The sequence below is a fragment of the Populus nigra genome, chromosome 8, assembly GCF_951802175.1.
Source record: "Populus nigra chromosome 8, ddPopNigr1.1, whole genome shotgun sequence".
NCBI lineage: Eukaryota > Viridiplantae > Streptophyta > Magnoliopsida > Malpighiales > Salicaceae > Populus > Populus nigra.
In genome coordinates, this window is record NC_084859.1 from 16997125 (window position 1) to 17126896 (window position 129772).

Sequence of the window (129772 nt, forward strand, 5' to 3'; positions counted from 1 at the left end):
TAATAATAATTTTTAATATTATTATTAATATCATTGTTATTGAAAATAGTAATGAAAATAGCTTTTTATAATTGAGTGGTTTAATTAATTAAATTGAACAACGTTCAATTTGATTCAATGGCTTTTCAAGAGCGGAACGGAACATGTGGAATGAAACCGGAATGTTCCGGGCGGAATTTAGCTGAAAAATCCAGAACGGACCGAGATTTAAAATGAGATGAAATTTGTTCTGTTTTGTTTCGTTTTTTGAATTGGTATGGAATGTTTCGGTCGTTCCAGACGAAACGAAATGAAATTGACAACCTTGCTCACACGTTCCGACTCTAGAATTATATTATAGTACAAACAAAATTTAATTTTGAATTAAATAGAATCACTTAATTGTGCAAAGAAAAAATATTACCAAAGCATGCTCAACTAGACTTCCTCGTGATAACATGCCACATCAATGGAAAAAAAACAACACATCGCTCCCAATATCATGATAAAAGTAGGACTTTGACCACCGCATAGTACCTCAGGAACCATTTGAATGACATGGAAGCTATGACATGCTAACATGTATGTCGATAATAATATTTAAAAATTTAAAATTACCAAAGCATCCATAACAAAACTTAAAAATAATAACAAAACTAGTTAAAAAGTCAAAACACCCTCAGAAGCAATCTTTGTTTTTTTGATTTGCAAAGTTATTTCTATTATTTTATTGTTTGATAAAAAAAGAAAAGATGAAGAAACTCCTTTATATTTAATATTTTTTTCCCTTTCAAAAATATGATTATGATTGTAACTCAATTGTTTATTTAATCAACCCGTCTAAGGATAATTTTTTTAGGACAAATAGTCATTATACTATAACAAAAAAAAATATACAGATAATTTTGTCCTTAATCAATTTTACAATAACAAATATATCCCATTAAAAAGACATTTCTGCCCCCAATTACATGCTTAATTAATTTTTTTTTGGTAAGAGCAAAATCATATTTACACCATTACAATTCACCTTTCTTTCATGTTTAGAGCTACAGTAAAAGATTGAGCTCATTTAGTTTTTTTGTAATAATATAATAATAATATATATTTTACCTTTGTTTGTATAGTTCTATGATGAATTTGAGGGGCAATATCCAATGTGCTCAAAACAACAGCAACAACAACGAAAATAACTTTCATTGCTTTCAGAAAATTAACCTTTCCTCTTGTTTTTTTTTATATATATAAACAAAATCAACGAAAAATGTATTCCAATGATGTGGACAACTGTATAAATGACTAGAACAGAATACAACATTTAATTCCCCGGATTATGAAAAGATCGAATACAAACTTAGCTAACACCAGAGCATAAAGGAGATACAAACACAACAATCTATCGCAGCTAAATTATAAGTAAAATCATATTTTCATTGATTTTTCGAAGAGAGACAGTGATACAAACATTACAGGGACAGGGCTACTGTTACTGTCATCTAATTATGCGAGGGGGAGTGTCCATGTCAGACGTGCATGGTACCGGAGGATGCAGGGTGGCTTTAGATGGTGGTCTCGATCGAGGGCTGTTCGGAACTGCAGAAAATATTGTTTTTTAAAATATTTTTTATTTAAAGTAATATTTTTAATACTAGTAGATCAAAATACTATTAACTGAGAGATTCATTGAGATCTCATGGACGATCGAACCTTGGAAGGAGCTGATATGATTGTCGTCGGTTGCTCCTTCTGCATCCAAATTTATGACCGATGCTCAAAAGAAAAGGACTTCATCATCTTTCTCCTTCACAAGTCTGAATATTATTTGCAACTAAAAAGACATGCACAGAACCTTGTAAGACTCTGATCTCCTACCTAATTAAACTGATGGAGGCATCAGACATCAGAGGGTCCTGATCGCCCTTCCAGGAAACTTGCTTCGTAGATTTTTCAATTATCGAAGCTCAGCCTTCTACGTCTTTCAAAGAGGACTAATTAATTTTTTAAATACATTCAGCAAGCACGTCGTCTTTGATTTCAGAAACTGTGAGTACTTAACAAAAACAACTAAATTGAGAAAGTCTTCTATTGTGCAGCTCGATCATTATTTCCTTGCACAAAAGCACTATGGACATCATTCTTGAGGAGCAATGCAATTTTGTCATTGTTCCTTGGGCATGTAAGAGTACACTTTGATTCTTATAGGTTTATATTTTTTATTTTTATCCTTAAATTTGAATTTTAATCACATTTTAATTATTGAGTTCTAAGAGATGAGAGAGTTGTTAAAAACTAAAAGAAAAAAGAAAGTATTAAGTGAGTCACATTCTAGCGGGAAAAAAAACTAATGTTAATTTCAGTGGTTCGTCTTGAAAAGAAAAATTTAATGGTGGTGATTTTTTCTTTGAAAATACTGGAAAAAGTAGATGAGGTTTTTGATTTTTTTAAAAAATTTATTTTATTTTTATTTTTAAAGTGATTAAATAATATTTTGATATTGAATAGGTTTATTGAGGTTTCTGTCATATTTTCAAGTCAAAACATGTTAAAATATAAATTTTAAAATTAAAAACCTCAGCTCCAACATCCTCTTATCATAAAATTATGGAAGTAGATAACTTGTCCTCTGTTAGAAATTTTTTTCTTAATTAACAAAAAGAAAAGTGTCAGGCACAAAGGCATGGTCCACACTCCATACCCACTTTTTCTTTATAACAATTTAAAATAAATCTTTATTTAAATTATTTAAAAAATTATTTGATTATGTCATATTTTTTAAATGAGATTATTAAATGTTTTTGTATTTATATTTGCAATAACATTTTAACACTTATATATGAGTCTAATATGCAATAAATTATAAAATAATTGCACATGAATATTCAATGATAATAAAATATTTTTTTATTGGTAGTTTTTATATACTTTCATGAATTAATTACCGTTTTATTTTTTTCATATAATCACATAAAAATTATGAATACATGATTTATTTTTTAATTTTTTTCTTTGAAATTTTCTTTTTTGATTAGGATAAGTTTTTCTTTGAAACATGTTATTCTTGCAAAAGTCATGTATTTGTAAAAATAATTATAATAATGAAACAAGAGTATTCCGTCAAGAAATAATAAAATATTCACTCTTTAATTTTAATTATTGGATTCTTGCGGATATTTATTTTAGTTACCTTAGTTTTTTACTAAAAAAAGATGTTTTTGTCAAAATAAAAAATACATAAATAAGGAATGAGAATATAAACTTAAGAAATATATTTTCTCCTTTAAAATTTAAATGTGTCAAACTCTTTGCAAATGTTTATTTTAATTTTCACAAAATTAAATAAAAATCGCAGGCGTAAAATCTATTATAGTATTACTTGAGGGATGGAAATCAAATTATTTTTGTTGATGCAAATCATAATTAAATAAAAATTAGCTTTGAAAGTATCTCGAAAAACCGATGTTTCAGCAAAGAATTTACATCTTCCGTATCTCGGTGTTCATTTGAATTCTCTTGGGACGAACTTCACATATGGAGCTAACTTTGCCACGTCATCGTCCACCACCATGCTACCAACTAGTATTATGCCTCATGGTGAACAGAGTCCTTTCTACCTTGAAGTACAATATGAGCAATTCTTGCAATTCAAAGCCAGGTCACAGCTGATTAGGGAAAGAGGTAATCAACCAATAATCTAGTTGGTTAATTTCATGATTTTAAGATGATATTCAATTAATTAACCTTAAATCGGTAAAAAAATAATTATTTTTTAGAGGAGGAATATTTGCAAAGTTGATGCTCCATGAAGAATATTTTGAAAAGGGTTTATACACATTCTATATTTGGCCAAAATGATCTCGTTGCTGGAGTTCGTCTGTTGAGGAAGTGAATGCATCTGTTCCTGGTAAGGTTAATGCATTTTCAACAATGTTCAGTGTACATTTTCAGTAACTCATTCCTGCTACTTTTCCTCCTCTAAACATCTCCAATTTTGGGTGCGAGAAGAATTTCAGTGTACATTTTCTTACTTGGCAACTTCATCAACTCGTTCAGCTAGCATGCATGCGCAGGGTTGACCATTTTGAGTTATTTTATCTCTTGGAATCATAGTAGCTAAAAGTAGTGGAGTCTTGTTGATGGATGCTGCGCATATACAATTTGGGAGCTAGATCGTTCTGGACTCATAGCACTGGACCAAATGGTTGCCTTGGTTATATTTTAGTTGGTTTTCCCACAGCAGGGAAAGATGATGCTGGTTGTGCAAAGCCTTACAGTGAAGGAGATGGTATTTCAGCTCAGGAAAGATTTTCCAGCATCTGTATTCACGTATGTAGATGTCTATTCTCTGAAGTATTCTTTGTTCAACGAACCTGAAAAATATGGTATTATTCCCCTTGAACTACACTAGACTCGCATGGAAAATAATTATATCAATCAGATTAACAACCTGCAATCAGCTTTATGTTCATTCTAAAATTGTGACCTTATGGTCTTACAGATAAAGTTGATGTGATTTCTTTGCAACTTGTAGGATTTGAGCTTCCTCTTGTAATATGTTGTTGTTATGGCAACAAGCATACCTATGGCAGTACTGCGGTATGTGGAGCAACCTTCACAGTAAATGGTACACACAGAAAACAGTGGGTTCATGTGATCGCCCCTTGTTATGGGTAGTTTGGGATGGATATTGATTCCAAATTTGTCAACTGAAAACTCTCTTTCCATGACTTTGTTAAAAAAAAAAAACTATAATTTATAGTTTTTTAAATTTATTTTTTCAAATTACAATCACAAAAACTATCATAATACCAAGCAAATATAAAAAAGAGCATGGTAGTTTTCACTTTCTTGTACAACTCGATCTCATGGTAATTAAATGGAAATGGAACCTTACCAAGTGCAAAAGATCACCCATCCACAGATGCGAAAAACTTTCATGCTGGTACACTTGTCACTAGAAAAGTTTGACATAAACCTGAAGAAGATCATGCGATTAACCCAGAACATGAAACAAAAGAACAAGAAATGGCAATATTCTCGTACAATTATCTTGTTCAACCTTCTCTGGCTTATTTCCAGAAGATGGCTGGAAAATGAAGGATGCATCACATTCGGGTAAAATGTGTCATCCAAATCTGCATAATTGCAACGAACTGGAAAACATAATGCTTGAAAGAAGAAAGTTGGCAGAAAGATTCATGCACTCTGCGCTTCTAAAAAGGCATTGAATTCCTCCCTAGCCTTCTGCAAGCGTGGTTTAATGCAAGAAGTTGGTGAGGTAGGGTGCGATGTGGGCAATGATGTTGAAAACCTAACATGGCGAGAAAATTCATGGGAGTTCCTGGGTGCTGCTCTTGTTGAACAACTCTTGAGAACTTGTTTTCGATCCTTGTCAAAGATGAAGGCAGCAGCAACTGGTGAATTTGCGTCATTCGCACTAGCTTGGATCAACTCTAGTGGCAAATCGAAGTAAAGATTCTTGGAGTCGTCTTCATGGTCATTTATGATGGCCGATGAAGCCCATGAACCACATTCAAATTTTTCCACAGAAACTGTCCTGGATATTACATTTCCCAAATCTCCTCTCACTTCTTCCTTTTTTGGTCTCACTGGTTTTCCCTTTGAAAAGCCTGGAAGGTAGAAGCATAGCACACCGCATTTCAATCCATCATCAATGGGATCCATGTTTTCACCAGTTATGTGATCTTCTTTCCTAGCCTCAATTTTGAAGTGTCCATGAGGTCTGTCATCAGATTTGCTAGCATTTGGTCTGGGGAACCAAAAATTAAGTTCATCAGCAGGTGCGGCTGTCCTTCCTTCTACGCAAGACTTGTTCCTTCGCAAGTGAATTTCTTGTTGAGCAGCAAGGGGAGGATGTGCTAAAGAATGTCGACCAGCAAGATTGTCAATCTGGCGGGGAGATGCTTGGCTTTCATTTTTCCATTTCTTCTTCAACATGGTGAGGCTGAACCGAGGGGATGAGCAGGCTGAGCTGGGGAGGCTGCCTGCTATAATCTGGGATTTTTCAGGCAGTGCAGGTGGTAGCAGGTCTGGAGTTGGTGCAGTCGACACAGGCAGCAGCATGAAATTGAAGCTAGCCTCTCTTCTTGATGACTCTCTCAACGAAACTGGATCCGCTGAAATCTGCTTTTCCTTTTGCATACTCTCTTTTCTAATCAACTTTTTAGATTCTTCAATAGCCGTGAATTTTAATTCGTGGAAATAATCAGCAGTAATAATACAGAAGTCCAGATTATCAGAAATTTCAAGTGTTCCATGAGTGCCGTTGTTTGAGGTGGGAAGGACAATATCTGAAGCTGCGAGTACCATGGTGTTTCAGGTCACAAACTAGCTAGCTATGAGAATGAAGTTAGAGATTAACAACTCATAAGAAAAGTAGGAACCTGGCAAAGTGAGGACGTGGGCAGCAAGTCACAAGCGTCAAAGGGTAGTGAGTTCCATGTTTTCCCGGCTCGCTCATATAAAAAACGACTTAGTTATATTATATAATATTGCAAAAGAGTTAGCTTCCTTGGTTACAATCTCAAATTAGATGAGAGTGGAGTTAACAATTTTCAAAAGTAGATCATGTTATTATGCCCTCAAAAAGATGCTCACTATAACCAGCGTACAGATTCAATGAAGGAGGCACATAGGACCTGGTTTGTGTTCTTGAACAAATACTGCAGTGATGCTAAAGGCTGTACGGTATCATTGATCATATCAACCAGCAATTTCAACCAAGGGTTTTGCTACTAAAATCATATTATGTCTTTTCTATTTTCCATATATGAAGTTATAAACCCATATGAGAAATAAAACATATTTAACAGTGACTTTCAACTGTGTTAGAGTAGTATCTTACCACTACAAATGTTTCATAAGTAGAAAATTTTAAGAGCTAGTTCTATCATGCTTGCAGAAGCATCGGCACCCCATAAATAGCAAGCTCAAGAGGACCAGCCAGACCATGTTAATTAAACCCAACTGCCCCGGGCTAATGTCGAACAGGTTAACCTAGTTAACCTGATGAATTAAAATGATATTATTTTATTTTATTTATTAAAAAAAAAGCAAAATAATGTTGTTTGTAAAAAATAAACAAAATTAAACCAGTTTGACTTTCTCAACTTTGAGTTGACTTCTCTTTTATACCCGGCCCGAGTCAGGAGTTGGGGTTGACGAGGTCCTGATCAACCCGCTGATCCAAGCAAGGTAAGGTTTAATAAATGTGGTTTCCAACTATTGTATAAGAAATAACAAACAAACAGACGACCCTTAAATGAAACACATTAAACTAATCAGAAAGAGAACAAACCATAGCTGGTTCATCATTCAGGCCAGTATACTCAATTTCAGCAGCTGGATCCCATTCAATTTTCAATCTCTTTGCAGCCTCTTTAGGATCTTTACCAGTGTCAATGGCTTTTGCATAAAGGAATTTGCTTGGGTTTGTCACTGGTGCCTCAACCTACTCAATGAACATGGGGTGTATAAACAAAATTCTCAGACACACGGCACAAAACCGTTGAGGAATACATCAATATTTGGATGAGTAATTGAAATCGAAGTGAGTTTAATAACAAAGAAACAACATTATTGAGCTAATTTGTAGTACAATATTCAGCTACAAGAACATTGAACAGTAAGTAGATTGAATTAATAATAAGCAAACGAAATTACCTAGCTAAAAAGCATGTCTCTGTTTTTCCTGAGAAGCTCCAACACCTAATCAAATGACACAGATATAATTAATTGCTAAAAACATTTTTTAAAAAATATATATATAAGAAAAACAAGAAAAGAAGAAGAATAGTGAGTAGACAGGAAATGAAAGAGACCCATTTGATATCTCGAACATACTGGAGTTCTGGAGGGCTAGGAGGAGGTGCTTCATCTTCTTCCTCTTCTTGGTGTTCTTTACGAATCAACAAATGACGAGTCTTTCTCCTTCTCGACGCATTATGGTAGAGGAAAATATTGGCCAATCTTGTCGTCATTCTCTCATTCAAAGGTGTGTATTGGTGAGGGTGAAAGAAGAGTGAATTGGAATGTGAAGAAGAAGAAGAAGAAGTTGGTAAAGTTGCAAAGCCATCATTAACATTATCTTCTATCTCTTCAGTATTGTCTATAGCAAGAAGAAAAACTAGTAGTAACAGTAATAGTTACTGATTTGAAGTTGATGATATATGTCTGTGTTGAGCATTTGCATTTCAAACCCTTCGAGTTCATTGTTGAAGAAGGTGATGATTACTGGTTGCCATAAAAACTGTCTCGTTAGATTTCGTCGCCACCATGGCATTAGCATAGCATGCTAGCCTTTTGCGGTTTTGCCATTCCAAGTTTACGGCCCAAATGTTACTCCATATTGATTGGGCTTGTGTTTTGTCAGCCAAGCCTATAATAATTAGTTTGGAAAAGGCCCCCAATCACTCCTATGTTTGTTTCCACACAAGCTCTTATGAAAATGATTTTGTGAAATTTATTCCATTTAATTCAACTGGACTAAATCATATAGGATGAATTCCAATAAAGATTTTTGAAAAAATTTATTTAAAAAAATAAATAAATACCCTGAATATATTTAAAGAATAAAAAATCAAGAAATATAAACAACTTCTGGCAATCCTCAGTCCTTGAATTTTGTAAAAGTATTTAAGAAACAAAAAAAAAACAATATTTCCCAAAAAACTTAAACTTTTCAAATTGCTATGAAAAAAAATTAAAAAATGCTCAATCATTAAATTTTTTAAGAAATTTAAAATTTAAAATTTTTTTCTTGGTAGGAATGATAATTTTTCAAAATGTTAAGAATTAAAAAATTGAAAGAACTTAGTTATTAAAACTTGAAAAATAAAATAAAAAATGAATTCAAAATTTCTCATCCATTAAATTTTCTCAAAATTTCTTATTAAATTCGTTATTCAACTCGTAAAATCATCGTGACAAATGTTGTTGAATCTTTTCATGTTCTAGAAAGTGAGGTGAACTATCTCTTCAAGCTAAAAATATAATTCACAATCTCGTCATCAGTGTGATGGTTCATTTGAGTGAATGGACGACAATGCTGAATCTTGTAATTTTCAAAATTAGGTATTCTTTTAAATAAATAATGAATTCTATAAAACTTAAGGATTGGATTAGATTTTTCAATTGAAAATGAGTGGATATGGATGTAAACTTTATCTTTATATGTGATTGTTCATGCAAAAACAAGTTTCTTATCAAAACAGAATACTTTCCCATACTTAAATTAATAAATATAAAAGAAGTAATATAAAAAAAAATGGAATGAAAATCATAAAAAGTATGTAAATGATTGAATTAATTAATTAATATTAAGCTCTTGAATGATTCAAATGAGTGCTTGGTGATCCAAAATATTTATATAAATTGATTATTTTAACTTATTTCATGAAAATCTTGTTGGACTCCCCCCTGTCTAAAAAAGAAAAAACAACCTGCCAAGTAAAAGTTTCTCTTCATACAGCTCAAATCATTCTAAGATGTGTAGAGAAGTGCACTGAGGGTCTTGGCCTGGTGGTAGGAGGGGCTTGTCTTCTCCTGCTGCTCCTGGGTTTGAGTTTTTATGTGCATGTCTGTCACCCCTGCGGTGTCTTACATGCCCACTGGGTTTGCAGGGTGTTCAGTGAGCCGTGAGATTAGTCGTGGTGCGTACAAGCTGATCCGGACACCCACATAAATAAAAAAAAAACGCGTAAAGAGGTAGCATGTCCTTGTTTGTTAGATGCGTGCAAATAGTCGCAAAGTCTGTGCCTTCTGTGCGCACTATTTTATTATATGTTTTTTCAACAAGTTGTTTTACATAGTTATATGAAGAGCTCGTGGAGAAAATCTATTCTAAAAAACATTAAGATGTAATTAAAAAAACACAAAATCACCTACAGAGCTAACATATTTTATTTAAAAACGTGATCTTGAAAATATAACAAGAAACTTCGCCTTCCCCTTTTGAACTAGTAAAAAGCCCTCCAAACCTTGTCCTTCGCGGAAAAGACCTTGCAGATTCCCTAGGCCACCATTTTTAAGCAGGCCCAGTCTGCATAATTCTGAATTTTTATCCATCATAGTTCCCACACACCCACGACCTCATGCTATACCAGAAAGGGGTCAAAAACAGATACTAAAGCCAGCCTAATTCTTCCATTCATGCTATACCAGAAAGGGGTCAAAAACAGATACTAAAGCCAGCCTAATTCTTCCATTTCCGAGTTCTCTGGGAGAATCATTACTCTCTCAAGAGACCTCTCATGTCAGGCACCGATCCTTATCTCAGCCTGGAACAAAAACAAAGGAAAGTACCCCATCCTTATCGAACCAGGCAAATTGATTCTTATCCAATTTAATCATAGCACGAAAACAAATCAATATGATCAAGGGCCTGGCCGGCTTTAACGATGATCATCATCTGTGTGTATAAATCGCAGGTAATTGTAGCACTGTGAGGCTAGTTGGTGTTTTAAAGCATTTATTTCTTCTCCTCCTCCTTTCTTCTTTACAAGTGTTGACGATGCAACTGGAACAATTTATAATCCATCGTAGATTCTTTCTTTCTTTCTATCTAAAGCCTGCCGTGCCTAGCACACTTGGAATCCCTCTCCCATAATTCCTTCGATTTGGCTGTAAAGCTTGCTGACACGCGTGAAATCCCTCTTCCACGATTAATTCCATCGATTTCTAATGTGAGATCAAGTGGGATTTTATTCTTGGTGGTAGCTAAATGATTACGCGAATACGATTATTATTTTATTCTGCTCCCTTTTTATGATTCATTGATCATAGGATAATTTAATCTTCTTAGCTTTTAAATATATAATTTTTATCCATTTAAATAAACAAGTTAAAAGTTAACATGTGTCAATTTAATCTTTGATCGATTTATCTCAAACAATCCTGTTTTAAAAAAGTTGATGATGGATCGGTTCTAGTGAAATCTTTTCTTCTTGTTTTTTTGTCAAAATATAAAGGTGTTATTTAATATATTTTTTTATTTTTAATTTGATTTTTTTTTATCCTTTTTGAATTGGTTTTTTTTATTTCTCCTCTCATTATTGGTTTGATTTAATTTTTATATCAAATTTAATCTGTATTATTTTAATTATTATTTTTTATCATTTTACTAATTGATTTTCTTTTCAATTTTATTATAAAGTATTTGATTTTAAAAAAATTCTTATATCAAATTTAGTTCATGTTCTTTTAATTGTTTTTTTTTTATTTTGGATTTTTTTATTAATTTTTTTATTTAATTCTTTGAAGATTTTGTTTTGTTATTTTTTAGGATTTATGAGGTTAGTCTTGAATTTATGACTAGAATAATGAGTTTTAAATATTAATATTAGTTGAATTTTTAATGCAAACTAAAATAGATGGCATTCTTATACTTTTAAGTATAAAATATCATATCTTTAACGTTCTCATATATTAAAAAAAATTCTTTTAAGAGCACTGAATCTAGGATACTGACTGCATGAGTTTATCCTCTTTCCCACGCCAACGAACACTTATTTATTATTTACTTTTCATTAACTTTAATTTCCTTTACAGTAATTCTAGTTCTTATTTTTAACATTTTAGTTTTTTCTTATTTTTCTCATCAATATTTGGCGATCACAAGGATAACGATATTCAGTTTGATGATTTTACTTAATAATGAACCCCACTCTAAATACATTGATGATATTTCTCAGTTTATTAAATTTTTTTTTGTTATTAATATAGATATTTTAATCAGCTTATATATATTTTAACTAATTTTATGAGTTTTAAAATATAATTTAAAAGATATTTAAACTTGTGATCATTAAAACTAATTCAAATCCTTACTGGGTGTCTTAGTTTATTTTATTATTATTAATGTGAGTGTCTGAGTTTACTTGCGCGTATCTCGACTAATTCCATAAGATCTGAAATTAACAATCATGTAAGTCTCCAGTGACCCTAAACTTCATGTAATCCTTACTGGGTGTCTTAGTTTATTTTTTTATTATTAATGTGAGTGTCTGAGTTTACTTGCGCGTATCTCGACTAATTCCATAAGATCTGAAATTAACAATCATGTAAGCCTCCAGTGGCCCTAAACTTCATAGGACTCAAATTAATAACCTTTAAAACCAAATCTAAAACCTGATTAATTAAATTATACCCCATCAACTTTATCTTAATTAAGGTTATCTCGGTTTGCTTTTAAAGCATGGCAAGAAAGCCTCGGGCGTGGATTCCTTTTAACATTTACAATAACATGATTGTACCTTAATACGGCTTAGTTTTGTGGGGGGGGAATGGAATAAAAATATCTTGGAACTTTTTTCCTTCTGTGTCAGAAAATCTATATTAGTCATTAGACACCAGTTATTTGAATGATTCAGGATGGTGCCCAATTTGTTTTAAAAAAAAACAATTCCATGCGCCTGGGCAGCCCAAGCGCAGGGAATTTTAACCTGTCTCCGTGCCTGGCGCCAGCTCAGACATTTTCACCTTGAGCTGTCCAATTCTACCCCGCCCATTCCTCAAAATACTTTTTTATTTCCTAGAATTGTGCACCTCGCAATTTTTTCGGTGCAGAGGATGCATGTCTTCTGCCCGCTCGTAACATCTCCACGCAAGTATATTTGGAAGCAGGAGTATGCAACTGTGACAGTGATTAATTTTTAAAATATTTTTTTATTTAAAATATTTTAAAATTATATTTTTTATATTTTAAAATTTATTTTTAATATTAAAATAATAAAAAAATACTAAAACAAATTAAAAAATTTTAAAATGAGTTGAAACTTAATATCAAATACCCCTTTAGGATTTATTCATTACGTCGTATTGAGTATTTAATATCATAATAATAATTATTTTTTAAAATATTTTTTTATTTAAAAATACATCAAAATAATCTATTTTTAATTTTTAAAAATTTATTTTAACCAAGTTTACATGCTTAGATATTTTGTGGTTTAGGTTTAAAAATGCAAAACAAGAGTCTAAATAAAAATGATTTAGGTTTTAATTACGTGGAAAAACAAAAATCTAATAAACATGTTAATCAATCTCCTACAAGTGAATCTTGCAACAAGAAAAATCATTTATCACATAAATATAGATTAAAAAAATATATGTAGATACTGAAAATACCATACCTAACAAACAAGGACCTAATATTAAAAGTTTAATGTTAAAAGTCTACCTAGAAATACTTGCCGTAGAAATTCTAGGAGTGAAGAAGGAGGAAAGTATTGTAATAAAGAAGGAATACAAGCCATGGAGTGAGGATTCGAATTCCAGCTCTAGCAATGAAAAAGAAGAGCTTATGGCAAACATGGAAAAGCACGGCCCAAACACACTGACAAAGTTTTCGTCCGGGAAGCTCTCGTGAGTTACAGTAGTGACAACCTGCACGCTTATACTTGAGATCTAGCTAGGTACGTAGCTAGGACGAATAGGATCCACCGCCAGTGTTGTAATGGAAGAAGTAGTACTACAGGTGTCATCTTTGATCTTTTTCTTTTAGCTTTGTTCATCCATATCGTGTACATGTCATGAATTTGTGCAAGCTTGGCTCAACTCTTTTGAGGTGCTCAGGACACAGGGAAAAAAGTTTGGGATACGTATCCTTTTTGGATCTCGATCGGCCATAGCCATTTGGATTTAGGTTCTCGATCTCCTTGTTTAATTGCTTAATTCGCGAGGATCAATTTTGTATTAAATTTAACACGATTTTATCAGGTTAATTATTCTGTAGTATCGCCATTAGCTAAGATATTGTGGACTAATTAAGTCGCATTATTCATACTACAACAGGTGATTTCAGGTTCACGGTTTGTTGGGTGCAAATAAATTCTCTAATTAAGGTTTAGGTTTGGTAAAGTGACACAGTAATTATACAGCGAAGAAGAATAGAAGTAAGATTCTTTAAAATTTTAATTTTGAGTGGTGTATTTTAACTGACTAGATTTTAAATTTGTTTTTTAAAAATCATTAATTCGAGTTATATAAATTTTAGGGTTATTGAAAGTTTACATGATTGTTAACTTTAAAACATGTGGAATTAGTCGAGGTATGCGCAAGCTGGTTCGGACACCCATGTTAATAAAAAAAATTCTCAAATTCTATGGTAAAGAATATATATATTTCTTTTTTTTCAAGTTATTTTTCCCTTATAAACTATCAGTTTAGTTACTATATATATATAAAGAAAGAAAAAAAAAACATCAAGGAAAATAAAAAAAATCAAAACAGCATTTTCAAGTCTAATTTGGGACCTTAATTAGTTGGTTTTACTTTAAAATCAAGCATGGAAAACACGTTGGTCAAATTTCATTTTAATTCATTAACTGCATAAAAAATCATGTTTGTTTTTATTAAAAAGTATGGGACTTAGACTTATCTATCTAATTTATAGATATATTCACAAGATCTTCGGCATTATATTCAAGATTTTTCAGATAAATAAAGCTAGCGAGGTGTACTATGATCGGGAGAATATATTACCAGCAAAGTTTAGGAATGTAATTCTCTTTCAAAACGAGGGAATCGCATTCCTAAGCACATGGGAATGTGAAAATGTTCTTTCTAGCTACTTAAATGCCTTCACCTTGCAGCATGCTCTGATTTTACTAATAATAACACAAGTGTTTAGGTAATTAGTATATATGTATGTATTTGCTAGGATATAAACTTGGACGGTTAATTAATATATGGCGGCTTTTTATATCTAGTGCCATGGTGATTAATATAACATGATGTTACGTCGTGATTTGTTATGGTGGATAACTGGATATATTATTTCATTGATCAAACATTAATTATACTGCTAAATTAGAGGATTAGTATATATTAATTTTGTACTCCAACTATTTTTTACATCAATTTTACTCCCAAATTATTTTGACTTTTCAATTAGAGCTTCTGTTGGAATTGTCTAATGGAAAGCATTGAGCTCTATAGAAAATGGCATCATGTTTTATGAAAAAAAAAAATACAACTTCGAAGAAATCATGGATGAAAAGTTTTAAAATTGGATGAAAGTTTTTAATTGAGAATTTCTAAAAATTTAAGGATAAAATTGATTAAAAAAATTATTCAATGAAAAAATTGAGATTGTTTATAAAGTTGAGGAAAATTTCTAGGTTTTCTGGAGTAAATAAAAACTTGTGTTTTTTACCGAAAAGTTTTTTGTATTTAAAATAGAATTGTGTCTTTTAATTTAAAATAAAACCAAAGTTAAAATTATCTCTATATATAAAAGAGAGAGACAATTCAGACATGGTTTGAAGAAAGGAAAAACTTATGTTTTTTAACAAACTTTCATGTCAAAAATATTTTGCTTTTTTTTTTATATATATAGAAAATGATATTGTATATATTTCATTGGTTATTAATCTTTATTTGTGTTATCGATAATAAGATATTTAGTGAATCTGCGATAAAATATTACAATCACATTACTAATATTAAAAAGCAACCAATAATTTATTTTAAGATTAAAGGATTGATCCCTCCTTCAATCTATATTTTAAAATTTATTATTTGTTTCTTTTATATATATTTATATGCTTATTTAATATTTCATATAAAAGCCAGATTATCAAAGTAAAACGGAATGATATTAATTTCAATTACATACAACATGTATTTTTAAGTTGAAAAATATAAAAGACGAACCCATAGACAGACTTGGTAAGTAATCAACGTATAATTTTCAGGGATCATCTTGTATTAAAAAAAAATGTTTGTTTCGATAATCCTATCAAACTTTAGAAATATGGTTCCTGCCATCCTAGCTCTGCCCCTGCGGCTGACAAAACAATTCATCTAGACATGCTCCAATTTCACCTCAAACCTTACCAAGGGATGTAAAGTGTTTTAACTGCAAGCTAAATTTGTGCTTCGAGCACGAGCACTGCCGATCAGGGATGCTCGAGCTCGGCACGCCACATGAGTGAAATTCAACCCCCATCATTGACGAATCTCATGCGGATTAGTCCATGATTAAGTGAGATCGGTCGTGCACTAACCTTGTAGTTAACTATAAAACTCTCCAAATCTAATAACTATTAACCACTCCCTTCAATCATTAATGCTCCAAATCATTACCAAAAAGTATTTGATAATCGTTAAACATGAAAGGCATGTAATTATGTGACCGGCATGTTGGTTCAAAGATATAAATCTATATAAAAAAAATGAATGTGTGCTAGACAAAAGGTAATTGGACCATTTACTTTTTTTTCGACAAAAGTATAGTTTTTTTTTTTTTTTGAATTTGAGAAAACAGGCCCTGTAGAGCGATACGTTTGAGCTTCATGCACCATGAGAGGATTCCCAAATTAATATCGTTTGTGAATATTGATCCTTCTTTGGTTTGATTCACCGGAATACGAGATCCGGGAGGATCTGATTAGTGCATAATATGCACTAGTTTCCAAATTCTAACTAATCATCGCAATCACAAGATGGACAGGTTTACTTTGTTTGACCTTTTTCTTATTATTGGCTTCTTGTACTTTAACTTGTTCGGCATTAAAAAAGTTGATGCAACGACTGTCGTTTTGTTCCCCTTTAATCCCCCCCCCCCTTTTTATATATTACTATATGAGTTCTTTTTCTATATGGGTTTAATAATAGCATTATCATTCTCTTAAAACTAAAGCATGTTGGAAAGAAAATGTTCGCCACCTGAAAATAAATAAATAGAACAAAGGAAAGGAAAGGATGCATTTGTCTCATGGGGCAAGGTAAAGATAGGCCTAGGAGATTAGAACCCATTTGTTTTTATATTTTTAAAAAATTTAATACTTTTCATTTTATTTTAATTTTTTTAATATTTTTATATCTTTCTGATACATTGATATCAAAATAATTTTTTATAATGTATTTTTAAGTTCTGTCGCGAAGCTCTGTCTACCGTTAATATATAATTTATTTTTGGGGAAAACCCTCCCAAAAACAAATAAACATAATCCAGGGATTGTTTTGTAATTGAAATATTTCCTCATCATTTCGAGCTTTTCTATTTTAAAGGCTCCAAAGGACTGAGATCATTTCATACTCATCACATCACTCGAACAAAGCTGGAGTGACATCTCACAAGTATTCTTCCTCTCTGTTTCTTTATCAATCTGATTCACAGTAACTTCGGTACGGAGTTAAAATTTGGGGACGAAAATATTAAATAAATAATATTTAAAAGCAAGGTGTTTAGGATGTAAAAAAAACGTCAATGGAGAAAGTGTCAAGGATGGATGATAAGAGTTGAGAGACTTGGGGATGGAATTAGGTTTCAGCATAAATCAAAACAAGTTTTAAATTAAATAAAATGACAAAGTACTCAACATACTCAAAATCCCTTCATCCCTTCATCTAATTAGAAAGAATAAATAAATTATAGATGCATTACTTTGATTTGAATAATTCAATTAATTTTTATTTTTTTCTGTTTAGGGTCTAATTACTGCCCTTTAGGCATATCGTGAAGGATACATGACCATCAAGATCAAAGAGAAAAAAGGTGTGGCAGGCAGCAAGAGAAGACATTTTTTATGGGAAAAAAATAAAAATACAATCCCCCACCTCTCAACAAAATACTGGCTCTATTTATTATGACATACAAAGCTATGATTTCTCTACTAATCAAGACTTTAACAAGGTGCTATATATGTAATGATATCGATTCCTTTTTTTATAATCCTGAGGGCACGCATGATCACTTCATCAAGGGTTTCATATCTTCTTTAATTTCCTGTGAAGAGAGAAGTTGATCCATTCATCACGAAGAAATGATTAAAGAAAGTTGCATTTCAATGGGATTTGATTAAACTAGAACTAAAAGGAAATCCACCCCTCTCCTTTCCTTTCCATGATTTTAAATTCCTTTATTTTTCGTTCAAGAAAAAAGGATTGAATTGCTAATATTTGTTCTTCTTTAAATATGGTCGACCCACCATGCACCTTCAGTAAGAATAGTTCCAAAAGCAATTGGGAACAAAAGTAGGCAATCAAGGAGCTTGATTTTACTTAAAAAGATATTAGCCTGGGAGACATGATAATCAAACTCCATGTTAATGCTCAATCACATTATCTTTGGTTTTAGGTACATGTCATGTAGATTAATTAGAGGAGCTTTTTATACAGAACAAATCAAAAATAAAAGGCCAAAAAGGAAGATCCACTTTTGTGCAATAGACGACAAATTGTACGCTTTTGTTTTATATGTTATTCCTGTTTACTGTTTTTTTTTTAAAAAAAAAATATCATCTTTTTTTTTTTTAGAAAAAAATCTCTTCAAGTAAATCGCAAAGTGCTGGTGGCATTCATACGAGGACACACTTACATTGTTTATTTCCTTTTTTCACCGTGTGAAATGACATGCAAGAAGAAAGTAATCTTATAAAACCAGGCTAGTTAATTTTATGACCTGTGAATATGAAAATTAAATTCATATTATTTTTTTTATTAAATTAAAGTATAAATTAATCCTGTCAATATTCACCTGATCAAAACTTGAATGAAATATTATTTGATTTTTTAAAAAAAATTATTAAAATAATATTGTTTCAAATTAATCTACCTAACTCGTCATGTAAACTATAGATGAGGTTATAAACCAAACTAAGTTTTACAACCATGAAAACAAGGTTGGTAGCATAAAATGAGAGCACGAGTTGATCGTTGGTTTAATAACGTCCATGAGGACAATGTTGGTAGCGTTAATAACACCAATAATGTTGATTGTTGGTTTAATTTCTTGCTAGTGAAAAACAACCAAAAGAGCTAAAATTATTTAAAGGAACATAGAGACAATCTATCTATGACTAAAAATATCTACCTAAGTCATTATCTTAACTATAGTCACGAGATATTTTTTCCATCTATATATTTAAGGATGTTTCTTATTATTTGATTAATTTTGTCAGTAACATTGTTAATAAAAATTACACGTTATTGTATTGTTTGATTTTTTTTCTTGTTCTTTTATTATAATTTTTATCAGTATATCCCGATGAAAAAATTATATATGTGTTTATTGATGGATTTAAAATGAAGAATTTTATTATTAAAATTTATTGTAATATACTGATAAATTTTTTTATCCAATATTTTAATTTGCATTTGATAATTTTTTGATTGCTTGTAAAAAGCTACCACTCCTTTCCTCGCAGATTAATTACGAATCGACTAATACGACAATATCACCGAATCTTTTCATCAAGAACGTAGCATATATTAACCCATTATTTAAGAGTTTTTATTATGGCTTGAAGCGACGAAAACCCTTAATATATAGCATGCACGTGCATGACCCATAAATAATATATTCAATTAGTCATTATTGTTGAATTGAAAGGGCAAGCTTCCTACTTGATTACATTGGTTATTAATTAAATAATCTATTTTTTTTTCCATTAATCTGAGTACCTTACTTCCAAAACAGGAAGAAAGACGAGGTTACAAACAAGAAGTTCATGCAAAATCGATAATGATTTGCCTCGAGCAGATACTCCGATTGCACAGCCTCTTAAATTCCATTTTTGCACGTGTCAAGGGCTTCCTTAGCAGGGAGTGGATTGTCCTTTGACATTGCAGGGATATGCTTTCCGGATTGATTTTTTTTTCTAGCTGTTAAGGCGTGTGGCCCCTTTCCAATATATATATATATATATATATATATATATATATATATAGAGAGAGAGAGAGAGAGAGAGAGTTAATTATAATCTAGTTTTTATAGTTTGCCAAAATTAATTAATTAATTAATTATTGTAGTGTTAGAAACAATCAACTAGTGTTGCATCAATTTTAATTTAATATTATTTTTTAAAAATAATTTAGGTTCTCTTCAAACTTTTCACCCCATATACTTATTTTTTAGTCTTTCATTGAAATTAAAAATTAAAAAAAATGTGAAACGTACAGTTGAAAAGAGTTGTGTTATAAATAAATATAAAAAATATAACAATTTCAGAGATTATTAATTAATTATTTTTGCTAAACTACAAGAACCAAGTTATAATAATAATAATAATAATAATAATAATAATAATCAATAACCTCTATATCCTTTTCTTTATCGCAAGAACTTTTTTCTTTTATATTTTTGTAATTTAAGGTAAGCACCTCCCCTTCAGAGGGAAATGAATTTTATATTATGTGCCGACACATATGAGCTAACTATAGAATTAAAATTTTTTGACTTAGAATTTATTGAACCAAATTATTATGAATTTTTATGGTGAATATGGAGTAACTAGTAATTTCTTATTAATTATTTATTAAAATTATTTTAATAAAAAAAATAAATATAACTAGAGAGAGAAATTCTAGGTGATGATATTTTTATCATTTTTTATGGCTCATGAGTTTTATTTGCATTGGCAGGAGTGATTATTTTCGGTCCGGTTCGGTTTTTATCAAAAAATAACCAAATCAAAATTATTTTTTTAAAAAAAAACCAAAGCCAGTTCAAATCGATCAGTTTCGGTTCGGTTGTTTTAGGACAAAAACTAGTTCAAATCGGTTTGACTTGGTTTTTTCCGGTTTGGTTTGGTTTTTTTAGTTTTGGCTTGGTTTTTCGGTTTGCCTCGGTTTTTTTCTGTTTGGCTCGATTTGGTTTTTTTAGTTTCAATCTTATAAAATCGAACCAAACCGGTCAGTTTTTTTAAAATTTTAATTGGTTTAATTAGGTTTTTTTCATGGTTCAGTTTTTTTGATTTTCTCAGTTTAATCGGTTTTTTAGTTTTTTTACTCACCTCTATGTATTGGTAGTATATTTGGTATTACTCTAATAAGTCGGCACCATTGAATTGAATGGACTTCATGGTACCAAAGTATTTTTATTTTATATTTTTCTTGCTATTTACCATGAAGAAAAAAGAAAAGAAAATTAGTATCCATTAGAAAATTACATTACATTACAGCACAACTGCATAAATTAATAAACAGAATATCATTTAATTAAAAAAAGAATACTAGCTAATTAACCTCTTGCCTAATAATTCGTGTATCAGCTGGTCTTCCCACAATGTTTGATAAGGAATTTCAATTCTTGTTTATCATCACTTTATAAAAAAATTTCCGCTACGACTTTTTCTTTGTTTTTCTCTTTTAAGATTTTAACCAAATAAGACTTTCCCTTGCAAAGGGGAAAATTTTGTTTTTATTTGGACTTTGCAGGGAATGTATAGTGTGTTATTCAAGCCAGATTATTTAAACTTAAGCAAAAAAAAAAGAAGAAGAAAAGGAGAGAAAGAATTAGTTGTTAGATGGGAATATAAATTATATTTTGAGATTTTATTTAAAAGTTTAAGATATGAAATTAATATTATTTTTTAATATATTAGATCAAATTAATTTTTTAATATGGTATAATTAAAAATATTGGTCACCGAATGAGTATGAATTCAAAACTCTCCATATCAATTGATCTATTTGGTAAAACTAAGCATGGGATATATTAATGTATCTGTTTTATTTAATAAAATTAAATATAAAATAACAATGAATTTATATAGTTTTCAAGTAAAAAAAAATATATTTAAAGAGATAAATTATATTTTAGAAATGATTGTTTGACAGCAGTGTTAGAATTGAAAGAGAGAGACGGATTTCGTGGGTCTATCAGATTTTCTTGTTTCTTTTTTCTCAAAAAGATATAGAGTCAACCTCAAAATAAACCCACCTAGTGGACACTGACTTTCAAGCGGGCATTAACAACTAGGATGAAGATGAATGAGGCTGATAATACCGAAGGGAAAAGGAAACGGAATCTAACTCGTCATCTTGCCTCCAACATCATCACATCTCAGATTATTATTACATCAGTACTAACTATAAACATAGGATAGGAGTGGCACTGCTTAATTCTCTCCTCGATCGCCTTTACATGAAAAGCCATGATGTTAATAACCCATTAAACATTGTTGGGTGCTACAGCATTATGAGCCATCTCCATCCCATGATTTTTATTCTCCGTCTCCTTTTCTTCTTTCATCTTAAGATAAAGACCATAGACATAAGAACAAAAACCCCACCCACAAAGAACAGTGGACACTACCTTGACACCACCAAACTCATCTCCGTAGACCACCACCCCTCCTAACACGTTCATGGCCAAGAGGGCAGTCATGCAAATCCCTCCTGTTAGTGATGATGTTAAGAAAACCATTCCTGCTGTGCCCATGAAGCATAACTGCCAAGTAACCACGTTAGCGAACACTGTGACCCAATAAACCCTTGCTCCTTTATCAAACCTGACCTGGCTTTCCCGTTTCATCTCTGAAAAACCACCGGCTGATGCCATCCCCATGGTGGCCAGAGCTGTGGCTGCAATCTCCATCACCAGCTGCATTTCCACCACCATCTCATAACAGTAGATCCTTCTGTATATCTTCTCCATGACTGGTAAATATAAGGCAAATAACAAGCCCGCTCCTATTGTCGATAAGAAGCCAATGAAATATTTTGCACGGGTTAGACCTTGGGACTTGTCATGGCTTGAACCTAAAGCCAAAAGAACTGAACTTAGGGTCAAGAGGATTACACAGTTGAAATTTTGAAAAGTGATCTTTTGTTTTACTATGATCACTGAGAGGATGAGATTGAACACTAGCTGTGAAGACAAAAGGAGAGATGAGGTTGATACTGGGAGATAAGAATTACCCCAAGAAAAGAGAAGGTTGTTCAAGCCTAACATGAGACCTATGAAGATTGATAAGATTAACAGTTTTGGAGTGAAGAGACTAAATGGACGTCTATCAGTGCATTTGAAGACATAAAAAGGGAGGTAAATAGGGAAGAGAAGGAGAGGGAAACCCGCGGATTGAACCCATGTAGAGACCCATCTGCTAGAACCTTGATGGTTGAAATAAAACTTCGAGAGTAAACTAGAAGAGAGCGAGCCCACAAACAGGAACGAGTAGTTGATCACCAAAAGAAAGATATATCTCTTGTTTGTCCTGGCCTTTTGGTCTTCTTGCACGCTAATTGAATCATTGCTCATGGTGATCACTGGAGATTGTGATGATGAGGAATCTTGGTGTGGCTTTTGTTGTTCCTGAATTGTTTCGATATTGTTTTTGGTTTTTAGAGCACTTGGAGAGTAGAGATGGGATTTGGGAGAATTTGGAGGTGATGCGTGTACCAAGACATCCATTAAATTAAGAGGAGTTGAAACTCGAGAAATTGGTGGTCTCTTGATAATGAGGTGGATGACTTTTGATTCCTGGCTTCTTATATAAGGAGTGCTCCAAGTTGATTTTAGGTTAGAAAAATGAACCTGAATTATAACTTTAAAGTGTATAGTGCATACATAATCGTGGGGTCTGTGATTTTTGGCTCATATATATGAAGTTTCCTGTGGACGGCTTCAACAGAAAGCTCCAAGATTCTAAAAAGAGAGAGAGAGAGAGAGAGAGAGAGAGAGACCCAAGGATAGAATAATATATTAATAACTTTACAATTAATCTTGCCTCTGCATTTCTTCTCTGCCTTCAATAATTTCTGCGTTCGATTAGGCTAGAAATACTCCAATAAAGAACGTAGACATATATGGCAATTTATCAGTGTTAAGTTTATCTATCCTATTGGTGTTAGGTTGATCCTATCATGAAAAAAGAAAGCCATTTATTTATTAATTCAATTTTATTCTAAGAACATTAATGGGGGATACAGCAATTTATTTGAAAGGGTAGGTTTAGGCTTTTGTATATATCTTCGTCCCCTTGCCTACAAAGTTCCAGCAATGAACCAGACTCTACATGGTATCCCTGATAGCATGGTGCGGGGAGTCTAAGACGGTAATGCAGCATCATAAATGATTGTCTAAAAAAGGACTGCGAACGCAGGCTTGATTCGGAAAAGCATGAGAGAAGGAAGAGTTTTTGTTTCTTTCTTCAATATAAATCTTGACAAATGGCTCAGATACCACATGGTAATCAGGAGGAAAGCACAGGTGGAGGGAGAGTTTATGCTTCGAAACGGCTAACTTTGACTGATTATTAATTATCTCTCCCGTTTATCCTTTTCTTGTTGTAACTCCCCTGCCTAAGCCCACTTGTTCTTGCCAGATATCAACCAGTGAGTGAAATGTGAGCATGCAACGAGGTGGCATGATGGCAATGGCATTTCCTCACTTTTTCAGTTTTGGGTTTTCTGGGTCTCTCACAAGTGTCCGTCTCCCCCTTTCAGAAGACGAAGTTCTTGCTCTTGGGGGGCTAAGAGTAATTATATTGATATTGGAACTGTCACTACATGATGACTCTTTGTTTGTTTGTTTGTTTGTGAAATGGTTTTTTTTTTTTTTGAAAAGTGAATTTCTAGTGTATTATTTTTTTATAATTGAAAGTTTTGTAAGAAAATATAATTGTTAGTATAAATTATCTTTTCCACCGATGCATTTTTTCAACATATCTTTCTTTAGCTATATATGTTGTCTATTGTATAAAAATTGTAAACAATTAAGATTAAGATCGAATTTTTTTTTTTTGAAAAAAATCTAAAAAAGTGATCTTTTTAATCAAATCATGTTTCCTTTATTGATGCAGCTTTTTTTTTGAAAAATATTTTTTGATAAAAAATCTTTTCTTCACACAAAAACTTAACATAATCTTAAAAATAAGTTTTGACAAAACAATACAATAAAAATGAATTGATAATTTTGATGCAAATGTATTGCAGATACAAAAAAAAAAAAACTAATATTGAGAAAAATTATGAACAAATTTAAAATAAATATTTTATATGCATTGAAAAAATTATATCATATTTACCTATAAAAAATAAATTGGTAACTTTATCATGGAATACTTTAATAATATTTAAAAATAATAAAATAGTTAGATAATTATTTAAACTTTATTTAGCTAATTTTATTAAAATATGTTAAAAGAGAAAAAAATAATGAAAAGAAAAGATTGAAGGGTTGAGTGCATATGAGCTAACATGCACGCTTGAACCCAGTATGAAATCTAGGTGTGCTTCCTTAGGTCTAGAAAACTGGGCCCATGCTTTTGATACTTTATTGTTTTCTTACGGGTCGATGACTACCCCGATTGTTTTTATTTTGAAATTTAGTGAATGACACGTCGTCCATTTGAGAATGAAGCTTTGTTTGTAGCTTTTTTCTCTGGTCATTGAAGGTGCTTTTGGTGATTGTAAAATCAGGTTCAAGTGTTAAACTTTGAAAACCTAGTTTTCAATAATTGTTTCATTGAAAAACATGAAAAATATCTAATGATCCACTACAATCTTGTTTATACAAGGAAACATATTTTATTTGGTCTAAAAACACAGATTAAAGTCAAATAAAAAAAAATATTTGAGCTCTCATTTATATTTTTAGTATTATTGAAGGTCAAATCATATCCGTTAAATTTCACTTTGAAAGATAAGTTTATAAGCACCAAAATCAAAATTATTAGTAGTCGAAATTCATCAACTCGAATGTTCTCTCTCTCTTTAAAATATTCTAGCAACTTTCTTTTTTATTTTTCAAGTTTATAGGATTGAAATGTAAAATAAATGAACTTTAAAAGCTAAACGAACATTCTTAAACTATAAATGACTAGACTTAAAAAAATAAAATTGAGAGATAAAACTGTAGATTTATGTTCTTTGTAACAATAAACATGGAAAAGGAATGTCATTTTTTTTCAAATACCAAATTTGATAATTTTTCTTTTAATTTTTTCCCAGTAATTTAAAACTCTTCCATGTAAAATGAACATGTCATTCAAGAATGGAACAATCTTAAACACTTAAGGAGCACGATCAAAGGCAACCCAGAGAAAATCAATAAAAAATTCATGATAAAAACAAAGGGACTTTTGAGGATTAAATTGAAAAAAGTTAAAGTTGCATGACCAAAACAAATTAAAATAATTAAATTGAGGGATAAAGAACTGAAAATTTGTATAATGAACAATGATATGAATATTATTTTGTGAGAAGATGAAAAAAGTTTTACACAGTAAAACCATAATTTTTTTAGTTTTTTAATAATTAATAATAATAAAATAATTAAAACTCTATATTTTAGTTATAATATAATATAACTATTCATTTCTGAATAATTTGTGTTTGAAAAATTCGTACAAAGCCGGGTGGACACTGCTATTCCCATTGGATCAGGCAACCTATTAACCGACACCAACCAGGAGCAGTAAGGAAATAGCAAAGCCCATTGCGAAATGAATCTGCCCCACATCGATCTCTATTTTTGGCGCGAAAGAGCTCAACCTTCCTCTGAGACAGAAGAGGGCATACACAGTAAAGTAAATTTTCCTTCCCTTGCCTGTGTCATCCGGCATCAAACACCAACCCACTAAAATGTATTCCACTACAGAAGCCCATTTTCAAAATCATAGCAATGGATGCGTTCGGCGGCTACTTCGTCGACGAGAAAGCAGTCCTTCTTGAGAACATTTTCCTCAACTTTCTCAAAAGGTTCGATTTTGGTTGTTTTTTTATATTTAATTTAAGAGAAAAAAATGAATTACTATAATGTTTTGTTGAAATGTTTCTTCTTTTCGTTTGTTTGGAGCAGTTTTAGATTAGACGGACAAAATCGAAATTCAGGAGCGTACTATATAATGCCGAGATTGCAGCAATGAATCGACAACGATGTCTAAGATTTCTCCCATATCATGCTTTTCAGTTATGTTCTTCAAAAATCCATTGCCGAAGAGTACCTGAGGTATCAAAAGAAAATCACTTTCTTAGTAGAAATCTGTTAAAATTTTGTTCATTTTGTTTAGTTATGATGGTGACTATTAGGTTTGAGCCGTATTTGAAGAATGCGTGCAAGAGGTTTGTGATGGAGCTAAGCTCAACATTTATATCCGATGATAATCCTAACAAGGTCATCAACGTTGCTTTCTTTAATATCCCTTTTTCATTGATGTACTTCTTCTCTTTATTTCCTTCATTGGTATTTCTGGGTTTGTTTTTGAAGTATATTTTCCTTAATTTTTGATGATTTTGTTTATGGGTTTTAGGAAATTGATCGAAATCCTTACTCAAATAGTTGATTCTCTGTAGATTGATGCACGTAAAATTACCAATTACTGCCTCAGTTGATGAAAAGGAGGATTGGAAATTGATATTAGTGTCTCAATTGTATAGTTTGCTACCGTGTTTACAGATCAAGAGAGCTAGCAACAGCAGAAATTGGGAAACTGGTCAGTACCGGAGTGGTGACTTGCACAAGTGAGGTAAGGGCGGAGCTTTTACAAGGAGCTTTTAGGTGTTTGGAATATGGTGGCGTTGTCAAGAATGTTGAACAGCAATTCAAATATACTGAGGTCAGTTTGTGCATCAGTGTTCTATTGCAACTTCAGTTTTCAGGTTTATATTTTGTTTGATGCCAACTGTTAAATCTGCTGCCGTGATTGCGATTTTTTTAGCCAACAATCTGTACCAATGCGACATGTACCAATAAAATGAGATGGGCATTGCTTCGGCAAGAGAGCAAATTTGCCGACCGCAGAGGGTTAGAATGCAGGAAACTTCTAAAGAGATTCCTGCTGGTTCCCTTCCCAGATCTTTGAATATTATTCTTCGCCATGATATTGTTGAACAGGCCAGAGCTGGTGATATGTAAGATATTCTTTTCAGTTAGTTATTTTGGTTACCACTTGTGTTTCTCTCCTCTTTTAAGTAAATGTTAACGTGTCATATAATTCAGCATTGAACTTTGATTTCGTCCAGGGTCATTTTCACAGGCACTGTGGTTGTTGTACCAGATACTGGCATTGGCGTCCCCTGGAGAGCAAGCATAACGCCGTCGAGATTCTTCTCAGTGTAAAAATTCTGCTGTTGGTGGTGAAGGTGTCAGAGGGCTCCGAGCACTGGGAGTGAGAGACCTCTCCTATTGCCTTGCATTTATAGCCAATTCAGTGCAGGTTCCTCTACAGCTGGCTTGATACCTGATGTTTTGCCAATGGTGATGCATGTGTATTACAATTATTTGTGATTCATAGATGCATATTTGTTTAGGTTTGTGATGGAAGAAGGGATATCTACATCAGGAATAGTAAAAAGGTTGCTGATGAAGATGATAACCGGTGATTCACGGTCACTTATCCTGTTTCTGCTTTTGAAGTAATTTATCCATGCTTAAAATGTCACGACCTCTGATAATTTATATCACCATTTGTTCATACTATGATAACCCTATTACGATAGTATTAGCCACTGACATTCTAGATAAATGTAACATTGTTTGAAGTTTGAAGTGGGTCATGTTATTTGTTGGCCCCGCTCATCTGGTACTATGTGTGTTTAGAGTCCAATACACTAGACTTTTCTCACTTCATTTTACTTGACAGGTAGTGAAGCTAGATGAAGTTCAAAGAATGTGAAACGCACCTGATTTCTTCAACAAGCTTATAGATAGTATTGCTCCAACTGTTTTTGTTCACCAAGATATCAAACGCGCACTCCTGCTTATGCTCTTCGGTGGTGTCCACAATTTCACTCATGAGGGTATTAACCTTAGAGAGGACATCGATGCTTGTATTGTTGGTGATCCCAGCTGTGAAAAATCTCAGTCCCTCAAGTTAGCTGCCTTTTTGACTCTGAATCTCACTCTTCTGCTGCTGCTTCTTTTTTGAATTAGTTTATGCAAAGGATGCATTTGTTTATTTATGTTTGCTCTTACAGGTATACTTCAGGTATAGTTCCCAGATCCGTCTACACATCTGGAAAATCATCATCTGCTGCCGGGTTGACAGCAACTGTGGCTAAAGAACCAGAAACTGGGGAATTTTGTATTGAGGTAGCATTCACTTATTGTTACTCTTTTGTTGGCTGAGAATCAGTGGATCTGTTTTAGTCCAAGCAGTTGTCACCTGTTTATGGATATTCCTCTGGACAGCACAGATCAATCACCTTTCTATTTTGGAAGAGCCTACACGTGACTCTATGGCTATCTAGATTTAAGCTGTTATTAAGCAATTTCTTGAAGTTTGATTTATATTAATGTGCCTTGCTGTTCTTCTAAGAATGGCATTTACTATAGTTCTGAAATGACGCATGTTATTGAGCATTCATTATTTCTAATGCAACTGCTAATCTGTGAGCATTTATTTTTCTGATTTATTTGATGTCCTCTCAGGCTGGTGCATTGATGCTTGCTGACAGTGGCATTTGTTGCATTGATGAGTTTGACAAGATGGATATTTGAGTTCAGGTAATCTTCCTTCATTAAAGTCTAACCTGACATTTCTCATAACAATTTCTGATATCAATCTAAATGAACATCAAGGTTGCAATTCATGAGGCCATGGAACAGTAGACAATAAGCATCACAAAAGCTGGGATGCAAGCAACACTCAATGCTTGAACATCAATTCTAGCTGCAGTTAACCCCACTGGAGGACACTTTGATAAATCTAAACCACTCAAGGTCAGAAATTCTTTCACTTGATTTTATAGCCGCGTGAATAACTAAAAATTGAATCTCTTATGCTATTACCTGTTTTATTAAGTTTGATCTTCTTTTTCCCGGACTAATCACTTCCATGCACTCTCCAGTATAACGTGGTTCCCCCCCTTCAATTCTTTCAAGGTTTGATCTGGTATATGTGATGATTGGTGATCCCAATAATCAAATTGATTACCACATTGCGCACCATATTGTAAGAGTTCATCAAAAGCGTGAAGAAGCTCTTGCTCCTCCATTCTCAACTGCTCAGATAAAATGTTATATTGCATATGCAAAGATCTTGAAACCGAAGAATCGCTGTTCTTAAATTCCTACATACATACATTCATCCACACATGCGTGCGGACACGTGCACACACACCAAGAATGACTTAAATTTGAGAATTCTTATACTGTACCTAGCCACACGCTAGCTGATCCTTTATGCATCTTAATTTTGAAGCAAGAAAACTGTTGGTGGACTCTTATGTTGCTCTCCGCAGAGGTGATACAACTCTGGGGAGTAGAGTTGCTTATCGGATGACTGTTAGACAGCTGGAGGCATTAATCAGACTGTATGAGGCCATTGCACGAAGTCATTAGGAAACCCAGGTTTTCTAATATTCCATTTGAATCTTAAGATTGCTATGCACAATTGCATTTTCAATATAGACTCGAGACAAACAACTTTTTTCACAGGTACAACCGAGGCATGTTTGCTTCGCAGTGAAATTGCTGAAAACATCCATAATCAGGCAAGAAAATTTTGGAAATGAGTTGAAAATCTTTCTTGATCTGCTAGCTTTTCATATTTATAACGTGTGCCTTTTGTTGTCCTTGTAGTGTGGATTCAAGCGAGATTGATTTATCTGAGATTCAAGAAGCAAATCATGATGATGGTGATGGTGGAAATGATGCACTGGTCATGCGCCTAAGACAGCATGAAGAAGCTGTGATGCGAGATGGTAAAGAGCTAGGACCCTTTTATTTACGTTAAACCCTTTTATTTATGTCAAATGATGTGTTTTTTAGTACATGTATTTTTGCCGTTACTATTCTTTTACCGTTACAATTGAGGCTTTCACGTTAAAGCTTTTATTTAGTTTCTCTTTGCTTGAGGGCGCCACCTCAATAATGATAGCAGTGGAAGTCGGACACTATTTTCATATTGTCCAGTAGTGATCCTTGCAATAGAAACGAACCAGTTGGCCCTTTGCCTTCATTACCATGTTTACTGTCTTTGAAGCATGTTCTGTCATCATTTTCAGGGACAGGGAGAGTTGATAAGATGGTATGTAGAACAACAGAATCAGAAAAATAGCTACAGTTCTGTGGAGGAAGCAAAGAATGAAGCTTCAAAAATCAAAGCTATTATAGAGGCAAAACTACAGCAATATCTGAGTCTTGCCAATATGTTTAATTATTCTATTTTAGCAATATATTTTCTGGGACTATTGGACATGACAAATGTTGTACTGCAGAGTTTGATTCGGAAGGAAGGCTATTTGATTGTGGTAGATTATGACAATTATGTGGTAGAATGATGTGTGCTTTGACAACTCGTTAACCACGATACTCATTTATGGTTTACGAGGTCGCACGCATTTAAATTCAACTTGACCATATATATGCTGCAAGTTCGGCTCTTCTATCGCCACTATTTTTTATATGTAAAAAAGGACGAGTTCAGTTTAGGACAGCTGAAAGCTTGGCATTGGAATCAGACCATTGTTTTAATTGAAAATGCATTTGTAAGATAATCTTCTCAAAATAGCATCAAAATTTAGGTAGATGCTTAAGAATTAATGTTTTTTTTTCCTAATGATTGTTATCCACGCAGGGACATTTAATGGTAGCACAGAGCTGGAATGCACGTTACCGGACTCAGCATGACAACTGCTGAAAGCGCCCAACCCAGAAGAGATGCTAGTACGGATTAATAACTCAATTCTGCAGCGAAGAGTTGCAGATGTCAGTGACTCTTGCACATTCTCAATCTGCGAGACCGGGTTGCCCGGTTATCCTTTGCCTCGTGGGTATGTTTAATATTATGTTTTGAATTTGTTTTTGAAAAAAATTATTATTATTATTATTTATTTATTTTAAATTAATATATTTTTAATATTTTTAAATTATTTTGATATGTTGATGTAAAAAATGATTTTTTAAAAAAATTAGTATTTTAATGTGTTAATGAAAAACACTTTAAAAAACAACCACATTCAACTTTCTTTACTTTTCAATTTATTTTTTAACTTTATTTTTATGAGATTTTGTTGGTGTTTAAGCTTTTGCTTCCATGTACTTTTTTTTAAAAGTTTTTGGTTTTAAAAGATATTAAATTAATATTTTTAGTGTTTTTTTAAAGTTTTAATATTAAAAATAAAAAAATTCTAAAAAAAATTAGTTTAATATATTTTTCATATAAAAGATCATTTTAAAAAATATAATCCATCACAATTTCAATCCCCACCAGACAGCTTCCTGGCTATAAAACGAACATGTTGCAAAGAGATATGGCTGATAGGAAATCAGTGACTGCAGTTATTTTCACTAACCCATCATTTTCAAATTCCTATCCTTCTAAGAATGTGCAGCGCAATCTATCGTACTAGCTTGGAAGCTACAACAATAATTGTTTTGGTACTTATAGGCTCTCGATTTTCGTCGTTGCTGTCTTGCACTTTAAAATAACGCCACCTACCCTCACTTCTCTGTCTTGCTTTGATCAAGAGTGTACAGGTTCCCCCATGTCATTTTCTGCTTGGGGCCATCACAGATTAAGATTATGAAATAAGTGTCTGCCTGTCAGGGAAGATAGAGTCGGTGTCGGGTGGCAGCTCGCCTGTCATTATGCTGTGATAGAAATGAGTCGACAAGGTGATAATGTGAGTTCAATCCACCTTGCTGATGCGTTGAAAAGATTTTCTCATAACGCAGAGTCTGGTTCCTGGTGGTCTAGATTATCGTTGTCTTTATAGGTTCTGAATTTTTGCTGGCCCCAAACCAATCATGAGTAAAATAAGATGCAAAGTGACTCTTTGTTCTTTGTTCTTTTATTATTTATTTTCTGAGTTTTCATCCTTGCAAGTTGCAATCTGGTAAATTGAACGTGTCAGACGGATGCACCCTCGCTCAGGCTTAAACCTGGGACATGATATATCTATGAAAAAAAAAATCTTCTTCGTTTCTATATATATATATATATGGGCACGCACGCGCTACTTCTCTATCAAATAAAATCTGAATTCTAGCAATATGGTTTCAAGTTAAAACTCTATAATTATTAATATAATACCCACTGAAATACATGATTGTTAATTTTAAAGTTTATGAAATTAGTTGAGGTACATGCAAGCTGGCTCGAACACTTACATTAATAATAATAAAAAATCTGAATTCTATAAAAAATCAAAATTAAAATAGTTCAAATGAACCTGAATTAAAAAAATTAATTCTATATCAAACATTCAAATCTGTCACAATGTAATACTGTTTTAAGTAAACTATAAACTCCAAGCAAACAATAAACCATAAGCTTTCATAACCGACTGTAAACAACAAAATGAAATTGAGTTTTACATAACTATATTCAGAATAATTAACCTTAATGTTTACATTATTTTAAGAAAAAAAATATTACTCACTTGGGCAATAAATTATATTGGTTTATAAAAAGAAACCCATTACAATTCATTAGATAACCAATCACAATGGTTTTCATAAAAACAACAACTATAGTTATGAATTATAAGTCACATAAATTTATTAAAAGAATACATATATTTTGGCTTATTAGCATAGTAAATTATGAAAAATTATTGTAGGAAACTATAGTAGTTCACATTCAACAAATTGCTAACTATGTCTATAAAAATATTAGAAAAGCAATTGATGAGTTCCAAAATTTAAGATGCTTAGGAATAAGATTGGATAATTAACTGATCTCTTAATTCAAATAATCTGATCTATTATCTCTAGTCAAGGTGTCTGGTTGCTTGATATATTAAGTCTAAAGAGTTCGTAACTAGTAGCAAGTGATGTCTAGATTCATACATGTTGGGCTCAAGGTGCTCGCCCGAACCCAAGAGGGTGCTAGAGTGCATGCCCAACACTAGCTGGACATGCACTCACCCAACATGGGCTTTAGGTACCATGCTCAGACCCATTTTTCTTGGCCCTTAGCTATATATTAGGCTTGGGCTTTGTAGCTTGAACCCAATGAATGTTTTTTAGGTTTATTTTGGTGGATATTTTTGGTCCATCTAGGAGTTTTTTAGGTTTATTTTATTTGGATTCATCAGTAGCTCCCAAGTCTTTGTGGTATTGATCCACAAAGACTTGTAAAAATATTTGGTTACCATGACAAGTTCATTAAAGTTTTTTCATATAAGAAAAGGGGTTGAAAACCCCGAGTAATAAACTGGATGCCTGTGTGTAGGGGTGTGTACTATTTTTTAATAAATGTTTAAGTACGTAGAGGGGAACCATTGAGGAACCCATATTTAATAAAATTCTTAGGAGAGTGAGGTGGGATATAAAGGACTCTATACTTAGAAAATTTTTCTAAGAGATTACGGGAGACTTATAGAGAAGAATTTCATAATTAGAAAAATTTTGGTTGGTAGAAACCATGAAGGGTGAGTCTATAATTATAAAATATTTTAAAGGTTTGAGGAGAATCCAAAGAGGGTGACTCTTGGCAGCGTCTATACATGGAAAAAATTCTAAAGGGTTGCGGGGAACCCAACAAGGGTGACATGATGATGTCCATATTTAGAAAAAAATTTTAAAAGGAGAAGGGGAGTGAACCCATGTCGACGACTATACTTTGAAAAATTTATAAGGGGCAGAGGAGACAAATTTATGTAGGGTGGTTCTATTGCACTAGGAAAACCAAGTCCATCCCCTGAAAAGTGGTTGCACTGGAAAGTGGGAGTTATATGACCTCCCTATAATGGAATGAGGCATGAAATCCCTTAATTGAGGAAATATCTCATCGAAGAGTGGGAGGTATATAGCCTCCCTGGTGATGGTGCGGGGGGTTTGAGAGCTCTTGGAGGTTGGTAGCCTCCTTGGTGATGACTTTAAGGGCGCCTTACTAAAGAGTGGAGCTAGTCTAGGATTACATTGGAGAGGCAAGAGATCCAAGATCAATCCCTGGTGAATTGGTGAGAGGCTCTTTAACATTATCTGGAGAATATGTCAGTTTAAGACTACACTGGAAAGTGAAAGATTCAAGATCAACCTTTGATGAATTGGTGAGAAGCTCTTTGACATCACCTTGAGAATGTTCTAGTCTAAGACTGTATTGGAAAATTAAGATCTAAGATCAATCTCTAGTAAATTGATGAAAGGCCCTTTGGCATCACCTAGATAATATGCTAGTTCGAGACTGCACTAGAGAATGGAGGATCTGATATTAATCCCTAGTGATTGTGGGAATATTGATCTAGGAAGACCAAGTCAATTCCATTCAAGAAGAGTGGCCGAAAGCCCTATACTATAGATCTGTTGTTAGGAAATATATGTCAGAGATACATTATTTTTATTTCAAAGATAAACTTACATTTATATTAAGTATTATACATCATAAGGTGATTTGTTGGGTTTAAGGGAGCCTGGAGAGTTTTCAGGCTAGGACGCACGGATGTTGGGCTTGAGACTTGCATCGTAGCCCGAAGGGGGTGCTCACACCCAATCAGATGGTGGGCGCACGCCCAACTATGCATGAGCTTAGGCTACCATCCCTGAGCTCATTTTCCTTGGTCCTTAGTTGTATATTGGGCTCGAGCTTGGTAGCCAGAGCCCAAGGTGTTTTATAGGTCTATTTTAAAAGATTTTTAGTTCATATGAGAGGTTTATTTATTTTATTTGGATTTATCATAAATAAATAAAAAAGTAAAGCGAACATAAAACAATAAAAACATAAAATATAAAGATGTAAATACAAAAAATATAAATTATTGAAAACTTGCAAAGAATTAAGAAGGTGTCTCTTCTTAAATATTAATTCTGATAACAAAATTCATGTCCTACAAGAAATAAAAAAATTACCAACCAGAGAGTAAAATATTAACCATGACAATTTTCAGAATTTATCCTATATAATAATAATAAAAAAACAAATATCCTAAAATCACTAATACTTTAAATTATCTTACAAATACAAAACAGTGAAATATTTATAATATAATCTTGTGGATTCTTTGTTCAGTAAAGTCTTTTTAAATTTACTAAGCTGTCATTAGCATCAACATCACTAATCCATCATCATCGGCCACGCCAGCTGTATTAAATTTGGGTCATACGTGTCTCTTTACTACAATAACGCCACATGTTCCTTCTGTTCTCAAGCAAATTGTCTGCTTCCAACTAGACTTTAGACAATTATAATTATAATTATAACATATACTAAAAAAATAGCTAGCACCTCACTTTCTTTTTTTGTCCTCAAATTCTTTTATTGCATCTTTATGTACCCAAATTAAAGTATAATTTGTTAAAACTTATTAAGCTTGGAGCAAATTAAAAAGTAGTAGATAAAAGTGTAAAATACTAAGAAATTTCATTACTAATTTAAATTTTGATTTAAAAATTCATTTTTATCCTTCCACTTTCTTTTAACCTTTACATTATTCTTTAAAATTCAGTTTTGATCCAAAATTTTATTTTCTTTATTTTTTAATTCTTAGGTTTGAAAGAGTAGAGAGAAAGTTGTTAGATTCTTGCGAGAGAGGAGAGTCATTTGACATCGATTCTAAACATGAAAAAAGTCAGTTTTGGCGTCAACGAGTTTCATATGATATGAGAAGTTTGATTGTGTTTTTAGATCATTTTTTGAGTTTTTTTTAACTTGATAAATTAGTTTTTTTAATGTTATTTAGTTGTTTTAAGACAAAAATAGATTGTAAATAAGATTTTGACCAAAAAGAACAACCCATGATTTTTTGGCTACTACTCTGTGTAAGAGTGGACGACATGACATCTGTTTATTTTTTTAAGAAGAATTAGGGATGAAGGATAGACTTTCTGCACCTTACAAAAAGATAAAACATTAAAAGGGCCCAGGGAAGTGGGCTAAGTCTCTATTTTTAAGGCATAAGAGAGCTCTTGTTTCTTTTATTTTTTATTTTTTTTCCTTTCAATTGTATCTTTTAATTATTATTTTTTAATTTTCTTTTTTTTTGTTATCATATATCCAGCTAAATAATAAATTTTTTAAAAATAAAATTATTAAACTCAATAAGGTCCATAGCCTTTTAAGGTCGGCTCATCCTTATTCTCATTCTTTTTTTTTCCATTTATAAAATAGAGATAATTGGAACTCAAATTGTTTTAGAGATAAAAAAAAATAGCTGGATTTGAATTATAAATTCGTTTGCGGCTGATCCTTCTTCTTGAATGTTCAATTGAGAAACTCATGAATTTCTTTTCTTAGGTTTCCAAGTCTGCAGTTTATTTGTTTTTTTGGAGACTTCTTTGTTACCCCAGCGATTACCTTTATGTCTATCAAGATTCAAGAGAGACAAAATAGGTATGTATGCATGGAGTGGGTGTACATAATCTTAATCCAGACAACCAATGGGCTTGCCCGTTGGTGCCCTTACAAAACAAGCACCGCTAAAACTGGGATTTGAATCTTACCTTCAGAATCCAAAGACAAATGCATCATTATTCTAAAGACAGATAAATAAATAAATAAATAAAATGTATGCTTAGGTTGGAAAAGACATGAACTTGGATAAGACTATAGAGAGAAGCTAATCAGAGATTACATGAGTTTCGTTTCCAAAGTGACAAAGAATCTAATAACCAGTCCTTATCAATGGAGTTTTGCACTCAAACGGCAAGTGTGTTGTCATCTTCTTGATTGATGATGCCAAAGCAGTTGACACTAATCCATCTCTCCCCCCCCACTTGGTTAGGTCAACATTTTGGATTGCTGCGACATAACTACGCTGGAGTTCATTATATTCCACATTCTAGGGCAGAAAACTTTTACCCATGACAATTTTTTCTCTCTTTTTTGTATTACTAAGCAGATTCCTCATTCACTACGAGACAAAGTTGTTGAAACACTGCTTCTCATCGGGGAGCTCAAAATTGAAGATAAACTCAACTCTAGAAAATTTCAACTTAATTGGCGATTTGATATGCATATTCTCCACGTTATCATTTGAAGTTCTTCAATGGAATTATGATGAGACCTTAATTATTCGATTCACAGGTGGGTTAATTAGATAGAAAATATGACATTATTGATAATTAATATTAAATCGGATATTGTTGGTTGTCTTATTTGAGATTTCAGTTGCTTACCTTCTTAAATATCTTTTAAAAATACATTTGTTTAAAAAATATATCAAATTGATACCTTTTTATATACATATTAAAAATAAAAAAATTCAAAACATATTTTCGAGTGAAGAACATCTTGCATTGCAATACCAAACAAACTATTAATTCATGAAGTTTTGAAAAGTAGTCCTCAAGTAGACTTTATAAATAAATGAGTGAGCAAAAACTGTTGTAAATGATATAATTAGAGAGTCCATTTATGCTGGTTGGCGAGGCTTTCGTTCCCTTGAAGCTAACATGACAATGTGACATGAGGACAAAGCCACTAATAAGCAATCAACTAAGTTTGTTGTGGCTTTGTGCCCCTAAAAGGAAATGCCAGTTGGTGCCAGGAAAGAATAATGATAGAATGAAAGGGCAAACTTCAAATACATTATTACAGTGACTCTCAATTAATTCACTTTTTTTTTGTCAATTAAGACCCTAAAGGATCAGATATTCTCAATTGAGTCCTTCCATCTCAAATTATTATAATTGTTATTGGTTAAAAACAAATTCCAGATAAACTAGCTGCTTCTTTACTGAAGAAATTAAATACGCACTCTTGAACATAACCCACTAGCGATATATATGAATTAAGGACTTTATTAAATATTCTAAAACCTTTAGGGACCAAATCAATAAAAACAATTATTGAGATATGGGTTGTAAGTTTTTGGGGATTAACTTTTCTATTTCTTAAATCACACCAGTACTAACAAATGTTATAGGATTTTTTTTTTCTTTTTACTATTTGTGTTATCAGAAAATGATAGGAGGACCAAACTGAAATAGAAATGTTAAAGGATATAAAATTAACGTTTGAATTTGTGCTTCATTGGAAGCATGTCTTTATCAGTTATATATTTTTTGGATCAGGTCCCTCCTATGATTTGACAAATACCATTTTTTTAACTATTTTATATTACATGAAAATAACACCTGGATATTTTTAAATAATGTATTAGTCATTCAACTGATAAGAGTTTGAAATTAAGGAGTTTTTTTTTTATAATTTCAGGTTCGAGCCCTGTGGTTGCTAATATGATGACCACTAAAGATTTATATGGTCGTTAATTTCAGAATATGTGAGATTAGTCAAGATACACACAAGCTGGTCCAGATATCTATGTTAATAAAAAAATAAAATAAAAAAATATTAGAACCGAAAAAGCTTGATCAAGGAAATATATACATTCGAGAGGCATGTGCCATCAAGATCATAAATCAATTTATACTTGATTTCTTTTTCTTTCTTTTTTTGGCTCTGAATACCTAGTTTCCTATGACCAAAATATATACCAAGTGACTGGGAGCCCATAAATTAAAATGTCGATGGTTCTGAAAGGTGAATGTCCTCTTCCTCTGACGTAAGATTAATATTATCTTATGCACTGAGTGAGAATTAGCCATGGTGCAACTTTCAAAAATACTGTAGCATGGAATGACACATGGGAAGTCAAAACCCCATCTTACCTGCGGATTAGCCTGTGAAATATCCTCTTTTCTTGTTCTTGGGGGAACAATAGCTTGTGAAATTGAAGCCGAACGCTATGGCGATTGATTTTCTAAGAGTATTGCTCTGTCAAATCTCTTGAATATTATTACCTGTAGAATCTCACCCTCTCCTTTTCCTTTTCTGTAGGCCGGAATCTTTCAAACTTTTTTTTAAAAAAAATTTAGAATATAAATCTTTGATGACAAGAGCAGAATCGTACGTAGTTATAATATTCATAGGATAGAAGTTGAACAAATTAAGCATAGTTGATAATTATTCCTGTCAAAGTTTTTGTTAGTCTACAAAACCGTAGTTAAAAATAGACATAATCTAATTATATTCAATCCATGGGTGTCTAAGACTGCCTAAATGACTGATCAATGAGGTGCATCTGTTGCTTAACACCTCGATATATATATATAAATCAAAGCTTGTGCCTCCGATTTAGAGCTGTTGACAGATATCTACAAATGAAGGACAGTTCAATCTTTGTTATATTATTACCGTAAGCATAAACAAACATACCAACAACCTGCGTTTGCAACATAATATTTGTCAAGTAATCTAGCTGTAGCCTCCTGCTAATTAACAGCGCATGACGTACTAAATCCAATATTTCATAATGTCTCAAGGTATCAAATAATAGAAAAAAACTTTCATTAGCATCAACCCCACCATTAACTAATCCTTGTTTCTTGTCTTCCACTCCTTGTGTTTGCCGACGCAGAAATTGTAATCAAGCACCCCATGTGCATGCGACTGCGAGCTAGCTATATATGTTTCTTCTTCTTCTTCTTCTTCTTCTTCTTCTCCACCTTATTTCTCTTGAATTATATATATATATATATATATATATATATATATATATATATATATATTGAATTTTAGATTTTCAGAACCTCATTTATTACGCATTTAAGTATGTTTGTCATCCCCTTAATTTGTATGTTCGAGCATCCCATCGATCTAATTATTTTACAATGACTCGGCAACTCAAAAACACCACGAGTTAATATTTATAATGGAATATAATCATTTAATGTGTAGGAAGAGGCTACAATTTATTTGAAGGTAAAATCCTCAATTAAACCATATATGATCAAGTTGATCGAGTAAAATGATTTGGAACTCTAATATTGATATTTATATTTCTTTTCTTCAATAAATTCTGGGTTAAAATCTCTTAATAGAAAAGAAAATGAGATTACAAAATTTATTTAAATAAGGTTATCAAATTTAAGAAAAAATCAAAACTTGTTTTAGAAAAATGAATATAAAAGATAAAATGTAAAACATTACACATTTTATATACACAATTGATATACACACATATCATACAGGAATAAGTATAAAGAATTAACGATTAAATTACCGAATTTGATTGGTTCAATCCCATAAATCACCATAGAAAAATGGTACAAACGCAATCAATCAATAAAAAAATTAAAAGATTCATAAAAATGCAAATTGGAGATGAATGTTGGAATATCATGACCATGGACTAGAGCTGTCGAATCAAGAGGTTGTAATTTGTTTGCTTGAGGAGGAGGAGGAGGAGGAGGAGGAGCGGGGGTAGTCATTGACGGCGTGAAAGTAGTAGTACCAGCGGAGCCACGTGAGAAGCCAAAGAAGAGACATATTTTGTTACACGTCAACATCAACATTTGAGTGAGGACCCACTTCTCATATTTGCCACCTTTCGTTGAGGTTGATTGCCAACTGGCATCTCCAGCTTATTTTATCCTTCCCTTCCCTTGTTTATTTACAAAACCACCCTTTCTTTCAATCATATCTACCCAGATTTGTGGACATTCATAGCCCTGCATGGACTGTCCTTTGGTAGGGAAGCAGAGGGTCAGAGAGGGTCATTAGCATGGTGAGGTTGGCGGGTGGGAATGACTAAGCTGGTATTTATGGTAATTTAGTTGGAAAACAAGGGGTTGTTTTGTTACAAGTGTATCTATATGATGCCATGCTCTCTAGCATCATGTTCCTTTAACCCGGAGGCATTACACACAGTTCGAAAGTAAGTGAGAAAATATACACACAGACTCGCTGGGCTACTTCATCAACTTTGCTTCTTTAGCTTATTATTCACACACATATTTTTTTGTTGGATAGATTTTGTTGTTTGGATTAATCTGTTGAGTTGAGACAAGAGAGAAATGGGGTATTGGAAATCAAAGGTTCTTCCAAAGATCAAGAAGGTTTTTGAGAAGGACAGTGCCAAGAAGGCAGCTGGAGCTGAAGCTTGCAAGACCTTTGATGAATCGAAGGTCCTCTTTCTAACTTGAATTTAAACTCTTGAATTTCTTCTTTTTTCGACAAGAATATTATAACTAGCAAGAAAGAAGCTTACAAAATATTTACTATGTTAATTGAAGCATGTAGATGTACTGCTGTGTATCTGTTTTATAATAATGAACTTGCAATATCTTTCTTGCTTTAATTAATAGGAAGAAATCAGTAAGGAGTTTGAAGAGAAGAAGACTGAACTTGAACCTAAAGTGATAGAAATCTATGAAGCTTCATCAGCTGAAATCAAGGTCAGTCAATCACACGCGCAAATAAATCTAGCTGCCTATATATTTTTATATATATATATACATGAAACAAAATACTAACATGATCTTGTAAATATATAATTAACCTGAAACAGACCTTAGTTAAGGATCCCAAAGAAGCAGGATTAAAGAAGCAATCTACTTCAGTTCAAAAGTTCCTTGATGAGCTTGTTAAAATCGGTATATATATAGAAAATCTACCCTCTCTTCCTCCCTTGGCTTCTTTCAAGATTTAATAAGCGTTAATTTTTTTACCACCTCTGTTTACTTTGCTGTATTTTTGCATGCACAGAGTTTCCAGGATCAAAACTAGTATCTGAAGCATCTTCAAAATATGGACCAGCCTATGTTTCGGGTCCTATTTTCTTCGTCTTTGAAAAAGTCTCAACCTTTATTCCGGTAGAGGAAAAGGCAGTCGAGGCACCAGCACCCGAAACAAAAACCGAGGAAGCAACTACTAGCACAGAGAAGGAGATAGTAGTTGAGGAAGAGAAGAAAGAAGAGGCAGTAGTAGCGGAGGCTTCAGAGAAGACTGAACCACCTCCAGTTGTGGCTGAAACACCTGCCAAGGTGGAGGAAGCAGAGCCACCAAAGCCGTGACTCGTCATCAAGAAGTAATTAAATCCCGTCTTTGTGAAAAAAGGTTACATGCAGTAAATGAAAAAAAAAAAAAAGAACATTTGTTATTCTTTATGAATATGTATCCTTAATTTCCTTGTAAGTTTGGATCATATATTTCTGTGTGTGTTTTTTTTTTTTTGAAATTGTAATATTAATTTACTATCTAGAGAAGTGGTGGGTACCGGTACATTAATTACTCGGTTTCTTCTTCATAATTTTTTTAAAAAAGTAATTGAATTTCTTTGAATAGGATCGATCATAAATAATTGTTCTCTCCCGCTTTACGTCTGCTAGCCTGTCTGTCTAATTATATATTAATGTTGGATGATACATGTCATTTTCTATTGTGTCAAGCTTGACAAAGAACAAAATATTATTTCTCGCTTGATGTTGGGGTTTTAAAAATAGCATGGAAAGAAGAATGCCAAATATCATTGTAATTAAAAGCTTGGAGGAATAGTTATTTACAGCTTATATATTAGCATTTAATTCCATATTAATTTAAAAAAATGGAGTGATTATTTAGGTTCCCCTTGCTTAATTTGGCCTTCATTGCTGAGGTTCATTATTATTTTAGGGTGATTAATACATGTTATTATTTTTTATTTGGTTTGGTTTTCAAAAAAAAACAACCAAACTAATTCTTTTTAAAATTTTAAAATTAAAACCAGTTTAAACCGATATATATTTCCAATTAGGTTTGGTTATTTAAGGTTCAAAATCGGGAAAAACAGATTATAATTGCTCAGCCTTTTTTTTTTTCGGATTTTGGTTGTAAGATACGTATTCTAATGGTCTATTTTTTCTTTAACAGAACTCCAAATCTCCATTAATGGTAGAAGAAATTTCACAACACACAACAACTGGTTAATAAAATTTAAATTTGCAAAGCATTACAAACTTGACAAATAAAGAAATTTATTGCCATTAAAAGTCTTAAGAAGAAACAACATTGAAGCCGATATTGCCATTGGAGTCTTTTGGATCTTACCAAAGCAACAACGAGAGAAAATGTCATGGGTGGGGGCGCTACTGCTACTGCTGCGGAGAAGGGACAATATAAGCTCAAGTGTGGGTTCAATAAGAATGATTTAGGGTTATATATTTTATTTATTTATAGCACCCCTTTGGACCCGTTTGGTCGAGTTAATTTAGTTTTAGTTTTTGAAACCAAAACCAAAATAAATATTTTTTAAAAATTCTTTAATCATTTTAATTGGTTTATTTTTTATGTTTTGATTTTTGATTTTTTCTGATTCTCTTGGTTTAGAAAAATTAAGATTTTGGAAAGTTAATACAAAAGTAAAGCTAATTCAAATACACCTTCCACGTATGTAAACGAGTGTTTCTGTTGATTTTGACATCAATTCAAATGTTAGGATGGGATATATACTCAGGTATTTGTTTGTTCCTGTCTTTTAACACCTAACTCTAACCAACCGTGGGGTTCTTTTATTTATGTGATTGAAAAATATTTTTGAAAAAAATTAGTTTTTTTATTTTAAATTAATATTTTTTAGTATTTTTAGATATTTTAGATGTGCTAATATCAAAAATATTTTTTAAAAAATAAAAAAATAAATTTTAATATATTTTAAAGTGAAAAGCAATAGTTACTACACTTTTAAATATTTCATAAAAATCATTGACTTCGACTCTAGGTACTCTTTCCTGAAAAGAAAAGGTAGTAGGGCTCTGCATGACTGAAAATAAACTTTTTATAGATTAGTGTTATAAATTTAAATTCAAGAAAATATCTATCACACCAGATTAAAATAATAATTAAAAGAATTCATAATAAAATATATGATCGTCAAACCAAGCTTAAATCTGATTAGAATCTATTTTTTCTGTTATTGAACCTTAGATTGATCTCCTAAAATTAGGTTAAGAAAGACTAATTTTGTTAGTTTTCTTGAGTTTTCTGGATTTAGTGTTCTATTTAAGATTTTTTGTTAATTTTCTTTATGCTTTTGAATTCTAATTTGTTTTTTTTAAATAAATTTTCTAGTTTATTTAAAATTTTTGTAAAACCTCCTTTGAAGGTAGGTTGTAGGCATCATTAGACTTTATTTTAAAATAATAAATTATGAATTTTCTTTTGTTTTGTGTTCTTTAAGTGGATTGAAAGTTAAATTTTAGTTTACACATAAAGATTCATGATCTTTTTTTAATTCATTTTCGCCACTGTTACACGAAAATAATTATCTTCCATTAACATATAAAATAAAAATAGCATAGGTATTGTCATTAATTACATATTTTTATATAAAAAAAAACAGAGAAATTTAATTAAAAAGAAATCACAATCCACAGTGTGTGAGCCCAGCTACCCTTGGATAAATCTTTTGAACTGCCCAGTGGGCCATATATGTTGCAGCTGCAAACTAATCTGAGAATGGCTCCTAGCCCGATCATCAGAATAAATTTAACAATTTCTTGGTGGGTATGGCAACTGTTATCCTACACCTGCAAAAGCTCTCTCTCTCTCTCACGCATCCTCTTCCTGGATCTGAGAGAGCACATATCAAAGCAAAGCAGATTTAAGATGAACGAAAACTTTACGCAAAACTATAAAAGAGGAATTTAAAAATATTTTTTAAAAAATTATTATTATTTTTATGTATGTCTGGCAATCTTTATTTCGTACTTGAAAGTTTTCTTTTGTTATGTAAAGATAATTTTTATTTCATAAAATATAATTAATAAATATATCTCATATATTTTTTGAGTTTTTTTATTTAGTGGGTGATAAATCCAAATTTATTGATATTAAAAAGCACTAAGAATAATAATAATAATAAAAACCCTACAATTTCAGGTTTTTTTGGGCCCAGGGAAGAGGTCAGTTGTCTTTGGCATGGCCATGGACGATTGTCCAGCGGCTCAGACAAGAAAATAGCTCAACTTTTTTAAATTTAGCTATATTTTTTATTTTATTTTCCTTGTATCTCTACGTGTATAAAAAATTTCTTAAAAGATTTATCATTCTTCCATCACATTAATGTAATCCATTGCCTTATCTCAACTAAAGGATAAAACTCATGAATTATATAAATATCTCATAAATTCTCTAAATTTCAAGTTCTTAATCTCTTTATTTTTAATATTTTTAACATATATATTTTTAAATTTTAAATATAATTGTTCTATCTTTCTCTAAAAGGATACTTAAACTCCTCAAATCCATAAAAAAACCTCTTGGAGGTTATAACTACTAACCGGCTTAGACCGGCTTAGCTTCTCAGCCACCAAGTATAAACTATTAATTACCTAAACTAGAAAAAATAAATTAAATTATTAAAATTAAAAGAATAACAGCTTATCTGCCGTGTAAACTTTGATCCTAAACTACTTATTTTTTAGTATCTCATCAGTGAAGACTTTAAGCCATTCTCCAAGTGACTCTTTAGGTTGTAGCCGGCTTGCATTAAATAGCTATGTGCGTTTGGGAACGTCTAGGGCCAAAGTTCGTGCATGAGCAAGAATTTCGGTTGTGAAGGGGAATTTAGCGATGAAACAAGCTTCTTTCAATGGCAGAACAAGCACCCTGAATTTTAAGTCTGGCGACTAGGCCATTCCTTAACTAGCCAGATTATCTACAATAATAATAAATAATTCTTGTGATTGAAAGTGACCAACGATATCAGAAGCAAATGCGGTCAGATCGAACACCTAACAGTGGTCAACAGTGTTCTGAGCAAACCTGGTATGTCTAGTTTTGTCATAACATTTAAAAGCATTTGCCATAAACCAAAAGCATTAATGGACAGGAACAGATCATAAATGCCGTGATCTTGATAGAATGATCTTCAGAAGCAGTCCGGACTCAATAAATCAATGCATCTGGTATCAGAGGAAGAAAAGAAGTTTTCCTCCACCCAGGTTGCCGACAAGGGACTCATGTGAAGTTTTTCAACAATATCCATGGATTCTAAAAGTATCTCGAAGAGAGGTCTACAAACTTAGAGTTATAACCCTCAAATGCAAAAATGGTCTTTTGAAATGCAAGGTTACATGAGACTCGATCAACTTGCCTGGAAAAAAGAAAATCAAATAATTTGTAACAAGTAGATAATCTAGTGTTTCTCAAGAAGGCAATATGAAATTATCAAAAAGAAAAGCAAAAAAATGAAATCGCTCCTCGTTGATAGTTTCCTAAACAATCTTGCTGGGGGCAGCTACTTACTCTCTGGTTGGCTTGACCCCGGTTGCCTCTCATCAGAATTGAGCTAATAATCTCTGATATGAAGACTTATTCTATTCTTCTCTCGTGGTCTGCATGGTATCTTGGAACAATTTCATCTGACGCTGGCAAATTGAATCATTTTGCTACGTTATCATGATGGGTCTTGAGCAGACTATTCAGCTATTGTTCTCTTCTCCAACCTTAAACTCTCAATATTGTTTACCATTAGCGGGAAATGCTTTCATTTTTTTATATACTCTTTAATTACCCTTCTATCATCTTAAGAAAAAGGGAAAGGAAATGTAAACAATAAAAAAGCGAATTAGAAAAGGAATCAGGTTTGCTCAATGGTTTGGTCACCCCTTAGTCCAACTCTATTTAGAAGGCCTTGCCTCCAAATCAAATAAGAAAGTAAGATGTTGGAGAGTTAGTGTGGATGATAGATACAAGAGTGAGAGTGAGAGTGAGAGTGAGAGTGAGAGAGAGAGAGAGACTACAGCTTTCTGCAAAAATCTGAGCTTTTTCTGTCATGAAACCCCTTGTCTGGCAAAATAATCATATAGGATACAACGAAGTAAGATAACTTCGAGAGAAATATAGAAGAGGCAGGCAAAAACACGAACCTTTTGTTTACCTTCTGATTCATAAACAATTGCTGTTGCAACTTCTCCAGAATGGCAATTGAGGAAGTTATGAAACAAGTGGATCCATGACCCTTGCAGGAACCGATTTCTTAGTTGTTGAAATCTCCTTTGCATCCAGTTGAATATCAGAATCACGCCAGAACTTGATGATGTGAAGGCTCTCTTCTTCTGTTGATCTCTGAACAAAAATTCTAGAAGCATACCCCTTCTTTCTCATCAGAAGACATATATGTGAGGATCATTGTTGTAAGGGTAACCATGTATAACCATCCCTTATCTGACAAAAGTCTATCAGCAACAGGCAAAATCCTATCAATTACACTCCTGCCAATCTTCCCTCCAGCCCACGCCGAGGCCATTCCTTCATTATCCGCCTCGTCATCAGGCGTTGGCAGCACATATGGTGGGTTGACAACCATCACATCCCCCATCCCAGACAACCTCTTCTCAAGCCCGGATGCAATATATATCCACGCACATCAAGTCAGCATCAACACCATGAGCATCCAACGTCTCAAGGGTCACTCTCAATGCATGAGGATTAATATCAATGGCAATATAGGACACCCCTGAAACTTCCTGTCCAAGCATAAGAGCTAGAGAAGCAATAACATATCTGCTACCACAACCCACTTCCAAACACAATCTTGGACAATGATCTATTACAATATTTCGATCAGCTAGAAGCACTTCGACAAGCGCAAACGAATCATCACATGATTCATATATAAACCTCAGGATGCGTACTCACAAGGCGGATTTGTGCTGTTTTAGGGGACATCTTGTTAGAAACCTGATAGGTATCAATGCATTGAGAACTGAATTGGTTTCCAATAAAACGAATCATTATCAATATAAACAAGCTAAATGGTCACTCGACAATAAATTATAGTAATGGGATTCAATAAATATGCGTGTAGAGTAAAATGCCACGATCAAATTACAAGAAACAGTAAGCGGGACAAGTGGGTATTTAAGAAAAAAAGAAATGTGCAAGCAAATAGAAGATTAGAGATATGAATCTGGGAACTGAAGAGGGATTACCTGTTTTGTGCAACACTGGCTGTGCCTCCCTCCTCCTGCTGCTGCTGATTTTTTATTTTTTTACTGATGCTGCGGAAGAAAACAAATTCTGAGAGAGAGGGGGTTCTATATTCTCAGCAAAGAGTAGCTATTTGGATTTATTTTTTTTAATTTTTAGTTTTTTTATGGTGTGCTAGCAGCCACAATGTTTTGGGGAAATGTCTATAATGTTTGATTTGTTATCGGCTATTGAAGGGTTTTTTCCTCCCTTTTTTTAGATTCCTTTTAAGTTTAAAAGATAACATGCCTTTAAAGTTTAAACCAATTTTTTTTAATTAATAATAAATTACTTTTTAGTGATACTTTGTTGTTCATAAATTAGGTGATTAATTAAACTAGTGAATAGATAACATATTAAATAAAAAAAATTGTCTAAAAAACTAGAATTCATATATGTTTAAAGATATAAACATATAATTTTATATATTATAACAAACTTGTAATCAAAACTAAAATCTAATATGCATGCTAAGCATACATTGTACAAAAGATTGAAATACAATCATTTCTAACATGCACATAAATTACATAATATATCTATATTTAGATTAATACAAAAAGGAGTACTATTTAAAAATCTTTAAAATAATAAAGTTTTTGTTGTTGTAAATGATAAATCATTTATTTTTAAAGTATTACTGCTTCTAAATTAGTGTAACTTGAATGATTGTAATAAATTTCTTGTGATTTCAAAACTATCATATTGTTTAAATACTTTAAAGACAAGATCTATGAACCAAAGTTAATGGACTAAATTATTTTTTGACAAAACCAAACCTAAGCTCAAAACTAGAGGAGAAAACTCTAAAAAAGTAAGGCGAGAAAGACTATAAAATTGGAAAAATAGTGTAGATAACTCTTCATTCATGTTTTTTTTGTATAGTGGATTTTGAAACTAAAATTAATACAGCATTAATTATGGTAATTACTATAGTTAATTCTTACCATTACAAGTTTTGATTATCTATCTTAGAAAGTAAATTAAACTTGAATATTTTGGTTTCAAATATGAGGTTTTTGAGTTGAAAGAATTGTTCAGATTTAAAAAATTCTTTTGAAAGAAAAAGCTGATAAAAAATAATTCTTTATATATTAAATAATTATTTTATAATAAACTCAAATCTAAAATTAAAATAGATTAGCAAAGCTCTAGTTGAGCGCAAGCGATTGAGTTAAACTCGTAACATTTTGCTTAGGTTTATCATAATCTTTCAACTTACCACTAATAAATTACAAGATACCCTTATATTTTTTCTATGTAGTTTTGGGTTTCACAATAAACATGTCAACTAAGAGCTTTTGAGATTAATTTATTATTCATATATAATTTGTTTTAATTATGTTAATGTTTAATATTAAAGAACTTAAATAAAAAAATATTTTTTAATAAAATTTTAATCCTAAAAATAAATGGAATCCACTTTGAATTTAACTTCAAATATGCACATTAACCATGATTTATTAAAACATATTTCAACAAGTACAACTTGTGTCATCTTCACAGTTTATGAATCGCAAATGTGTCTCATCAATGGTTTGAATCACAGTTTTAATTGTGATTATAGTATAGCATGGTTGTTATACCACAGCCTCGACTATATCATGTATAAAATATATTAAAAATATACAAAGGTTGATATTAATTGAGAATAAGTGATAAATCTTGTAGGTTGGTCTTTTTATTTTTAGTTAAAAAATCATGAGGTTTCCATTAAAATTTATTAAATTTTTTAAAAAAAATCTTTTTTTTAATTCAAGCAGTTGCAAATGGGAATATATATATATATATATCTTCTTAGTTTACACTTCGTATATAATCATTTTATTGCCTATAAATCTCAGGTCAATGCAAGTCAATATTTGAGCCTAGTTAGTGCTTAAACTTGCTTTATTTTTCCTTTCTCTTTATTTATTTATTTATACTCATGATTATATCTTACAGATACAAGGTGTCGTAACCCTTCAAATAATATCTGAGCAATAAAAGCAAGAGCATGCCATCCAAATGATGACATATATATATAATAATGAAGCCAGGAATCACGATCAGATAGGTTTGCAGTACGTACATCTTTTCCTATTCATGTTTTCATGCCTAAATAAAGAGACCAAAATCATCCCTCCAAGCTAACTACAGCTTAGCTCTAATCAACGGCATGCACAATATTAGAGCCAGACATGCTTTTAAGCATCAGTAACCCCATTAAGAGGGAAAAGGGAAAAGAAGAAGAAGCACCATTTATGATTTATATACTTTAAATAATAATCGCAGCAAAGGTAGCCTGGTTATACTGCTTGAACAGAGTTGCATCCCCGACATTCACCACTCATAATCAGTGAATCATCTATGTCTTCTTGTTGTCAACAACTTCTATAATGTGTCTGGTGAAGTCACTCCATGTGAAATGTGTTGGGTTGTTTAGCTTGTGCAAGCATCTGAACAACTTCTCTCATTGTTGGCCTCTCCACACTTTGTTCTTGAACACACAACATTGCCACAAAAAAGACTTGCATTGCTTCAATTAATGGAATATCAGCCAGCCTTTGATCCAGAATCTTAACCACCCCCTCTTTGCTTGACTTGGTCTGTGTCTTTGTCCATTGAACAATGTCTAGCCCTTCTTCTCCGAAGTCGCCAACTGGCCTTCTGCCTGTGATTAACTCTAATAGTACCACTCCAAAGCTGTAGACATCGCTTTTTTCATCCACTTTCAAGGTGTATGCGTATTCTGTTACAAGAAATTCCTTAGTCCTAAGCTTCAAAGTAATAGTCTTGAAGAAAATGTGATAGAATAGAAATGTTTATTTAAAAGAGGGTAACCAATGCCATGCACTACTGTTTGTTTAAGTGAATCTCTGTGACATGCACTGTTGTTTTGCACAGAAAAAGATGTGGTGTTCAACTCATCTCCCAAGGCAAAGCAACTACTTGTGTATGTTAAAAAAAGAAAAGGCAGTTTGCGCTTTATAACTGTGTTGTATAGACATGTTTCTCTTTTTTGGGGTTTAGGGAAAGTAAAGGTTAGATAGATCCGAATCAGGATCCTAAAGGAGGTTTTGCTTGGAATTTGGATTTATGCTGATTTTGCTGTTGCTCCTATTTCTGGGTTTGGGTCAAAAAGGGCAAGCTAGTTATTGGCAAGAGTGAAGATTGGTTTATGGTTTCCAATACAAAAGCTCACACCAAATACTAATAGTGTGGGTTAAAGGCTTAAAGCAAGATGAAAAGTAAAAGGGAGAATTTTCATCTGTGTTAGTGGAGCCTTCACCATTCTTGCACTCCACATGGTACTCTGCCTTGCTACTTCGGTCCAAGGAAAAGTACCTAGTTCTTATCGCAGATCTAAAATGAGAACTAACAAAAATGGACAGACTCTACATTTTTATTTGCCACTCGAACACAGAAATGAGCACCATAATTAGTTTTTTAAAACAATGATTAAACCAGATTATTGAGGGCGTTAATCATGACATCAAGTCAAAGGAAAATGCGAGAGATATTGCTTTACTTAGTGGCTAAATGAAGAATCTATGTCATGTCAACATAGACAAAAGGTCTCAGGTTCCAAGGGCCAATTCATTATTTGGCTGAAAATAAAATTACTGTATGTGATCTTCCAGTTGATTTTGTTTTAGGTTATTTTGAAAATATAGGCAAAGGGGGTACCTGGAGCAATATAGCCATAAGAGCCAGCAATTGCAGACATGCATTCTGAATTTCCAGTGTCTCGTAAGAACTTGGCAAGACCAAAATCTGCTACATGAGCCTCAAAATCTGAGTTGAGCAGGATGTTATTGGACTTGACATCCCGGTGGATGATTAGAGGGGAACAGTCATGGTGCAAGTAGCATAGGCCTTTTGCAGCTTCAATAGCAATTTTCAGCCTGGTATCCCACTTGAGAAAACCACCTCTCTTCCCATGCAGAACTTCACCTAGGCTTCCATTTGGCATGTACTCGTATACAAGTAAATTGGACTCTTTATTGGAACAAAATGCCAACAACCTCACTATATTCCTGTGTCGAATTTGGCCTAATGTTTGCACTTCAGCAGATAGGCCATTATCATGAGACGAGCCTTTGCTTATTCCCAACAACTTCTTGACTGCTACTGGTTCTCCGGTAGCCATTAAACCTCTGTAGACAGTGCCAGCGCCACCTCTCCCTATGATGTTGTTTTCCTTGATGCATTCCAATATGTCTTCGCATCCAAATCCCAGCTTCTGGAATGCTGTGAGCTTCCAGGAATTTGAATTTCTTCGGATCTTTCGGGTCTTGATAATTGCCAAAGCCGCAAATACCAAAGAGCATACTAAAAGTCCCAGAGCAAAAAGAAGCTTGAATTTTCCATGGACCTGAGACCTGGAGCTATTTTGGTCGTGGAGTTGTAATGGAGACATGGATGAATAGTTGCATGGGTTTAAGTAAGAACCACAAAGTTGAGGGTTACCGATAAATGATGTGGAGTTGAAGAATGAATATTGTCCAAATTCAGGTATGGAACCAGAGAAGTTGTTGTGAGAAAAATCTGCCGAGGTTAGACTTTTCATGGACCCAATTTCCTTGGGTAGACTTTGGTTCAAATGGTTCCAGGATATATTAAGGTAATTTAATATGTGAATTTGTGTGATATGAACTGGAATCGGGCCTGAGAGTTGGTTCTGACTCAAATCTAAGTAAGTCAAGGTAGGACAGTCGCCAATTTCAGAGGGGATATTCCCAGACAAGTTGTTTCTACTCATGTCCAATGTAAGGACATTTTTCAACTGACCTATTTGAGGTGGAATTTCCCCTGTGAATCGGTTTCCACTGAGCAGAAGCATCTGCAAGTTGGAGAAATTGCCGATGGATGCAGGAAGCGGCCCAGATAAGTGATTATCTGCAAGATTCATCTGCTCAAGTTTAGACGGTATCTTGCCTGTTTGTTGTGGAACCTGTTCACTCAGATAATTGTTCTGCAGCTCCATGAGTGACAGTTCCGGCAAGTAAAGGAAACCACTTGGAATTGATCCAGTCAGAAAATTCTGCCCCAACCGAACTCTCCTGAGAGAGTCACAATGACCAAGATCATCAGGCAGAGGACCGAACAAAAAGTTGATGCGCAGGATTAGAATCTGCAGCTTCTTTCCTAAGCAGAGAGATTTAGGGACTAATCCAGTAAGCTTATTGCTTGACAGATCAAGTTCAATTAATCTGCCATTTTCTCCCAGCTTAGCAGGAATGACTCCGGTGAAATTATTGTGCCAAAGCTTCAGGACTTCCAGCTCAGGTAGCTCCGCAATGAAATGAGGGATCTGCCCATGTAACTTGTTAAGAAACAAATTCAATAAGGTGAGACGATGAAGACCGGAAAACTCTAGTGGGATATCTCCTGTTAGCGCGTTGTTTGAGAGATCAAGAGATTTGATGCTGGTCAGGTTGCCCAGTTCGGGAGGGATCGGACCGGTGAGCTCATTTGTTTGCAAGAAGAGGGTATCTAACTTGTTGAGGTTTCCCAATTCAGGCGGTATCAGTCCACGTAAGCTACAATTTGCAAGGTCTAGATGAACCAGATTGATCAGCTTGCCAAACTCAGGTGGGATTCCTCCATCGAACTCATTGTAATACCCCAAGTAGAGCTGCTCAAGATTAGTAAGATTACCAAGCTCGCCAGGTATTAAACCACGCAAATCATTTCCCTTCAATGAGAGATAATTCAGCTGTTGCATGCTTCCATAGCTTGGAGGGATAGTCCCCTGAAAGTAATTCCCGCCAAAATCCAAGTGCTTGAGCTTGGCAAGTTGGGTGACACCTAATGGTAGCGTACCATTGAGATTGTTGTTATAACCATCCAGCACTTGAAGTTCTTTCAACTGAGAAAACTCCCAGTCCAGCTGTCCACTGAACAGATTGTTGGATATGTTGAGGAACTGAAGCCTTATAAGCCTGTGAATTTCTCGTGGGAACCCATCAGAGAAGCTGTTTCCTTGCAGCGAAAGATTGACAAGGCTTCGAAGCTCAGTGATCGCTGGTGATAGAGTGCCAGTGATGTTTGAATTGGATATATCAATAGCAACCACTGATCTATTCTTGTCGTCGCATTGGATGCCAGTCCAAGAGCAAAGAAGCGGGTAGTTGGACACATTCCAGCTATCAAATGAAGGATCATATGACTCGAAAGATTGTCTGACAGAAACCAGGATTGAAGCTTGTCTTTCGAGATAGATATTATGTGAAGAAAGTGATTGGCTGGGATTGATCAGGAAAAAAAGGAGTAGAGAAGAGAAGAAGGCGAGCTTCACATTAGAAGCAGCCATGCTAGTAGTTTTGGTGGTTTAGAGAGAAAAAATAAAAATGGGTTCTAGAGAACCGAATATCCTATTTATCAGATTGAGAGAAAATATTAAAAAAAGTGTCCATCTCGTAAAATCTGAAAATTAACTGAGGCTATACAACACAGAGATAGAGGTGTGCGTGTGGCAGAGTGAGGGGGAAGAGGTCTGATGAAACTAAAGGCAAAGTTGTTTGTTGCACATTAACAGCATCCAAGGTCATCTTTCTCTTTGGCTCAGCATTTTTTTTGGTTCCATCTTTTGCTTTTAAAAAAAGAAAAGCAAAAGCAAATGTTTGCATAAAGATGTGTAGCAAGCAGGCCGTTTCATCAACCATTATTTGAATCTTCCGTTGCTTTTCAACACCAACTTACTCATCTGCCCTTGCTTTAACTTTTCTTAGAATAGAATCCATTTGTACACACAGATTTGACGCGATTGAACATTTAAAGCAGCAAAAATATTGCTATACACACACACACACACACACATGCACTCAGCACTTAATTTGTAAATTGACTTCAAGCTGAAAGAAGTAGAACACCTACTTGGCAAGAGTAACTTAATTTTATGATGTTTTTACTTGGACATATTTCTAACTTGAAGTCATTTAAACTTGTTTTTGCTATAGTTATTTTTTAAAAAATCAATTCTTAAATTCTAATTCAAAGTTAAAAATCATTTTTCATAGATTACACCAAATAATCTCTTAGTTCTCGAACCTTTGTTTGAATAATAAGTTTTCAACTCTTAGTACGAGTAGTTCTTATCCAGCTTCGAACCAATAATCTAGTGTTATTATGTCAACTTTCTGCTCCTTGTTTGCCATCAATGGCTTTCATCACCCTGCAAAGATAAAGAATTGTAAAAAAAATTCGCATTGCACCAAGTTGACAAACTATGGATCGTAATTATAAATAATGGGTGGTATATCTGATGCACCATCTTCTTAGTTAGCTATAGCCTACGCTAGCTAGCTAGTGTTTCTTTACCACCACTTAATTGCCAACTACAAGAACGCATCTAAAGTTTTTATTTTAATGATCAAGGCCTGATGATGAAGAACTAGCAGCAGAGATGAAGCCCAGCAGCGTTGATCATATTTGATAGTAATTTTTTTCGCCTCTTCTATCACCCTAGCACACCTACGATTTCATCAGGTTTTAATTTATTCAATCACAAGCTTTGGATTGCGAGAAGAAAATGTGTGTGTGTGTGTGTGTGTGTGTGTGTGTGTGTGTGTGTGTGTGTATATGCAAACACTTGAACAATATTCTTCCATCGGTGATGATTCCAAGCTTGCTAATGCTGCTGACTCCGTTAATCATTAGTTGGAACAGTGGCTAACTTTGTTCTTCTCCACTTTTCCTCGACAGGGGGCGCCGAACCAATGCTTGATTGCTCATTCCTTTTCTTTGCAAGCAAGGGAAGTATTTGGTACAGTCATGGATTATTATCAAGTATTACTTAGGACGCTGCCATTGGACATGTACAGTGCCTACCCGCTCATCAATGAAATTAATCCGATTAACATTCTCTATCCCATAGGAATAATGTAATCAACTTAGGGCACGAAGATAAATCTTCAAACTTAGTTTCTTTCGAGGTGGATGTGTGTGAACAAACATTGGTCTCTTTCGGTAACATGTTGTTTGCATAGGAAAAAGAACGTAGTGGGCACTGCCCCACCCCCCACTTTAGACCGCAGCATATAACAAAGTGAAAGCAACTACATGGGTTGGTTGATTTTAGAGATTCATCACACTTTTAAGCTCTCTCTCTCTCTCGGTGGCCCTGCTGGAATCTACACTTACTTGGTCAATCAGTTGTTTGGACTGTTTCTAAAGCCAGCGTTAGTTTTAAAAAGTACATCCATGCATGTGGATTGGTGATCACGATGGCTATACGGTCAGCTTTTTTATGTTTATATCTTTTTTATCAATAAAATATACCTAAATATTCCTATTTTATTCATCGAATAACTATATAAATATCATTGTAAAACTATTATTTATTATTAAAAAAATAAAATAGTAATATATATATATATATATATATATTAAAAGATAAGATTTTAGATGTTATACATATATGCATATATTATATCAATATTTGATTCGAGATTCAAAACAAATTTAAAAATATTTATATATTATTTATTATTCATTGAATAAAATAATTGTTGGGTTTGGATTAAATTGTTATTTATGAAGGTCAAGCAAAATGAGTCAACTATAACTCAATACTTGTAATTTATCATAACTAATTAAACAATTTTTGTATCACAAATTATTAAATAATCCCTTATGTAGCACTGTTCTTTCTCAATTTGATTGTTTTTTTAATAAAAAATAGAAATGTATTGAAAAACATCATAATATTTACGAAATTACCAAATTATAAATGGATTTAAAGATATAAGGATTTAAAATACACTTTTTGAAACATGAGAGCTAATAATTAGTTTTGATAATCTGTGACCAAAAGTTATAATTAACTCGAGCAAAAAAATCATGCGTAGAAAATTGAAAACTAATGATAAAATATTTGATCACAAAATCCGTAAATTTCATCACAAATAATCTCTTGCAATGGAATTTGTGATTGAATATTTCCATCACAATAACCTTTGTCGCTAAATATATATATAGTTTGTGATTGATTTGCACCAGAAACTTTGTTGCTAATTTTCATCGCAAATGAGATTAATATAAACATTAAAAATGGTCGAGAAAATCAAATTTTGAATTCCGATTGCAATTCTAGCAAAAATATTAAAAAAATAGTAATTTATTTATTTCATTGATTATATAATAAAATTTTAAAAATACATCATAATAAATTTAAGTATTTAAACATAAATATCAAATTAAATGTAATTAATTTCAAGACTACAATCATTATCCCATCATAAAAAATCACAGCATTGTATAACAAAAAAAAAACATAACTCTCCACAAAAAAAAAATAGTAATTATATATGTAATTTGGTATCTAATTACTCATCGTAACTTTGTAACTTTACCCAACAAGATTCACAAATTTGTAATAAACTTTAATTTCATTTATCATCATCATTCAATCTATAACACAACTTATCTAATTAATTAGCATAATTACTCATAATACATTAAATAAAAAACACCTGCAAAATTATGTGTAAAAAAAATTTCAACAAACTAGCTAATTCTAGGGAGACAAGTGAAAAAAAATATAAATATTAAAGAAAATATATAGTTGATGGAGAAATTAATACGTTCTGATGAAGGGGAGTTGTTGCTGAACATGGGAGATCGTTGACGGTGACTTGGTGGTCCTTTGAAAGATGGTGACCTGAGAGGATAAGATTAGATAAAAAGGATTTTGTACATGAGAGAGGAGAGGAGAAAAGAGAAAGATATATTGAGGTTGAGAACGTAGGAGCTGCCTGGATATAAATAGAACTTTGTGGTGGAATTGCGACAAAAAATTACAAGGGGGGCGAAGATTTATAAGGAGGAATTAAGTGAGATTTTAAATTCGGTGACTAAATTGTGATGGAATTAATCCCAATTCCATGATTTTTTTTTTATAAAATTAGTGGCAAAATCGCGATACAAAACTAGAAATGAAAAAACAAATGAGGAAAACGAAGATTTAACTTGCTAGATGCATGCTAGCTACGGAGGCACGAGGCTCATAATTGGAATTCAAATTCTAAGTATCAATCTAAAAGTCTAGTTTCTTATTAATTAATAGGTGTATATTTTTTAAAATTCTAGGTGCTACAAGCAGAGAAAACAAAATATTGCGAAACCCTAATCTAGAAACCAATGGAGATTTTAGGTTGGTGAAAGAAGCCAAGCCCTAGCTAGATGTTCTTAAAGAAAAAGGAAAATAATACATATAGCTAGGTGCTACGGAGGCACGATCGAGGCTCATAATTGGAGTTCATGAGTTGAGTTTATCTGAACAGAAGACAATAGCTATAATTATAATGGACCAGGAAGCTACCAATATATATTAAAGCATATAAAAAAGAAGCTGGAAAAATAATAATAAATTACGATCATCAGCTTCCTCAGTAAAGAACTTTTATCTCCGAGCCCACATTTTGGCTGCTTGTTTCCATCCTTCAATACATACTGATGGTGCTGGTTTCATCATCGATGGAATCTTCCCACTCCCTGGTCCCTTTTAGCCGTAGAGAGACCGTTCCTTCACTGAGAAAAGTTATAATTATTTGACTCAGTATTGTCTTTGATTTTGCACGATAATTATTGTACTTTTAATTAAAACAATTTTTTTTTTTTTTTTTTTGCTAAGAAACACTTGTGGAGGAGCAATCATGTCCGATTCCTTGTTACTGTACAAGCTAGCATAATTATGTGATTGGTGGTGTTGCATTAATTATTATTATCAATCGTTGCAATCAATTGACTATATATGTGCGTGTGTGGGCAGCCGTGCTGCCTCATATTCATAATTATTTCTTTCTTTCTTTCTTTCTTTCTTTTTTGACAAAGATATGTATTTTATTAAATTGAAATCAAGAAAGGCTTGTACGCCTAGATTTGAGATCCATCTATGGAAGAATCTCTGTATACAGCATAAAATGAGCTAACATATCACTATAAATACGTTCAAATAAAGCATTCAATAAAAGTTTTCTGACAAAAACTATAGTACTTTGATTTTTTCTCTCTTAATATTTGAAGGGAAAAGACAGCATATTTGTGTTTTTTTTCACTTGATCATGACTTTCCAGCTCATTCTAACACCTTCTCTTCAAAGTGAGCTGTTCATATATACGTACGAGAGACTTCCGATCGATCCTGTTCTAATTTCTCAATCAGATGTGTTTTTCAAGATCAAATCCCTCATGTTGGAAGGGATGGATTAATTTATGGGAATATCACTATTATTGATAATGAGAAGTTCGAATTCTACTAGCTAAAAATAAAAAATAAAGTATTAATTTAGCCAGATCTTTTTTGGATTATATTATATGTGAATTGACAGGCACAAAACACGGCAAACACACAATTTCCATCCAACTAATCAACGTCTATCTTCACTTCTGATCAACTAATTCAAATATCAATACGAACAACGTAATAATCAAGTGGTTAAGCACAGTATTTAATTATTGTTGCTATTTGTCAGTAGTTTGACGCTTGGTTGTTCTATAAAGAATGGTAGCTATTGAGACACGCATCTGCATGATCCTAAAATATCTTTCTTTTAGATGATCCTTTGAGTGGCATTGCATCACCAGATATATAGAAGCAGCTATTAGTCTGCTTCCTTCTATCAGAATATATATATATATCTAAAAGTGGCTTTATCAATTATCATCTCCTTGTCTGTATTTAGAAGCCAATGATCTACGTCCAAAGTGCATGGCGAATTCTGGATGATATCTTGAGGATGTTGCCGTGGGGTTCCTAACTGAGTTATCTGCTTGTATAGTCTATAATGGCTTCTAGCTAACATTCGTTTTAATGTATAACTTATATAATTATTTAATCTATAAACTTAAAACTTACACAAATTCATGTTTTGTTGTAATTATTTTTTTATCAAATAGAATAAAAATAAAAAAATAAAATTCAAACTGCTTATCGTTTGGTTAAGTATTATCTGATATCATGTTAAAAGATTTAAAATTTTAGGTGATTTCTGTACTCTTCTGGTGGTAATCTGAAGCCCATTTGACATGACTTTGCCATTATTGTATATTGATTCTTTTTCTTGACATGATCATACACGATGATGCATGGTAGTTTTCATATATAGAGCCAGTATAGGACAGGAGGAGATATAGTATTTGTGTCGATATCTTGTTGTTTTCCCTGGGTTCTTCTACAACTTTACCGAAAGTTTGAAGTTGATAAATTAAATGCATGAATCCTTATACTTTTTGTAGTGTAGTATCAAGTTTGTTTTGATTCCATTCAATGGGTGTTCGATGTGATTCCATGTTTTGACAGGAGCTGAATATCGTTCAGTTCTTTCTGATTTTCCTTTTCACTTTCTTTTTTTTTAATTTTTCCCCCGCATCTTTCTTTTCTGGAACCAAAACCAGCTGTGATGATATCCCATGAAACTCGTAAAAATTATATATAAAAAAAAAAGAAATTAAAATTCTAGAATGGCACTGAGGCAACCATGGCTGTCAATTCAATGGATGGCAAGCGTAATAAAAGAAAGATTGAAAATATATAAGGTTGATATTGGAGATTCTTAAGCAACATAGACTGAAATGGAGCATTGAAAAAAACAAAACGGTAGTAATTAGGTGGTAATTATAGTTTAACCTTTTTTGTTTGGTTATAATTAAGGGAAACCAAATTTTGGAGGCCTAATTGAAAAGGAAGCGAACGTTAATTATAATAAATGAAAACGAAAGGGAAAACAAAGTGAGGGCATGGCTTCGAGAGATCCGTGTTGCTGTTTTCGATCTTCTAGCGTGGTTTACTAGCTATCCGATTATTTAATAATCCATTTATCAAGCACTTACTTTCTTTCTCATTTTATTTAATCCAACTCGCCTCTTCTTCTTGAGGTTCTTTTCATTAATCTCGGCTCGAAATTTTATCGTCAGTTTTTTTGTGCTCAAGGTGTTCGACAAAATGCTCAGGGCTTACCTTAATGTACTAACAGGGCAATGCAGCACTCAAAGGATCCATTCGAGGCAGCGTATGTGGAGCAAGAAGAATCACCACCAGAATCCCCAATTGCCCAGGATGATTATGACACTCAAACTTCTAATGTTGCTGCTACTCCTGCTGATTCTCAGGGTGCTGTTGCTGTTTCTGTTGCTCAAGATGATGATGACCTTGGCGGAGGAGGCAGCGATTTTGTCCACCCCTCTGACAATCCATCTACTTCAAGGCCTATGCTGGGCTCTGCAAGAAGGGAAAGAATAAACAAGATGAGGAGGAAGAGGAAGAGGAAGATAACATGGATGTTGAGCTTTGGAAGTTGGCTTCTACTGCTGATCCAGATAAAATGGCCAACATGCAGTAAGTAAAGCTTTTTAGATTCATAATTTATCGTCTGTCGTCTTTAATGTGTTTGAATGTGTATTATGGGTAGACTAGCTGAGAAATAAAGAATAGTGTTTAGGAATTTTCTGTTGTATGTGTTGGTCGTAAATGAGTTATCTCTTAAGTCTTTGTTTGAAGGCACTCTTTTAATGGAGCTGATCTATTTCTAAGATGTTAGAGATAAGGAAATCGATTAAAAGGTGAGCAGGGGTGCACTGCTTGGCTTTTCTTTTTGCGCTTTCTGGGCAGGCTTGTTTCTGTTGACATTGTGATGGTATTGAAGAATTGAGAATAGCAGGACTGCAATAGTTCAGAGGCTAAGCAGTTGTGTTCGGAGTGCATTACATGGTAGAAGAGGCATGTTTTGGCTGTTGATACGAGGAAGTAAATAGTCTGGTGCATAGGCTCAATATGGTTTTGTTGAATGTTAAGTGTCTGAACTCTTTGTTTTTCACTGCCATCAGTTCCAGCTAGACTCAGATTGCCTATAAATTTTAAATATTTTAGCTTCAGCCCTTGTGCATGCTTCTCGCAAAGAGTATCATCTACAAACAATAGCCTCATCCTATAGACCTTCAAGCTTTGAGTATTTTTATGATCCCCTCTGTAAGAAAGCTTGGAGTGTAAAGCTTGGGATTACAAAAAGCTCATTTTCGCATGACATGATAGCCAGTTGCAATAGTTGTCTCAGTTACTTTTCTAGATGCTTGTTCCCAGATGACTTGGGTTGGTTGTTAATTTCAGTTATTTCAGCTTTTAATTATTCTATAGAGGAATTTGAGGTGGTTAAATGCTTTAGTTGAGATTTTTACAGCAACAATGATGCTTGATGCATTACTGAATTCAAACTCGATAATAATGCAGCTATAGAAGAATGTTAGTGGTTGATTTTGTAGAATCATTTTGTAAATTTTATTGGTTTTGTGGTAACAAGAATGTTGACTTCTTCAAAAAATAGAGAAGAAGAGAATGATTGATTTCACAAAAGAGAGATGTTTGTTTTCTTGTGGTACTACTAGAAATGTTCTCATGTGTTCCTAGATTGGCCACGGGAGGAGCAAGATTGGATGGTCCCCCTTTAGGCATTATTCCCAGATTGCTAGCACACTAAATTTTGTATCTTAAGTTGCATGAGATAGTAATAAGAGTGGATGTCCTAGTTCAAATCCTGTGGTAATTGCATTAATTTGAAAGGTAGGTTACTGACTTGCTGTGTTGCTATGGTAATTGCACCTATTTTAAATGTAGGTATTCTAGTTCAAATCCCATCATTGTAAAATGAAGTTTAATAGAACAGAACAATAAGAGAAGTGAAACATCAATTGGACGTGATGTTCTTGAAACATCTGAAAAGCAAAATAGAATGTTTGATATAAAGCCTGCTAATTATTTATTCATGACAGTCAGCCAAATAAATATATATATATAAAAAAAAAAGAATTTGGCGTTGCCGAGAGTCAGGCCATTATCCAAATGGATGATATAAAATATCAAAAGGTACCACTTTTTAAATTGGAAAAAAAATGATCTTAAAGCTATTGGTTGATTCCTTTCCTCAGGTTCTTATTTCTTGAAAATTATGAATGATGGTAAAATATTAGGGATGCAATAAGAAATCGACATTGTGTGGAGTTCTAGGAAACACAAAAGGAACTACTTCAAATGCCTATTGCCACCTTATCCACCTCATTTAATAATTTATAAAAAGAAGGCATTTCTTTGAACTATTGCCCTTTGTTTCTTTATTCAGGGCTATTTTAGCTCAGTTTACTGGAGAACAGATGAGAAGGTATGAATCATTCCGTAGATCTGCACTGCAAAAGACTAATATGAAAGGTATGTTTTCCTATTGGTTGCATCCATCCCTCTTTTTCTCATACCATTTCTTTTGTTTTATGCCTTTTCCTTGGAATTTATTTTTTTGATTTGGCACATGGTGGTCTTTTCTTCTAACCTACCTCCTGTTGGCTGATCCATGCAAGTTGAATATTGTCTCTGTCGTGGGGAATAAGTTGCTAGAAGATCCTTTGGGCATACACCCTAGTTGCTGCATTTGTTAATTACATCCACTCAGCCTTCTTGAGAGGCATCATTCATGCCATTATTTTTTGCACAAGTTGATTCTGCTACATTTGTTAATTCTTCCACTCAGCCTTCTTGAGATGCATCATTCATGTCATTAATTTGTGCGCAAGTTGATTCTTTATTCTTTGATGTTAACCTGAAATCTTTACTTTTCTCTCATGGTGGGAATGCAGTTGTTGGTGAGCATCACTTGAATCCAGAAAATTTATTTACCGGTGATGATTGTGGTTTGTGGTATTGCAAAAATGTTTGTTGGTGAACTTGTTGAAACAGGTACGCATAGTCAATGTTTTCTGTAAATTTCTTTTGCAGAATAGAAATGCTTGTCACTCATTTCTATAAGAAAGGAAGAAAGTGGTGTTTCTATGGCCATGCTACAAGTAACGTGATGACTGGCCTGTGGCAAACACTTTGAAGTTACCCCTTTTTTTTAACTGCATGGTGCTATGCTTGACTAGACTGGACTAAAGTTCGTATATAGGTGCTTGAATAACTCTGCCTAGTTCGTGTTTCTTTTATATGGCTTACAGCTAGATTTGTAATGAAGGAGAGGAAGGAATCGGGGCCAACCAGGCCTTGCCACAGTAGAGAAGCATGTAGAAGACTGAAGCTTGAAGGCAACGTACCGAAGAGATCAGTTACCAAGGTTCTTTCGGTAGATGGAACCCAGGCGCATATTTGGTGGTTGCTTGCTCGAGGTTTCTGAAATCGAACTGTTTACACGTTACACATTACTTAATCTTGCATGCTAATCTTGTTTTTATGCATTTGTATATAACCAACTGGTTACAATGTGATGCATATTGATCAAATAGCCTTGAGTTTATTGGTGGAAATAGTAGAGTTTGAAGAATTGTAGTGTCATCTGCTACTCTGAAATCATGTGTCATCTACAGCTTTTTTATTAAAAAAAAAAAGTAGTCGAGGCAATTTTTAAAATGTTATTTTAAATTTTGAATTTAAAAAAAAAATCGATATAGGATTCCTTGTCAATAGCAGCATAATGGAGTTTTTTAACCTATCTTGGGACAGAGTTTGATAGGGTCAGAGCAGACCTTTAAATAATTTAGCAAAGTTTATATTGGATGCTGAATAGTGTGGTAATTTGAGTTTCACTTAATTACTGTAACTTGTGTTCTTTTTTAGCCATTTAATAAGTTGTTGTTTTTCTCTATGTTTATTGAAAAAAAATAATTACAATATCAAACGGGACCTTATAATATATATATATATATATATATATATATATAGTACATAGTATTGTATCATTTTTTCGTTGAGAATATGTTACGTTCGATTTTTTATAACACATGCATAGTTCCATATCCATTGACAATGAACCATTCCTTGCTATCAATTGCCTTTATCAATTTCTTTTGATAGTTCAACTCGTATGTGCAAATTTCTTGGACTACAACAACTTTGCTTTGAAGAGATTAGACAAAATTTCACGAGCACTAACATTTCTAGTCTAATATGTATATTTATGCACGATATTTAAATAGAAAAATAAAATAAAAAAGATGATAAATAAAGATAAACTCTAGAGTTGTAAAATAATATATATATATATATATATATATATATATATATATATATATATATATATATATAAGCAACAACTCCGATTTGAAGGAAGACATATTTGATAACTACTGAGTATGTTCTTAGTAACGTGGCTGAAATTGATGTTTTTTAAATTAATGATTTTGACATCCTTGTATAAAAAACATTAAGAAATACTTTGAGAAACATTAAATTGTTTTTTTAAAAAAAAACATTTCAAAAAACACCTAACTGTAAAGCCAAACAATGTATATGGGCCTAACATTGTGAGAGTCCGGCATAAATGCCCAACCAAAATTCACAAAATGCCAGAGATTGGACTCGTATGTATGGGAGAAGGTGTTAGGCACTCCCCCTAGCCCAGCCTCCACTAATATCCACGGCTATATACAAAAATACTGTTTTTATAAACCTATTTAATATACTAATGTTAAAAATAATTTTTAAAAAATAAAAAATATTATTTTAATATATTTCTAGAAAAAAAAATTTTAAAAAATAATCGTTACTACACTTCCAAACATATTATTAATATAATATTCCACCAGTCGGATCGTCATCACAATCACACAAGCTAATTTATTAAAAAAAAAATTACCGCAGATTGGTGATGAGAATAGCTCAAATGTCACATTGCTACTTCATGATTTTTTGGTGTTTGAAAATGCAGTAATTAGTATTTTTTAAAAAGTAATTTTTGTTTGGAAATACATTAAAATAATATTTTATTATTATTTTAAAACTATTTTTAACATCAGCACATCAAAACAATCTAAAAATATTTAAAAATTAATTTTAAACAAAAATAATTCAAAAAATCATAAAACACGAGTTGCATTACAACCCCAGAAGCCTCCTAATAACTAACCCTAATAATGAACATTACATCAAACCATAGGATAATATGTAAGTTCAAAGCTCAATACTCGAGTAAAGCAAGGTCAGAGATCAACAAGTACCGATTTTTCAAGGAAAAAAATGCATGAATGTGTTGATACACTTTGAATGTGTTGAATGGGAGATTATATTCCAAGGTATGAATATAAATTAAAATACACATAAAGATTAAATCTTCAAGTTTTGGTGGTAATATTGATAACAATATTTTTTATATAAAATCACAGCCTCCCTAAAACAACTTTTCTCCTACCGATTTTTAACTTCATAAATATTGATTTTTCGTGCCATTTAGGGCTTGTATATTATTTTGATAAGTCATGCTTTTACAATTAGTCTCCAACCGGGGCGGTTAATATATATAGTGCCAGAAAGGAGGCTTGTCCAACAAATACTCAGAGAGAAATATTTATTTTATATGGAACATGTGAATATGCATTTACAAAAATATTTTTAATTAAAAATATATTGAAATAATATTTTTATATTTTTTTTGTTTTTATCATTAATATACCAAAATTATATAAAAATATCTAAAAAACATTAATTTAATATTTTTTCAATAAAAAAAACACTAAAAAAAACAAGTTGAAATTCAAAAACAAACCGCTCTTTTGCCGAGGAGAACGAGTGCTTAATTGTTTGACGCATATGCATAATTTGAGAAATCATTGTAAGGGCTAACTCTAGAGTTGTGCCTCAAGTACTAGTACATGTAGAGGTTGTTTGGCTAAGTGTTTGTGGTTGTTTAGTGTGTAATAATTGCATTGAAGTGTTTTGTTATAAAATCAACCATGATTTTTATATGTAAACCCTGTTATTATTTGCGATGAAAATGTTGTTTTGTTGAAACTGAAATTTCATGCTTCTCGCTGCGTTCCTGCCTCTCTCATGTTCTTGCATTCCTGCCTCTCGTTGCTACACCGTTAATTAGCATGAACAGTGTAGCATGCTACATTGTTCATGCTAATTAATTCATTCTATGAACACTACGCAAGACGAACACCAGCTTGAAATCGTTTTAAATTCAATAATTAGCATGCTACACTGTTCATACTAATTAATTCATTATATGAACACTGTGCAAGATGAACAGTGTAGCATGCTGTTCCGGTTGGACCAGTTCTGGCCGGACCGGGTCCAGTCCAAAGCTCAAAATGCATTGAACCGGGTCCGGCCCCGTAAAATAAAAAATAAAATTTATTTTTTATTTTTTAATTGTGTTTTATTCAAAAAACTGTAGTCCTTGTCAGATGTATTTCATACGTGATGGAAATGTAGATAGTTTAATGAACTAATAAAAAAATATTTTATATAAAGTATTATTTATTTTATGATTTAATAGTAATAGTTAAATCTATAATATTTAAATTAAAAACCATCAATATCAATATATATTTTTTAAAATTATTTTATAACCTCAATTTCAAAAGCATTATTAACCAAACACATTAAACTACTTTTTGTTCAACTTCAATTTCAACCAAAGTTTTAACCAAACACCTATTTTTTCAAATCAACCTCAACTAAAAGTACTTTTCATAAAACAATTTTTTTCAAACCACAACAGCTACCGCAATACCAAACACACTCGTAGTTCAATAAGAATAGTATTGTTGAATTTGCCTTGGATCCTAAGTGGCAGCAAACATAACAATCAACGGTTAAAATACCATATTTCTAAGTAGAATCATTAGCACGTGAGTCGGATTATTTTTTAAAAAAATCAAGCATTGTTTACGTGTCTTCTAGTAAAAAAGATTAATCATGAATTCAAAATATGATATTTAAAAACAAATATTGATACGATGACATATTAAAAAAATATTTTAAGACAATGACATGCTGGATTGACCTAGATTAATATATTGGATCTACAACCCAGGTCATAAGACCATGATAACCTTATAGAAAATAAATCAAAATAGATTATTAAGATCAATTATTAATCAACCCAGTGTTGAATGATGAAATTGGAAAAAAATATTAAAATTATAAAGGAGAAAAAACTACTTGAATAAACCCGGATTAACATGTCAAACTCGCAACCTGGATCATGAGATCGGGGTACTCTGGTAAAAATATATCAATTAAAAAAATAACAAAAAAAAACTCAAGTCAACTTGGGCTAACCTGTTAAACTTGTTATCTAGATCATGAGACTGAGATAATATCATAAAAAAGAAAATAAAAAATTTAAGAAGCTCCATTTCCAACAGATCCAGTGTTAGCTGTTGGAATCGAGAAAAAAATCCATAAAACCAGGATAAATCCACGAAAAGTAAATTGAATAAAATTTCAAAGCTCAATTCTTAAATAACTTAATATTAATAGATAAAATTAAAAAAAAAATTGAGTTGTTGGATGGTGAAATTGAAAAAAAAATCAACTAAAAAAATAAATCAAGTCAACCCGTGTTAACCTGCCAAACATACAACACGATCATAAGATCGGGATAATCACATGGAAAGCAAATAAAAAAAATACAAAGCCCAGTTAAAAAAATCTTAAAGTTAAAAAAAGAAAAAGAAATAAATACAGAGAACCCAAGTCAGCATGCCAACCTTACAACGCGAGTCATGAGATCAAAATATCTCATAAAAAGCAATCGAAAAAAATTATGAAATTCAATTCCCAACAAACCTAATGTTAAAGGGTGACATAAATAAATAAATTAGAAAAAACTTAAAAAAAAACAATCAAAGTCAACTCGGGTTAACCTGTTAAATCATGATCCGTGTCACGAGATTAAGATGAATTCATACAAAAATAAAACAAAATATAAAACCTCACTTCCAACAAATCTAATGTTAAAAGTTTAAATTAAAATAAAAAAAAATTAAATTTATGGAATCGGTATATAACCTAACATGAAGAAAACAAAATAAAATTACAAAGTACAATTCTCAAAATAACTTAACACCAAATGAAAAAATTGAAAAAAAAAACTAAATAGAAAACAAAGAAGACTGTGTTGTTAAATGGTCAAATTGAAAAAAAAAACTTAAAAAATATAAGAAAAAAATAAAAAATAATGCATTATTCCAATAAATAGTGTCCTCTGAATGTATAGTGTCCTCTGAATGTAACTATAGTAGTGTTTTGTTAAGTAGTTATGGTGCTTGGGCTTGGTAATAGGATAATTTTTTTAAGTTTATTTTATTTAATTATATATCAATTAAAATAAATATTTATAATAAAGGCAATGATTAAAATTCTAGAGATAAAATATATTTTTATGCAAAATTATCTTTTATTATTCATGTATTCTGTTTTATTTTCATAATAATATATCTTTTTTTAATTAGTAGCATGATTTATTGAATAAAAACTAATGACAATTAAACACATACTTGTATAAGATTTAATGATTTAAATTAAATAAAAAATGTAATTTTTAATCCAAACTTCTTTTCCTTATTCATGCATTTCTTTCTTGTTTTGATGAAAATATTTTTTCTATAAGTATTGCTTTTTAAATAAAATCTTATCATAATCATGAAAGCAAGTTTTAATTAGAAAATAAATATAAATCGAATATTTTTATGCACTTATATATAAAAAATAAGAATAATAAATATGAAAAAATTATTATAAAAAAAATAAAAAATAAATATTTTATTTTCATTGAGTATCAATGGACAATGGGCAATTTGTTTTTTAAAAAATTGCACGTTAGTTCAATATATAATTATTCATATAGTAATTGTTAATATTATCATAAAAAAATCTAATCTTTTTAAAACTATAATATAATAATATAATTATTTTAAATACTACTTAATAAATATATTTAAAGATAATATTATTTAAATTTTAAAAAATAAAAGTTATTTAAAAAGAAGACCATACGTAGCTTGGTCTAGAAGAAATGGTCGAGGCACGCATAGGCATAGGAGGTCATACAATAGGAAATTTTTTGAAAAATAAATATTTTATTTAATTATTTTTATTTCTTCATTGTATGATTTTTTTATTTTTATTTTTCTATTCAATATTACAAAGCTTTTCTACCTTTTCTATTCAGAGATAATAATTTTTCTATTTTATTTGTTATTATTTTATAGTTTTTTCTATATAAAAGGTTATAAGAGTATCATGGCAAGTGAAACTTTGATGAATAAAAAATAAATATTTTGGGTGTCTTTTATTAGTCACGATGTTTTATCTTTAATGGTTTTGACTTATAACAAACCCGGTATTTTCTATTTTCTTTAATGTGCTACCTGATATCAAAGTTATATTAATTGGTCTTGAAATCCAAAATTATATATAAACAAATCTTGTGGGCTTTTTAAGGTTTTGAATGGTAACAAACCATGTTATTATTCATTATTGATTGCTTTAGTTTATATTAAAGCACAATAATTTATAGTGCTTAACTACTTATGTTGTTATTGAAAATCTAGTGTTTAATAGTTATATGTTGTTATTGAAAATTCTAGTGATGAGATCTATGATATGATTATTTATACAAAAATATCAAAGACCCTTGATAAGGTGTTTCACGTACAAAAAGATCATTAGCTATCTAAACAAGGAGATTCTACCCGAAGACTTATGTTGAATTTTTTTATAGTGGAGAACAAGTTTTGACTAAGAAGGTGATTCCTCTTGAATAATCTAAACTCGAGGACAAGTTCCTTTTTATTAGAGAGATTAATGTAATAATTTTTTGAAAAAATAAATATTCCCCTTCCCTTGATTGTTTTTATTTCTTCCTTTTCAATTCATAAATTTTGTTTTTTTAATTTTTATTTTCCTATCCAATATAATTAGGTTTTTTCTAGTTTTTCTATTTGAAGATAATGATTTTTCTATTTTTATTTTCCTATTTGATTTTAATAAGGTTTTTTATTTTTTTTTATATAGAAATTATTGTAATTTCCTGCTGGCAAGTTATGGATAACAATTAAATATTTTAGGTGCTCCATGTAGTTATAGTGTTTTTGACCTTTAAAGGTTTTGGTCTGTAAGATATCTCATTGAATTATCCTCTTTTAAAACAAGTCAATAACCATAAAGATTATTTTTTTTTAGCTAAAATGTAGGTGATTGAATATTTTCTCTTTTTTTATTTATTTTTTCTAATAATTTTTTTTCTCTTCTCAATTTTCAAAAACTAAAACGTGATAAAAATAAAATTTAAAACAAAACCATAAAAATAAAAGACTAAACATGCAAAAAAAAAAAACTCGGGGAATCAAATTAAAGTTTCATGCTTGTTTTTAACAATGAAAATGAAAAAAAGCCCGAAACAATATTATTACTCGAGTTGAGCTATGTAGCAACTAGCAAGTGCACGGATTGGTTGGTTGACCCGCTGGAACAGTTCTTGTTGCGATGCAAAATAGAATACGAAGGGCATAATAGACAAAACCCAAATGGAAAATACCCCTACCCTTTCCTTACACTACTGTGGTAGAGTGTAGGAGTAGCAACCGCATTTATATACTTATCTCCGTGTAAACTCAACTAAAAGTATTTGTTTCCCTGCCTTGCCTTCCTCGGCTTCTTCTTCCTCTTCTCTCCCCCACTGTTCTTTTCTTTCTTGTACCCGCCTCCTCTCTATCTTTCTCTCGGTGTCTCTTTGAGTTCACATGTCTTGCTTGATGGGATTATGAGAAAGCCATTGTTGATGAAACCGTTGAATGAAAATATATAATATATCTCTTTGGAAGAAAAACCAAGAATCCCACTTTTAACGTCTACATAGTCGTATCAATATCTAAGTTTCATCAACAAGTGTTTTTGCTTGGTTACAATGATGAGGTCTGTGCCCTTCTTTGTTATCTCAACAAGTATTCTTTGTTTTTTTTTCCTCCTTCATCTTGGTAACTCATCCATCTTCTTCTTCTTTTTCATCATCCGGATGCTTTTCAAATCTAAATTTGGCTTAGAGTGTTGATCTTTCTGCTTTCTTTTGGTTTTATTTTATCAACTTTGAATAGATGGATTGGTTGCTGGATCCGGATTCAATTGTTCTTGTTGTTGTTTGTTGGTGATGGCGGTCATGATGAGGAGGAGGAGGCATGAACTTGGGTTTTGCTTGTTTTTTATTTGTGTGTTTTGAAGATGATATTTCGTTCGCAGATTTCTTTGTGAAAATCAACAACAATGCTCCAGTGTTTCAAAGACAAGTTCCTCAACAAACAAATATAATATGATACGATGAATAATCAATTGTCTCTCGAGAGTGAGATTAAACACGCTCTTCAATGAATTGGATGATCAATAAGATCCAGATATTATTTGGGTTCTGGTATCGTCAATTTGTGTGTTTCGATCAGCCACCATTGTCTAATGTCAATTGCTGTTGTCGACAATACAAAGATCCAAAATCTCTGTTTTTAAAAGCAAAGACGACTCTTTTAGTCTCAAAAGTCTGCTGCTGCTGCTTGGATTAGCTAGGCCTTATCTATTAAATGTCATATTGCAATGTTCATTTCTTCCCAGGCTGGAGTCAAAGACCCGTTTCAATCTCAACCTCCTCTTTTCTACAGTCTGCAAAGGAATCCTCATTTATCATCAACTTCAATGCTCCACCACTTCTTTGTTTCTCTAGTTTTTCCTTTGTGATTGCACTCCTAACATTGCTCCAGTTAAATGAAGTGTTTTGATTGCTTCAATTTCTATGTCCATTAATTTTCTTTCACTGATCTATAGGACTGATTAATCTGGGTTTTATGTTGAGAATGAATGAATGCACGGATTGTATGATGTGGTAGCTAGAGGTTCACCTAGGAAAATGGTATGTGTTAATCTTGGTTTATGCGCCGGATCCAGTGAAAGGATTACAATTTTCTCTTTTTAATGATATGATCTTTGGACTCCACAGTTCTCTATATGTTTCTGATGTCTTTCCTTATGCATTGCCTTGCGGATCATCTCTTTGTTATCTACTGATAACGAATGACTTTTCTATGGTGTACAGGTATCAGAGAGTAAGCCCAGATTGTGTTCCTTTGAGCAATGGCAAAAAACCCAATGGAGCCGAGAACGGAAGGTCAATCCCCAATGGATTCAATTCCACAAGTACTAATTTTGATACTAAAGGTCTCAGATTTAGATCTCCATCGAGAAACCAAGACCACCACAATAACAGTACAACCAGTTCTCCACATTCAGAGAACAACCACAATCAGACACAAAGACATGACTCTAGTCCAGGTCCTAGCCCGAGCCGAGGTGGCAACGGTGATGTGTTGTTGCAATGGGGACAGAAGAAGAGAGCTAGAGTGTCAAGGTCTGAGATCAGGGCTTTGGCTGATGAATCGTCATCTTCTGGTCAAGCTAGACAACCCATCAACAGGGTTCCTAGGAGAGTTGATAACAAGTTCTCTCCACCCACCATGCCACCGCCTCCACCGCCACCACCGCCACCCAAACAGTCCATTAGTACTAGCATCAGAGGTGGAAACTTGAAGAAAGAAAATTCTGGGTTTCTTTCACACAGGTACTCTTTTTTTTATTTGTAATTTTACGAAATATATGTTTTTTGGATATTTGTCAAGTGATGAATTTATTTCTTAAGATTATGTTCTAGATGTTGTTTGATGTTTGATAGCCTACAAGACTTGATGAGTTTTTGGTATATATTCCTTGAAATTTATATGGATGATATAATTTGGTGGGATCTTTTCTTGATTTCTTATTTTGAGGTTGAGGTTGAGGAAGTTTTGGGATCTAAACATATGATATTGTTTACTTCTCTATTCATAGAGTTGTTGAAGAGCAACTTCTTTTTGAGGTGATTTACCTTTCTACCCCTTGAAAAAACGGGAGGAGAATGTGAATATATATCAATCTCTCGTCTTTCTTCACCTAGTGGTTTGATGGATATCCAAGAAGTCCATTCCCATTCGCAGTCACCTCTCCCCTGATCTGTGTTCGCTTTGTTCTTGATTTACTTCGCTTCTCATTTTCGCTTGTTAGTTTGATGGGGTTATGGCATCACCCACCCACTTTGTGCCCCCTTTTTTTTTTATGTCCCCTGCACATGTCATGACCATTCTGTCCTCATCTTGAGACTTTCCCATTTCATTGAAACTTCTTTCAAAGAAAAAGGCTATAGGACCTTATTTAGTTTTTCTGCTCTTTATTGGTATTGGTGAATTTTGTGAAATGTGTTTGTCTATCTTTTTGTTTTTTTCAATTCTTAAACACAGTAATGTACTGATTGTGTATTTACAGCTATCATATGCTATCTGATAAGGTTATATGCTTTCTTTTTCTTGTTTTAGGTGGGTATTAAATTCCCCTTCGTCCCTTTTTCTGCCCTTGATCCATATTCACTTCAAAGTCTTAAGAAAACCCACTTTTGTTTGCCTGTTTCTCAGAACCAAACCAAAGCATTTCTCATCAGCAAAGTTTGCATCTCTTTTTTTTTTTTGGTGGCCATGACCAGGAATTTAGAAAAGCGATCCGGTGCTGGAAATGGGTCCCCGTCAAGAAATAGTGGTGGCAGTAGCAGGGTTGTTTCTAGATCTACTGCAGGAAAGAGATCTCCTCCAACACCAGAAAATATTGATAGAAAGATGCCTAGCTCTAGGTCAGCGGCAAAGGATGAGAAACCAAATGGATCATTAGTACAAGCTGATCATCAAATGAATCAAGTTGATTCCACGCGGGCTAAATCAGAGAAGGAAGCTGGGGTTACAACTAGCAATACTGTCTCAGTTCCAGTGGTAGCTAGTGGAGGAGAAAAGGCGAATAACAATGGAGTCATCGAGTGGCCAAGGATTTATATTGCTTTGTCAAGGAAGGAAAAAGAAGATGATTTCTTTGCAATGAAGGGCACAAAACTACCACAACGACCCAAGAAAAGGGCTAAGAACATTGATAAAGCACTTCAGGTAATCACAAACTTGCCATCTTTTTAATATTTTTTATATTACTTGCAACAATGATACAGGATTTTGATGGGTTTCTTTTATATATATGTGTATTTGGGCAGTATTGTTTTCCAGGGATGTGGCTATCTGACTTAACAAAGAGCAGGTACGAGGTTAGAGAGAAGAAATGTGTGAAGAAGGTAATGGTCTTTCTGCTTCTAACATCCTGTGAACTGAAACAGATCATGCCATTCAACTTCAACTTGTGTTTGTGTATTTTTATTTATTTTTCTGTTCTGTTTGCTTACTTGCTCCCATGTCTCCATCCCTTGCATATTGCAATCACTGCCACATATGACGCTGTTGTCATTAAGCATTGGTCTGTCACTTATTTGTGTTAGGCATGTTAGACACGAATCCCAACTCTATGAACACGTGTAAGACCACCGCATGCCTCCCATTAACCCAAGGGTTTCTTCTCTTTCCCTAGTAAACTCTTCCGGTCGTTGGATTTATCTTCTAGCATAATGAGGGTGAATTCTTTTTCAAACCAAAATAATAAATAAATCAAGTCATTGGGATGGATGATGGTACACGGCCTCTGTCTTTTTGAGACATGACATATTATCTTATATTAATATGGACGGTGGTGGAGGCTAGTACATTTATGGGCATGAAATTGAATGCACGGGGGAAAAAAGAAAAATGTTTTACTGTCCATGCTTGTTTGTAGCATCAGTTATCCAAGCATCAAGCCTTAAAACTCCTTGGTTTGAGTTATTCATGGGATGTGAAATTTCACATGCAGCAAAAACGAAGAGGGCTAAAGGGGATGGAGAGCATGGACAGTGATTCCGAGTAGATGGCAGGTAGTAAATGCTATTCTAATTATGAGAGAGATGGAGAAAAGAAGCCCTCATCGGTCTCTCAATGCAGCTGCCGCTGCCGCCTGTGGTTTATTACTGTTTATGCGTAGTGGGTAGGGCCATCCACTGTATTTTGAAATTTCCCTGCCCTACTGTTGATAAATCCCCATGATTTATTCTGGTGGGTCAAATGCCATGCGTCCAGCAACAACAGATGGATAGAGGCAAGCCAGTGAGCTTGATGGTTTAACAAGATGGGTCGGGCCAGTTCAACCACCGAGCCAACTCTCATGCTGACAGAAACCAGTTTGTGGAAGACAGGAGGATCTTTTTGCGTTTCTTTTGCGGTCAAATTTTTGTGTTCAATTCTTTGGTTTATACTCTGTACAGAATTGCTCCTGCGTTTTTCCCAGTGCCAAATCTCAGAGCAGCTTTTCTCCTTCTGTTTTTGGTTTTCTTTTCTCCCTCTCTTCTTTTTTAACTCGGCCACGAATGAAGTCTTTCTTTTCAGTGAATCCCTCCAGCAGCTAAATGGATGGTCGTATTTATTTTCTTTGCTCGAAGTTAAAGAGAAGGAGAAGGAAAAAGAAAAGGAAATAAAAACACTCGTGATTAATCTAAATAAAATATAAGAATACATGGCATCCTCGTTTACCTGTTACCCAAACGGAACCTGCCATTACTAATTTGTCAGGAGTTAGGTCAAAGTTATGATTTCAAAGTTTTTTTTTTCTTTAAATTTGAACTAGTCATTATGTCCTGGTTACCAAGTCCATCAACATTTTTTTTCTTCTTTTTTATGTCTGTTCATGCAACGGCCATATTAGTAAATCCTTGTTTAAATTAAAATATATTTTATTATTATTAAGTTGTTATTGTTAGTGGATTATTTGTTATTACAGAGTCTATTTTTTAAATATGTTTTTATTTAATATTAGTTAAATTTGATTACTTTTTTAATTATGTAAAATACATTTTTAATATTGAAAAATATTTAATAATGATGAATACTAATTAATAAAATTTACCTCTTCTTTTTCTTTTTCTTTCTATTCAACAGGAGAATTGCCCTCAACTAGGCAACTAGACTCCATTTGCTTTTATAATAATTGAGAATATTATTGCTGAAATTAATGTACAACATGCAAAACCATTAATTAAGAGGGTGACTTGCCAGAAGAAACTTCAAAACTGTAAACCTTTGTCGTGAAATGGAACAATAACTTTTAAATTTAAATAAACGTTGTCTTTATGAAATTGAAACTAATATTTATTTATTTATTAATTATTATATTTTAAATAAATAAATATTAATTGTGATAAAGATAATATTTATATATTTTTTAAATTTAAAATAAATTTTTTAAAAATTTAATAAAATTACATATATTATTATTATTATTATTTTAGAAAATTGCAAACGTCGCATATGACTCGTTAAGGTATATTATTTCTTGAATAAGTTTTGAATTGTTTTATTTTACTTCTTGCAAAGTGTGGAGACGTTTCTTACACCAAGGACGGCTGGGAAGATTCCTCATATCTCCTTGAATCCTGCTTGCCAGTGAAGCAACAAGAGAAAGGGAAGGAAATGGAGTTTTTTTTTTCTTTTCTTTTCAAAATAGCACGGTACGAGTAAAATATAAAAAAAATAGCATAGTCCAAATTTAATTGTGAAAATAACACATTTTATAAAATCACATATATCATTTGTGACTTCTTTAAAAAGAATAATATTTATTTTTTAAAAAAATATTATTGTGATATAACACAATAAATAATAGCATACTAGCATATTGGCCCGCGCTCCGTAGCGAGTCAATAACAATTATTTTTTTAAATGTAAAACAAATATGAAAAGTAAAGAGTGTCAGAACCAAGCAGCTAGACCCAAATGCTATTGGATCTGACTGTGAAGCCAAACCCAATATCCTTGGCTTTGGAGGGCAAGACAATTATGTTTAGTGACTCAGTGAGACCCAATAGCTTTAGGCCTGGAGGGAATGCCAAACTCAATATTATTGGGTAGGGTTGCCTAGTCAAACCTAAAAGCATGGAGTCCGGCTTGAGAGCCAAACCTAAATGCTTTTGGGTTTGGCAATCTAGCTAGATCTAATAGCATTGAGTCTGGCCCAGCAGTCAAACCTAATATTATTTGGTTTAGCTGCGGAGCTGAATCCAATAAGCCTTAGGTGTGGCGGGAATGCCAGACCCAATAGCATTGGGTCCGACTCGGCAACCAAACCCAAAAGCATTGGGTCCAACTCGACAAATGCTATTAGGTGTGGCTGCGTATCCTTAGGTCTGATTGCGGAGCTATACTCAATATCCTTGAGTAAGGCTGCCCAGACAGACTCAATATCTTTGGGTCTGGATGCAGAGCTAGATCCAATATCCTTGAGCCTGGTGGGAATGCCAGACCCAATAGCATTGCGTATGACGGCTAAACTAAACATTTTTTGACTAAAAAATAGTAAAGACAACGTCCCCTGATGCTACAATGTCTTTCACAATGCAAACACTATATATCTACAGTATGGTCCACAGTGCAAACACTCTATGTATACAGTACCTGCACAATATTTTTCCTTGGGTCTCGCTGCGAAGCTAGACCCAGCAGCATTGGCTGTCAGACCCAGCAATATTTTTTTACTAAAAACAAAAAAGACAACACCCCCTAACATTATAGTGTCGTCTACAGTGCAAACACTCTATATGTATAGTGTGGTCCACGATGCAAGGAGTCTATGTTCACAGTACATGTACAATATTTTTTCCACACCTTTTAAAATATAGAATAATTTGCCCTTAAATACTAATCTTTTTAGCTATTTAACTAGTCAACTTTGTCCCAGCCGTATCTCGCTTGAATCAAAAGTTAATTTTTAATGAAAAAACAAGAGCGGCAAAAAAAGTTAACACGTGTATTTAGTCAAATATATAAAGAATTATATACACAAAAAAATATTAAAATGAAATGTTGACCCGAAATAAAAATTAAATTAAAAAGCTAAGAAATAAATATAAATTAAGATAATTGATCCTATGTTGTTAAGAGCCATTCATTTGTTTTTTACATTATATGTTAATAATCTTCCTATATAAAAAAAATTTTCTAGTATTATCCTTTTTTTTCCTTATTAATATATTTTTCTCAACCAGAAAATATAGTTTTTTCAATGATGAACTTCACTTAATAAAAACGGGAGACGATTAGAATAAATATCCAATAGATTCTTAAGATAAAAAATAATTTTTTTTACTTAAAACTTTGTGTCATATTAATGTAATTTTTTCTTGGAAATTTTCTTATTAGAATGTTTATTTCAATGAAATTTAATTAAAAAAGAGGGAAAAAATCGCAATGGGTTAAATAAATAGTGGCTTAGAGCACTTGATCCAAAAAAAAAAAAACCCTCTCGCAGGGCCTGCATGTGCACAAGTGGCCTTTTTTTGCTTTTGATTGGGAAAAAGGCGACAACCTGTTTTCACTTTTTTTTTTCATAAATAAATAAAGATAGGTGAAACATAGTTTATTGCAGCAGACGATCCTCTCCTTAAATGAAATAATTTGATATAAATATTATATTTTAATAGTTTAAATTAGTGTTAATATTTTGATAGTTTAAATTAATATTAATGACATATTTATTTTTTTATTGTCAAAATCTAGAGATTTATCTTCTTTTTTAATCAGAAATAAAAAGATAACAAAAATAAATTTTTATATCAAAATAAAATTAAAAAATATTAAAAACCAAAATTATATAATTTACATAATTATTTAAGTTAAAAAAACAAAATGCATCTTTTTTTAAACTTATGATACGGCCACTCATGTTTTCTACATTTCATTTTGATACCCTTCTTGAAAATTTAAAATCAATTGTTTTTTTAATTAGAAGTAATAAAAATTTAAAAATCAAAATAAAAAAATACAAAATTTTATTCCATTCATCCACAGTAAGGATGAACAATGATGACAATACACAGCTAAAACACCTCATCAATTAGATTATAGGTAATTGCTACCCCTAGATTTTTTTTTTTAAAAAAAATTAATACCCGCCTAAAAATTCCATCATCAGGCTCGAGGATATTCTGAAGCAAAGGTACAAAAGGCTTAAACAAAATCACATTTTCAGAGAAAAATAAAATCCCTAAAATAGATCGAAAAAATATTGATATTTAAATCATAGAATCTTCTGGTTCCAAGGGAGCCAACAAATATCAAAAGTGTACACATTGGCACCTAAACATGGTGCTTTTCTCCCTTCATTTTCCTTTTACTTCCTTCCCCTTCTAGAGAAGGATGCGAGCAGTCGTCACAAGCGGACAAGCCTCCCTTGAATTGATTCCGGCAAGTTCTTTAACAAGCATCTTCATATGTTCGATAGGAGCCTCAAGAATTCCACATCTAGGAAATTGAATTAGCTCGAGCTTCCTTGAGGCTCTACAATTCCGTATAGATATCAGAAAGAATATGCCAAAATGATTTTAACTTTAAGTTCTTCAAAGTATCAAGAAGGGTGAACATAATAACATACCAGACGTTTAAAAGATCTGCTATTTGGTGATTTCTTTTTCTCCTCTACACCTGGTTTTGCACGATCCAAGGCCTGTGATACAACGTGTGTTACTCTATATGAGCCCTTAACTATAATAAATGAAAAAAAAAACCCTCTTCTTTTCTTTGAATCATTGACCAGCCAAAAACCATGCAAGGAAATTTGAGGGCCCTGAGAAATCAAAGTCCAGAAAGGACAGAGAAACGCGCTTCTTTTGGATAACTATCTGAACATGTCCCCATAATCCTTGGATACCAAAATGAGAATGGCTGAAAGAGAAATTTAAGTAAAGACTCGTCTGTAAAGCAAAGCTCAACACTGCGCTTCTGTGGTCATTTAGGCAGCAGTTTCAGGAATTTCCTAAGAAATTTTAAGTTCTAGCCTTCCACTTAACTGACACCATTACTGTGGCTTTACCTTGAGTTGCCTGTAATGGCAATATATTCCTGTCACTGTCACCAACCAAACAGCCATTCCAACTGCGGGAGTCAATAATGGATTTTATGAGTTTAAGATCAAGTACAGCAGTACAGCCCTGCAAGGTCCAGGACCTATGTCAGTGAGTTGCTTGGCTTCCCTTGGGAAAAACAACAGCAACAATGCAACGACTCCTTTTCCCGCCTTTTCCCAATATCAACCGAAGACCTCTTCTAGCTTGATGGTTTTGTGCAGCTTAACATACCCAATTTCTTTCTTTCTTTCTTTCTTGGGTTCATCTGGAGGCCCTATGGAGCAGCTATCCACTATCCCTAAACCCCACACCCTTCTAGGTTTGAATAAACCTAAACTTAACATGGAGTGCTGATGCTGCACAGCCTGCTAGCAAGTAGCAACATGGTAGCTTAAGACCAAATGCACAGCAAAACTATGAACCCGCACTAAATTTATTTGGTTGTGAAAGAACCGTCTTTCCTGTCAGACCTAAATTTCTTCATACTTTAAAAAAATTATTTTCCACCAAGGAGAAAACTGAGCAAGCAAAGTCAACTGCGAAAGATGAAGATTTTACCTGAATCATAGATTCTACACGTCTTCGCATGCGAGTATGCATAAAACCCTCCGAGCACTGTTGAGGAAAGTGCATCGAATAATTATGTGTTTAGGTGGGGCAGATTAAAGGAAGCAGGAGCACAACCATAGATCCATACACTATTATTTATATCAAAGGTTCTTATAAAACAACAATAGAAACTAAAATTAGATTGGCTCGAATGATGAATTTATGTATCTAATTACTTTGAAGCGCACATTAGCAACAAGGAAAAATGAAAACAAGTTCGAACAAAGAGTCAAGTTTCGGTGCAAAGAACACAAAAGATCTTGCCGGGTACAATCTATAATACTATTTTGATTTCCTGATTAACAGAGTAAACCATCTAACTGGTCATCACAGAATCATATTTTTTATCATGCAAACTCTGGTTAACTACTAGGTCCAAATTTCAAAACCATTTTGAAAAATAATTATTGCACCCCAACATAGTATGACAGAAATTAGAGAAACAAAATTACAATAAGAGGGCAGTGTTGCATGTTGAAGTCCTGATGTAGTAAGCCAATAAAAACTTTTGAATTTTTTTTTATCAAACTAAAACCCTTATTTTGTACATTTTGGGTAGAAGAGGCCAAAAAAACTTTCCTTGTTCATGCAAATTGCAACAAGGACTTTGAGTGTTATGCATAAAGCTGAAATAAGTGATCTTTTCTGTTAGAGTGTGTCTGTGTTTGTTATTCGACATTCCAAAATATGTGAAAGAGCTACAGGTAACAAAATAAAAAGTGGGAGCAATCTGCAGAAACCTCACCTTAACATGATAACTAACATATGCATGAAATGTTGATAAATTCCACACTGTTCGGTCCAACTTTTTGCCTTCCACATGACGAGGAAAAATGACTGCATTGTTTCATGTATGGCACAATTTGTTATGCTGCAATAAAAAAGGAGGGAACTAATTGTAGCTATTCCTGCGACATTACCAAAAGAAACAAATCCTGCATTTGCAGACAATGCTTCAGCAGGGGCTTCCTTCAATTCAAGAGGTGGGTTAGGAGACCACAAGCAAGGAGGAGCATTATTAAGTCCAGCTGTATGCCTGGCTTCGACAAATTCCTGAATGTAAATCAGAACTTTATAATGTTAAAAGAAAAATGTTAACCAAGAATAGTTACACAAGAATTTTGCGGTAAGCAGCCTAGGCAACAGAATTATAAATAATTGTAATATTAGTATCTAAATAAAGTATGTAAGTGACAGTATCGTCTGTTGCCCACATATATACAATTTCTGAGAAGCAACATAGATCATTAAAACATAACTACATGTGGAGTACCTGAAGGAAGGAAGTAGCAAAAGCAATATCTATGGAGTCCTTGAATCTCATGGGAAATACCACAGTAACCTTGTCTGGCTGCATTAAACAATTAAAGTTTCTCACTCAGTTAAATTTCAATCCACGATTGTTCTCATGTTACTAGATATGGGTCATATGACAAACAAACAATATGAAGTAACCCAGAAATTAATCTTTCAAAATAAACTAAAAGCCAAGGCAAGCTAGATAAAAAAATGGAATAGGAAGAGAGAGGAAGAAGACACAAAAGGAGTAGGGCAGTTTCCAAAAATGACATTTCTAGAAGGTAACCACTGTACAATGCAAGTAATTCTTTTGATAAGGTGTACATGCATGTATTAATTAAGGCACACAGAGATTGCCAGCTGTTTCAAAAGATGTGAAAACAAAACAAAATAAAAAAAAAAACCATAACCATCCCTACTGCATTTGCAACATACAAAATATGCATAAATTAAGGAACACTGAATAAGAGGGAGAAAGAATCCCTTCTTTGCACCACAAAATGCTAGCTAAAATACTCTCCTTTCTATAGGTATAAAGGTAAATGCATGAAGGTAAATGAACAAGTTCAAGTGACATATTTTATTCCCTTCCAACTTATGATCATACCTGAGGAACAAGGAAGAAAGACTCTTTGGACCGATGCACGAGGGCCAGAAGCCCATCCATACCAGGAATAACAGTCCTTGATGAAAGATGTTTTAAAACTACTCTTAATGGAGCACCTAGCACCACTTCCCTAACAGATGCAATCTTTACCAAGAGAGCATACCTGTGCTCTGCACAATATCAACAGTACACTTTCTAAGAACAACATTAATAACAGCCATTAAAATGAACAAAAACCTGAAACTTAATCACAACCTAATCCACACAAGAATCAACTAAAGTAGCAGAACTAATCCTGTAAAATAAAGAGAGAAATCAATGCATTCATGAGCAAAATGGAACATTCAAATTCTGCGAGCAGTTGGCTTGCAACTTTAACTGTATGGTTGTTATGTAGAGCCCCCTAAAATTGCAAAGAGAACCAATATTCAAGGTGAAAAAGAAAACAGCAGTACGAAATTGTCCCACCATCCAAGTGATGAAAAGGGCTTTGTAATTGCATTTGCAGCAGCCACTCAATTCTCCACAATATATTGACATGATCATAATCCTATTAAACCTTTCTTGCAAGACCCAATGCTGCTCACACTAATTTTTCTCAGTGTAGCATGGGAATAAAAAGGCCAGTAGAAGGAATAAAGGATAGAGAAAGCAATCAAACATCAGACATAAGCAGAGGAACGGGAGTGTGTAAGAGAAGAAGAAAAAGGAAGAATTATACTATGATAAACATGCCAAGGCCTCTAAGGACGGCTGCTTAGGCTACAACATAGTCTTTCTAAGGAATTGATCAAATAATGAATTAGCCCTTCCAAGTGAATGTCACAAATGTCCCAGGGCAATACCCCTGTCCTCCATTAGCAACACATTTGGTCCAGGTAATAAATGTATAAGATCTATCTCTCACTTAGAGGCTGCTAAAACTTCACAAAGGGAGTATACAGATTTCAGGGGTGGAATAGCAGAACGCTCCTAACAATCCTAACAAATGAAAAGAAAAACCTTTTATATTTCAAATCCACTCTAGAAAGAAATGACATAAAGCAAACCTTAGAGAACATGTTTAATTATATATTTCTCTTATTCGACAACCTGGAGCTAGCAGTGCTATATTCAGATTAAGAAGAGTTTCAGCTTCCAAGCAACATGCATGAGTAAACTAATTTCTTGGATTCATGAGGTGATTCCCTGGACTGAACATCCGTTCTTGTAATAATTAAAGGGATATCCATCCTTTCGAACAGGATGCTGGGTCAATTCCAAATGTAACTGCACTCCTACCAATTCACTAAGCTATTTCAGCAAGTAGTCGATGGAACTTTCCCTAGTAATTTAATGGTAATATGGTCAGAAATTTTTTAAACCAAACTTGAACTAGATGACAATCTAACAAAGGACCAAAAAGAAGAATATATAAGCAAAGCATAATCCTGCAATGGATGAACTTTTGAGGAAAAAAAAGAAAGCAAACCAATGAAGTGGAGGATGCTTATCTAGTAACTCTTGGTGTCATCTTTCGCTAAAATGTAATGTAAGGCAATGTCATGTAATATGGTAATATGGAATGGAAATGTGTAACAATATCCATGATGAGAAATAGCTTCAGTAACAGCTTAGCAGCAGTATCTCCAGTGGCAGTTAGCAGAGGCAATAGCAAGAATAACTCAACATGTGATTGTTAATAATTCACATGTGGTTTGTAAGTATCTGGCAGTTAGAGTTAGTTAAGCATGGGAAGTTAGTTAGCATAGTCAGTTAGAATGTATAGCACAAATACTGTAATGTGTAATTCTAGAGGCAAGTGGTATGAGTTGACATTTCTGTAAAGTTTTGCAGAACCCTTTCTCCCTATTATTCTTCTAATTCTCTCTCAATTCTCTTCTTTCCTCTTCTCTAAACTTTCTTTTCTTCTCAAATCCTTGTTGTTAAGCAAGGATCATAACAAAATGATCCACTACATTCTACAAAACATGCTAGCGTCCTATAACATATACATCATAACAAGCAAATAATGACCTTAGGAAAGGAACTCGTAGAACCTTCATCAAGTGGAAGTTTCCCCAAATTGAGTTTCAAAGTGAGGTTAAAGCCATCTCGGGGAGGATCAAGAATCTGCACAACCACACCATAAGCAGCCTTTAAAGCTTCTATGGCTCCAAACGGAAGTCCACCAATGAAAACAGCTTCTGGAGGTGGGATTGGTAACGAAACGGATAACAGCAAGACATTTGGATTCTTCATTGACACCTAAAACAAGAAAGAAAGAGAACCCAACAAAGATATTATCTAAAATAAGCCAAGAAAACAAGGAAAACCCAGGACAGGAAACTAAAAAAGGGAATCTTGGTATTCACCAGAATATGGTAACGAACATCATCAAACTCCACCCAGTGGTAATCCAATTCAACTGCCTTTTCAAGACTGAAATCAACCCAGTTAAAAAAAATAAAATCAGCGGTGCAATAAACACCATTTCTTGGATGTGTACAAAGAGAGAGAAATGATAAAAAGACTCACTTTTGGACACGATTTAATAATGTTTGAAGGAGAAATCTGGAATGGGACTGCAACAAAATCATTGATTTCTACTTTTAGCTCTGTGTTGTTTCAAATCTCTGTCTCTCTGTCTCTCTCTCTCTCTCTCTCTCCGTGTATGTTCACTTTCTGTTTTCCAAGTGAAAGTGATTATGATGATGATAGAGAGAGCTGTGGGATCTTTCCTTTCTTACCAAGAGTTAACGTGAGAGAGGAGTCCTGTCTATCAGTGTTCAAAGAGGTGATTGAGATTCTCCTCTTCTCTTCTCTCTGACTTTCACTTTCACTTTCACCAGTGAATCCTTCCTTTTTCTCTTATTTCTGTTAGAGCTACCCCACTTCTATTTTATTTATTTTCCGCCTGTAATGTTTTTCCTATTATCACAGGAGCCCCAATTTTATGCGCAACTTTGAGCAGGCCCAAATATAGGCTATAGTTTTAATTTAAGCCTCCTATCTTCTTTTGAACCCCTAAAAGCATAGTTGGTAATGCTAGGAGGTTGGTTTGAGATCCGGATGACTCGGCTTCTGACTCAGGTAAGGTGTCAAAAAATTAATCAATTTGAAATTAAATTAGTAAACCTGTTAAAATAATCAGTTTGAAATTAAATTAACTCAAACTTGCAATTAATTTGAGTTAATTTATTTAACCTATAATTCAAACCTTGTGATAATCGAACTGAAGTGAGATTTAATGAAATTCATAATAATTATTCTATGATGACATGTTAAATTAAAATGAGTTTCATTTATGGGGTCGACAAATGCAAAACATAATTAGAGGGTGATTTGATTTTTTTTAGGGCAACTTTCGAGGCAAATTTATAACGATGCAATTCTCTTAGTTAATTGAAGACGTTCCTAAATAATGACCTTATTTACATTAATTTGATACAATTAGGTGCACCATCTAACTCATGTCAATGGAACGGTTTTTTTTAATATGTATTCGGATTTAATTTAATGTTTTAATTGCAAGTTCACTATCCCTGAGAATTTCCTTTTTCATGTTGTTTTTGGTGTTGTGTTAGTTTGAACTAGCACGCGGAATAGATTAAAAATTAATTTTAGAGTAAAAAATAACATGCATGCATCGTTGATTTTATTTTTGTATTCAATAAAATTAATTGATTGCTATAGGTGCTAATAGATGCTAACACATTAACATAGCTAAAAAGTGAAATAAGATATTAAGTTATAGACGCAGATAAAAAAAATTTATGATTCTACACCGCTTTATGCTATTTAATATTTTTATTTAATTATGTGATTATATTTTTATAGAAAAAAATTAAATTACAACAAAATAACTTACTAGAATAGTTCCTTTACTTTTTTTATTATTAATTTGACTTTGCCCAATGATATGATCCCTTGCATGATGTGGATTTCCAATCCATTCATGTTGAAGTTGGCTCGGCATTTGGCTCGGCATTCCATGTTTAATCTTGTAGGTCCAAACATGATTTGGTTGTCCATTTCAAAATGTGTCTCTAAAAAAAATTCAAGTCGTCGCTTTATTTTATTCTATAAAATTTTAAAATGATATTATTATTTTATTAATCTATATTAACCTATGAAACTTAGCGCACAAGTCAAGGGCTCGACCAGCCTAACAATGTTTTTTTTTTTAAATCAACTTTATAATCTAATTATATGATAATAAAAATAGATACACATAAAAAAAGATTGCATTAAATGTCAAGAAAAAAAAATTATACAAGGATACCCAAAAACAACACTTGTTAATATGCTGTAATCCTATTAAAAAAAGTAGGAATGGAATCCTACCCTATCAAATAATATCCCAATAAAAATTTTAATTAATTTACGTCATAACCCAATTTTGAACCCTCCAATTTTGTTTTATAAAAAGTATATATTTTTTTATTAAAAAATATAAAATCCAAAAATATTTTCAGGACATGAGGAGATAAGCCTTCGAGTTGCAAAAGACCAAAATACCAGAAGAATAGCCAGATTAAAATGTTTTGACACGATGAGATGAAGAAAGAAAAAAAATTGAGGTTGAAATCTAAAGTTGACCAAAATTAGAAGAATTAATTAAATCCAAGGACTTAATTAAGCTTTTAACATGTTTAATTGGCTTATTTAAAGATTTAATTGAAGAAAAATTAAGTTTGAAAGTCAATTAGGCAAACATTGGACGAATTAATTAAATCCAAAGACTTAATTAAACTTCTAATGGGTTTTGTGGATTCAATCAAGAACTCAATTGAATAAAAATCAAGTGTGAAAGCCTAATTTGGATCAATTCACAAAGATTGGAAGGTTAAGAACACAATTGATACTTTGGAAGGCTAAATTGATGAAATCAGGAGTTTAATTAAAATAAATTTGAAATATAAAATTTAATTGAGGACCACATTGAAAAAATGCGAAACCAATGATCACTTTGTAAAAAGTGCTAAAATGTGAAGGTCCAATTGAGTGAAAATTTTAATATATAATTTTGTAATTCTTGATATTGAGACAAACAAAATAAAATTTTTAATGTTTTTGAAATATAGATCAAGTTCTCATTATTTTAATAAATTAGTTATTAAATCCCAAAATGCATATTAAGATATCAACAAAATTATTTTTCTTGAATTTTGGTATTTTTAAAAGATGCTATATATATATTGTATTTTTATTTTATTTTTTATTTTTTTTATATTTTTTTAAGAAACTCGATTATATACAATAGAAATATTAAAAGCATTTTTTTAGAAAATGTTATTGTTTTTATATAAAAAATTAATTTATTTAATATAAAAAAGCACTTCATGTGAATGTTATAATTTCAAATATTAAATATGAGAAGATAAAAAAAATAAAAAACTTAAAATTAATTACAAAAGATATTTCAAAAATTTGAAAATTTATTAAAATTAGATGATAAAACACTTGAAAAAAAAACAGAATTACAAGGCTTGAAAATTTTGTTGGGAAATATTTGCCGAACAAACCTTGCGGCCCTGAAATGACTTATTTCTTCGACAAATTTCTGTAAAGCCAAACATGGTCTTAAGCTTCTTGTAGGCTCAACTCAAACTGCTGGAAGGATGAACTGCCATGGCTACTATTGAAAAACAAAATCCTTCACTGTTCTCTCGGTATAGGACGTTGGATTCTGTTGCTGGAAGGAAAGGAAGGCTTCTAATGGCTCTGCCACTGCAGTTGAGAAAATATGTGGCTAAGGAACACCTGCTGCCGCTGCATCAATGGAAAAAAAAAATGGAAAATCAAGAATGCTGGAACTTAGGCCTCTTGCTTCTGGTCACGGTTTGAACTAAAAGACCACCCACAGCTACTGCTCATGATTGGAAAATCTGCTGCTGGAGGAGTGCATGCTGGACTGGAGAAACCTCACATTAAATGGAGGCTGAAACCTAGGAGCTGCTACTGAACTGAGAAGGTAAAGATCTTGCAGCTGCCACTGGATTGAGAAGGTGAAGATCTTGCTGAAACTGGTGTGGCTTGTGGTGAAGCAATCGGCTGGTGTTGTATTCGTTGCTGGACTGAGCTGTGCTGTCCGTGTAGAAGATGGCGCTGCTGTTGTTCACATTGAGGACTGAGTTGTTGCAAAAGGAGTAAGTTCGTTGTGGCTTCTGGTTCTTCGCTGCTGCTTCTTCAAACTGCTGGTGTTGGAGATCAAACCAAGCTTCTGTTCTCGGCTTGGAGTGGATCTCTTGTGGTTAGCTGAAACTTTTGCTGGTGTAGCTCTCGTACACAACGCTGGTGCAAAGGAGAGGAAGTGTTGTGCGCTACTGTTCGCTACTTCGCTATTGAGAAATTGCTGGATGTAACTGGAAGAGGTTACTGCTGACTACAGTGGCTGGAAGTGTAGCTTGTTCACGTACGGTGGAATGAAGGCTGAGAAGAAAGAAGTTGGCTTCTGCTACTGTGCTTGCTAGAAGAGTTAATTAATTTGCATTCTCTTCCCCTCTCAAGATGTCACGTCTTCTTCCTTCTTCAAGACGGTTTTTTAGTTGGTTTTTGGCTAGTGTTTTTGAAAGAGAACATACAGGTTTTTTTAATGCAATAAGACCTGGAATTTTAGCTTAAAATGAAAATGAAGTGCAAGCAGCAGAGTACAGTTTGGAATAAAATTTGTGTGGTATGAAGAATGGATGGGGGAGAGATCATGGCTTAAAAGTGGTCACTTGAACATCTTTTTTCTTTTGTTTTAGTTGAAGAAGACAATTAATAATGAAATCATGATATTTCTCAATTTAGTCCTTGAACTTTTTTCACTTTGCAAATGGAACCCTTAGTTAGTCCTAATCTTCTGGATTCCTTATAATTCACCCTTGGCCTTTTTTTGGATTTCTTTTGGATTTCATCATCCTTCCTTATTAAAAATTTAATCATATTTTGAATTAAATTTTATTGTAAAAATAAAAAAGATAAATTTAACAAAAAATCGACAAATAAAAAGATTCAATATAACTCGGTTCATTTTAAAAATTAGTGGGAAATTCTATAGAAAACAAATAAAAAAAATAATGGAACTCAATCTCTATTTAAATCAAATATTGAAAGATGAAATTGAAAAAAATATGAGATTAGAAAAAAAACAAATGGACTCGAGCGAATCTCCTACTAGGTTAATATTTCAAATTAGCAACCTATTAAATCATTGACTCGGACTCAATCAAGAAACTCAATTTAATATTAACTTTTCAAAGTGAAAAATAGTAATAAAAAAAATGAAGGATGATGAAATCATAACAAAAATGAAAAATGATGAAATCATAAAAAAATCAATTTTGAAAATAATCTTAAACAAAATAAATAGCAATAAAAAAATAAGATTAAATTTAACAAAGTAAAAAAAATTAAAGAATGATGATTTTTTTTTAATTCTATAAAATAACTCATGAGAAAATATCAATTGAAAAAACAAAGATTAAATTCAGAAGAAAAACAAATTCAAAGGTGAAAATTTAAAATGTTGGATGTAGAAATCAAGGAAGGTAGATAAATAAAAAAGAAAAGAAAAGAAAAGGCAAACAAGAGAAAATTATGCCATACTCGTTGCGTAAAAAAAAAGGTCTCTTTATAATGAATTGAAAAGCACCAAAAAAAAATTGTTTTTGATTGTCACAAGTAGTTTCATGCATCGCTTAAATATTAAAAAATGATTTTTTCATTGATATGTTCAACACACATGTCGATAATTTTTTATATATATTTATTAAAATATTAAATTGTCTCTAAAACCCCATAATAATTAAAAAAACACAAAATAAAATGAAAGTACAAATAAAACCTAACATGGTAAATAAATTTTAATTTTAAGGGCAACAAAACCAATCTACTACTGTGATGTGAAAAATAGAATATCAAAAAAGCTTTTAGACGTAAGTAAAATATTTTGTTGCTTTTAAAAATAATTAAGTAATTGTCACATAAAAAAATATGACCGATTAATTTTAAAATAATCAATGCATCTCGTAAAATGATCTAATTATCTCTAATAAACAGTTTAGTTTTTGTAGAAATATAAAATAATAATTTTACTATTTTAATCTGCAATGAATTTTTACCGTGTTTTGTTTTTTCCGCTGGTTTTAGGTTTATGTTAATTTTCTACCTGGGCTTCATACACATGTGGCCTCAAAGTAAAAAACACACTAATATTTCAAGAAGTTTCCTTGATCGACAGAAGCAGTGCCGAGGAGGCGAGGGAACAGTTAGCTAACGCCAATGGACGAGAGGCGATGGAGAAGACATGGGAGGGGACAAGCACAAACTTCGTTACTTCCTTTACGGACACCAACACGACCATCTCGTACTACTTTATCCAACACAGTATCTTGCTGCTACTGCGATTACAAAATTTCTGCCTTAAATACCTCTCTCTATCATTTTGGACGGAAACAAGCCAAGTTCTTAAAGATTTGGTTTTCAATCGGCGTCGGCTTTAGCCTAACTGCACTCCTTGGAGTCACTTTGGTATTATACTATTAAACGCGATAATCCTCAATTCTTTAATCACTCTTAACCTGCAACATGATCATCCCTTTTCTTTTCTTCTCTTTTTGTGATGATGGGAATTGGCAGATTCTTGTGTGGGAATTAGGAAACATTTTGCACCTATTTCACGGAAGCAGCGATCTTTCGAGTTCTTTACTATTTGGGTTTTCTCCTCAGGTTAGCTAGTAGCAACTGGTTTTTGTTTCACACACACACACACACACACATATATTGAGAGTCGTAGCTACTTTACTTGAATGCAGGTGTATGGTTCGAGATTATCTGTTGCGGATGCTGGATATTTGTTGCTTTCTACTTTGATTTCTGTATCAGTCCACGAGTTCGGGCATTCCATCGCGGCTGCAAGGTCACTTTTCTCTGTTTTATTGTTCTCTAATCAGTCTCACACTCTCATTGAAAGTTAAAATAGATCCCAATGAAGCCTCTGTAACCACCAAAAGTTAGCAAATAAAGCAGAAAAATAATATCTACATGTTTGAACCGGCCAAGTATCCAGTCTTGGAATCAGAACCCAAATGTTTCTTGTTATTTGCACATGTGGCTGATTAATAAAGGATAGTGAAAGTGGATAAATTTGTGAATCTCAAATTTTAGATTTGAATATGGAGAAGGCTAGATTCTCATGCTTGGTACTGTAGGCACCTTTTCATCCGGAAGCAGTGAGGGCATACCGACGGAGTACATTGCTATTTTCCTTGCAGTTCTGTTTCCTGGGGCTCTGGTTGCTTTGAATTATGAGTTGCTTGAGGAGCTACAACCATTTACTGCACTTCGTGTGTACTGTGCTGGTGTTTGGCATAACGCTGTGGTATGCTTACTTTGTATCATGATTATCATATTTATTTTTATATGCAATTATCTGGGTATAGTATTGTTCATCGAGACATTGATTAGCAAGATTTCATAACCTTTTTTTAATTTAATTTAACAACTGTTTTTTTCATGCTATATCTAATTGACACATATAAAATGGTTTCATAACTTAAAAATCGCTGTAGTGTTGTGCAGTTTGTGCACTGGTGTTATTCCTCCTGCCCTTGATCTTGTCTCCCTTTTACATACATGGTGAAAGCCCCATGGTATGATACAGACATCTTTACTGGTTTACATTATATACGATGGTGTGTATGCACACGCAATTTTCCCTTCCCACTTATAGCATTTGTACTGATTACTTGGAATAGGTTTTGGATGTTCCTTCTACCTCTCCTTTGTCTGGCTATCTGTCTCCTGGGGATGCAATTGTATCTTTGGATGGAAAACGCATCCATAATGATCAGGAATGGATGAAGACCACTGCTTTAATAGATGAACGGACACTTCAAAGTTCAAATCTTTCAAAAAGTTTTGAAGGTCTTGTGATAGTTCATCAAATGAAGGGTTACTGTGTTCCTACTTCTGTGATAGAAGAAAGCAATGAGATGCTTTTCATTGAAAATCAATCTGCCTGTCCTGATGACCTTACTGAATTTGTAGCTGTTCAATGCTTCAATTCAAGCAAATCAGATAATGTCAATATTGAAGATGGTATAAGCCAAAGACAGAGGAGGCACTGCTTGAATGCTAAGGATGTTGTCAAGCTTAATAAATGCGGTGATGGTTGGGTTACAGAGATAACCAAAGGAAGTAGTTGCTTGTGTTCACAGGTACACATTAGACATTTTCCAGCATTACCTGAATCAAAACCCTTTGAGGTCAATCATTGATGTCATAATATCTATAGCTGGATTTTCTTATTGGTTTAACTTATTTTCTTAATGGCCACTGTGTGGTATGAAATTGCACAATGTCATTGCCTTTGTTTATCATGTTAGTTTGAAAGAAGATGTAGTAGTTTAATTTTAACTGCAACTGCGTTCATTTTGGCATTGCCTTTAGGAGGAGTACTGCTTAAACCCTGTTCCACTTCCAGGGTCAATATGGGTTGAGATCACCTTTGCAAGCCCTTATTCTCCAGAATGCCTGCAACTTGGAAGAAATTCATTTCCAGCTTCTGGAGCTTCATACTTTTCAGAGCATAAATGTGGTGGGACTTTTGTTTTTGTTGGTGATCTGATCTCGATGGCACATTCAGTTAGGTTAACAGCATATCAACCTCGTTGGGGATTTTCTTTCAGTGCACATCTTCCTAACATTCTGGAAAAGAGCTTAATGTACACATTCCACGTCTCTCTTACCTTAGCCCTCCTCAACAGTTTGCCGGTAATTTCTTGCCATTTTAAATTTTGTTTCAAGTGCTTAAGCTCAGTAGCTTACGTGTGTACCAGAAGGGTTGGTTAGGTGGCCCATTATGCCTTGATGCATGTGAATATAAATAAGATATCCATATGTACAAGTATGGAAAGTTAATTTGAGGTCATTTGATTCACATACCAACCATCCACAACCTTAAAGTCTGTAGAGCTGAGTTACTTTATCTAAAAGAAACTTTTATGCTATCCAATAATTTCAATTTGACAAGTGACTACATAAGCTTTTCTAAGGGATAAAATCTAAGGTTTGTGGACCTACTGCAACTTGTCTTTGATCCTCAATGTGTATAGCAGCGATGTTCTGCTTTGCATAAGTAACACCTAATGACATAGAAGGGGATGAATTAGAAGAAGCATGGGAGGAGGGCAGGTATCAGTGGGATGCATTGCAAGTGACATGTGAGGGAGGAACAGGCATTAGGCGGCATGCATGTGCCTAGAGATGTGGAACTTGCAAAGAGAGAGTAAGGGTATATAGTGTGAGGGGATTCTGAAAGAGTTTTTTTATTGATGTTATAGTTTTTCATGTCCATATGTGTTCTGATTAGAAAACATGCCCTGCATAATTGACCAGAAGATAACAAAAACTTAGGGGAATTTGGTTTCAGCTCTTTCATATATATTCAAGTGTTAAGTTACAATCTGATATACTTGACACAAGAGATAAATACAAGTAGGGAGCTATTTATCTTTACCCACAACACTAACTGTGATAGGGATTATCTTTAGTTAGACTTCTGTTATCAGTATCTTTTGCATGCTTAGCGGCTTCTGCTTCCCCTTTGCTAAGTACATCTGCTTGCTGTCCTAATATGCATATAAGAGCTTTACACAATAAAACTACTTGGTCTAACCAAGTTGGCAATGAGTCTACTCAAGTAACTCAACTAATAAAAACTTCCATGCATTACTTGCTTCTTCTGCCACATCCCACTAATTCATTCTTCAACTCTACCTCAATGCCTCAACTTCCCATGTAGAGTAAGAACCTGCTATATGTACTAAACCATGTGGTGTCCTATAGTTTGAGTGTTGAGAAGAGTGATGGAATTTTGAAATGCAATTATACGCATTGTTGCTGAAGGCAATTACTTGACAAAATGCTTCTAATAGGTTTTGTGTATGCGAGATGTTATCATGATTATCTTTAGGAAGTGGGATTTGGAGACTATTCTGATGAAAAGACTTCTTGGTGCTCATAAAGTTTTCAGTATTAAAACATATTATTGTAGGTATACTTTTTGGATGGAGAATCAATTTTGGAGGTAGCTCTCTGCCACTTCACATCATTGAGCCCAAGGAAAAGGGCAAAAGTTATGCGAGCCTGTCTTTTAGGAGGGACTCTTATTTCCACCCTATCCTTTATGAGGATCTTCTTCATCAATTTTTGGTAATTAACAGGTAAGCAGTACTAATGTTGTTTTTCAAAGAATGCTTGTGATTATTTGTTGGCCTTCATGATTTTTGAACTGCCATTACAAGGTTTAGGAGGTTACAAGCTTGAGTTATCCTATATATGGAGAATATCTGCCACCCCCTTGGGGCAATGTTTGGCTTTGTAGAAATATAGTTGTAACAGACTCTTGTTATAAACATAAGTTCATAGTTTAGATGTTCTTGTCAATGCACACTTTCCTTTCAGCTGAAACATCAATGTTTTTCGTGTATAAAATTATTCCCGTCTACTCTAGAAACAAGGGAAACAGACCAAACAGCAACCTTTGGCTCTGGTTGATTTTGGCCGTTGCCTGACTGCTATCCAAATTTACAGAGCAAATGTGTAAATAGGTTTTAGTTATTTTGAAGTGATAGCGGTTAGCCAGTTAAGAGTAAGCTTTTAGTTTTCAGTAAACTTGAACAAATAAGATATTCATAGGAGTGTAAACGACATTGATAAACCCAACTAAAATAGCCCTTTTCATGGTGGTACTGTTGCATGCAGGTCATCTAAGCTCGCGGGTCAGAATCCATGGAGAGCATACTCTGAAAATATAAAAGAACCCTCTGGCCACAAGTGTTGGATGCTACGCATCCAAATCAATTTCTCTTGCTGCTTAATCACACCCATTTCTTCCATTCTAGAAGGAAACACGAAGGTTGGCGCTGTTATCATTGATTTTTGCTGGATATGGGGTTAGCTTGTGAGCTAGAGCGAAGATAGAAATAGGGATCTGTTGACATTCTATATTGCATAGCGGGGATATATGAAAAATGACTATGATCTGGCTTATCACTGTGCCGCTCTGAACACTCCTTTACAGCAAGAAGAGAACAGAAAATATGATTCAACACTGATGAATATTCAATAGGATGTTCTTGTAAGGTTTGTTAATAGCATCCCTGTTTTCTTATATTTTCTGAGTGGGATTTTGAAAAATGTTCTATTGATTTTGATGCATGATATGTAGTATCTATAACTTGGATTTTTACCACATGAGATAATACTGCTGTGTGTCCAGAAGGGTGATGGAATCATACTGGCTGCGTGCTTGACCATGGACATCTGCCTAAAAGAAATCCTGTTTCGTATAATAGTACTGTTAAAAGTGGACCGTGGCATTGGAGACAAAGCTACACGTCGTAGGGAGGCTGAGCTCGGCCCATGTTAACTCCTAGGACGACAATAATTCCAATTCCGCTACTTAAGCCTGTGGGCCTTTGATGAAGAAAGATTATATGCCCTAAAAACTCGAAGGCCTTGTTTCTCAAGTCCACCCAGCCCTGAAGGAACCAATACCATCAAGCGATGAGTTGACCTTGGTGTGGTGAGGGCTCCCTCAGTCTTTGGTGGACATTAGTCTCAGATATTTCTGCGCGTCCTATGATAAGGGTATGTTCAAGCCGCCTCCTACTACTGCTACTGCTATATTATACACTCAAGGTTAAAATAGTATTTTCACACTTTAGTGCATAGTATTATTGAGGTCAACCAAATTCTTTTATTATACGAGAAGTAAAAATAATATTATTTTGATAAAAAAAAATAATGAAAAAAAAATCAACGACATGATTTTTTTCTAGTTAATTATTTGATTTTTTATTTGAATAAAAAATAAAAATAAAAATAATATTATTTTAATAAAAAAAATAGCAGAGAAAAAAATCAACAAATTATGGCTTGATGTTCCCTCAAATATTTGTCATCATTGATCAACCTAAGATTTTGATCCTGGCTTGCCAGGTCATTTCTCTCCCTGTTTTTTTGGGACTAAACTTAGATATCAAGTTACAAGATTTACGAGTCGACCTGTTTGGTTAAGTCGGATTTTGCAATAGTTTTTTTTTTATTTTAATTTTTATTTTAATTTTATTTTTCATTATTGAGATCCTTGTGTTGTTATTTTTTTTTAATTTATCTTCTATAGGATAATCTTATTCTGATGACCTGAGTCATAAGTTTAAAAAATTATTTTAAGTTAGCTTCATCATTTTCTTAAACCTTTTGTTTTAATTATTTTATTTTAGTTTGGTTTTTCAACATCTGATTTATCTTGAATCATATATATATATATATATATATATTTTTTTTTATGTAAGGTTGTTCTGATTTCATGTTCTTGGTTGTGAATTTGATGGGTAATCAAGTTTGACACGGCTTTTTTTCTTCTAATATTTTAATATTTTTTTATAATTTTGACAATTGATTATTTTTTCAATTTGTTTTCAGTTATTTTTTATTTATTAGTTTTATCCTATGTAGTCAATATCCAATGATTGAAATCCCAATCTTTTTTTTACTTTTATAAATCAACTGAGTTTTTTTAAACCGACTAACTCAATGATCTGAATCTTAAATTTTTTAAATTGTTTTAAAAACGATCGCTTCACCTTAGTTTTTTTTTTTTTCTCCCGTGGCGTAGCGTGAGCAAAAATATCTAGTTGAAATAATTTTGGGTAACTGAGGAAAATTTCCTCCATATTGTCTATTCTTTTCATGCTTTGACTTTCGGGCTGTGCATGCGTATACTTGGTGCCGGTCTGGGCTAGATGGTTGAATATCCAATATATGGACTCGACGCAAGGATCCACGTTAGAAAACTGAACTTCCAGATGCCCACTGTTTTTGACCTTTGTGGACCAAGTCATGCTTCCTAGGGTACGACTTTTTAAATATCTGGGAGCCAGATTCTTGGTTGAAAATCAAATTTGACTACAATTCTGCACCTGATTGGTATCTAGCAAAAGGACTAACATGCATGAGAGTCGATTAAGAAACTTGAAAAGTCTAGCGAGATAATTAACTTGTAACATGCAATGACTAGATTTGTTTTTCTAGAACATGAAGATCTCCTAGAGAATCGCCTTATCCACCGCACAAAGCATCTCTATACTTTCCCAGCTTCCTTAAAATATTAATGCATCTCGAGATCTTGACTCCTCACATCGCCCCAAGCAGCAAGAATACAAGGCTCCTGGTGTTTCGAACTATTTGCGTTTGCCCGTTACAGGAAAATCAAAGCGTGAAAAATTGTGCACCATAAATTTCTGCATTGTACGTTCTAAATAATTTGCGCCACAGTATTCCTTCCCGTGAAGGTGACCACATACCTTGATGTCGGCGGACATATCCAGAATTCTCTTTCCATCCTTTTTCCTTTTCAGGAAATTATCCCTGTTGGTCTTTGTCGTTTATATTTTCTCTCTACATGAAGGATTGTAGATTCTTCAAAAATCAGGAAGGCATGTGCTCCTCTCCGTTCAAACCATGTCGGCCCTCAATGGTGAGGAAGGGTCCTTTTCAGCAATCAGAAAGTGAAAGGCCCGGTATCTGGATAAGATACTTCCACTTGCAGCGCTCTCTGTATGCATGTGAAAGCCCTTTGAATCTATGCAAAAGTTTTTGCCCCGCGGATTAATATTTAATGTATATTCTATCTCTCAACGAACAGAATTCTTCAAAAAAATTTACACCTAATCCTAACTGCCGACTCCAGATCGAGCGTTGATTGGAAGTGTCTTTCAACGTTTGTAAAAACTTAAATATTTTATAATAGGGTTATCGGATTTGGTGTAGGACCCCGCCTGATAATACTTCTTGCATTAGGGTTCTCGATCTAAACAAATATTTACTAATTAATGACCGCAAAACAACACTTTGACTGAATGACATTGTTGTCCCATGAAGTATAGAGAGTTACAGAATCCTTAACCATTAACGGTGCTAATTACATTGAACGGCCAGTGGTCCTATATTGCCACAAGAGGGGCCTCAGTATATCTCTTAAAGACCAATTACACGAAGAGACGTGAGTTTGGGTCTATTTCCAGTTTGAAGATAGGTATTGATGTTTCCTTTTAATTCTTTTCTGTTCTTGTTATATCGACAACTTGGAAGCAAAGCAGAAACAAATGTCAATTTGGGATTCGGATCCTTGTCCGATACTGAAATTTGTTGTAGCGACACAATTATGCTGTGGCAATTGACAGGAATATAATTATAAACGATCTTCCCTTTAACTTGATTGTATGGTGTTTGGCTACAAGAGATGATTTTGTTGGGGCTCGTGCAGTGGAGTGCCATGTAAAAGGGAAAGAGCAAAACAGTACGCAGGTGATGAGTGATGGGTGAGGGTCCCTTGTGTTTTATAATGCCATTAATTTGTTCACACTTAACTGCCATAACTACCGGGAGGGGGAGGGGTTTTCGTCACATGGAAAACTGGGCTTTCACTTTCTTTGCTGGCCCTCTCGTCTTCTCTCCGTTTGTCTTCCAGGCGCGCATGCATGAGGGCAGCCCCAACAAAATCATACTCTCCGTATACAGGATCAGTTGCTTCCTTCTTGAAATGCCTGAAAATAATGAGGGGAAACTGGAGATTGATTCGTTTTGTTTTGTTTTATTTTATTTTATTTTCTTTTCACTTTTAGTCTTATTATTTTGGATGTGTGTTATTTTTTAATATTTTCAAATTATCTTACAAATGAAGATCAGAAAGAACACATTACGCAGTCATTTCTTTCAATCGATTCTTTGTTGTTGTTTATTAGTTTTAAATTAATTAGTTTAAATTCATCATTGTATTTATATATATACATGAACAATATTTACATTGCTGTGCAGTGGGTTTTTTTGGATGAGATTTAGAATTATGATGCCTTTCTTTCTGATCCCAGACAAACTTTCTAAATTTCAATAGAAAATTTAATAGCTGAGAATATGCATCTTTTTTTAAACCTGATTTTGGAATTTCAATAATATATAATTACAATAGATTTACTAAATTGAGTTGGATAATTTTTTTCACATGATAGATAAAAATTGCATCTCATATAGACACTGAGACGTGAAGAGGTATGAAACCCTCCACATGGTTATGTCTTCCCAGCCTGGAAGACATTTTTCTCTTAATAGTTCTTTGATCTCTTTTGCGCCTCTTTGAAATCATGCAACCTGCAACCTGGTTTGTACAAAAACAATATTGGTTAAGATTGTGAAAAATAAAATTTTAATTTTTTTTAAAAATATCACATTTTAAATTTAATATTTTCTAATGGCGGTGTAATTTTTTAAAAACATATCATATCTTGAATTCAAAATTTTATTTTTCATTGATAAACATCACTGTAATTTTTTAATAATATTGTTTTCCATCAATATTATTTGTGTTTGTATTTGAATGTGGACTCCCTTGTATTTGATAGTAAACATGTTTTTAAGAACTCAAGACCACATTCTGAATGTGGACTCCGAGAGGAATAATTAAAGGCTACCCAACTACGTACGCCAATTCAGACTCCCGCAGATAATTCATGTGAGCTATGTCACCTTTTCTTTTGCTACTTTTTTTTTTTCTGTCACATGCACTGCTTTTATCTCTTGCATGTGTGTCTGTCGATATGGAAACCAATCCCTCATGTAAGGACAAGCCTCTATGGCCTACACCCTCTATCCTACGAACAAAATACAAAATTTCCCTTTCTTCAAGGGCTAAGCTCAAAAACAAATTGCACCTTGTCATGATCTATATATGTCAAGGGCTAAGCTCAAAAACAAATTGCACCTTGTCATGATCTATATATGTCCCAGCTGCATGCATACATTCGCTTGCATTGCAGATTGTACACGCAGTGTTCCCAGATTAAACAAGCTTCACGTTCACGGGAGCCTTAACCCTACTTAAATACTAGGATTCTGTAGGGGTTTGATGAAGAAAAAAAAAGCATTTTCAATACGCTATTAAAATATATGTATGGATGTAATTCTAAATGTATTTTATAATTAAATCTCCTGTTTTAATTGTATTCTGTGACCAAGACATATAAATTGTTATGTGTTAATATTGACTAATAATACTTTATCGTCTAATATTAAACAATCAACATATACATTGAATCATTCTCACCGTATGAACATAATTTTATTATATTTATAATTTTTTTAGTTTTCAATCACATAAAATATGAATATATTATTTTGACTGTTTTTGTTAACTTACTTTAACAATTATAAAACATATTTTCTTAAATAGAAATAATAATTCCAATTAAAAACATTATGATGACTAAGATAAATAAGAGATATGTTAATAAAAAATTATCTTTATGAAAAAATTTCAAACCAACTATATATTTTAATTTAATAATAATATTAAAAAACTTCAGAAGACCCATTAATATAATTCCCCCGTAGGCATACAAACTAATAATAGTATGAATCACAAGGATATGCGAAAGATTTCTCAAATACATGGGCTAACACGAAATGTTTCCTTTTTATATTAAAAAAAAAACATGTACCTATCTACGTGCTCACAGAACAAGGTTTTGAGAATAGTTGACAGGTCGCTCGCTACTTAATTGTTGATTACTGTTTGTTTCCACTTAATTAGAGCCTATCGTCATAGGTCACAGGTAGAATTTCTACGAGAATGGTAAACGAACAAATGAGATAAAAAGGAGGAACATGAAGACCTCAAGAACCCACATGGCCGTTGTCTGCACAAAAGACCTCAAATCTTCAAATGTGGGGATAAGATTAGGTTCGGTAGGTGGAAAGTTCTATTTCACGCTCAATCGCTCTTCTATAACTGACCAACCATCAACCGCAGTCTGCCTTTTATTATTATATTGACTTGATTTACTCACCAGTTCAATAATATTTTTAAAATTTTAAATTAATTTTTTTTATATTTTTAAATCATTTTACTATCCCAGAAATACATTTAATATATATATTTTTAAATAAAAAATACTTAAAAAGTCACGACCACTAGATTTCAAATCACCCAATTAAAAAGATAAAAAAAAGTAAATGTAAAAGATAGTACGTCAGTAAATTAATGGTTTGAACTTTTGAATTGGTCAGTACACTATAATTCTTCTAAATTGAAAGAATAGTCTTTCAAAATAGAAAGAATGAGTGATGGGTCTTTACTCTTGTGATCATTTGAAAATTGATAATAATAATAATAATAAAAAGTATTTGAATGGGTAAAGATTTTCAACTTTGGTACGTCACTCTTCTTTTTATTCCTCTACCAATATTTCTCATTTTCTTTAATGCTTCATTGCGAGTTGATTTAACTTGTACAATCAGATCAGCATCAACTATATAATTTCAGCTAGTGTAGAGTTAATTAGGGAGAGTTAATTTGATCCGTTATTAGTTAGTGGAGGAATATAGCACAAAGCCTATAAATCTGCTGCTTCAATTAAGGTTGTTTGTAGAATAATTAGGGCGAGAAGTATCATCATTCTTATTTCATATTTCTCTCATTATCCACTTGCTTATATATATATATATATATATATATATATATATATATATATATATATATATATATATATATATATATATATATATATATATATATATATATATGCAGTCGTCCATTAATTAACCCTTTTCAACATTAGCAATATGCTATGAAGGTTCGGTTAGGATGAACTTTTCTCGAGCTCGACAGATTATATTTATACATATAGGAGTTGATCAAAATAACGTGGTGAGAAAATCAAGCACATTTGCAAATCATGTCAAGCACGGCATGCATTATGTTCAAAGTTCGACTGGCAGCGAAGACCATAGAGGCAGGCTGCGGTACTGTTGCTGACTGCGAACCACGCAAATCACCATCGTAAATTTCTTCAACTTCATTTACTTTCATGATTTAAAAGGCTCGAAAGGAAACTGAAGTCTGCCTTTTGCTCCCCACTTCTGAAGCAAGTCATGACTGCATTTGTAAGCATGAAGATGCAAACCGGAGAGCTGGAAATATAATTGAATATCGAAGACCTCTTGGAGGGTTCTCCCATTTCCAAAATACATGCCTTGACTTTAGGGCTTCAAACACCTTAAATTGAGGGAGTACGTACTACCGTTTCTTTTGAAGCCATGGAAATCGAAACCTAATTGGGCGCACGCGAAATCATTTGACAAAGTGTGAGACAAGATAGGGAAAGAGATATGTTTTTCAATTCTTTTCATTTATAAGGTAAAAAATGATACCAGTAATTGTTTATGTTTTTTTTTTAAACCTTTATCGTAAAACTAAGCTCCTTTTGTTTTTGATTTAAGATAAGACCAGTAAAAAAGGATATTTGCTTTATCACATCAAGAATATTCAAAACATTAAAATTATTCAAAAAATAATTTCGAGTTTATTCAAGTTTAAATCTGTTAGTATGCAAAATAAAAACTCATAACAAATATGCTTTTAACATAAATATAATAAAAAAATTCTAGTATGTATATTAAACATATATTCAAACTTGTAATTGATATCAATTCAAAGTTAACATATATACTAATAATAAAAATATCCATATTTCAATTAAATCAAAGGATGATACTTTTCAACATTAGCAATAAACTTTAGATCATTTTGGAAGAAAATCAAAGCATAAAAAATATAAGGAAAAAAATAAAAAATAAAGCAAGAAAGAGTATGTAAAAATGTATATAAAAAAACTTATTCCGATCTCTTCTTTCACCTTTTTTTATAGTGAATTTTTTAAGCTAAGAAATTAAAAAACTAATTTTGATAATAATTTGAATTAATTTCAACTATTATTAATATTTGATTAGAAACCATAAAAAAATAAACCAGAATGTTTCATTTGGCTATAAAACTGAATTTTTAAGCTTAAGAATTGTTTAGATCCACAAAAAATGCTTTTAGAAGAATCTATTGAAGTTCAAATTTTAATTAGCAAAAAAATAATCTTTTGTGTCTTAAAATATTATTTTACAATAAATTCATACTTAGACTTAGACCTAGGCCTAGTCCGAAGCACGAGCCGACATGTGTGCGGGTTTAAGCCTAAAATTTTTTATTTTTTTTCTACATAGAGTATAATTTTTCTAAAAAAAATTTAAATTTCACCGAAATTTATCAACTAATATTCTATAAAAACAATTATTTAGCCGATTGGATGGGGGTTTCTTTTCTACCGTCATGTTTTGTTTGGTCCATTCATCACATGACTTCTCTTCCGTTTGCCCTTTTCATTTCTCATGCACTTTGTTTGTTTGTTTGTTTTGTATATTATTAATCTAGTGTATTTATATAAAATAAAATATTCTTCAATATTTCAACACACATAATCAAGAAATATAACTCGTGTCAATTACCATCATGCCATCGTGAAGGTCGTCAACGAAGGAAAAAGGAGGAGGACAAGCATATTTGTGGCAGTAACATGGCCGTGGGAGAAAATATTGAATGGTAATGATTGCAGAATTACTTATTATCTCTGGCTGGTTGAAAATAACGTGGGAGAATATACAGCAAGATTATTTTTTGCGTTCTTTAGCTCTCTCAATTTCTTTCTTCTAGTACAGAGCACATGAGGAGGAGGACAAAAAAGGCGAGCCTATAGCGGGAGTTGTTGGAACTCAACCTTATCGAACCGCCTGTCCTGTTTTTTACTGTTTTCTTTTGGTATTACTCAGTAACGTGGCGGTGAGAGCTTGTGCTTGGTGCCTGTTTGATGTACTGGGATTTGACGGTCCACTTCACGAGTGGTGACCTCCTCGCTCATATGGAATCGATATTGTTATAATGTTTTTGACAATAAAAAATAAATAATTTGTTTTTCTTTTTTCCTTTTTAAATCGTCGAAGAATCAACAAGGTCTCTGTGAATTTGTCTGGCCGTCTAAGTAAGAATTCCAACGTGGTTATTATACAGAAAAGGTGGTAGTGTTTATTTTTCTATTTTCATTTTTATATGAAAAAACAAACTCGACGAGTCTTCCAAGCAATCCAAGCCTAGGAAGATATTACTGTAGAACAAATGAGAAAAATAATTATCACTGTTTAGTGTGGAACACGAAAACGATCTCAAATAAAGGTAAAAGGAGAACAGACAATTCCCAACAACCAGCCATTCTTCCCCGTACCAACGAAATTTCGTGATAGCTATTTAAGATTCGAAGATCACATGAGATGAACAATGCTGTATGTAATAAGATATGAAACAGCACAGATTTGTCGGCAAGACGTTGGGGAAAAATGGAACGGTCAGCCGTCAATCAACTGCAACTGGGGTCTACAATTAACCGACAAATATGAGACGTGTTCCTAACGTGGCAAAACTGTCAAAAACCGACACTAACCGTGTCCTCGTTCTCTTCTATTTATTGTCCCTCGGCACGTAGCCGAACCTCGAGTCATGGGCACTGCTTAAAAAATAGACCCCCCCACCATTATTTCCTCTTCTCGGTCCCGTCTTCCAAAACCTACTTCATGGTTTCTCTCCCTTCAAGTCACCGCAATGGTTGGGCCACCTCACCACCACAACCATTCCCACCACCACCATCTCCTCCTGACCACGACCTATTTATTCAGGACCCATGTGTGCCTATGTGCATATGATCCTAGAATTATGTGTTTTAGTATCTTTTTTTAATTATTTGCTTCTGGGTTTGGTATAGACACCGAAATATTATGGACAAATCAAACGTCTGTTCGGTAGACATATAATAACGAGGACACATATCAGATTGTCAATCATGGAGTGTGGTTTATATTTATTAATTTACTCTATCAATTATAACTATACCCAACAGCTCCTTTTTTTGAAATAAAGTTTAGGGTCTCCTCCACCACGTATAGTTTTTTCAACTATAATGATATAAATGGGAAGAGCTACTCTCAACATGCAATTCAAAACAGATACAGCACTAAAATTATGTATTTTCCTAACTAGTTCTGGAACACACATCCATGAAAATTGCTGCATTAATTAAAACAAAACTATTTCTCCTATATTAATTGGCAAGAAAACATGTATAATAATACGTAGGTGTGTGTATATATATATGCGTACACACAACATGTTAAATACACGGGTTTTGTATGTGGTGATCACGTTGTAGATGTTAACTTTATTTTAACATGAGATCTATATATTATATTTAAACATTTAGGGTTTGGTTGTTTTTAATTTTAAAAACATTTAAAAAAAGATTAATTTTTTTAATTTTAAATTGATATTTTTAAATCTCGTTACAAACCAGTAATCATCGCAATTGATTCCCCCTGAGTCACGCGCGGATAATGAAAGCTAGTGTCCCCACAAGAGAAGGGGGTCAAAGCTAGAGCATGAACCATAAATTGCATTCTCCCCTGTTTGTCACGTCGAAATGAATGATGGTCATCACTAACAGTGTGGCGACGCCTTGTGTAATGATTTTACAGGGAACGTGCATGAGGGAAAGCCATCGGTTCTTGCATCCAAGATTCCAAAGATCTAAGAAACCGCCTTTGCACGTGAGATTTTCTTTTTTAAGAGAAATCAAGCAAGAAGAAGCGAATCCACGTTAATTCTATCATATAATTAGAAGGAAAAAAAACCTCTAACAAAGTCCATTAGCGTTTCATCGAAAAATATTAAAAAAACTAACATATAGAACATTGCACAGTTAAAACTAGCCAAAAAATAAAACAGAAAACAAAATAATCAACGACAGCATCGGTGGCCGTAATCATACCAGTTTACTGCCATGAAGCATAATTAATTTACTAGATGTGTGATTTAAATCAAATTCATCTGTTAAATATAATTATGCTAATGCCTAGTTTAATGTGATACCTGCAGCAATATATTTTGCATACAAGTTAACCAGCAGAATAATGCTAATCATGTAACAAAATTAATTGAATAGAAAATCAAGATTGAATTTTTCTCTGTGACCCAAAACACAAGAACCTAAAGCTAGAAAAAGGATGGACATGATGAAAAAACATCAACATGCATGAAAATTAAAGATACGGAAGACAACAGAGGAAACAACAGGAAACATAGTTGGACAAATTTAAAACACAAAAATAAATAGGGTCAGTTTGAATCCAAAACCCGTGACCCCTCTTATTTTTAAAAACTTTCATGCCATATTGAACAAATTTCAACTTCTGATACAATAATGTTTAGGCTTGAAAATTTATGATCAAGAGTTTTTTAACATATAAATGCTTTTAAGTATGTTAAATGTTAAATTATATCCTTATGTTGAATAATATTTTTAATAAAATTTGAACCTTAAAGGATGCAAAGAGATCTCAAATATATTTATTAACAATATTCAATGACTATTTTTCAAACATCATCAACTTCAATTATAAAATTTAATTTATTGTACCGAGGATGTTGAGATTTTGTTCAAAGGACCAATCCTAGATCTAGTTGTTAGGATCAACTAGTCAAAAGGAGCAGCAAGAAGTCAGCAAACCTGCTAACTGTCACCCCAGCAATTCTCTATCAGAAAAGCATCGAAGGGTTTCTCCTAATCTAAACTAATTAATACAGACATGGATAAAAGTAATTCTCGCTTAACAACAGAAAAGAGAGTTCTTGTGTTTATATATACTGTAGATTACTGTTTTTTAGAATAGAAAAGAAGGACAAAGTAGAGATAAAGGGGATAAAGACAGGAAAAAAAAAGGATAAAAACAGGATTATATATATATAGTGGTATATAAAATAAAATGATTGTTTTTGTATCTTGTTTAGTTATGATGGATAAAATAAAATAAAAAATTACAAAAAATTTTTACCTACTAATATATTTTAATAAATAATTACATATTTTTTTATTTTAGTTTTATATTAAGTGTTGAAATTAATAATATTATAATAACTCTAGTTATAAAATCATGATTGATTTGATGAGTTGACTCGAAACCAAGCTCATCCTGGGCTTTGACTGCTAAATGTTGTTTTTTAAAATAGAAGAATGACTGACTCGATCTCACCTAGTCAGAAACCCGGGTTGGTTCAAGATAAAACACCAATCAAAAACTCATTGACTTTTTTGAATAAAATCTTTTGATGAAAACAAGGTTATTTTGATTATTTTTTAAAAAATATCAACTCAATCGGGTTGATCCTCTCGACCCTTGACTTGATCCTTACCTCGGGTCGAAGCTCAAATTTAATTTAAAAACTATAATAATAAATATTTTTATTTTTATATTGATTTAGGTCAAACCTGGGTTGACATTCTCGATATATGACTCGGCTCTTATCTCGGTTAGATCCCCAAGTTGAATTTTAAAATTATGATAATAACCACTTTTCAACCCCACCTCACTCGTGATTGGGACCTTGCTCCAAATTAACCTTTAAATTGAGTTTTGAAAATATGATAACAATCATTTTTGTTTTTATATTGACACAAGTTAATCCAACTAGTGATCCAAATTTTACCATGTATTGATCTCTCAGTTGAGTTTTAAAAATATAACGATAATTATTTTTATCATTACTTGTTTTAATTTGAAAAATTTAGAATTGAAATACTTTTACTGTTATATTTTAAAAATAAAAAATATTATTTCCGAAACTATTTAGAGCTTGTTTGGTAGTGTGGTTGTGGGTGCTTTTCAAATAACTTTTCGTGTCAAAATGCATGTCAATGATGTTTTTTTTATTTTTTAAAAATTATTTTTGATATCAACACATCAAAACGATTTAAAATATACAAACCATATTAAATTTTAACAAAAAAAAAATCAAATTTTTTGAGAATACGGGTTAAACCGCGTTCCCAAACACTACCTTAATCTTTTTACCGCATCCCATTACTCCTCAACACGCATATCTAGGATTTTAAGAAAGTCTTAATTTAACAGTATCGACTACTCAAAAGAAAAACCAACTTAATTAATTCTAATATTTCACCACTCCTCTGGTTAAGTTATACCTTAGAGTTTCATTTTTTTTTTCTTAGTCACAAGGGTGTATTCAAACTTTTTGACCGACCATTAATTGTTTGAAAACTTCACTGTAATATATTCAAGTACCAATTCTTTATTGAAACATTTGGTTTGATTATATTACTTTTAATAACTTATCTAAAACTATATTTTTTTTTTATTAATATGGGTGTTCGAGTCAGCTTGCATGTATCTCGACTAATTCCATAAATTTTAAAGTTAACGATCATATAAGCCTCCAGTAGCTATCATATTAGTAACCACAAGGCTTGAACTTAAAACCACAGAGGAAACAAATCTTTTGATCCCAAACTCTCACTACTGAACCATCTCCTATATGATTATACTATTTTTCAACACAATGAGAGGGAAGATGCTAGAAAAATCTAAATTTAATATTCCTCTTTCTTCTGCTTACCAATCTGCAATGTGGCTAATGAAGAAAAACATAACTCAGTCTCTGTATTTTTTTAAGTGAATAAGTGTTTTAATCTCTTTAGTGTCAAAATTAATTAAATAATCATTTGATAACATTTAATATCTAGTTTGGTTAACAAAAACTAACGGATCGATCATCACTTCAATAGGAAATGTTAACAAAGGGCCGAATTATTAATTGATACGAAAATTTGGATTAAATTGTATATTTCCTGGAAACGTATTAATTAAATCCCAAACCTCTGATTGACTATAGTTCGCTTAATTAGTAATTTCATTATATCCTTAATAAAATTTTAAATAATTCCCAATCAAGTTAGGGGAAAAAAAGAGTGGGTAATCTCATCCATGAATAAATTTTTAGAGATATAGAAATTAATGGTACCCAAAAACTCTCACTGAAATCAGTAATTAACATGAAAAATATAAAAATAACTCATATTAGCTCAATCAATTGGTTGTGCATTATTTTTGATACATAGGTATCACCCACAACAGAATTATATGAACAATTAGATAGAAATCTACTATTATTAAATGAGAATTTACCTCAAATAAATTATATAAATAACCTAATAAATATTTTCATGAACTACCAGGATATGATTAGCCCAAAAGAAGGTTTCGTCATGCTAGACTAGTATAGTAAAAGCCTGTTTGTCTTTGCAGACGCATTTGTGTTTTTTTTAAACGCAATGATACAATCGTTTGGTAATTGATAAAAAATTATTTACTATTTATGAGACCCACCATAATTTGCATTTAAAATGCAGTGCCACTAAAAGTAGCTTAAAGCTGCTTCTCCACATAGTGGAGAGTGAATTGCTGGAGAAGGATGTCTATTGCTGGAGACAAGGTCGTGAGGCGATGATGCCCATTTGGCTTGTTGGGTTACCGAGATCTGTTGTGAGGGAAATCAAAAATCCCCCAAATGATTGTTGCTGGAGTTCTAAAGGAAGGAAAAAATCCCTCTCCTCTGTCTTGCTCTTTCTTTGTTTTTTTTTTCTCTCTCTAGCTTCCTCTCTCGTCCCTTTCTTTTTATAGGCCTAAACCTCGAAAGAAATTCCATCCTTATCTTCCTCAGATGGTGATCATGTATGAAGATAATTATTGTTTTAAATTTGCTCCGTGTTTGGTGGGATGAGAACACCAATAGTCCTGCTTATAGTTTTTAAACCTAGCCCGGGTTCCGGGTTTTGGCTGGGTTACCAGGTCAATTCCTACTGAAAAAATTAAAACAACGTCGTTTTAGTAAAAAAAACAAAAGTTAATGGGTTACAACGGGGTCAACCCGTTGGGTCAGCCTGGTCATATTGGGTCATGACTTTTTCTATTTTTCTTCAACCCGGCCCAGTTCCAGCCTCGAGTCCCGGGTCGACCTGTCGGGTCCAGCCGGGTTTCAAAACTATGATCCTGCCATTGTTGGACTATTGGTGATGAGTTTCCTTGACGCTAAGGGTGCATCGTGGGGGCAAAGGGTACTAAACCAACCGTGGGATTTGTAGTAGACAATCTAGTCTATGATCTGGCTTGGTTTTGGTGAGGGGATTGGATATGGCCGATACTATTTTGGTGAATTTCTCACGCAGGTTTTCCTCAACTTTAGAGGAAGGGGAGAATGAACAGTTGATTTGAACGACGTTGTTTTAGGCCGAAATGGTCATCTTCAATTGCCCCCCTAAAGTTCTGATGTCTTGCAATCAAGCCCTTATCTTTGAAAATCTTTTTTTTTTTAATTTCGCCCATGGATTTATTCAATTGGACCCTTGAATTTCTGCATTATTTACAAAATAGTCTTTGGTTTCAAAAAAATATTTTATATAAAATATTATTTACTTCATGATGTAATAGCAGTAGAATATTTAAATTAAAAATCATCAATATATATATTTTAATTATTTTATAACCTCAATTTCAAAAGCATTCTTAACCAAACACATTAAACTACTTTTTGTTTAACCTCAATTTTAATCACAATTTTAACCAAACATATATAAATATCAAACCAATCTCAACAAAAAGTACTTTTATAAAACAACTTTTTTTAAACCACAACCACAAAAGCTATTACAATACCAAACACATTCAACTTAAAAAAGCTATAATTTTTTATCTGATCATTGAATCAGATTCAATTTTTTACAGGAAATTCTTGAAACCCAGTTCCATTTAGGATTGATGTTATCAATCCGTTCTCTAAACTAACTCCCTCAAACTAGGTTTAGAAGATTCAATTTTGCTAATTTTTCTTGATTTTGTTTTTAGATTTCTTGTGTCATTTTGAATTTTATATTATTTTTGTTTGTATTTCAAGATATGATTCTACTTCCTAATATAGATTGGTTTTCAATCTTTTTCACTTCTAACTAAAAACTAAAGGCGTGTTAGGCATTGTGGCCAAAACACTGTTTGCTTAAAATTTTAAAAAATCTGTTTAAAATTAATTTTTTTAATATTTATGAATTGTTTTGATGTGCTGATATCAATAATAATTGTTTTAAAAAAATATTATTTTAACTTATTTATAAAAAAATAATTTAAAATACAATCATTATCACATTTCTAAACCGTACGGGTGAATCTTGGCTGGCCTTTTCCCTTTATATTCAGCTTATGTTGGTGGGCTTGGGCTAGGAGCATGCTTGTGAATTCTATTTTTCTATGCTTGGTTGCTGTCTTTCTGCTTCCGCGGCGTCCATTTCTATCGACTAGTAGTACTACGAAAACTAGGAATACATTTCTATCGACGAATAAATCTTAAATCATCAACAGAAACTCACCAATATTCTTGCCCAGTAGTTTTCACACAAATTCTTCCCTTCAAAATATTTGACCACTGCTGGAATACATTTCTGCTGGCAACAACATTGATAAATTCTTTTTACCCCAAGATTTATGACCTTTTTTAAAAATTAAATTTTTTTTTTTGATTATCCTGAATACATGTATTTGGCCCACCATAACGCTTTCGGTTCTTACACTGGAAAAGGCATCTTGTTGATTATCGAGCATTGTTGAAGCTGAAATTTGTTATTGGGATCAATCCTTGTCTCTAGCTACTACTCATTGGGACTGACAGGTTCAAAGGAGCACAAACGACATCACAAAACATGCTTTTTACCATTAGCTTTATTGTTTTTGTATTTTAAAAATTATTTATTAATATTTTTTTAATGTATTTAGATTGTTTTGATATATTGATGTTAAAAATAATTTTTAAAAAATAAAAAATATTATTTAATACATTTTTTACTGTAAGAATATCAAACTATCTCCAAGAAAAAAAAGAAAGAAGAAGATGGTTCGGACAGATTGACGCACAATTACAAGGTAGATAGAAAAGAGAAACGTGTTTAAAGCTTGTTAAATATTAATTTATTTTTTTAATAACAGTATTATGGTGAAACGTGGATGTCTCTTTTTCACTGCGGTTGTCCCCAGGCAGAATTGTAGCATTCATCGCCTGCATCAGACATTGACTTGTTGCTAAGCTTACGTGGTGACATGTCAAACTGACGTGCTGACGTGGACATATCGTATGGGACCACACGCAAGAGTATCAACAAGAAATCCACACCTACCAAGTGCAGAGGGACACCGACGATTACATCAAGAGGCTCGTCGATGCTCCACGTGTGATGGTGTTGGATCTTACTCTTTGCTTAGTTGTCAGGCAGAATTAAGTCAAACATCCACCAACAGGCAACAACTATATTTATCGGAACCGGCCTAGCCGGATCCGAAGAAAATCAAACCTGAACATGCAGTTTGTCAGGACAGATCTGGGTGACCTGTCAGATTAACCCCCACAACTTATTAGAGACTTTTTTTTTTTTTTAAGAAACCAAAAGATTAATCTATAAATAATTAGATTAATATACTTTTTTTAGATGAAAGATATTTGTTTGTGCGGATATTCCTCAAAACAAAGTAATTTTTTCCCTTAACAAACAAAAAAATCAATTCACAAAAACCTAGCCTGATATACTTTTATAAAGTTGGAACACACCTAGATTTATATTCTTTTACAGGTAAAGGATTTTTATATCTTTTAATTATTTATAACATATATAGTTTATATCCATATAAATTAATTGTTTCTTATCCTTTTTCAATGAGATATTAATAATTATGCCAACAACGATCTTTATTTTTTTCGTTTTAAGAAGATTGGAATATATTCACTGAAAAAAGTTGTAATATCTTATGAGGACAAGACAGTTTTGGTGGAGATTGAGTCATTTGGACAAGACAAGATTTCACAGTAAATTAAAGTTAAATTTAAGGGATTTGGAAAAATAAAATAAATAAACTTAAGAAAGATGTTGTAATTAATTAAGCAATTTAATTCAATTTCCTTTAGAGTTGTATTTAGGGATGGGTGCTCCTTGATGAGCATTGAGAATCTTTTCGATCAATTTTTAATTATATGTCAAAATTATAACATTTTTAAACTTGATCTTACGCATATATTTATAGTTATCGATATCTAAACTAATATATTTATATAAAACAATAACAACCTTCTATATAAAATAAATAAATGAAAAACGAACTATATTGAATTCAAAATGGTTCAAACTTAAAAGTGTGAGTGTATGGGCAAATTCAAATTTAAAATGATAAATAACAACAATAAAAATTTAAAATAATTGCGAGTCATACTGTATTATAATATTAAATGAGACGTAAACAATAGACTTATCAATCTAATAACTCATGTGTATTGTCATATTATTTTTATTGATATTTAACGTCACTTGTTTTTAAACAATATTTAAAAGTATTGGTTGAAAAAAAAATCTCTATATACTTCGAAATCTTTTCTTTCTACCTTCATTGTATTCTTCTTGGAGAATTTCTTCACTTAAAACTGATTTCTTTAGTACATTCTTACTTGTCCAAAAGCCTAGAACTAATACGCAGTATTTGTTAAAAAATATATAAAAATAAATGTGTTTTTAGTATAGTTTTAAAGTAAATTCTTATAAATTCAAAGTTTAAGATATAGAAAAAACGTGTTTTCACATAAATTTTTAATTTTTAATTTATGAATTTTTTCTATAGTAACAATAAACAAAGGGTACAAGTTTCTCTCTCCTCTCGCTATTAAAGAAATCCCCACTACAGCTATAATATCAGCCGACACCTTGGCTCGGAAGGGGAAAAAAACTCGTTATCCGTAGTGGCCATCTTGCTAGCTAGTTGCAATTGATATATGAAAAATGGAGAATCAAAGATAAAACGAACAATACATCCATTCGATTGTTTTCCTTTATCCAAACAGTGAGTTTTGACTATAAAGATTTTTTTAGGTTTCTGCCAATATTTTTGTAGGTCGACTGCGATAGCCCCCTTTGAAGTTCACAAGGGCTACAATTGTGTGTTTTCAATACATGGATATCCCCTCAAATATAAATATTCGATAATTAATTAGTTTCACTATTTACATAACATTTTTAAAAAACAAAAAAGAAGAAGAAACCAGCTCTTGCTTAAGGAGACACCAAAGAAATCAGCTTCAAAAGCCTCTTTGATATCTGTCAAAGAACCACCTCAACTTAATAGCTTAAGTTGTTAGGTGAAGTTTTAGAATATAATTTATATTATTTTTTAACACACCCCCTCAACTGAAAGCCTTTTAAGTTTGAAACTTATATAGATCCATATTACCTTATATTTAATTTTTTATAAAATAAATGAGAATGATTAGATTTGAACTCGTGACCGCTTGGTCATCAAAACTCTAATACTATATAAAAAAACCATTTTAATTCAATAGCTTAAATTATCATGTGAAGTTTCAGAATATAATTTATATTATTTTCTAACAATATCAAGCCGGGGCACAACTCCTATCTAAATACATGTGATGATGATTTTCTTCCACTGCTGCAACTTTATTTTATGCTGACGTGAAAAAGGTTTCTTTCTTTCCTTTTTAATTTATATTTTAGTGCGAATAAACTTTAGGTTTTATAATCTTCAGATAAGCAATATGGTACGTAACATTTCACTATCTCCCTTTTTTTTTCTTAAGAAACATTCCATTTTCCCTTCGAGAGTTCATAAAAGAACTAACTCAAAAAGTGTTTTTGTATGAATTAATCAAAACCTACTTTGTTTGTGTTAAAAGGGTAGGGAACATTTAGGGAGGGACGGAGATTCATTGTTTCGCCGGAAGGTAGTTGATAGTTAGGTGGTTTACTTGAAATAAAAGGATTCTCTTGTAATCGATCGGTCCTGCAACTCTCCTCCCTTTCGGTTGTTTTTTTTCTTTTTTTAGCTTTTATAATAATGTGCTTTCTTTCTTTTTATCCTCTTGAATGAATTTTCAATCACATTTGTTTTTCAATCTTGCTTTTCAGGACTTTCGGAAAGGGAAGGATCAAGGACAAAGACTTTTTTTCAATATTTTTTTGTTTTATTGGAATATCCTTTGCTTCCACACTGGCACAAAGACTCCCTGTTATATACTGACAGTAGACCTTTTAATTTTCTTCCTTTATATATATATATATATATATATATATACACACACACGTACACTTTTATGTCTAGTTTCTTTGTTTTCTGTAAAATATTTACAAGAATATGTTTTCTAGATTTTCTGTATTTATTTCTGAAAAATATTTTTGTGTTTATTTTTCATAAAATATTTTATAGGAAAACTTGTTGGTGACAAATATTTTGCAATCAACCTTCAAACTTAATTTATTTATTATAAAATATTTTTACCTCATGAATTATTATAAAATATTTTACAAATAATAATTCACTTACAATTACAATATCACTTGACTATTTCAATCACCATCTTCATTTCATTATCATATGCTTCTCTTTCACCATTGTCATGATAATTTTACTTCCACCATCTTTTTTTATCACTACTATCTCACCACTATTTATTTTCTCCATCATAATCATTAAAAACATATTACAAGTACAATATTTTACAGAAAAATATTTTACATTTATATTTATAAAATATTTTATGTAAAACAACTGTCATTGATAAGAACCCAACTTTTCAAAACATAATCAATCTGGATCTTCCATTTTTTCATTCTTTTATCCATACTTGACTTATATTTTATTTTTGTTTTTTGATATTTTAAAATTGAGATTTTTATACTGGCTTGTCAACTTGAAATTCATCGATCACGCGGGAGTACGGAAGAAATTCCATATAAGAGAACATTGATCTATTTATGAACAAATATATATAAAAGAAAATGGAGTTTTAGCTGTAAATTTTAACCAGATGGACTTCATAACTCATGAATAAAACAGGAGGACTACTGTAGAATCCTTTTTCAAAACTAAAGTTTTAAATCTTCATCTCATTATCATTAAGAAGAACTAATTAATTGAAGAGAAGAAATCATTCTTCCTCCTCACAAAACACTTTTTATTAAAACAATAATATCTTTTTATTTTTTTTTTAATTTAATCCTTTAAACATTAGATTTATAATTGAAGATCGAGCTTAATAATTTATTTTGATTTATTTTCTATAAGGTTATTTCATTCTCATAACCTAAATCACGAATTTTACGGGTTAATCCAGTTGTCTCAGTTTTTATTTTGTTCTTTTTTAATTAGTTTTCCTTTTTAATTTTAACATTTACCATTTAGCTAAATTGATTGTGAATTAAGTTTTATAATTTATTTTTGTTTGCTTTCCATAAGGTTATCTCAATCTCATAACTTGTATAAAATATTTGTCGGGTTAAACTGGATTGATTTAGATATTTTTTTGTTATTTTTATTTTTTTTAATTTCATATTTTAATGTTAGATTGATTGAGAAATTGAATTTCATAATTTTTTATAAAGATCAACTTATCCATCATAAAGGGTTTAATTATGAAGTAAAAAAACAATAGTTAGATTAGGATAATGATAGTGTAGTAAAGATTGTGTATTAAAAAAAATATTTTTTGTTTAAAAATATATTAAAAAAATATATTTTTTATTTTTAAAAATTTATTTTTAATATTAACATATTAAAAAACAATAAAAATATTAATTTTAAGAAGAAAAAAATCTGCCAAACGCCGCCTAAGGTGGAATAGTATAGTTGCGGCCATGGCCGTAAAGGAACTTATAATTTTATCTTTTTTTTGGGAGGAGGATAGATACTAGATAGTAGATAGATTATAAATGAGGGCATGTTGTTGGAACCTCGGTTGAGTGGTGGACTACACGACACCAAACCCAAAGAACATCGGTATAAATCATGGCATAGTAGGTGCATGGTCAAGAGGGATAATTAGCAATTAATTGGTTGGGCAGCTCGCATCAGAGCATGCCTTGAATTAAAAAAAAAAGAAAAAAAAAGAAGCACAATGGGAGAAGCAGTGCATTGTTGATGATTTGATGTGCAGCCATGCCTGTCAAACTGGGTGCTGGAGGCTCTCACTCGCATCTGCTGCAGCCATCCTTCTCCGCTTTGGTTTTCTGGTTTTTGGACATCCACTATTCTACTGCAGCACTGTCCCACATGATCATCAAATTAATGAGAATCACGTCAGCTTTATCTACATTGCTAACATGCATTTAGTTAAAGTGATCAGCTTTTTTGCCCCTATCTAAAAAAGAGGCGTCACTGCTAATACACGTTACTGAGAAATTTCTGTTCTGAAGCCTGAACCTATTTCTTTTCTCCCCCGCTGCCCCAAGCTAGAAGCCTCGAGGGAATGAAGAGTAAGTTTTTTCACCCTTGCGTGAAAGACTGCGAGTATGCATCATTCAAGCATGGTTACATACATATCCCCATGCATTAACCAAGAAATAAAATAAAGAACAATATTAATGATAATATTGAATTAATGGGGCATTGAACGCATCTCTCTGCGTATAGAACAAAATTAAACATGACGCAGTTGGTGCATGTGCATCAAACTGTGCTGGTCTTCAAATAATTCAATCTGTAGGGTCCTAGGAGATTGAAAACTTTAAGGATATAAAGAATTATGCACCATTTTTATTTTTTGAATTTCTTAAAATACGGCTCTTCATGTGCAAATTGTAGGAGGGCCGACCTATCTGCACCGAAAAACTTAACAATTTTCTGCAATAACTGAAAAGGGCAGTTGAGTTCTAACAGTTTAATGAGCCACCTTTTCTCGGCAGAAACATCAAAAGTTACCCAACAGATAATAAGTAGGATCGTAAGCTTGAAATGAGACAGATAAACAATCGTAAGCTTGACATGAGACAGATAAACAAGTCAATTGTTTTTTTTTTTTGGATACTTACGCTGCCTTTTAATCGATCGGTAGAGGGGGGGATGGGATATTAAAAATTATCCAGTGTTTGTTTACAAAGAGAGTAGTTTTATAATACTGATGCTTACGTAGTTATAGTTATATATATATATTTACATAAAGCAAATACGAGATATTGAAGCAGTATGTATCATGATTCTTTTATTCTTTATAAAACATCACTTCTACTTTCTAGAGCGTGTTTATTTTTCATTTTAAAGATATTTTTTTTAAATTAATTATTTTAATGTTTTCATATTGTTTTAATATTCTAATATTAAAAATAAAATAAATATTATTTTAATATAATTTTTAAATAAAAAATATTTTAAAAAACTATAACGGCTTTAATAGTACATGGGGCTTTAAGTAAATTCAATATTTTACCCTGGAAGAGAGCGAAAAAAAAACTCAGTTCCATTTCTTTTATTTTCTTTCCTTTATCATCTTGCTTTTGAAAATAGGGTTAGAGAATCTTTGTTTTTAGATTCTTGCTAATGATATTTCACTAGCGATCACCTGATTTTATTTTGAAAATCACAAAATTAGTAATTATGGTGAAATTCTCAAAAAGGTTGTTGATATAATTTCAAAATTAAAGACTATATATATATATATATATATATATAACTATATATATATATATATATATATATATATATATATATAAAACATGAGTCACGAAGAGAGAAAAGGTTAAAGGTCAAAGCTGAAGAAGGTGGTCACAAAGGCTCCTTGGATCACCTAAAGGCTAAATCAAGACTCCTTTTTTTTCCCTTTTTATATACTATATAATTTAAGAGGGAAAAAAAAAAAAAAGAGTCACAGACTCACAGTTAAAAGTTAAAACTAAGAACAGAGGAGAAATATTTTTAGAATATTAAAATTCTAGATAGAGAAGAAAGGGGGCCGGGGAGGTGACCACCTGCCAAATGCATATAAAAAGCCGCCATTGCTAACCAATCTTAATCCATTCAATCTCTTTGTTATCTTCCTCACTCCTTTCCTCCCTCATCAAAATCCATACCACCGTAGTTTCCTTTCTCTTTCACCACCTTCTCAATACATTTTCTTAGTACCTGCCTTTCCAGCTAGAGTTTCCGCAATCCAAACCTAGCTTCTGTTTTCAAGCCTTCTGTTTCTTGGCCTTCCTTCTTCAGTGAAAAGATTGCCTCTCGCTCACTGTAGAAGACCCTGAATTGAAATTAATACTAAACATTCTCTTTCTTCTTCTTCAGGCGGTTTAAGGTCACAGAAAGTTTAACAAAGGTCTTTTACCCTTCTTCTATTCCTTTCTATAACATTGCTTCCTCTTTGTTTATTGTCTGTTGGCTAGCTTCTTCTGTTTTTTTCGTTGATCTCTTTTTTTGTAAAAAATGGAATATATATATAGGGCACTGGTGAAGATGAACAAAGGAGGAGGAATGAAGAAAATGAAGTACGTGGTGGTGACTGGAGGAGTAGTAAGTGGGCTTGGGAAAGGAGTGACGGCAAGTAGTATTGGTGTGCTTCTCAAGGCCTGTGGCTTCCGCGTTACTTCTATCAAGATTGGTCTGTTCTGCTGCACCTTTCTATCTTAAATCTCCTTTTCTTTTAAATGTTTTTTTAAGCTTTCTATTACTAGAAAAAATAAAATAAAAGAACCGCTACTCCCTCCTGTGTTTCTTCTCTCCAACCAAATCTCATGTTCAGTGTACAGAAATCCTACCCACCTCTCTGGACTTGTCACCAAAACTTCTGCTTTGGGGGTTATAAAGTTAAATGTTCGGTAAAAAGATAAGCATGTGTAGATTTCTTTTGCCTTTTCATTTTCAATTCCTTGAAATGGGCCTATGTTAAGTTTGCTTAAAATTCCTTCGACAGTTTTCTTTGTTCTCAAGTCCTGTTGCTTTGCACTACTTCATGATCTTTTGATGTCGGTCTTCTTGATTTGTAGTCCGTTGTTCATGAGAATAATTATTATGTCTCAATTAGGATCAGGAGCTGTCGCTACTTTCTCCACTTCTTTTGAGTGCTTTACATTGCTGTTCATGCTAACAATTTCTTGTATTTTTTGCTCAATTTTACGTCTCCATTCAGATCCATACTTAAACACTGATGCCGGAACAATGTCGCCCTTTGAGCATGGAGAAGTGTTTGTCTTGGATGATGGTGGCGAGGTAGAAAGTTCCTTCATTTTTTTTAATGTACTCGAGAAGCTTTGTTAAGGGGTCTTTGAGAAAGCAATAACTGTAGCTTATGCATGCTAGGCATGTAGATAAATTTCCTGGACTCCACATCCTCGAGAGGATATTTCTATGATTCAAAAGATTGGCTTCCATATGCCTTTTGAATTGTAATCCATGGCATTAAAATTTATGGAATCTGTCAAAAATTACTGCTGGATATTTCTCATAGCCCTCTATTTTGTTTATGATTACCAACTATGATCATGCTAGATCATATCCATTAAACCTGTAAACTAATAAATTTCTTACTCGTCACGAGTGAAAGTAAAAGAAAATGGCTGGAGTGTATGTTATTTCAAGGAAAACGAAAAAAAAGGAAATCAGAGTAATGACTTTAATGAAAGGTAGTGAATTGTTCTAGACTGAGAGAACTGACTTATTTATCTTGTTTTGAAGGTGGACTTGGACCTTGGAAATTATGAGAGGTTTCTAGATATCAAGTTGACACGCGATAATAATATCACCACCGGAAAGATTTACCAGGCAAGTGGTTTAAACTTCATGTTTCTTAAGTGTATCAAACATCTTTTTCTGAAGAAAACAAAAATCTCTTGAATTAGCAGACATCATGTTACTGAAGTTAATTGTTCCTTTCTCTTATTGAACTGTAGGCTGTTATTGACAAGGAAAGAAGGGGAGATTATCTGGGAAAAACTGTGCAGGTTTATATCTAGCTGAATTTATCTGTTACGTTGTCCTGTAGCCTACCACAACCTTTACTTGTATAGTTCATCTCCTTTATGTGTTTTTGTAAACTGCAGGTTGTCCCACACATCACAGATGCCATTCAAGAGTGGATTGAACGTGTGGCAATGATACCAGTAGACGGACAGCCGGGTCCTGCTGATGTTTGTGTCATTGAATTGGGTGGAACTATTGGTACAGTAACAACAACTTTCTTGATGAATAATTTGGTCATGAGCTGTTCTCCATTTTTTTCTGTGTCACTAGAAACTTTCCTGTGGGCAGGTGACATCGAGTCCATGCCATTTACTGAAGCTCTAGGGCAGTTTTCATACCGTGTGGGTAAGACCGCTACTACGTAACTTTACATAATGCTTTGTGAGACTCTTCTTGCCTTTACTTTTTCTGATTAGTCGGCTTCTTCTAAATGATGCTTGTTTTCCAGGCGCTGGCAACTTCTGCTTGGTTCATGTCAGCCTTGTGCCTGTTCTAAGTGCTGTTGGTGAACAGGTAAGCAGCTTAAAGTATTGTCTTGGGATATAATCAGTGTAAATAAGATGATTGTCTATGTGCATATATACTTATCCTATATGAAAGAATTATAAAAATCAGTGTATCTACACTTTGCAGAAAACAAAACCAACTCAGCACAGTGTTCGTGGGCTGAGAAGCTTAGGTTTGACACCAAATATCTTAGCTTGTCGCAGCACATTGGTAACTTAATCTCTCTCTCTCTCTCTCACACACACACGGACACAACCACATGCGCACTTGTAGTGATTGTAACCTCTGTGAACTTCAGATTATGGACTTGCATTTGTTTTACAGGCACTCGAGGAGAACGTAAAGCAGAAACTCTCTCAATTTTGCCATGTCCCTGTAAGTTGATCACAAGGAAAAACCTTTTCATGCATGTTACTTTAATATTTACATGTCTATTTTACATGTTTTTCAGGCAGAAAATATCATCACCCTCTATGATGTTCCTAACATCTGGCACCTTCCTTTGCTTTTAAGAGTGAGTAGACTTTTAGCACTTTTGACATTCAGTTCATTTCTTAGCTTCTAATTCTCACAACTACCATGTGTCCCTTCTCATTTAGGATCAGAAGGCTCACGAAGCAATTTTGGGAGTGCTGAACCTTCTTGGGTTTGTCCAGTGATCCAACTTAGCATTGATTTACCCTCTGCAATGCTTTGCATGATATCTTCTATTTGCTGGCATCCTTAAAATGATTGTCTTGTAATGTGCAGGATTGCTAGGGAGCCTAATTTAAAGGAATGGACCTCTAGGGCTGAACTCTGTGATATGTTGCTTGAACCAGTGGGTCCTAGCAAATTTCAATTCTCATATTTAGCAACTGTTGCCATGTTCTGCCTGAGATTTATGTATTTAAACCATGAATTGCAGGTTCGTATTGCCATTGTTGGGAAGTATACAGGGCTTTCAGATTCATACCTTTCTTTACTAAAGGTTCGCTTATCTATCATTACCTTCTTAAAGCTTAGGATTATTGTTTCTGTGGGAAGTTTCACGTGTTCATGTGATGAAGTCTTTTGTGAAAGTTTGTCCCTGAGGTTGTTGCTGCTCTTCCTTACTTTCAATAATACATCTCAAACTTTTAACCTAGCAGACCATATCAAACAATTCAACTACCTTTTAAAACGTTGTGCGAATGTATATGTGTTTATGTCCATAATAAAGATAAGATAATGGAGTCTTTCGTGGTGGTAAAAAGCTATTTTACTGTTGACAGGCTCTTTTGCATGCATCTGTTTCTCTCCGCAAGAAACTTGTTGTGGATTGGATTCCAGCTAGTGATCTTGAGGATGAAACTGCAAAAGAGGTTAGTAATTTGGAGTACTGATATCATATAAACTAATCTTTATACCGGGTTTTGCTTCTTAACTTGAATGCTCCCCCCTGCAGAATCCTGATGTTTACAAGGCTGCTTGGAAGTTGTTAAAGGTTTGTATTGCTAATGGTTGAAAGCATGAAGCTGATTTTCTTTTTTAGTAGCAGCCCTTAAAAGTTCTGGTAGCTTTCTTTCATAGCCATCTGACCAGCCTACGTCTTCAGGGTTCAGATGGTGTTCTTGTCCCAGGAGGGTTTGGTGACAGAGGCGTGGAAGGGAAAATTCTTGCAGCCAAGTATGCCCGAGAAAACAGAATTCCATTCCTTGGAATCTGTCTGGGAATGCAAATTGCAGTCATTGAGTTTGCACGATCCGTCCTTGGCCTGCAAGATGCTAACAGCACAGAATTTGATCCTGACACCAAGGATCCCTGTGTTATATTTATGCCTGAGGTTTTGTATTGTCCCCCTCAGTTTAGAACTATGGTGCCAACTGGTTGTCTAAGTTTCCTGTTTAGCCTGACATTTTACCTTATTCATCAGGGATCAAAAACCCACTTGGGAGGCACCATGCGTCTTGGGTCAAGGAGGACATATTTCCAAGTTATGGACTGCAAATCAGCAAAATTGTAAGTGATTTGAGGGCTTGATAACAGATGTTGATATTGTAGCGCCTATATTCATGTATGATAAATTTTGATGATGTAAAAGGCTGTTATTCATATCATAAGACTATGAAAGTTACAGGAAGAAACTTTTTGCTTATGACATATTTATCATAAATCAACCTGAAATATGTATACAACAGGTAGATCAAGTTTATTTACTTGTGAATTTCTGATACTGGCTAAACTCTGGATTCTGGATTCTGTCAGATATGGTAATAGAGGCTTTATTGATGAGAGACATCGGCATAGATATGAGGTATGGGGTGTCGAGAACTCAAGATGCATATCTTTGCCATGTAAGTAGGTAGTTACTCGAGATAATAAGAAGTCTTGTTTATGCAGGTCAATCCTGATATGGTATCACGCCTGGAAGATGCTGGTCTCTCATTCACTGGCAAGGATGAAACTGGTCAACGCATGGAGGTAGAGAGTTTTGGACTTGCAGACTTCCGTTTTTGCATTTTTCAAATTTCTTTAGGATCAATAGTTATATACAGTTATTCTAAGTTAATTTGCCTCATTGATGTAACAGATAGTTGAGCTGCCTAATCATCCTTACTATATTGGTGCTCAATTCCATCCTGAATTTAAATCAAGACCCGGGAAACCTTCTGCACTATTCTTAGGTACCTCTCTCACTCTTCTCCATATTGCAAGAGTAATATTTTTTTCTCATCTTCAACCAAAAGACTAGTTTTCTTCTTTTCGTCAACTTAACTAGTTACTTGATAGGATGCTTCTTATTTCTAATGTCTAACTTTGACATTTGATAAACAACCTTCAAATTGCAGGCCTGATAGCAGCAGCATGTGACCAACTAGATTCTCTCTTACATGCTCCCAAGATTCCCAATGGAATGGCCAAAAAAATTAGCCTCTGCCAAAATGGAAATGCAACTAAGTTTGCAAAAATACCGACAGATGGTATCTACAGCAATTGCAATGGTGTGCATGCCTAAGCTCTGGTCCTGCTCTTTATTATAGGACCTTTTTTTTTCCCTGATGCGATACATGATCTGATGATGCTCTGGTAGTATCTTAGGATATGCTTTGTACAGTAATTTGAGTATTTGGTAGGAGTTAGCTTTGAGAGGGATGGCGGATTGAACAGAGCTTGATCCTGGTAATGACGGATTGAACAGAGCTTTATCCTGGTCTTTTATACAGGACAGCCTGTTGTAATTTACAGTCGTACCATGCTTTCCAAGCCTTCAGTCTAAAATGGTGTTTTTACTGTGGGATTGCAATGAAAAATCTCTCTAGTTTGCCTATGTCAACACACATTAACTTCGTAGGAGCATTCCTGCTTCTTTGCTTTCTCTATAATTCAGGCCTCCCCTAAACTTATATTGATGAAGCCTATGAATAAATCAACGAACATGCAAGTAGATTCACTCTCAGATGGCAATTTCTATAGGACCGAATCTGCCTTCTAATAACAGCTTAACGATGATTGTCAGGAGAGCAGAATTGACGTTTCCGGTCTCCAGAAAGAAACCAATGCTTGTCGATTGTCAAACGGATGGTTTTGGTTTTTTCTTTTCTGTCCTTTTGCGGGAAGGGAAACACCTGTATAGAACAAATCCTCGTTAAACTGGAAGCATGAAAAAATAGATAGGAGTATCCTGGGTTAAATAACTGTAATAAGTTGAAACAGCCTCCTGGAAATGCAATAGCTTGCCACTTGCCGCTATATGAGAGATCTCAGGATGCTGTTTTAGCCTTGTGAAGGCAGGATAGGCTCCAGAGAATTCAAAAGGAGGTCATGTTCCAGACTGCATATCCCCCATTCCTTCCAAACTAACCCGAAAATAGACCACGGATTAAGCCATAGAATTTTAGTTTGAGAGAAGCACGTGGACCAGGATACATGGACAATGGAAGGAGGAGCTGAATAGCAGTCCCTGCTCTCTTTTGTTTCGGTCGTGTAAATCAGCGGGAAATATCCTGAAACTTTGTACATATGAGAATAACCAGGCTGAAGCCAAACTGGACACCAATGACATGTTCTTTTGGGAATCATGAATAAACACATACGAGAACATCTCAGTTAATTGAGCTTCACATGCTATTGCAATCAACAAATGAAAACTAACAGGCCACGACAGGCCTTACGTACGATGGGGCAGGGAGAAAAAAAATCCAAAGCTGAAAATGTAGAGACAAATCAATATGAGAATCTGAAGAATATGTTAGGTGTAATATCTTGATTGATTGAAATGCAGTTGCTTGATTCAGAGAGAGGGAGCTTGGTGCAGGGAGATTGATTGATAGGCAATAATAATTATGATCTTAAAGTGATTGTAGAATATAAATATATTGATACTTTACTATTAAAAAAAGAGAGGAGATTCTCCATTGAGAGGCATTGGTACCATTATCAGAGCAAAAATTCTAAATTTTATATTTAATTATTTGGGTTAGTATTTTTCTTGCTTGAGTTGTGAGATATTTTTTTTGGGTTTCTCTCTTGGGATGTTTTCTTGGTTTGAGATTACAGGCAGTTTCTCCATGTAGAGAGATTCTTTTGACATTAAGGTCTATATTTTTTCATTGATTCAGTTCTTTTCTTTTGATTTATCATAAAAGAAGAAAATTATATTATTTGTTTTAATGAAAAAAATTACTCTATTTGTGAGTTTCAACTCAAGATGTTTGTGAATAATAAGAATTGTGGGGTCACTTAGATTGGTCATATAAAACTCTCATTGATTCCAAGAAAATTGATTCCGAGAAAATTAAAGAGGCCCATTTTATCTATTGATTATTATGTTTGATCACCCACTATTGCTTTGAAAGTATGGAGTTATCTTTGAAGCATTTAATCTCAAAATTATATTGCTCGAAAGTTTTAATTGGAGTTAAAAATTGACAATTATTGCCAAGATAATTTTTTTATTAAGCAATTCTATTCTAGATTTATTAATTTATGGAGTGAATATTCTAAGATAGTCCATTCTATTGTTTCTAAAGAGGCTTTAATGGCACTAAAAGTTGTTCATCTTAAAAGCTAAAACAATCAATTTCTAATGAAACCAAGACTAAAATTTGAGACTACACACGCCAATTTAATCAACTAAAATCAGGCTTCATCTTTAAGTTTTTTTTAGAGAATTATAACATGAAGAACAACACCTAATTAACACAACTTCAATTCAGAAATGATGACACTTGAGATGGTTAATGTGGGCATATCCTGCTCAAAGCAAAGGAGGATTCAGGTCACAAACTCAGTGCTACAATTGCAAGGAGTTTGGACATATTACAAAACACTACAACAAGAAATTCACAATTATTGCAAAAAGAAGGAGCATGTTATTAAAGATTGTCGAGTGAAACCTCAAAATCGACTCACTCTAGTCTTTTATAATGTTTTTCAGTCTAATTTCACAGCTGCTTCTTTGGTTCCTTCTTTGAATCAGCAGTCTGTAAGCAATTCTTCATCTACTTTCACACTTGAAATGGTCCAACAGATAATTGTTTCTGCCTTCTCTACCTTTGGCATATAAGGTAAGATGAATCTACTAATTTCCTGGTTGGTTGACTCTACAACGTGTAATCATATGGTTGGCAATACAAATGTTTTATATAATATTTATGAGTACGGGGGTGAGTATTATATTTATATAATGCTATTCAGATTGAAACTTTAGAGTCTTCTTTTAATAATGTTTTTATGTCTCTACAATTATCTGTCAATTTAATTTTTATTGGCCAGTTGATAAATAATAATTGTAAAATTCACTTTAATTATGATAGTTGTCATGTGCAGTATCAAGCGTTGATGAAAGTAATAGCAAATGGACTTAAAGGGGGACATCTTTTTCTTATTCAGATTTTCATTTCTAGGTATTTTTCTTTTAGTTAGAATGTTGTTAATAATAATCGAGACATTTGAATCCTGTTATTGTTTTAACTTATCTTATGAAACATGGTTATTTGGGTAATAAAAATTTTTGTTTTTTAAATGTGTTTCGTGTAAACTTGATAAAAACAAGTCCTTCAGATTTTCTTCACAAGGTAGTCGGGTTTATAATTATTTTGAAATCATTTATATTAATGCATAGGGCGTTGGCCCAATTATTTCACATGCTCAGTATAAGATAATGTAAACACCATTATTTGTAACCAAACAGTCCATGAACCCTCGATTATACTTTCGAAAGATCTTTCATATGATAATGTCAGAAACACTTTAAAGCTGAGGTTAGCATCCTCTGCCAATATGGAAACACTAAAGCGTGTTTGGTAGTGTGGTTGCAGGTATTTTTTTAATAACTTTTCATGTCAAAATACATGTTAATGATGTTTTTTTATTTTTTAAAAATTATTTTTGACATCAGTATATCAAAACAATCCAAAACATACAAATTATATTAAATTTTAACGAAAAAAAATTTTAAATTTTTTAAAAACACAGCCGCAGCCATGTTACCAAACGAGCCCTAAATAATTTAAGCTTCCTATTCCCAGATGACAATATGCATAAACAAAACGTAATTCACTTTTGCAAAAAGTTCTGGCCACTGCCCTTTTATTTCCCATGCAGTCCCCTCAATGGTTCTCAACTGAAGTTCAAATTCTCGGGCATGATTCCTTTTCTGGAGTGATTACAAAAGACTCCCGTGATACTTGTCCTTAAGAAGTTAAACATGCAATTAGAGAGAAATTCATTGATCTTCGATTCTTATTTAAAGCAAGAAACAAATTTCATGCCCTGGAAAGGAGGATGCAAGCTAGCCATCAACATTTGGTTAAGTCTACGATTCAACCATACCCCCCTGATTACCACAAGGAAGCTTGCTTGAAATGAATTGTATTTATACTTGTGGCCTAACATCTATACAGAAAAAATCAGAAAAGGAGCAAATCCTGCATGCGTGATGTAAAGAAAAATAGACAGGTCACTATCCTCCTCACCAGCATATCTTTCAAGGAACATAGGGCATCACCAGCAACAACACGGAATATGCCACCAGCTTGAGAATGTTTCTCAAGATCCGATACCCCAAAATAATCTCTTGCTTTATTCATCAACTAAAACTGCGCACAAATCCATCTCGTTAAGAAAGCAATCTATAGTGAATGGAAAAGTTCAATAAGCAAAAGTTCGAAAGTTACATGCAGCGCAGCAGAGGTAAAATCAATATTGAATGGAGTTTCATTTTGGATTAAAAACAACATTGATTTAGTTCAACCTAGT

General features: G+C 32.9%; 8 protein-coding genes, 1 long non-coding RNA gene and 3 pseudogenes across 12 annotated transcripts; 7 read left to right on the forward strand and 5 right to left on the reverse strand.

Annotated features, from left to right (window-relative positions):
* Nucleotides 1–4964: 4964 nt before the first annotated feature.
* On the reverse strand, nucleotides 4965–8262 carry LOC133701255 (uncharacterized). Of its 2 annotated transcripts, XM_062125113.1 has the most exons (5): nucleotides 7818–8262; nucleotides 7660–7704; nucleotides 7295–7447; nucleotides 6381–7177; nucleotides 4965–6293 (listed from the first exon to the last, which is right to left on the reverse strand). In XM_062125113.1, the coding sequence occupies exon 5, from the start codon at nucleotides 6136–6138 to the stop codon at nucleotides 5173–5175; it is 966 nt and encodes a 321-aa protein (XP_061981097.1). In that variant the 5' UTR covers nucleotides 6139–6293; nucleotides 6381–7177; nucleotides 7295–7447; nucleotides 7660–7704; nucleotides 7818–8262; the 3' UTR covers nucleotides 4965–5172. The 2 variants fall into 2 exon arrangements, with proteins under 2 accessions (XP_061981097.1, XP_061981098.1); XM_062125114.1 differs by having other exon boundaries at nucleotides 6381–7447; nucleotides 7840–8262.
* Nucleotides 8263–21435: 13173 nt separating this feature from the next.
* Nucleotides 21436–23194, reverse strand: LOC133702387 (probable purine permease 4). The gene has a single exon (XM_062126723.1). It carries the CDS (start codon nucleotides 23135–23137, stop codon nucleotides 21896–21898), a length of 1242 nt encoding a protein of 413 aa, XP_061982707.1. The 5' UTR covers nucleotides 23138–23194; the 3' UTR covers nucleotides 21436–21895.
* Nucleotides 23195–26140: 2946 nt separating this feature from the next.
* LOC133701323 (DNA replication licensing factor MCM6-like) lies at nucleotides 26141–30156 on the forward strand (annotated as a pseudogene).
* A 94-nt stretch (nucleotides 30157–30250) lies between these two features.
* Nucleotides 30251–32492, forward strand: LOC133701324 (uncharacterized). Its single transcript, XR_009843546.1, has 3 exons — nucleotides 30251–30372; nucleotides 30676–31158; nucleotides 31248–32492. It is a non-coding gene; the product is annotated as an uncharacterized LOC133701324 (long non-coding RNA).
* An 8624-nt stretch (nucleotides 32493–41116) lies between these two features.
* On the forward strand, nucleotides 41117–42684 carry LOC133700787 (plasma membrane-associated cation-binding protein 1). Its single transcript, XM_062124449.1, has 5 exons — nucleotides 41117–41271; nucleotides 41367–41521; nucleotides 41702–41791; nucleotides 41905–41989; nucleotides 42102–42684. Exons 2-5 carry the CDS (start codon nucleotides 41411–41413, stop codon nucleotides 42407–42409), a joined length of 594 nt encoding a protein of 197 aa, XP_061980433.1. The 5' UTR covers nucleotides 41117–41271; nucleotides 41367–41410; the 3' UTR covers nucleotides 42410–42684.
* A 4435-nt stretch (nucleotides 42685–47119) lies between these two features.
* On the reverse strand, nucleotides 47120–48044 carry LOC133700786 (uncharacterized; annotated as a pseudogene).
* A 2283-nt stretch (nucleotides 48045–50327) lies between these two features.
* On the reverse strand, nucleotides 50328–54877 carry LOC133701793 (leucine-rich repeat receptor-like serine/threonine-protein kinase BAM3). The gene is made up of 2 exons (XM_062125883.1): nucleotides 52014–54877; nucleotides 50328–51075 (listed from the first exon to the last, which is right to left on the reverse strand). The coding sequence occupies exons 1-2, from the start codon at nucleotides 54640–54642 to the stop codon at nucleotides 50738–50740; spliced, it is 2967 nt and encodes a 988-aa protein (XP_061981867.1). The 5' UTR covers nucleotides 54643–54877; the 3' UTR covers nucleotides 50328–50737.
* Nucleotides 54878–60205: 5328 nt separating this feature from the next.
* On the forward strand, nucleotides 60206–64626 carry LOC133701243 (transcription initiation factor TFIID subunit 11-like; annotated as a pseudogene).
* A 7047-nt stretch (nucleotides 64627–71673) lies between these two features.
* Nucleotides 71674–76379, forward strand: LOC133702110 (uncharacterized). Its single transcript, XM_062126331.1, has 5 exons — nucleotides 71674–72008; nucleotides 73171–73692; nucleotides 74644–75091; nucleotides 75193–75270; nucleotides 75879–76379. Exons 1-5 carry the CDS (start codon nucleotides 72001–72003, stop codon nucleotides 75930–75932), a joined length of 1110 nt encoding a protein of 369 aa, XP_061982315.1. The 5' UTR covers nucleotides 71674–72000; the 3' UTR covers nucleotides 75933–76379.
* A 3723-nt stretch (nucleotides 76380–80102) lies between these two features.
* LOC133700326 (actin-related protein 2/3 complex subunit 2A-like) lies at nucleotides 80103–86296 on the reverse strand. Of its 3 annotated transcripts, XM_062123821.1 has the most exons (11): nucleotides 85988–86295; nucleotides 85825–85891; nucleotides 85510–85717; nucleotides 83471–83640; nucleotides 82838–82915; nucleotides 82485–82617; nucleotides 82310–82401; nucleotides 81514–81570; nucleotides 80922–81039; nucleotides 80484–80555; nucleotides 80103–80389 (listed from the first exon to the last, which is right to left on the reverse strand). In XM_062123821.1, the coding sequence occupies exons 1-10, from the start codon at nucleotides 86047–86049 to the stop codon at nucleotides 80503–80505; spliced, it is 1038 nt and encodes a 345-aa protein (XP_061979805.1). In that variant the 5' UTR covers nucleotides 86050–86295; the 3' UTR covers nucleotides 80103–80389; nucleotides 80484–80502. The 3 variants fall into 3 exon arrangements, with proteins under 3 accessions (XP_061979805.1, XP_061979806.1, XP_061979804.1); XM_062123822.1 differs by lacking the exon at nucleotides 80922–81039 and having other exon boundaries at nucleotides 85988–86292; XM_062123820.1 differs by lacking the exons at nucleotides 80103–80389; nucleotides 80484–80555; nucleotides 80922–81039 and adding an exon at nucleotides 81046–81320 and having other exon boundaries at nucleotides 85988–86296.
* A 5338-nt stretch (nucleotides 86297–91634) lies between these two features.
* LOC133702282 (membrane-bound transcription factor site-2 protease homolog) lies at nucleotides 91635–96616 on the forward strand. Its single transcript, XM_062126594.1, has 9 exons — nucleotides 91635–91969; nucleotides 92078–92167; nucleotides 92254–92357; nucleotides 92672–92819; nucleotides 93010–93090; nucleotides 93196–93657; nucleotides 93890–94213; nucleotides 95496–95664; nucleotides 96206–96616. The coding sequence occupies exons 1-8, from the start codon at nucleotides 91721–91723 to the stop codon at nucleotides 95655–95657; spliced, it is 1620 nt and encodes a 539-aa protein (XP_061982578.1). The 5' UTR covers nucleotides 91635–91720; the 3' UTR covers nucleotides 95658–95664; nucleotides 96206–96616.
* Nucleotides 96617–120091: 23475 nt separating this feature from the next.
* On the forward strand, nucleotides 120092–125846 carry LOC133702370 (uncharacterized). The gene is made up of 22 exons (XM_062126706.1): nucleotides 120092–120404; nucleotides 120529–120686; nucleotides 121215–121294; nucleotides 121760–121846; nucleotides 121975–122025; nucleotides 122125–122242; nucleotides 122333–122389; nucleotides 122493–122557; nucleotides 122678–122761; nucleotides 122876–122926; nucleotides 123003–123065; nucleotides 123151–123197; nucleotides 123302–123371; nucleotides 123459–123521; nucleotides 123805–123894; nucleotides 123978–124016; nucleotides 124128–124355; nucleotides 124446–124531; nucleotides 124778–124826; nucleotides 124913–124993; nucleotides 125103–125196; nucleotides 125362–125846. The coding sequence occupies exons 2-22, from the start codon at nucleotides 120542–120544 to the stop codon at nucleotides 125526–125528; spliced, it is 1815 nt and encodes a 604-aa protein (XP_061982690.1). The 5' UTR covers nucleotides 120092–120404; nucleotides 120529–120541; the 3' UTR covers nucleotides 125529–125846.
* The last annotated feature ends 3926 nt before the right edge of the window (nucleotides 125847–129772 follow it).

Bases quoted from the DNA above. Each gene is read 5' to 3' on its own strand.
- LOC133701255 (XM_062125114.1), bottom strand. From the start codon at position 6,138: ATGCAAAAGGAAAAGCAGATTTCAGCGGATCCAGTTTCGTTGAGAGAG.
- LOC133702387 (XM_062126723.1), bottom strand. From the start codon at position 23,137: ATGGATGTCTTGGTACACGCATCACCTCCAAATTCTCCCAAATCCCAT.
- LOC133700787 (XM_062124449.1), top strand. From the start codon at position 41,411: ATGGGGTATTGGAAATCAAAGGTTCTTCCAAAGATCAAGAAGGTTTTT. The intron at 41,522-41,701 runs GTCCTCTTTCTA...TTTAATTAATAG, and splicing joins AGACCTTTGATGAATCGAAG to GAAGAAATCAGTAAGGAGTT. The intron at 41,792-41,904 runs GTCAGTCAATCA...AACCTGAAACAG, and splicing joins CTTCATCAGCTGAAATCAAG to ACCTTAGTTAAGGATCCCAA.
- LOC133701793 (XM_062125883.1), bottom strand. From the start codon at position 54,642: ATGGCTGCTTCTAATGTGAAGCTCGCCTTCTTCTCTTCTCTACTCCTT. The intron at 51,076-52,013 runs GTACCCCCTTTG...TTCTTGTAACAG, and splicing joins TTATGGCTATATTGCTCCAG to AATACGCATACACCTTGAAA.
- LOC133702110 (XM_062126331.1), top strand. The intron at 73,693-74,643 runs GTACTCTTTTTT...GGCCATGACCAG, and splicing joins TCTGGGTTTCTTTCACACAG to GAATTTAGAAAAGCGATCCG. The intron at 75,092-75,192 runs GTAATCACAAAC...GTATTTGGGCAG, and splicing joins ACATTGATAAAGCACTTCAG to TATTGTTTTCCAGGGATGTG.
- LOC133700326 (XM_062123820.1), bottom strand. From the start codon at position 86,049: ATGATTTTGTTGCAGTCCCATTCCAGATTTCTCCTTCAAACATTATTA. The intron at 85,718-85,824 runs GTGAATACCAAG...TTCTTGTTTTAG, and splicing joins ATGTTCGTTACCATATTCTG to GTGTCAATGAAGAATCCAAA. The intron at 83,641-85,509 runs GTTCTACGAGTT...GATATTGTGCAG, and splicing joins GAAACTTCCACTTGATGAAG to AGCACAGGTATGCTCTCTTG.
- LOC133702282 (XM_062126594.1), top strand. From the start codon at position 91,721: ATGGACGAGAGGCGATGGAGAAGACATGGGAGGGGACAAGCACAAACT. The intron at 92,820-93,009 runs GTATGCTTACTT...AAATCGCTGTAG, and splicing joins GTGTTTGGCATAACGCTGTG to TGTTGTGCAGTTTGTGCACT. The intron at 93,091-93,195 runs GTATGATACAGA...TACTTGGAATAG, and splicing joins TACATGGTGAAAGCCCCATG to GTTTTGGATGTTCCTTCTAC.
- LOC133702370 (XM_062126706.1), top strand. From the start codon at position 120,542: ATGAACAAAGGAGGAGGAATGAAGAAAATGAAGTACGTGGTGGTGACT. The intron at 122,390-122,492 runs GTAAGACCGCTA...CTTGTTTTCCAG, and splicing joins GCAGTTTTCATACCGTGTGG to GCGCTGGCAACTTCTGCTTG. The intron at 122,762-122,875 runs GTAACTTAATCT...TTTGTTTTACAG, and splicing joins TAGCTTGTCGCAGCACATTG to GCACTCGAGGAGAACGTAAA.